We start from the raw sequence: 117,500 nt of genomic DNA, 5'->3' as shown, positions 1-117,500 counted from the left end.
TTCAGCTCCGTAGAGCAAACAGTCACAAGAGTGACGCAATAGTCTAGATTCTAGTCTCTAGACAACATCATTATTTGGTATGGCTTCGTATAAAACTATTTCATTAATGGAAGCAATCGGTGCTCCCGTTCAAGTCGGACAGATTTTTGGCATTACTGCGACTTCCTCGAAAACAAAGAATGCATAATTGAATGGGGAAGAATGGAGCGCTTCCCAGAGGATCTGATGGAGAAGTTTATTTTGTTTTGTGCGGAAATAAAAGAAGCCTGTCAAAGAGAACTTGTTATTCATCGGATATTTCTTTCAAGAAAAATACAAAGCTATTGAGAAACAACGAACTACTCCCGAGTTTCTTTACAAGACTTTACCTTGTAACGAGCACACATAAATCAGTTACTATCCGAGTTTTAATAAGAGAACCGTCCTTAAAATATTGTTCTTCGGGTCACAGGTTGTCAAACTGTTTTCTCGAAAAATTATAATAAAACCCTTATCCGCACCCCGATGGTGCATAGGGCACTGCTTCGTATAAATGCAGTGTTATCTCAATCGTTTACAAATGAAGGAAAGGTGATCAGCCCTCCGCTCCAAGTACCAGTCCAGGGTAATATTGAATAAATATGACAGTGAAAAATCACTTATATTTATTTTACCCCCCTTGGGAATCGAACCCGGGACCTCCAGAACGGTAGCCGAGCGTGCTGACCATTACACTACGGAGGCGAAAAATTATAAATAATAATAAAAATTTACAACCTTTTGAGTGTAAATTAAAAAAAAATCCAAATACGCACTGGCATTTAAGTTTTTTTTTTATATTCCATTTTATTTTTGTTTTCTGTAAGTCAAGTATTTTGTATTTTATATTAACACTTTTATTCTAGTTCTACTTCTTATAATATCTATTGTGTTCTTGCCAGTGCCCTTTACAGTGATCTAAATTTTATTGTATACCCACACACAGGCTTTGTGTTTTTTTTTTTGTATTTACATTTTATAAATATTTTTGTATTTGTATTTATATTATGTTGTATAATGCAAAAGATTTAAAAATGAAAAAAAAAACATTCAAATATCGTAGTCGTACAGGAGAAAGAGACCAACTAACAAAATGTAATATGTTCAGGAGGGCCATTTATGTCACTTTTGCTTGGCAAGAAAATAAACATCAATGCAGTTAGCCATTTTTAACAAGTCAATACATTATACTTATATGTTTAAAATCGCTTTGGGATTATATCACAGCAAAATCAAGCTAGTAAGATATCAAATAGTCAATAATTTCGTTTTTGTAAAAAATGCATTTGGTCACTTTCTCCTGTATGACTGCGATATGATCAATCTCATGACGTTCTATAATTGAGTTTACAACAATCATCTATGATTGAACTTAGAAAGTATTTATTTAACAAAGAACCTTTTATTTTTATGCATGATCCGAACTAGGATTATTTTACAACGATCCTAAAAAAAACGCCGGAATTGTCGTTTTTCTTTTATATCAGAGAATAGGAGTTAAATAATGGTGTTGACCATGTACCATAAAATTTATAATTATCTCAATTGCATCTAAATACGTATCGCAAAATATATTTTAAGAAAAAGTAAAATTTTTAATCAAAAATATATTTATACAAGTAAAACTACAATGTGACTGCCAAATAATGATTAATGAATTAATTTTCTTATCAAAGTTTTTTTCGTATTACCGTTAATGTTTAATTTATTATTTAGTATATTTACCAAGTCTGGCTACACAGGTTTGGAATCTCTGAGATACGAGAAGGTACGTGAACAAAACACAAAAATATGAGTTTGTTTGAAAACTATCGACAATTTGGTATCAATACAATGTGTACTTTCATTGGTTTATAAAAATTGTATTGTGATATATCACAATGATAAATAAAAATCCATAAGTTTATTTATAATATGGGTATGCTTTTAAATATTTCATAAAAAGTTGCGTGTGTAGCACCGTAAACGTGGTAAAAGTGAAACTTCCTAAAAAACAAAGAGATAAAATGTAAGAGATAACAAAAGAAAGCACCTCAACGATACAAAATTTGAATAAGAAAATAACTTATTCATTCAATATATACACTGTGTCATTTAATTAATGCTTCAATTTGTAATATTGATATAAATTTCTTTTACATTGTTTTTTGACATCTCAACAAAGCCGAAGAAGAATATGGAAGTCTATTTACAGGGCTTACGACCGTCAAATGCTTGTTTACATGATGACTGATGACACGTGTAACTTTCACCAATTCTACCCATGATTGACAACCACACTACTGAAACTCTTAAAACCTCTAGATATATTGATCAAACTCGTAACACAGAATGTGAGAGTTCACTCAAGACACCTATGGTGGGATGAGGAAAGCTTTTACTAAACAGACTCTTTCGTTTGAATGTGAGATCCGAATCCTGGATCACATCAAACTCCCCTTCCTTTTGCATTACTCATTATCATAAATTTGGGAGTTATGTTTTTTTTAATGCTCTAGTACTATCTGCCTTCTGATTGCAAACAGCTATATTAGTTATCAAACGTTTTGGCCAATATCACTAGTCTGTTTTTGGTTGGTTAGATCAAATTGCTTTTTAGAGATAAGCCGGCCAATGTACTCATTTCTTTTCTGTACAAAAAGTTTAAATAAAGTAAAATAAAAATAAAATTTGCCTTTAAATCTATCGTCTAATTATCGATTATTGAATCGCTGATGGCTATGTTTCACTTAAAAAGCATTATAGTATTTAAAAATTAATATAAAGTTAAATTTTGTTAATCGTCATTGATTTAATCGTTCAAATTGTTTTGATGAGATTCGCAGTAAATTTCAAATTATTATTACTAGGGTGTTTTGGAGAAATGGTGTCAGCCTGAATGAAACTAGTGGCTCGTGGTGTCTACGCCTGTCTGCATGTTCATAGTTTAGTGTTAGCTTGAATAATCTGTGTTATCGGATGACGTCCCAGCAACTTGGATGTGACGTCACCATGTAACGATAACTCATCTTCAGTTTGAACTATAAACTTTCGCATTTTGAAAATGATGAATCGGGACTCCTGAACTTCGCTAGATCCTGTCTTGGTAAAATATCACCTATATAAATTTCCACGTTAGGGCAAAAAAGATATGGTTATTATATGTTAACCCTTATCCTCCCTCCCATGGTGCATAAGGCACTGCTTCATATAAACGCAGTGTTATCTTAATCGTTTACACATGAAGGAAAGGTGATCAGCCCTTCGCTTCAGGTACCAGTTAGGGTAATATTGAATAAATATTACAGTGAAAAAATCACTTATATTTATTTGACCACCTGGGAATCGAACTCGGGACCTCCAGAACGGTAGCCGAGCGTGCTGACCATTACACTACGGAGGCGGACACGCCTACGGTGTCAAGTTGTGGTCCCGTGGTTAGTGTCGCGGATTCTTGAGTCAGTTTTTATGGTCACTATTTAAAGAAAAAACATATGGAATTGCATAAATCATAAACTTCCTATGAACGTCGAATAAAAAATATTGTCATTAGATTAAAAAATACTACAACACTAATCACTTACTTGTCTTACACTGAAGAGTCGTATTCTTCTTCCTGGCTCCATCCCAACTTATCGTCTTTGTAGGCTGTTGGGGTTATAGCTATCCCGTCCTCAGATTGTAGGTCCTTCTATCATAGACAACGTCACCAAGGTAATGTCCTCGAATCATGTTGTCTCTATGTAGCATCCATATTTTTTTGGCCTTTCTCATGATGTTTTTCAGGGAAGATCCATGGCAATCGCCTAGATTACAATATGTTCAGGTTCTTAACGTAAAATGTACCCATACCATCTTAATTGCTTTTTTCTCTACTATTGATGTATGTTACATTCAAGCTTCCACGAATGCGTGAACTCTTTATTGTGTCTTTAATGGACACTATACCCGACCATCTAGACATTCGCATTTCAGTTACCTAGAGTAGATGTTACATCGTCCAGAATTTGGAGATAAAGAGAAGTGCAGGTGTGACAAATATTTGGTAAACATTTCCCTTTAACTTGGCTGGATTTTTTGGGTCACAAAGGACTTCCGACTCCCGTCAAGGATCGGAACTTCATTACTCAAGAGTATCCAGTCTGACAATATATGTGGCAACACTGTTGAAAGACCTGTTTGATACCTGAATTGGTCTAGCTTCTAAATGATAAGTATCTAAATTTAATGGCATTATGACAGTTAGTTAACATTAGTCTTTAGAAGAAAAAAAATCGCTTTGCAATTTTCGTAATGTTTACTGAAGGGGTTAGAAATAAGTTTATTTCAAATAATTTGTCAATGTGCCCACTGTAGATTTAACTAAAGTAATTCCACTGTGAAATCTATCAAAAAGTATAAACGAATTGTGTTATTAAAAACAATCCTTTGTCATTTTTCAAAAGAGTGTGTTTGTTATTCATAATAATTTATAATTACAAAGTAAATGCTAGAACAATGAAAGTACGCTTTTATCCTTCCAAAGATTTCTCAAACAAAATTTATTTAATACGTATCTATTGTTACGCGAAATAATTTCCAAGCGTCAGGGAAAACGACCCAAAAGCTGACTATAATAAGATTTTAAGTCCGTGACCTTAAGAGTTGATGAACGACCAACCAATTCCAGAAAATTAACCAGTCTCTTTTTACTGAAGCGAGCGAAAGTGATTTTCGAAATTAAAATAAATATTAATAAACGAAATTTATCATGAAATTTAATACCACCGAAGTAAATAATAGTGTAAAGTGTCTCATCTTGATATAAAATATCTATCGTTTTTATACAAAAGGAGATGGAAATCTGAGTGTTCCGTGGCCTATAACCTAGCTCAGTCTGATAATTTTCATTATTATAAAAATTCGTAGCCAAATATTCAAATTACAGATCGATTTTAGTTTAAGCAAAGAAGTTGTCATCAAATTTCATACCACCGAAATATTATTTTTTTAATTATTTTTTTTTGAATTACTTAACGTCCAAGTGACTCTGAAATCTAGCTACGGCTTATGCAATACAGCTTATCATGACCCTACTCAGGCTTCAACTTTTTAAGTTTCATAGCTTATGCCTACTCGTTAGTGGATTTACTCTTTATGTTTAAAGGTACTATAATTTCATGTAATTCACGAGTGAAAATTCTAGGCAAAAACACTCGCTACATAATATAATTACGGTCTCTCAACTTGATATTTAAACATCTGTTGTTTTAATACGAAAGAAGATGGAAGTCTAAACATTCCATGGCTTTTTTCGTAAAATTTTTCATTTTTATCAAAATTCGTACCCAAATATTTTATGTACGATTGAACTGAAGGAGAACGATGTGAACCCATTTCCTATGACGTTATCAATTTTTTGATGAATCTGTGGGTCAAATTGGACCCAATATCGCTTAAATCGCGAGTTGAAAATAATTGATATTTCACGAATTTGACAGTTTGATTTTTAGTTAGTTTTTCTTATATTAAATTTAGTTCACTGCTTCAAATGTATTAATTTCACAACCTAACAATATTTTCTTTGCATAACATTTTACGTATTTGATTTTTTTAAACATCGTTTTCGTATTGAAAAAATAGGTTTTTCTTTACATAAATATCTGGTTCAGAAAAAAAATGTTATTGAAAGGTAAGGAGTAACAAAAAATATAGAAATATTTTTTCAATGTAAATCCTAATAAAACAAAAAATATGTGATATTTATTTAAAAATAATAAACGGTCGTTAAATGACGTGCGGATTTTAGCGTTGCCGAACGGTAAATGAGATCTGTTATTACGAGTCGGGCCTTAACTGGGATTTAATTCCATCCTACTTGAGATGCATTTTAGACTCGTAAGTCAGACGCGCTCGTTGGGTGCGATTTTACGGTCCGCCTCTTGGAGCCGCAAACCTATGATTCACTGCCTACCCCTGGCCTCACCACCGCAGGTGATGTATAGATAGGTACCTACCAAGGTGAACAGTTTGTCTGATTTAGCTAGAACTTACCCATAAACTGGGTGATGATAAAGAAAGAATTGGATACGTCTGAAAAATAATAGCTTCCTGTATTCAGCCACGCGCTTCTTAAGCTAGTAAAATGGAAAATAAATAAAAGGGAAAACACGTTTTTCTAATATTTTTAATTTAACAATGCTTGTGGTGCATTAAAAATAATAAAAAGCTTTGACAGCGCGAGCGGTGAAATCGAAAATATTGAAAGTGCTTAATGACAACAGTATCAAGAAGCATGCTGTCTGCTATGAGAATTTTTTAGAATTTCCTGCAAGTCTTTTTGCTTTCAACAGATGGCGCTGCTATTATGGTAAAAAGAGGTAAATCACCTGTAAAAAAAATATCAAAAACAATTGTGTTAAGTCTTGCAATTCTTAGTGCATGTTGGTCTTTGGGTTGACCAAAAACGCATGTGATTAATATATATTATATGGTCTAAGTGTGTGAATAGTGCTAAAGTAGGATTTCAGGAGCCTGTGTGAGGACCTATCTGACATCGGATCCTTGATAGTTCATAAGAAAATCTTACGAGAGGTGGTATCTATTGTATTATACATGTTAAAAATAGTGATATTGATTGATATCATAAACAAAGCTAGGACACAAAATGCTGAAACCGCTTCTAGTGAAACGGTAGGCTTGTTAAAGACAGTCAACAATCCGGCTTCTCCTGAGGAGTTTTACGTGGTTTCTTCCCAGCCATTAGCAAATGTTGAAATGTTCCCGATTGACTCTTTCTAGTTTATTCCTCATTTTCCTAACAAAGATATAAAAAAAATACCTAGGAAAAGAAAAATCCATTTAATGTTTAATATTTGTTCATAATAAGCATGGAAAATAATAAATGCAGCTCTTATCCCAATAAAATAATAAATCATAATGCAATGGCGAGCAAAGATAAATAATTAGGGTCGGCAGTAGAGGTAGGTAGTAAGGTAATGTAGGTAGTACTTAGTAAGGTAAGGAAGGTACTGATTGCGTTTTTATATGTCACGCGGGTAAGTTATGAATATGCACTGCTTTTCTGTCTATTTGGAATGCACGCCCCGTGTAGTATTATTTGCATGCTAGGAAAGTAATTGTCCTGAAGAAGAGACAGATACGTCTTGAAATCGGTAGATTAACATTTTAGTAAAAAAATGTACAAACCAACAACTTCAAAGTAAATGCTATAAATATTAAAAATGTTATATGAACAACATTTTGAGTGTGTCCAAATACTTGTTCACAACTGATCAAATTATAAGCTACAATAATAAAAATGAAAATGATTTTTTCTGGCGTTTCTCATGTATGTGATAATAATCCAGGATTTGGATTTTACATACTAATATAAGAGTTTCTGCTTAATAAAAAGCTTCTTTTCATCTCACCATCTCAGATGTCTAGTGAAGTTCTAGTGATTTAAGAACAATGTTTCAAAATTGGTTCATATATATTGAGCTTCAAAGAATTTGAGTTTGTGGTTGTCAATAATGGATAGAATTGGTGAATGTTACACATGTGTAAGTGATCACTTAAACCACCCTATGACGGTCGTCAGCCCCGTAAATGCCCGGACTTCCATATTATTCTTCATCTTTGATGAGATGTCAAAAATAATGTTATTTGAAATTATTATAATCTCACCAAATTTATACACTCTTTTGAATAATGTACTATCTCCATATTACAGGTAAATCCTTCTCGCATACTATACTCCTGTGATTATGTAAGTCCGTGATATACGAGAACGTAGTAGTTCGTGATAAAGAGGCATGTGGCAGTTCGTAATATATAGCGCATGCGCGTTTCTGGACTAGGTTGGCGTCCTCCACCAAGAATAATGAGCTCAAAACTTTAAACAATAGTTCAACTACTATTTTAAATGTTGCCTAAGAAATGATTTAGTTATAGTTTGCGATCGTTAGGGCTTGCACACACGTACGGATGAGGTTATTAGGTAAATTAGTCGCAGGTTGCAAAGTTTGCCGGGTTGGAATGGCGTACAGAATCGCATCTAAATCATGTGGATTTACTTTAATTATTTATGCACAGATAACGTTTTGTACTCCTTATCTGCACCTTTTGAAGCATCGTTTACATCACTTATGTGTAAAGCCAAATAGCTGTAAGTTAAAAACAGTAGTTATGAGATAAACGAGTTTGAAAATGATGCTTTTTGCCAAAATATGTATCAAATACAATTTTGCGGCTATTTGCATAATGAATATCTCGGTGAAGGAATGAGATATAACAAAATCTGTGATTGTATATGATAGAGGCCAGTTATAAGAATGGTTTGAGCTGTGTTAAGCCAAACAGCCACAATTTGAGTTACGGCTTGTTGCCTTTACACATTAGAGCGGTGTTCCGCAAACTTTTTCAATAGTACACCTACCAAATTAAGAAATTTCAGAAGTGCATATTTACCAAATTTAGAAATCTCAGAGGTGCATATCGACGGCTCCTACGTAATGTCCTCTATCTGCAAATCTGTTACTTTACAGGAGAGAGCTTAAAACATTTTTTCAACGTATTATTTTTTATTAAGTAACGGTTTTATCTGAAATTCTAAACTAGTATTATTCATTCAAAAACACGATAAAATAGTGTATTAAATCGTTTCAAAACTTTATGCTTTGTCAAAATTAAGTAGTTAGCGTTTTAGGAGTTCATTTCGTTTCGAAAATTCGATGTAGATAGCGTCTTATACGCTTGAAAACTAGGCGCAATTTATTGAATATTTTGTTTTGTTTCTATTTGTAGATAACGGCCAGTTGATAACATATACCAAATATCTCAAAATTGACAAAAATGTAGTTAGAGCACTTTACGTAGGGCACGTCGATATATACCATATTTTGGTAACATATTTAACATGCTATATTTAATGCGAAAATTTGACCAGTCATCGGGTTTAGTCTAACCGACATGATCAGACTGGATTCACATTTTATTTATATAGATACACATATAAAACAATGATAACATCACGAGGCGTTATCTACAAACTGGTCATCAGGCGAATTTCGCAACTTAAATATTCTGCGCACATACAGGTGGCGCAAAACTAATCACCCTATCGGAAGATGTTATAATTTTTGCATATACCGTCAACTAGATGGCTGCAGTAAAAAACAAATCCTAGATGTTATGTTATTTGTTTCGCGTTGTAGTCCCGTGGTTAGTGTCACAGAATCTTGAGTTAGAGTTTCTCGGTTCGAACCCACTCTACCACAATTTGATAACTATTTCTAATTATGAGCCGCTTACGGAAGAAGTAAGAAGAAGAAGAAGTAAGAAGTTCTGTGAAGAAATAGTGTTAACTGAAGCATTTTTGTAAATAATAAAAAAAAACTGATATTTCTCATTTAAAAAAATAAATAAATATGTTAGCGCAAAAATAATCATCCAATTGTGTTTTTGAATAACATTTTAACTGAATAAAAAAATGATTTAGAGTGATGGAAATATTTTTTTGTATCTTCATATTTTTTTCTGTTAAGTAGAAAAGGTGATTTCCGTCAAGAGGCTACTGCCAGTGTTGATATACATTTGTGCCCGTTTTATCAATTTGTTTGTATACAGCAGGTGTTAAGTTTACAAATCGCTCACTCCTTTCAACAACATCATGTATAAAAAATCGTCAATTTTCAGTTGTGCATGTTTTCGGAAGGCCCAGAAAATGTACTTTATCCCAGCAAAAGGGACTATTTTTAACTTAATATGTACCCGCTACAGGGCAGAAAGTGCGTTTTTTGCATTTTGAAGAAAAGGTATTGTTTATTTTTTTTCAATTATTTTTTAAATGGAAAAAAAAAATCAGGTTTTACCTTAAAAGATCTGTTGCACCTTAAAAAGTTCAATCAGTGGCTTGATATTTATTTTTAATGCATATTATTATATTTTGAAACATTAAAAACGATCTCCTGAAAAATTAAGTTTTTTGATATATGACGTTGTTGAAACTAGTGAGCGAAATATCAAATATAATTGCGGTACGACGCCATTTGCAAAAAATAAAACGTCTTCCAATAGAGTGATTAATTTTGCACCACCCTGTATGTGTATTCGTGAGTTAACTGAAACTCGCAACTTGTCACGCGAAACTTTGTTCAGAGTGTCATAGTTTTCTGACAGTAAATTTTAATTGGTATTTCAAATACAAATAATGACGTCGACCAAGTACAGTAAACACAGGCTAGTCCGGGTATAAATCATGCTGTCGCGACCGCGGCATTCGCTAGCTTTCGGTACCAATTTTCATTCTTTTCCTAATAGTATTTTCGTTTTTGATTTGAACTGGCAATAAAAACTCGGATAACACTGCCTTCTACCCCCTTTGTCCCAGTACACAGAGCGCAAATCGGTTAGCCCGTTTGGTAGAATAATTTAAATGCTGGCATCCCAGTGATATAAGGCCTCCTTATTTGAATTTATTACGAATAATTCAACAAAATAAACTACGTTTTCTAGCCATAAATCTTCCGCGTGTGAAATGCACGTTATTTCCGAGCTATGTAGGATTTCACGGATGATTATAATGATTTTAATTAAGCTGTGATTCAATTACGTTTTTAATTATGTTACACTTCGCCATCACAGTTCCCAATAGGCCACCGTATAAATTGATTCGTTCGTCGCAAATTTATTTTATCACTGAGCTTGGAGAATTTTAAGGTTACGTATTACAGGATTAAAATTCCTGAATTTCAAAAAGTTTTGCGATCATTCTGACGAATTGATTATATCTAATTAATTCTATCCAAGCCAGTGAAGAAGTCACTTTTTTCTTTTCAGTTTTTTTTTTTGTAGATCGATGGCAAGGTTAGGGGATTTACAAAAGCTCCCTAGGGTAGTTTTTTAGCATGACAATTAAAATAGTAAAACGTTTATTTACTGGCCATTTAAAGAGACTCACTTGATTGTATTTTGAAATTGAATAATTATAATTTATTTAATATTATCGGCGCTGGCAATTATATTGAATATTATATAAAAATAATATTGAACAATACTCTTAATGATACTCTTAGTAATAATATATTTTTATAATAATAATAAAAATATAATATACTCAAATACTCAAATAAATAATGTATATACTTATATATGATTCATATTACAAAAAAAAGATCAAATTCCTGGCTTACAAAGTTTCCGGTGAATCATTTTTTGGGGAAAAGAAATTATGATGTTTTATTTCTGGAACTTCTCCGCCGAAATTGTATTAGATGATAAAAAAGCAAAATAAACCTTTTTTGTCAAGCGTTTAAATATTATTTTCTGGAATAGAACCTTCAATTATACGCCGTGATGACGATCAAGGAACCGTCTCTTTTGATACCACGGCGGAAACAGCGGTAAGGGTGTGGGCAGGGGGGCGTCTTGGACGCATGCGCACGGGACTCCGGCGCCGCCCGGGTCAGTCAGCGTCGCGACGTCGAACAGTGATGACTGAGGCCTCCTAAATATACGCGAATACAGATTTTCCGCAGATTTAACCGTGTCGTCTCACATAACCTAAATGTCACTTTCTCACACTTGAAGAAATAAGAAAAAAACAACTTGATTATTGTAAATTTAATGTACACAAATTTAAGCTTAAATTAGTCTTATTTCATAATTGATATAGTTCCATAATGTTAGAGCACCAGATTTTAAAAAAGTGAAGGAAAAGTATATGTGTGGCAAATGACAGTTGACAAATATTGTTTTGTAAATCATAAATTATTGGACAAATTTTTAATCATTATGTGAATGACGATGAAAACTGGATTACAATGGTAATTATTACGTTTTTTAAAAACAATTTTATGGTTTTGTGTGTAAAAATAATGCAAAAATCAAAGTTTGATAATTTTCTGCCACAAATATAACATTTAATTAGTTATTTTATTAATTAAAAAAAAAAAATTTCGTAATAAAATATATTTTATTAAATTTAATCATTATATTTTTAAACATTAAAAAACAGATACAAATATCTATGTTTAAATTTAAAAAAAATGTTATATCGGTTCTATTGAGCTGTGGATACAATGCTTTGCTAGCAGTATTTTGTTAACATATGCATTTTATTAAAAAAAGACAAATATTGTATCAAATGAAAAGTAACTTAAATTGAAAGCGTGATTTATTATATAAGAATTTTATAAAACTGAAAAGGAAATGGAAACATCTCAGCTTGCTGGCAATCCCAACGCAGAAGTCCAGTGCTGCCACATGTTCGGCCCCCATATGTGCTCCACAAGCAGTTTTGTGATGAGGTTGGAGCTCTTCATTAGCTTCTCCAGATAGTATCATGTGGATCTCTCATACTCTCATATGTATCTTATTAGATCATCCTTGTGTGGAATGTGTGTAGAAGCAAACATGATGCAAATCATACCACTCGCTTTTTTTTATGGTCAAGGGATCTTGCATCCCTTATGTCACTGCGACCATATTAGGTCTATTGTGACCACTCGTTTATAATAATGATTAGCAAATCTGAAGAAATTATATTACAAAAAAAAACAAAATTTACCATAATTAGTGGTTTAAAAAAGCGGATGCTAAGATTTTTATAGAAAAATTTATAAAAATATTCATAAATACATTGTGTCGGGTTATCGTCTCGTGGTTAGTGTCGCGGACTCTTGAGTAAAAGTTTCTCAGTTCGAACCCACTCTACCACAATTTAATAACTTTTTCTAATAAAGAGCCGCTTAGGCTCATAGAAATAGTATGAAATTTAAGGTTTTTGTAAATAATATAATAAAAAAACACAAATAATAAAAATAATTCATATTAAAAAAAAAAGAATTACTTTTGTTTTTATTATTTACAAAAAAAAACAATTTATACAAATTCTGTAAGCCTAAGCGGCTCATTATTTGAAATAGGTATCAAATTGTGGTAGAGTGGGTTCGAACACAGAAAATGTTACTCAAGAGTCTGCGACACTAACCACGGGACCACAACTTGACACTTTTACTACTACTTCTACATGCCCTCCGATTAGTTTGACTTCTGAACAGACCACTTTATAACAACAATTTTGACGACAATGCTTTTCTCAGGCTTAAATTTTTCTTAAATCTCAATAAAGATGATGGAGAATATGGAAGTCTGGATATTTACAGTGCTTACGACCTGTCACTTTAAACACCTGTAACATTTACTATTATACCCATGATTGACAACCACACTATTCAAATTTTTGGAACATCTAAATATATTGTTCTAATTCGAAACGTAGTGCTTGAATTTACTAGAATTTCACTAGAGACATCTATGGTGAGATGAAAGAAGCATTTTTATTAAACGTTTTATACGTGTGTAAAGTGATCACTTAAACCAGCCTATGACAGTCGTTATCTCCGTTTTTGCCCAGACTCCCATATACTTCTTCATCTATGTTGAGATGTCAATAAAATAAATTTAAAAATGCATCGTGTATTTCTTGGAACTTTTGGAAAGCCCTGTATAAATACTTAGACTTCCATATGCTCTACTGCATTTATGTTGAGATTTCAATTTGAAAATTTTATTTTATTTTAAAGTTTGCTTGAAAATAATAGTATAAATCACTTTTAAACGTCAATCATAATTTTAATGTATGAAATTATATCAAATTTCTAGGTATCTAAGAAACGTGAAAGCTTTTGTTCGTTTCATTATAACGAAGAAAAAAATGTCACACGGCTGAAAAATAGAAAGCCATCTAAAACGGACTGAAGATGCTTTTATAAAAAAAAAGTGTCAGCGAGAATTTTATAGTCGAACATAAATTTTATTACGTTTTCGGAAATAAAGGTGGTACCGAGCGATCAATTTCACAATGACAAATGTCAATTTACCGAGAAGGCATATTAATATTCACGTTTACGGTATTATTTATGACGAGAAGGGACCGTTATCGTTTATGACAGATTGACACTATTACATTTCATTGGTATTTGTTTTATTGTTACGTTTTAACTGTCATTTTATTGGTATGTACACCGCAGTGAAATAATTGTATGTACATACTTCGCTCACTCCTTTCAACAACGTCATATGTCAAAAATCGTCAGTTGTGCATGTTTTCGGAATGTCCAAAAAATGTACTATATCCCAGTAAAAGCGGCATACTTTTAACTTTAATATTTACCCGCTGCAGGGTAGAAAGTGTTGTTTTTACATTTTGAAGAGAAGGTTTTGTTTAATTATTTTTTGAAATTTACTAAATATTTTTCAAACGGAGAAAAATCCTTCAGGTTTTACCTAAAAAGATCTGTTGCACAGTAAAAAGTTCAATAAGTGGCTTGATATTTATTTTTAATACATTTTATTATATTCTCAAACATTAAAAACGATCTCCTGAAAAATCTTTTTTTTTTATATATGACGTTGTTGAAAAGAGTGAGCGATTTGTCTTCTTCGTGGGCTACAATCTTTGTAATGATTGGTGCGGTAGGGCAAGTTGGACTGGAACAGTCGAAAAAATGAAACTTTTCCCGATTTTCATCGGCAGTTGTAAGGAAAGAGTCAGAAAATCTTTTCTACTCGAATAAGAGACCACCTGGAAGACCAAAACGATGGCGTGACAGCTGGCAGTCCACATCACAAGAGACGGATAACGGAACAAACAGATCCGATGATCTATATGAAGTAAGATGAAGGAGAAGTGATTTTATTGTTATTTTTGGGGACATAAAAACTTCGTATTCTACAACTTCTACCATCACGCTGTTTCCTTGCAGAGGTAGGCAGAGACGATGGAACGCCACACTCTTATGTCCTGAAATACACCCTTAGCTTCCTTCACCAAGCCCATGACAGTCGTAAGCCCTGTAAATGCCCAGACTCCCATATTTGTCTTCATGTCAAAACAATGTTTTATAATATCGTTTTAAATTTAATTGAAATTTAACCGGGTATTTCGTATCTTGAAAAAAACTGCTTTAAATCATCTCCAAGAAATTACAGATATTGTCAAACCATATTGTCATTACCAGCGAGGTTTTTTTTTAATGTGGAACCCAGTGGTGCAGTGGTCTAGTGATAACCTCTCGTCCAGGGAGTCCTGGGTACAATACGAAGCGTCTAGGGCTGACATTTTGTTACGTCATTCGCACGTCAGTGAAATAATAAATAATTAAGCGACTGAATTTATTTCTGCCACCCTTATCCGCACCAAAGGTGCATGAGGAACTGCATCAAATTCATGCAATGTGAAGTTCATGCATCGGTAATAACATGAAGTGATCATGTTGACTTTTGACTCATTTCACTTTTTTTAAGGAATAACCCGCAAATAGTTCATTTTAGAGGCTTGTCTGCAGATGGTATAGTAAGGGTAGGGAAAGTAAACGTGAAAAACATAAAACAAATACCCCAGACCAATTGTAAATAAATCATTCTTGAATTCATTTCACAAATGGTAGGAATCGAACGCATGACGCCAGTTTCGCAGTCGAGCGTCTACCCAAGTACGTTATGGCGGCTGTCAAGTATTTTAATTTAATTTATTGATTTGGAAGTCACTTTGTGATATAATCTACGCATTTTTATTTAAGTTTTATCGTAAATACCCCTATTTTTTCAAATCTACCGTGACACGCGTTTCGATGGATTCCGCATCATTTTCAAACACAAATCATGTTTGTAAATGATGCAGAATGCATCAAAATACGTATCACAGTAGATTTTAAGAAATAGTGATATTTACTAAGTAAATAATCATTTGAATGATTGATAATTATTCTCTAGGCGTTTCTTGAAGTTTTTCGTTTTACTTAGGAGCATATTTGATTTTCTTATTAATAACCCATAACGCAGGCAGAGTTATCTTCAATAATTTTGTCAAATAAAATATTCTCTCTGAATTTTATATTAAATTACTTGAGTGAAAAGGTAACTACTGTAATATTTAATATTTCGCGGCGACGCTAAGAAAGTAGGCGTAATTCTTAGTGGAAACAATTGAGACATTTCCTCCTAAGTAAATATAAAAAGCATTATCCACGGTTTGTCTTCCCTTGCTGCGGGAGATTTACAAAATTCTCATTATTTTAATTTAACCGAGAGCGGGTTTTGTGGCTTACATTTCCTTCTACCCCACCTCTTCAGCAAATTCAGCATTAACAAATTCCGAAGCCGCCCGTAAATTACAGAACAAAAAACATTCACAACGTTTCGTACCTATAACAGATCAGGACATTCAAAAGCAACCATTTTTTTCTTACTCTTTTCTGCATTCAATGATGCATAGGGCACTGTATCATATTGACACAGTGTTATCTTGATCGTCAATTGTATGAAGGTAAGGCAATCAGTGCTGCGTTATTGTACTAGTCCTGGGTGATAGATATTGATATTACAATAGATACATAGTTACAAAAATATTTCGTTAACCTAGCCGGATCAAACAGGGGGATTTAATCAATATTCGATAACTTAAGTATTATAAGAGCTACATATCCCATATTTTTTTATAATCATAAAAATAATATTGAGGAAGAATTTTCCTTTTCAATTTTTATAATTTAAAATCGTTTGATGTTTCGAAATATTGCTGTGGATAAAATGCACAATCAGTCGGTGCCGCAAAATTTACGTGCTTATATATCAGCACGTTAGTTTTTTGTCTGCTATCTAAATGTTATTTCTTTCAATGTTATAAATGTCTGCTTCTGTAGTGTAGAGGTTAGCATGCTTAGCTATCGTACTGTGGGTCCTCCAGTATGGATGACCATTACATTAAAAAAGGCCTAGTTCTTAGTAAACTTTATTGGTAATCTTGAATAAAAAAAACGGCGTTTCTGAACAGGCACATGGAAGGGAAATGATTCAGCACTCATACTCTGGTCCTGAGAATCCGTAATTCTGTATATACGTGGAATTATTTCCACGACGAATTACTCGTTAGACAAGTCATCTTGGTTCCATTGTGTTCTCCTTTATTACAGACCGTAGACAGTTGAGGAGTTGGGAAATAATTGCTAAGCCTGTGCCATTACTTTCTCCATAGCGAAATACTTTTCTTGTAATATCTGGCACGTGCTAGCGTCAGCCGATTCTCTACATGTATAAAAATTATCTGCGTCAAAAGTAAATTACAAACGCTACATAACTCATATATAATATTGTGAGTGTACTGGCAAAAAATGTCAACTCGGAAATATGCAATTATGATTATAAACTAGCAAAATAAGTTAATTGAAATGTCATATTTATGTGGTTTTACAAATCAATTAATTTTAGTCATTTAATAAATGAAGAAGAAGAAACACATAAAATGAAAACGAATAGTTCAAAATAACGTTTACAAAATGGTTAATAGGTCAACTTGAAAAAAAAATGTCTGCATTGCTTTGATTTGCGGCGTTGATAAAAACATTCCCAAAAAATAATACAAAATTAATTAAGTTTAGTCAACATAGCGAAAGGTAAAAGGTTTTTTTTTTACGTAACGTGTAAGATTATTTCCATTATTTGTTTCATCTAACCTTCTCGGTGGTGCTTAGAACCTCTCTACTTATTTTAAAGGTCGGTTGTCATTCCAGAACTTTCGACAGCTGAGCCTCCCCTTACACTTGGGAACTTTCTCTACAAATAACTAAATATTGATACACTAATCTTTGTATGCATGCATGTGTGAACCGGGTGCTCCAAAACTCGTAAGCAAACAGAGATATTAGTTTGTTATTTATGATATTTATTTGAGCGCGTCACACAGCATCCATTGTAAAATAAAACGATAACGATAGCTCTCATATTCTGGACATTAAACTGAAAAACATTATTCGAATCTCTTTGCATTGCACAGGTGACTATTGTCTAAATAAATATTTTAAATAAAATAAACAAATCTACTTTTATTTTATTTATTGTTTCGGCATTAACTTTGTGGTAAGACATGTTACAATAATTAAAGAAAACACTTCGTTTTTTACCACTTGAGTTTAATTATAGACTACATGTTTCAGAAGCTAAACTTCCATCATTCAGGTCTGTATAATAACTAAAATATAAAATATAAAATTGTTCTATAAATAAGGATAGGGGGAAAGTAAGGGGAAGGGGTTAGTCAAGGAACGGAGTTTGAAAACAAAGGAAAAATTGAAAGCAATGGCGAAGAATTTTGAAACAATATATTATTTAATAAATTATTATTAGAATTCAGGTTTTTTTGTATTTCTAAATTTTCAAGATCTACTTTTTATTATTCTTTCTGGCTCAATCTCTACTTATCGTCACTGTAGACTTGTTTTGGCCCAGCCGTCAAAACAAGTTTTGCTCAAAAAAAAATTTCATTCCTTGCGCCAAAAATATTTAATTTGCTGCCCGTAACCATTGAGATTTCCAGGAGTGATCAGGTCTTTAAGAACAGTGTCCGTCGATGGTTGCTTAGCATTGGAAGGGACAAGGTAGAAAATGAATTAATTAAAGTCCGGGTGTAATTATCTTTTTGAAAAACCTTTAAACTGTAAATTGTTTTTGTATCTCCTGTATGTTATGTTTATAATCTAATAATTAAAAAAAAATATTACTAAAAAATAAAAAAATTATATGAAAATTCTATTAACATGTTAGTATTCGGCTCAACACAGGCCATGCCTAAAGAGCCGTAATACGTATAATAAATGTATATATGAAATGAATATGTAAATTGAATATATCTATGTATTAAGAAAATAAATAAAATAAATAAATATATCATCTAGATCGTGCCTTCGAATCATGTTATCTTTCAGTAGCATTATCTTTTTGGTCTTACCCTAGATGTCTTTCTAGGAAGATCCATGGCTATTGTCTGGTTTACAATGTGATCAGGTTTACTATGCCCTATGTAACCTTACCAACTCAATTGCCTTTCCTCTAGTTTGTTATTGACACATGTTACACCCAGGCTTCCACGAACGCATGAACTCTTTATTTTGTCTCAAAATAGATAACTCTACAATCAATCAAAATCGAAACATAAATAAAGTTTTTCTTCTTCTTAATATTATAAAATCAAACATGAAGTCAAAAATTAATTAAAATAAAAATAAAAAAACAATTCTCTACATACTTTTTAATTAAATACTTCGCAAAGAAAGAATAAAACTTCAAGTCATTAAATGAAAGAATTGACATATATTTTCACGAACATCTGATCGTCTTTAATATGAAAATTTTGGTACATATCACTCAATCACATATAAGAAGCTTTCGAATACAGAATAATGATCACTGATACCCTCTTTCTCCGTAAAATAATGAATGACAAAAAGGTTGCCAATAATGAAATAAAACAAAACCATATTCGAGACAGTATGTTATGTACAAAATAAAATAAAAAGATTGAACGAACAAATCCTGTGGCACAAATATTGTATTATTTTCATGAAAGAGGTAAAAACGAAAGGGAAAAAGGAAGAGAAAGGCCAAAAATGTGGAACATTCAAAGGACAAGGCAGGCGTTGCGTGATGTAACATAATGTTCTACAAACTATGGATTCAGATGAAGAGCTGTGTAAGGTGATATACTCGCATATACATATATATATATATATATATATATATATATATATATATATATATATATATATATATATATATATATATATATATATATATATATGGAAGTCTGAGCATTTACGGGGCTGACGACCGTCATAGGCTGGTTTAAGTGATCACTTTACACACGTGTAACCAAATTTTGAAACATTATTCTTGAATCAAACGCCAGAAAATATCATTTTCATTTTAATTATTCAAGCTTACAATTTGACCAAATAATTTATTTACAACATTTTGAGTGTGTCCAAATACTTGTTCACAAAATCTGGATGATCTCCAATTACAGGAGTTATTTTTATATTATTTTATTACAAAATAAACATATATTAATTGATTAAACCATATCCGCTCCCTAGGTGGAGTATATGGAGTCCACAAACTGTCTCCAGGCTTTTCTATCGGCTGCCAGCTCCCTTGCATCCGCCCAAGTCAGATCCGCGTCCCGAAGTTCTGACGAGAACTGCGAATATATATATATATGTGTATATAAATATATATACACATATGTATATATGGGGTGAATAGGGTTGGTAATAGAAGCGGAGGAAGACGAAGGAAAACTTATCATTTTTAAAACTTGAAAGTGGTCAGATCGGGAGTTGGAATAATCAACGTGTTTGTAGAAATGCAAGACGACCACTGCTGACAATTCGTCGGCAGTTCTCGTCAGAACTTCGGGCCGCGGATCTGACTTGGGAGGATGCAAAGGAGCTGGCAGCCGATAGTAAGAAGATAGTTTTTTGACTCCATATGCTCCACATAGTGAGCGGATATGGTTAAAACAAATCATGTACAAATGTATGAATGTGAAAGAGGCGTTTGTTTTCAAAAACAGATGGGTGGTTGCGTTCCATTCTCTTTTCCTACCCCTGCTGAAATTGGCGTGATGGATAGTTAGTAAGTAAGTTATTAGCTAAAGTAAACACGATTTAAAAAAAATATAATTTATTTACAGTTACATTGACTTTGTTTATTTAATTTGAATCGAACATTTTTTTCTGTTCCCTTATTATTTTGATGGGTTTTTGATGTCGACGGGCGACTGTCACTCGTCGAACTTGAGGTGTTTGCAGAATCGCCCTGAAATTCCTCTTCAGCGGAGAAACTGGACGCATCAGCCGTGCTTTCATCATCGATCCTACAACCGTCGCCGGCAGATCGATATCTGGCAAATCCACTCTTCGCTTTAGCAATTGATCTTGATCGCGTATTGTATTTGCTCTTAAACTGGATAGCTCGGATACGCGTTGTATGGAGAGCGTTCTTCCTGCGTCGGTTGGGTCGAGAATTGCGTGCACAATCGCAAGGATTCATGATCGCCATATCCAGGTAGATCCTCGACGCTTCACGATTTTCTGTAGCCATCTTGGTAAACGAAATTTTATCTAACTTGTTGCAACACGTCTTGTAGTGGAATTTAAGATTCATCGCGTGGGCGAATTCGATGCTAAACCCAGAACTGGGAACCAAGTTTACTGGGGCGCACTCCATTATACATGTATTTTGATATTTAAAAAAAAACACACACACACGAGTGATATTTTCACGAAACTTTTGATTTGATATGAAAAAACAAAAAAATTCAATTAAAAAAGTATATAAACATTACAAACGAAAACTAAAATGAAATAATAAAAAAAAGCTCGCGACTTATCGAAAAATATCTGCAAATATTTGTCACCGGATTCGATTTTCAAATTGATCAAAAGTAATATATTTATTTGAAATATTTGTGTCAAGTACCTGACCACTTTTTAAACAAACTAACCAACTAACTGTTAAGCAGCTACCCCGTAGGGATAAGCAGAGAGAATAGATTGCCATACCAATCTGCCTTTGCAAACAATCTTCGCCTCTTCTACATTCATGGATCTCCTGATACAAACCTGACATGACCACTTTTAAGGTTTTGAAAAACTTGATCATGCCAAGTTTAAGTTTTCCTCAGTATTCTTTTGCTTCTTTTACCAATTATATTTGCCTCATAAATTTGTTTGACTGCGTTTCATCACTTATTTGATTTTTTTTCCTTCCTTTATTTTGTCAATAATGTTTGCCTTGCATTTTTATATTATATCACCATTTGAACATCTATCATATCCTTGTTTAATTTTGTCTTATATAAGTGTAAAATCAATGTTTTTCGCTAATGTTTGCAATCAAAATATGCAGTTATATCCAGAATAACCTTTAATCGAAAAATGGTTGAAATAACAAAATTTAATAAAAAAGATTTGAAAAAAAATAACGAACGTTTTAATGATAAAAACTCGTTTGGTAACAAAAATAAAATTGATATTTTTTCTTCTTTTCAGATACTGACAGCGAGATGTTTATCAGAAGGCCGTTTAGATTTTTCTTTTGTTTAAAAAAAACTGAAGGATAAATGGTGAAACATTGTTTTTCTTAAAACGTAGTAGAAATATCATAATTAAAAAAATATTTCAACCTTATCAAGTGTCATAGTTTTGCATATATAATTAGTAAAGATTGTTTTTTAAAATCATTAATAAATACAATAACAGAAATAAAATGACGTTCATGGAAAAAACATTGGCGCCGTTCATCATACTTCTAATCCTGATAAGAACAAGTAAGTATATAGGAGTATATTTTATGTAATTTATTTTATGTGTTGTAATTTCAACTATGTATTAAAGGAAATGGTTGTATTTCCAGAATTATTTAAAAACAACAAAAAAAACACGCTTTCAACAGAAATCAAAACACATAGATGTTTCTAGAGAAGTCTAGTGAAGTTACACTGTTTTTTGAGTTTGATTAATATATCCAGAAGTTTCAAAAATTTGACCAGTGTGGTTGTCAATCATGGGTAGAATTAGTGTGTAGGGTGATCACTTAAGCCAGCCTACGACGGTCGCAAACCCTGTAAATTGCTAGATTTCAATATTCTTCTTCATCTTTGTTAAGACGTCAAAAAAATATGTTAGAAATCAAAACAATTATACCATGAAATTATGTATTATCATTTACAATATTTTGGATGTGTTCAATTTTTGATCACAATCTCTTGACTTGGGGTTATTTATATCAAAACTTATGACAGTTCGTAAGCCTTGACAATGCCCTAAACACTTTTTTTTCTTCATGTATAATAAGAAATCAAATATTTTTTTATGACGTCGATTTTTTATTCTAGTTTAATGTGTGTTATATCTTTAACAAAATAAAAAAATGGAACAAAAACTATCTAAATTATAACAAAAAATCTTTTTTAGGGTTGATATTAATAAATAATGGCAAAATTTTCAAAATTTATGAAAAAATATAAAAGTTTGGGCATTAAAGAACTTACGTCCCGTCTAAGGCCAGTTTAAGTGATCATTTTCTACACTATGCAACATTCGCCTTCATAGGTATAATTCATAACCAAATTACTCAAACTTGGGAAACCTTAAAATGTATGCTTAATTGATAAAAAATGAACTGCATGTTTTTTTGTCAGTTACGTCTAAGGATGTAAAGTTTTTTTTATTTGCAGAAACCTTTATGGGCCTCCAAACCTTCAGTGACAGGTTGTGAGTCCTGTAAATGCCCAGGTTTTTATTTTTGTCTTCATCTTTATTGAGTTAAAAATTTAAAAAAATCTTGATTTTGATAATGTCTTAATAGAGCGAATCAAGAAATTTTAAACGAAAATTTGCACACACTTAAATTATTGTGATTTAAAAATTATGTTGTCACATTACCATACCTTGCATTGCATTTTTGCCTCGTGTAAAATAATGTATTTTTTCGAGTTGTGTTATATGTGGGGCGTATTTATTTTTGACTCCCATCTCAGTCGTGATTGGATGCTATAAATATCACGATCTAGTCATAAGAATCTTCTCACCAATGAAAATCATGTAATACAACAGACCAATCAGACTGGGATTACATACATATGTATATAATGTACAAATGTATACTGATAGATCAAAACAGAAAACATTTTTTTTTTAATTTCTTTGTATTTGTGATCTTATAAGAAAAAGTGTATTCACTGAAAAAATAAACGGAAAATAAATTAAAATAAACTTTCAGCGAAGATTTTTCAAAATCTTTTTTTGTTGTTATTTTTGTCCCTAAGCAAAAACGATATCTTAATCAATTGATTTATTGTTGATGAATTCATATTTTTGTCACTACTAAGCTTATCTTAAAATCTATAATATAATTTAATTTAATTTCTATGATTTCTTGAATGTTTTTCGCAGATACTTTGTGGTACATTTTATGAACATTTAACAACTTTTTTCTACCAGTTTTTTATTGATACATTGTTAAAACAAAGTTGTTCATTTATGTAAAAAAATCTTTGTCTTTGAAACCTCATAAAATTAAAAACTTTTCGTAATTATAAAAAAAAATGTTCCAGAATTCACCAAAACACGTGTCATAATATATTTTTAGGTACAATGGTATTTATTAAGTAAATTTACACTAATAATCACAACATCGTTTTCATTCAGGTAAATTTCACCACAAAATATAAAATATATATTTTAATTTGTTATAAGATGATTCGGTCCCTTTCTTTAATATAACTCAATGACCCGAATAGAATATAATGTAGGAAAACTTTATACAACTTAAACGAGAAAAAAATATATTAATACTTTGATCTATTAATGTAGGTAAAAATTGAAGAAAAAAAAGGAATATTTTTTTTTTAAATCTCATTTGTCTAAAGCTTTGAGCCTTTCAGTTAATTGAATATTATTTTATTGAAATACAAATGTAAATACCCTTTTTGAGATTTTGCAGAAAGGCAGTTTATAAAAAGGATTAATTAAAATTTCATTTGCGTGTATTTTTCCGCTTTTAATTTTCGAGAGCCCAACCAAAAATTGCTTTTGGGGTGCACTTAGGGTAAAAACCACTCCTTTAGTATGAGATCGTAGAATAGGTCTGGTAAAACTTTGGCCCGCGATCATATTTGGTCGACAGCATTTATTTATTAAATTTATTTATATTTTATAAATAATTTTTAAATTTACGTTTAAACATAACATCATGATTTGAGGAATATTCTTCTGATCCATATTCGTATCTGAAAATGGTACTTAGGGCACTGCATTGGATAAAAAGTGGAAACTTGATTATCAATTATATGAAAGAATGTCCTGCGTTCCAAATTGTAGCAAAATATATTTGATAGTAAACAGATGACGTTTTTGAAGGAACTTAAGGCAAAAGATATTACTGATAAATGGGAAAGAAAAGTAAGGAAAAAGAGGAGGTACTTACAATTTAGAAAAAGAGAACGGATAGTATGAGTATGATTACTCAATGTTGCATACCCTTACTCGTAAGTTCGTGTAAGAAAAGCTACTGTTGAGGTATGTAATGGCGTAATTTCAAATAAGCTTTATGTTTATCATGTCAAAAAAAGTAAATAATAAAACAATAAATTACTCACACATTAAAATACTTATTTTTACTGACATGTTTACAATAACAGAGTAACAATTTAATGAACTTAAGAAAGAAGATTGTCCGCCTCTGTAGTATAATGGTCAGCACGCTCGGCTACTGTTCTGGAGGTCCCGGGTTCGATTCCCAGGGGGGGGTCAAATAAATATAAGTGATTTTTTCACTGTAATATTTATTCAATATTACCCTGGACTGGTACCTGAAGCGGAGGGCTGATCACCTTTCCTTCGTGTGTAAACGATCAAGATAACACTGTGTTCATATGAAGCAGTGCCCTATGCACCATTGGGGTGCGGATAAGGGTTTTATTATTATTATTAAGAAAGAAGATTAGTAACTGTTTGAATAAAATGGACTGTTTATCATATTTTATTTATTCTCACTGTACCTCATTTGGAAAAAGTAAACTTCGGGCTAGATCACATTTTTGTTTATCAAAAACTTGATAAGAGTCGAAGATAAAGTTGACATTTTTCCCCTCATTTTCCGAAAACTAAAATTTACATGTAACTCAATCTAGAGAAAATAAATTTGCGTTACTGTTTCGGTGCCTGCGTATATTTTCTCATTACTTGTGCCTTCAGTGTATTTTTAAGTAATCTTCGTCTACTATTCATAAAGTTCGATTCCCATCGAAAGGTCATCAGTCGATAGAAATTCTAGTTAAAAGTGAAATTAATTCTTTTATATATAAATAGTCTACAAATAGAAAATTCATGAATATCCAGTTTTTTTTTTAATATTCCTTGCCGTTTTCCTAGTTATTCTCGATTATTTACTAAAAAAATAGTAAATAATTAAGAATACCTAGGAAAACTTGGCATGATCAGGTTTGTAAAATATTAAAAAAACCTGCCTGGTTAGGAGGCGGAATAATCGGCGGGTATGTATAAGGAGATGCATGAATATGGAAGAGGGGAAGATTTTTTTCAAAGACAGATTGGCATGGAATTATATTCTCTCTGCCTATCTCTGCGGAAAGAGGCGTGATGGTTAGTTAGTAAGAATACCTTGTAATATCTGAGTAGGGCCAAATAATGAAAATCTCTCAGGGTAAATGTTCAGTCAAAAAGTTGGCCAGCGCTCTCGTATAGAGTTTGATGTCATTAACTATCTCGAATGCTTTTCCCTGGTTGCGGAAAAGTTTTTTTTTCATCCGCAAAACGTGGAGCTTTACAAATTATGCAAAAGTATTCAAATTGATACGGAATTCAGCGACTTAGGTCTAAAATATTGTGTTTCAGTATGATATCATCTCATGCGGTTCCTGAATGATTTCAAGCCCTCGGAGGCGGGATGAAAAGTAGTATTTCGAGAAACCAGTTTGCATAATGATGTGGGTTTTAAGCGCAGAAAAAAAATCACATACTGGGGTTGAAAATCTACAATACAATGGATGGTTAAACTGGGCGGTCGACGTGTACTCGTATACTAAACCCTGCAGTGAATTTATTTCCTTTTAAATTTTCAACGAAAATATAAAATGTGAATTTAAGGCATTTTTCAGCGTATAAATGAAAATATTAATATTGTTTCTATTATACGATACACGAGAATATAAGATACAAATTTAAAAATCTCCATACAATATATTTTTGAAGTAGTTTTGATATCGTAACGTCTTTCTAAATCTTGGAATATCATGAATATGAAACATAACATATGTTTTGTGTAATTTGTTCAACCCAATGTACGAGAATGAGCTCACAACTCACTGTTTTACACAACTTAAAGAATATTTTCAACCGAATAAAGTGGCTATATAATTTTTTTAAATATTTAATTTCAAAAATCAAATTCTTTTTTTTCCTTTAAACATGCTTTTTACCTTACGTTTTTTATATGCCTATTAACTGTACGATTTATTGCTTTGTACTTAAAATTTTGCCCTTTGTTTTTCAGTCTTGTTAACCTTAATCCCATGTTCCAAAATGATTCATGGAAACTACTCATCGATAATATTATATATGTGGCTTATGTTTATGATATGTATCAATAAATAATTAAATTAATGAATAATCACAACAATAAAAACATATATTGAGAGCAAATACAGTTATCTGTCGGTACTAAAATCAGTTTGTATTTAGATAAGAACATTTTGAGTGTGTCCAAATTCTTGTTCACAAATCTGGATTATCTCCAATTAAAGGAGGATTTTTCATATTATTTTTTGACATCATCATTGGTGAATATTACACGTGTGTATAGTGATTACTTAAACCAGCCAATGATGTCGTCAGTCCCGTAAATGCCCAGACTTTCATACTTTTCATCATCTTTGATGAGATGTCAAAAAGAAATATTGATAAGAATGCTGTTAAAAATAACGAAAATAAAAAATGATTAATTCCTTCCTATTAAAACAGCGACCCATAAAAAATTACGCTCCTTGTATCATTATAACATTCAATTCAGTATCCGCTATTTGATTTAGTCAACAAAAAATATTCGCAAGTAAAACAAAATGTACATCTAAATCACAGCGGCTTCGCTTTAAGCAGTCTTAAGTAAAAGATTTATCTCTTTCAGTGAAATCCCAAGATCACTCATGGCGTATTTTAAAACATAATCCCCTGAAAGATGGCCCCGTCGGAATTTTCTTTCAAGATGACCTCGACGGAAAAGGACGAAAATTTAGGCTGAAATTTTCAATCTCACGTAATAAATGTACAGAACAGAATAAAAAAAAAACTTTTCCAGGAATAATCTAATGTCAACTCCTTAAGACAGAGTAGTAATTTTAATAAACAAGATAGATATGATATTTTCTATTTTAAAAGCATTATTAACTTTGTGGTATGGTTATAAAACACCTTTCCATCATTCATCACTCACTTTGAAAAAGGTTTAGAAAAATAAACGCACAAAAAGTTAATGTGCATTTCATTTAGGGTAAATTATCTTCTGTTTTGTTTTTTTATTTTTATTTTTCTGCATATTTTTGAAAAAAAAAAGCTCAATTTTTTTATCAATTTTTGAACGTGATCTAGTCTTTTAATACATTTATAAATTACTTTTAATCAAAAATTTTACTTACATAATACTACTATTTCTTAAAATCTACTGTGACACGTTCCCAGTGATAAAAAATAAACCTTTTATCTATGTTTCCACTGATAAAAAATTAAAGTAAAAAATAAAAAAAATACAATAATAAAAATTAAATAAATAAATAAAAATAAGAAACAGCTCCTACCCCCTCTTAAACCTTCAACGTCCTAAGGACCCAACTCTAAAATTTAGAATAAGATCCACTTACGTTGTTTAAAAATGATGCGGAATGCATCGAAACACGTGTCACAATAGATTTTAAGAAATAGTGGTATTTACTAAGTGAATTTTTTAATTAAAAATGAATAGGTTTTACCACAAAGTGACTGCCGAACTAATCAATTCAATTACTTTAAATCAATTTTATAATTTCTTCATTCGAACTAAATGGTGCATAGATACCTATTGGATCGACGGAATGTTTGCTAGATAATAAATAAGAAGGTAAAGATTTGTTTTGCGATAGTATACAAATGAGAGAAGTAAGTAAGCTCAGTGTGAATGTCATTTCTGTTACGAGAATATGGAAATAATGAGGAACAATCATATGATGGAAAAAAATATACTAACTACATTTGGGAATGCGTATCCATGCTCGTACATATGTAAAAATGCTTGTGATTAAAAATTCATACCAACGTGTACGCTAACTGTATCGCTTAGCGTCAGGGTTGCGTCATATGTGATATAAAAAATATTATTTCAGGTCGCTTTTAATCATTTATAATGCCGCCTTTATTATGCCTGCAAATCTCTTATTCTCTTATATGAGATAAAGCACCTTATAAGGGCTCAGAGTACCCTTAGTGGAAAGCAGCGTGATGGATATGTACCTACTTCTACACATGTTTATGAAAATATTGAATTAATATTGATGGATAAAAATACGCTTAAATTTAACTGCGATATTTTGTCACAATTTCAAAGCAATCGGTGAATAACGTTAGAAGTTTTAACGTCAGGCCACATTCATGCATCTCCTCATACATATTCGACGATTATTACGACTCCTGACAAGTATTTGAAGTATTTGACACACTTGATTGTGCCAAGTTTTCCTCGGTCTTCCTCTCCTTTTTCGTTACATTCGCCTCATAAATTTGTTTAACTGTTCTTTCCTCACTCATACGTTCCACATGTCAAAACCATCTCAACACACCTTTCTTATGTTTATCGATAATGCTTATTTCATCATTCGAACATCTATCAATCATCGTTTTGCCACACATTCGTCTGAGGGATCGCATTTTGACTGCATTCAGTCTGCTTTCATCCTTCTTTTGCCAACTCCATGCTTCGCTTCCATACATGAGGGTTGGAACCAGAACTCCGCTGTGTACTGCCAGTTTAGCTTTCGCTGATATATTTTTATTTGCTAAAACTGATTTTAGTGCACCATTCACTCTCTTCCCAGCATTCACTGCCCTTTCTATGTCTTCATCAATCTTTCCATCCCTAGAAAACATACTACCCAAATATACGAAATCATCTACCTGTTCCAAAATCTCCCCATTTACCAATATTTCATACTCAGATCTACATTCATCTCTTTCATAAATCAAGTTTATTGATAATGCTTATCTCAGCCTTGCATTCTTTCTTTATTTCATCATTTGAACATTTATCAAACATCGTTTTGCTACACATTCGTCTGAGGGATCGCATTTCTACTTACTATCATACACTATTTGAATAATTGTAAAATGTGATAACTTTTATAAAATTCAGATCGAAAAAGTTTTAGAAATTCTCGTGGGCGTTTTTCGAGCACACTTAACAGGCGAACAAATGTCGAAGTAAGTCTATCATTCCGTACATATGCTGCGCAAAGGGTATTCGATTGTGGCGAACCGAAATATGTATGTTAATACCAGAGTGACGGAAAACCGAGTAAGTTTTGCCCGTGGATCATGAATTATTTATTAGGCTGTCAAAAGGCGATATGATTCTTACAAATGGCCATAGCGACATATTTTCAGGGTTGCCACAGGGGACGCATTTAACATCAAACCGTTTTATCGCATTAAATGCACACGATAAGTAAAATAATCTAACCCTGCTATTTTACATATACATACATGCACTAATGTACAATTACAATTATTTTATTTGAGTTTTACTTCATTAAACACGACTATCATGTATAATGGTCAGTACGCTTGGCTACCGTTCAGTAGGTCCAGGTTTCGATTTTTAGGGGGAAGGCAAATAAATATAAGTATTTTTTCACACTAATATTTATTCAATATTACACTGAAATGGTACCCGAAGAAGAGGGCTGATCACCTTTCCTTCATATGTTTACGATCAAGATAACAATGTGTTTATATGATGCAGTGGCCTATTCACCATCAAGTGTTGATAAGGGTTTGAAGAAGAAGAAGACACACGAGTTTCAAAAACAATTGTTGTTTTCCAAACTTGTCGTGTGTAACAAAATAAAATTCAATTAGTAATATTATACGATTGTATTTTTATTTTTATTTTTTTTATCAACAATTATTATTTTGTACTCATTTTTTAAATATTCATTAAAGATATCCGTTCTTATGTCATAGAATTTCTTCATAGCTTTTGGCTCACAGTTGTGTAAATTATGAAATCTTCCCTTTTGTCCAATTTTGTGTCTATAGTTGTGTGATTTCATTGTATTTTTCATTTGATTTGAATTTTTTATGCATTCAATGATTTGAACATAAATATCACAGTATTTAAGATATGTTTTGCTTTAACAATAAAGGCAAATATATGTATACATTTTTCAAAAAGAATCATTAAAAAAATCATTTTTGTAAATTACTAACTTTTTTTAGACCCCTTATCCAAACCACAACGATCCTTAGGGTATTTCATTGTCAAAGCAGTGTTAAATGGATGGTCGATTATATAACCATGAGATACAGATGACGTAGGTAAAAGACTACAGGATGAAGGATATTTCCGCTATATGTGAAAGGAAATGGAGTAATAGCAGATAGGAAAAGAAGGAAAACAGCATGTCTAGGGCAATTGGATAAAATAAAGATAATAATATTTTCAAAAATCTGTATCGCGATTTCCGTGACAAATCACCTCAAGAGAGCTTCACAATTAACAGTTATTTCATAATGATGATAAAAAAATTGTTTACTTTTGTAAAAAAAAAAAACACTAGTCATTTAAAAGTTTGGTAGGAAAGAGAAAAATTAAAGAATATATCCATTTACTGGATTACGTCGGAGAGCAACTTATTGATGAGGATGGCCAACTGAAGATGCATACTCGTACGCTATCACAATTTTACAAGCTCCTGCAAAGGTTAACGAATCATAAGTTTTCAATTATATACTCAAAAACTCAAATGAATGTTGATGTTTGATGACTGTCTTTAAATTGCCAAGAGTTTATGGATTTTCAAAAAGATTATAGTAATGAAATCACACGATTTATTTATTTGATATAATTTTTCTTACCATAATATTTGCCCTCCAATTAATTTGTTCTCCCCAGAGACACAAAAATTCGTTTTTTGGTAACTATAACAAACATTTTTGCTGAATAATTTCAGCACGGTAATATTTATTAAATAATATTATTTCATGGACTGCGCTTGACTAAGTGGCTACTGACCTACATTCAAAAGTACACAGATTCATTTAAATTAGTGCACTTATGTAGATATACAGTATATGTTTGGAAGAACATTTCAGCGTTTTTATGTTTATAGTTAGTTCTACTCTATTCGAGAGTTTTTCAAATCCAACATGCTTCTAAAACTTAAAACATGACGTGCTTTTTTGTGTATGAAATTTCATTTACCATTTGAAAGATACTACAAATAAGCTTTTTTAACTTTAGTCAGGGTTCGTGATATTCAGTCAGATGGTTTTTTTTCTCCTGCAAGTTCTTAATCGCAGTTGTACGGGGATATAGAATATATGAGGATTAATTTTTTTTTTTTAATTGTTATACAACATTTTTAAATACTTGCTTACAAACATTGATTATATCCACTGAGTTATTTTTTCCACAAAAAAAAATTGTTATTTAACTTTTTTTTAAGTTGACTTTTCTAAATGCTTCTAAATGGAAATAATCCAGATTTGTGAACAAGTATTTGGACACACTCAAAGAATCTTGTAAATAAAATACCTGGTCAAATTAAAGCTGAAATGAACATGAAAATAAAAAATCATGTTTTCAGGCGGGGCTCAAGTATATGAATATAATCCAGGATTCGGACTTTCCATATAAATGGAAAGAATCTCTACTTAATAAAAGAATTTTATCAAAATATCTAATGTTCCAAACATTTTAGCAGTGTGGTTGTCAATCATGGGTAGAATTTGTGAATGTTGCACGTGTGTACAGAGATCACCTCACAAATTTTAAGACGGTCGTAAGCCCTGTAACTGTCCAGACTTCCATATTATTCTTCCACTTCCCACTTCCCTAGTGTAATGGTCAGCGCATTTGGCTACCGTGCTGGAGGTCCCGAGTTCGATTCCCAGGGGGTTTAATCAAATATTAATGATTTTAACTCTCTTATTTATTAATTATCACCCTGGACTGATTCCTGAAGTGGAGGGCGGATCACCCTTCGTTCATGTGTTAACGATAAAGGTAACGCTGCGTTTATATGATACAGTGCTTTACGCACCATCGGGTGCGGATGAAGGTTTGAAGAAGTGTAACCCTTTGGATGCGTAAATCGACTAAAGTCACCCAAATTTTTTCCTCCTTCGGACGCGTTAATCGACTATTGTCAATATTTTTTACAAGTCATGGACTAAAAGTAAACAAATAAAAGGAATTTTATTGAATACTTGCATTTTTCAAATCAATTTGTTTTTTGTTTAACTCGTTCAAATGGTTAAAACAAAGTTTTATTTTAATTACTAACTGGAAAATCACAATGTGTGTGATTATAATCCAGGATTCGGATCTCACATACTAATATAAGAGTTTCTGCTTAATAAAAAGCTTCTTTACATCACACCAACAGATGTCTCTAGTGAAGTTCTAGTGATTCATGAACAAGGTTTCTAAATTGGTTCATATATATAGAACTTCCAAGAATTTGAGTAGTGTGGTTGTCAATAATGGGTAGATTTGGTGAATGTTACACGTGTGTAAAGTGATCACTTAAACCAGCCTATGACGGTCGTAAGCCCCGTAAATGCCCAGACTTCCATATTCTTCTTCATCTTTGATGAGATGTCAAAAAATAATATGAAAATAACTCCTGTAATTGGAGATAATCCAGATTTTGTGAACAAGTATTTGGACACACTCAAAATGTTGTAAATATAGTATATAGTTTAGTTATTGTTTGGAAAATATTGACAGCCCTGTTTGTCCGACGCCAGGATAGATTTGATAGTGTATAACAATGCCAGGGTTGCGATCTTTTCCCGAGTATCTTCGTCTTACATCTCAAGAGAATATTTCTATGTCTACCTACTTTATTTTCCAAAGTTATCTATCCTTCTCCATACTTTGATAGATGTCTTATTACTTTCCGTGTCTCCTCAAAGGTATCGGATATTGGCTCGATTGTGGTTTTATTTTCGCAGTCTTTCTTATTCTTTTCGCGGATTATCTGAGTGTTATTATTGACAATCTGATTGATGTTCATTGTATCGGCGCTTATTTCAATCTTCATTACTTGGCAACTTTTCAATCAGCTTATTACATTATTTGAGAAAACACCGAGTTTGGGTAAATAAGAGAAACAAAAGGAATTATTCCAAGTAGGTCAATTATTGCTTACCGTACACAAACCCTCTTTCGATTGATTTTATTATGGGTTGTATTTTTCAATATTGTGTAAACAAATGACCTATATTTCATTTTTTGTCTTTTAATCTTAATTCATTGAAAGTTTTTGTTGACAGTTTACTTATAACATCATTTCATGGTAAATGCATAAATATATATATATATATATATATATATATATATATATATATATATATATATATATATATATATATATATATATATATATATATATATATATATATATATATATATATATATATATATATATATATATATATATATATATATATATATATATATATATATATATATATATATATATATATATATATATATATATATATATATATATATATATATATATATATATATATATATATATAAATATATATACACATATATACATATATATATATATATATATATACATATATAAATATAAATATGTGTCTGAAAAATAAACAAAATTAACAAATTAGCTCAGCTTGTGCGTGGGTATACAATATTTACTTTTGTTAGAAGAATCGGTAAAAAATTAGGAATGGTAAATAATAACTAAAAAAAAAACGAATTTTGAAGTTTGGGTATAAACAGCGCTTATAAAATGTTATATGGTGACAGTTATGGTAGGTGACTTCAATTTTCTTCTTCATGTATGTTGTGATGTTGAATTGAATAACAATAACTAAACTCTTACGTTTATTAATATGTATCGATTCAGATGTACCTATTGCATTTATGTTTTTAGTGAAAATTAATATTTTTAACATAATTATGTTGACTAAATTTTAGTCACAAATTGAAATGCTTGCATCATTTATATCGTTTGTTATCAATGAATGATTTATATAATATCTGTTGTGATATCATATTTACTTGCATTTGTATTTTTATGATAAAATCTATGACTACAACATCATTCCACCGTAAATTGATTTCACTGATCGATATTTCTTTCCCCATTTTTCAAAATTATCGTCAAAATTGATCGCGGTATCTTAAATAATATTAAATATAGAAAAACATATGTCATAATAGATTTCAATTAAATTTAGTTATTTTCCTAAAAAAGATAAATAATAAACAAATTAAACTAAGCTTTTTCTACAATTATAGAAAACTATAATTAACTAACCATCCGCAGGGGTAGGCAGAGAGAATAGAACGAAACACCAATCTGTCTTTGCATACAATCTTCACCTCTTTCACGTTCAAACATCTTCTCACACATTCTTCTAACCCTTATCCGCATCCCAATGGTGCATAGGGCACTGCATCGTATAGAAGCAGTGTTATCTTGATCATTAAATACACGAAGGAAAGGTGAACAGCCCTCCGCTTCAGGTACCAGTCCAGGGTCATATAAATAAATAGTAGACGTAAAATTACTAATATTTATCTTGACCCTCTTGGGAATCGAACCCGGGACCTCCAGCATACACGCTGATTAAACACTTTCAAGTATTTGAAAAACTCGATCATGGTAAGTTTTTCTCGATCTTTTTCTGCTTCTATTACCAACCACATTCACATCACAAATTTGTTTAACTATGCTTTCTTCACTCATTCTATTCACATGCCCAAACCATCTCAACACACCTTTCTTAATTTTATCGAAAGTGCTTATCTCAGCCTTGCATTTTTCCCTTATATCGTCATGTTTTTCAGTCTTGTTAACCTAAATCCCATGTCCCAAAATGAGTAATGGAAACAACACATAGAGAATATTATAGATGTGACTTATGGATGTAATATGTTTAACTAAATAAATAAATTATAAAAAACATTTATCAAAACATAAATAAGAAATGAATATAAATCAACCTGATAATTGGCCCGCCGTCTTTAGTTCGAATAAATAAATGTACTGTTTTGAATTTTCACGAGAAGTAATATCCGCAATGTATCACTGATCCCAAAATATCCCTTAAAATGGTCCATTACCCGTCTACATCTTCACATAGAGGATTTACATCTAAGACCACCCAGGAGAACAAAGAAAAGTTATGGTCGAATAACTAGTTACACGAAGCAAGACGAAAATGCGAGAAATATTTTTGTGAGGAGAAAAACTTTATTCCGCGATGCTGGCGCCATCTCTCGCATTCCCGCCGAACAACTCTCGACTCAACGCGGTTTTATTTGAGTAGTCCATTTGCATACCACGTAATGTGAAAAAAGACAATTATTTGAGAAATATGATAAAAACGTTTATTTGTTTATTTAAACTTCATGTACAGAAAAGAAATAAGTACATTGGCGGGCTAATTGCTAAAAAGTAATATCTTCCAACCAACCAAAAACAGATTAGTGATATTGATCAAAACGTTTGATACTTTAAATAGCTGTTTGCAATCACAGGGTAGATACTACTCGAACATAAAAAAAAGAGGAGTAGAGGTAGGAAAAGGAAGGAGGTAAATTATCTATATTGTTAAAATAAGTATAGGATCATATCTAATTCATTTATGTTAAGAAATGAAATCACTGATTGTAAATTATCATTTATTTGGATTTTAAAATTAAACATAAACAGTGCTATATGAAGAAGGTACGTTTAACATAATAGTTTTGCAGTTTGGATTGTGTGCAAAAACTTTTTTTTTTCTTTACACTCTGACACTTGATAATTTTGTCACAAAATACCTATTTTTTAATGGCCTGCAGTACGTACAAAAGTAACGCTTGCATGCTCCTCGATGTGTAACTAGAGCCCAGTACAAAAAAATCTGTATTTGGTCTAAAATAATGAACGTATCGAAATGATTCATTGTTTCCCTGACAGGTGACACTTATTATCACGATACTTCGATCCGTACCACGATCTAAATATTTTTTTGTACTGGGCTCAAGTAACACATCAAAGTAGCCCAGTTCTACGGTATTGATTTTTCTATTCTATTTTATTCCTAATTAAATTAATTTTGGCAGATTATGTTAATCATAGACGTTATCATTTTAAACCTTCTACCGATTTCCGCCATTAGCTAAAAAGTTAATTTTTTAAGATGAAGTGTTTCGCAAGTGAACCATTCATTTCGTCTCCTTGCTTTTTCTTTGCATTTTTCACCGGTGCCTTTTGATTGCAAGCGGCTTTGTACTGTAGCATCCAATTAAAATGAAATGTGTAGATGACTTAGGATCAGAGATCAAAGCGATTTGCCGTCGGAATTTCTTCCCGTTAAATCTCGGCTGTTTTTATTTTAGTCTTGCTCCTGATCGGGCAAGTAATTCAATTTCACTGAAAGTTAAAAGGCGTCAAAGATATATCATCAGTTACGACAGAAACAATCGGTTAATTTGTGTTTTTTTTTTCTCAGTTACATTTTGACAATGGTTTGCACATACAAAGATTTTGAAAAGTTTTTTTTTTAAGAAAAGAAAAATATTTGTGTTTTTATTATTTCATACTATTTCTGTGAGCCTAAGCGGCTCATTTTTAGAAATAGTTATCAAATTGTAGTAGAATGGATTCGAACCGAGAAACTCTGACTTAAGAGTCCGCGACACTAACTACGGGACCACAACCTAACACAAAGTTCTATAATATATGTAGAATAACAGAGTATCACAAAATAAATCACCCTATGGGAAGATGTTATAATTTTTGCAAATGGCATCGTCCGTGAATCATATTTTGAAAAAAACTATTTAGTTGAAATGCAATTCCATCGAGAAATGTCAATTCACAACGTAATTTTTCATCTTTGTTGTGATATCAATATTTTTTTAATAACCCCTAGGTTTTAAAAAAAATCGGTCACTCTTAATATTGTGAATATTTAAATTTATTTCTTTTTGGATCATAATGTCTTAGCTTCTACAGTTTTCTAGTAAATTTAATGAAAATATTACGTTTTTATAAAAATGTACGTAGTACTTCGTATTTCAGAATCTAAAATTCATATTAAAATTATATTTTTAACATTTTGTAAGTATATGAATGGTCATCATTTTTATTTTCTTTCAACTATTACATATTATGTCACAGCTTCTATAGTTTTCCAGTAAATTAAGTGGAAATAAAAAAAAATTCATGAATCATAAAATTATATCAAAATGATATACTTACAAATTTTTTATTTACCTAAATAAGTATCATTTTTGCTTTTGGCAGTTTTATTTCAACTGTAACCGTTTTTTGGTAAGAATAAAACAGTCGAAATTATTGAAAAACAATGAAATATGTATGTCAGATATTTGGATTATAAACAAATATAAAGAAGAAAAAAGGGAAGATATAAAGATATAAGAGAAAATATTAGGACAAATGTCGATGACTCCTGCAAACCATTTTATTATTTTTCTTCTTCAAACCCTTATCTGCACCCGATGGTGCATAAGGTACTGCATCATATTACTGCAGTGTTATTTTGATTGTTAACATATGAAGGAAAGGTGATCAGCCCTCCGCTTCAGGTACCAGTCCAAGGTTATATTCAATAAATATTAGAGTGAAAAATAACTTATATTTATTTGACCCCTCCTCCCCTGGGAATCGAACCCGGGACTTCCAGCACGGTAGCTTAACACGCTTACCGTTTTTATTATTATTATTTTTTAATTTCCCTGAAAAATTAATTTTTCAGGGAAATTTAATTTAATTAAATAAATTAAAATTTTACTCTGCTAATAAATACAATGTGAATTAGACGAGATATTTTCATTTATTTACTGCAGTATTTTCATACACAAGACATACACCACGCTTACCATTACACCACGGAAGTGGATAAATTATATTACACGAATTAAAATAAACTCTTTTTTGTTTTATTTTGTCTTAAATAGTTGTTATTAAAAATAAATCAAATGGATTTTTGCCATATACATGATCAAAAGTTTACATTCTATTACCTCAGCAGCAACTCGGTGTATGAATGGTTTTCCGTCAGATTATCTGGTGTAAGTGTTACACAATGTAATGTTCATTTCATTAAATGGATTCAGGATATTACGTTGAAGATCCGACACGTGGTAAAAGCTCCATACACTTGAAGGTTTTATCTGAAAGCTTGTTAAGGGTTGAATGAACATTTCAGCCCGAAAACAGAAAACTGACTTATTAAAATGAAATTCCAAACGTTCATTTAAATGGCTTCCTATTTCGACGAGGGACTAAAAATTATTTGGAAATGATGAATAGTCTTCTGATATATTGGTTGATTTTTTTTTTCATATATTAAATCTAACAATATATTTATCTCTTTTCGTCCCCGCTTCGTTTTATAAACGTCTCATTTATCTTATTTTTGTTATTTTTTTGTTTGTTCTAAGTTCATTATTTATATTTTTTGTTTCAGTTACGTAAGTAAGCGGCCGACAGCTATGTGCTTTACAATTAATTGCAAGTAATATATTCAATTTGTACTAAAAAACCTAAAAATGAAATAAAAAAACTCTTACTAACATATTTTTTTAAGTTAATTCTTATATTATGTTCTAAATAAAAAAGATTACTTAGTTAAAATCATTTTACGTACGCAGGTAATAAAATCTTAAATAAACTTCCGGAAAACTAAAAATCTTTAAAAAATTATCAAACCTTTAAAACTAAAGTTAAAAAACATAAAATTAAAAACAAAGACTCACCCATTCCTAGACTCCATTCCAAGGAATATTTTTTTTTTTAAATTTACTTTATTTATAAAAAAAAAATAAAACAAACTCCCTCTCCAAACACAAGTATCTACTATATTAGAGAGGTAAAAACGTTATATTTGAAATGTTTTGTATATTCACCGACTATTTTGTATTATTTAAATATGTTTATTGTAAAACAAAAACTCAATAAAAAAATGTTTTTGAAATATTGACACAATATAGCGTGTAATACGCGCTTAAAAATTAACACTTTAAAAATATATATATTTAAATGGAAATTATCGGCATAGCAGATCAATTTTTAAAATAACGACGTTCAAAATTTCACCCTCATACGTCATGGCAAGGCATCAATTTCAGATGACACAACCCTTTCAGTCTTTCATTTTGTTTCACCCTGAACCGTAAGGATTTCTCTACATTATCCTAAATACATGTAGGCATTATATTGTGCCCTTCCTTCCTTTCTTTAGTCGCACGCAGTCCTTTCATGTTACCCTTATCCCTTTCTTATTCCAAGGCTGCAATTACAAAAACGTAGGTAGAAAACCCTTCATTTTAATGACAATACATACTTGTAATTCCATTGGCGAACTAGAAATTTGGAGGAATGTAATTTAGGAAGAAAAACATATTTTATCACTTTTGCTATAAGTATTATAAACGTGTTAACTGTTAGAGTGCTGAAAATTATTTGCAATGCCAAGTCTTTAATCCAAACGTAGTTAAGATTAGGCAATCGTTGGTATTACCGAGTGTTTTGAGAAAAATAAATAAAAAAAAATAATTTCCGGCATATGAATATCCTCTTTCCCTTACTTTAGTTACTGAACGAACAATAATATCAAATTTGTACGTACGAAATCGTTCAAATTATAACGCGTTTCGGATAAACAAGCGTTCGGATTAGCGAGTTGGCATTGTATCGCACCATAAAAGTTTGATATATATGTATATGTATAAATTTATATAAATATATATATATATATATATATATATATATATATATATATATATATATATATATATATATATATATATATATATATATATATATATATATATATATATATATATATATATATATATATATATATATATATATATATATATATATATATATATTTATAAATATATTATATACTCTCAGAAGCAGATTTTTCAAATCGATGGCACGGAAAGTATCCTTTTTCAAAGGTAAAATGTATTTGTCAAAATTGTGAGGAGCATGTGAAAGGCTGAGCGACCCTTTCGTAAAGTTTCTCGCCCGGAGCACGTGTTGTCTCTCACACGTGGATTAAATTACTTCCAGGAGACACCTTCTCTATTCTTCGTAAGCATGAAGCTCAACCCCTCAGGTTCCCAAGTCTAATGCTACTTACAGCTTCCTGGTATTATTTTTTATTTACCCAAAGCGTAACTAAGAGCATGATTTAAGCGTAAGCGAGCACATATTGAAATAGTGTGTATGCATATTGTATTATGTACTCTTATTCATATATATAGCATTCAAACATCAGCCATGTTTGCATAAATGTTTTTTTTTACCATCTTTAACAATGGGCAACCATTAATATCCAAATGTTATTGAAGGTTTTCCATTCCAAAAAAATATATCACTATACTATTTTTAACATACGTAAATGATATGCTTGAATTTTTAAATATGTCACTTACTATTTGATAAGAAATTAGTGCTCAAAAATTATGTTAGTCGTGTTTTTTAATGTACTCAATTTTATATTACACTTCTTTTGTTTGCACCAAATGCTTAAAATACCTCTTCAAAATTTATATTTTTTTAAATGCTTTCAAAAATGAGATCGCGGGCCATATCGATATCTGAATTTTGTCACTACCTAACTAAAAAGCAATAATAATTACAATATTTCAGGCTCATGCATAATTCCTTTTTTTGTTCTCCCTTGTTTAGATAAGTACTTTTCAAACCAAGAATATAGGTACTTAAATAAGAAAAAATATTATTTTAATATATTTTTTATTATAAAGTAATAAATTATGTTCAAAGCTTCGGCCGTTAATAAGGAAAAAAATCGTGGAATTTTTGGGCTCTATTATTGATAAAATACTTTGTGTACATCAGAAAAGCAAAGTAACCACTAGAACGTAGTAAAGTTCTTACTTTATATTATATTAGTTTGTAACGAAATATAATATTTAAGCCCGTTATGACAGGTTCAGACCTTTAGGAACGAGGCAGTATGAAGTTTCTGTAATCTCTTAAAGTTTACCTCGGTTGTTCACCGGCTTGAACCAACTTACACTTGAATATTGACAATAATGGTAAATTTAACATTATTAGCCAGGGCCGTAGCAGATTTGAGGTTATACTGGTTAAACTGGTTAAAAGCCCGGCCCGCCAAGTAATATAACAAACTTAAGTTTCAAATTAATCAGAGTATTTTAAATGTATTTCAGAATAAGCCGCTTTACATTATTCATTGAAGATTATTTCTAGTTTTGCCATCAAATATTTGCTAACATAATGTAAACACATAACATCACTTTGTAAAAACAAATTCGTACAACAACTCCATATTTTTTTTAAATATATAAATAAACGTTATTTTCCTTCATAAACAAATCCATTTCTATTCAAACTCCCACGCGTTAAAATGAATTTTATTTTACTTCAGTGTGTTTAGTTAACATATTTTTTTTTAAATATTTAATATAATATTTTTAATTAACATTTTTTTTTATTATTAACGAAAATAGTTCAATTTTATACTATTTCTGTGAGCTTAGGTTCGAACCGAGAAACTCTGACTTAAGAGTCCGCGACACTAACCACGGAACCACAACCCAACGATTGGCAATTGAAATAAACACCTTGTTTAAAAATTAAATAAAGTAATATGATTTATTACGCGACACAAGACATAAATTTTTATAGGGTTATAAATTTAGAAAAAGTGATATTTTTTCACGAAATATGAGTGGAGTGTTGAAGACCCTAGTAACGGATATTAATATATTGTTTTACTCGTACATCGTTTGGTTAGATTTGGGGGCTAAATTAACTAATTTAATAAATAATGAACGTTGTTCTGCACGGGTAGATAAAGCGAATAAGAGAATAGAATGCCACACTACTCAGTATTGGTTAATATTTTCGCAACTTACATATCTTCATGGGGAGATACATACCATTCGATTATTCTTACTCTTGACCTGACCACTTTATCCACAGTATTTGACACCATGTTATACTCGATCTTCGTCTGCTCTCATTTACAGTTACGATCGCCTTATTTTTTTTCTTAAATACCGTTTTTTCTACACTCATCCTTCTTTAATTTCATCAGTAATGTATTGCATTCATCTCTTATTTCACCATTCGAACATCTATCACACATCGTTTTGCCACACATTTTTTTTGCATCAGATCGCGTTTCGTCATTATTTTCAACGTTCATTATTTTTTTATCAGCTCCATGCTTCACTTCCATACATTATGGTTAGTACCAGGACTCCATTGTGTACTGTCAGTTTAGCTTTAGCCGTTAGACTTTTATCTGCTATAACTCACGAGGGTTCATATTTTTTAAATTATGTTTTCAATATATTTTTTAAAAACATTTATACCCAATCGATAAACTTCTCAAGGTTTGGAATGACGATAAATAAATAGAATTAAATAAATAAATAAAATAAACGAAAAGGTCGTTGCAAATTATCGGCTGTGAATTCTCCCACGTAATTCTGAGAAATTTGTGAAACTCGTTTGAAGTAAGAAAGAGACGTCATTTTACAAAAAAAAACAGAGACCTCTTGAATATTTGAGCAACTTGAAAAGTCATTTTCCATCCGAGCATCTTCACGTTTCATTTGAGAATACAAGGGGAACAGATAGAGTGTACACACTCTTCGCAAATTCTTCCCGTTAAATTCGATTAAGTTCACAAGCAGAAGGAATATGCCAATGAAACGAGTCCCGATTTCTGCTAAACGTATGAATAATGAAGTTGGTAAAACTTTAAAAGCAATCACGCCACCCCGCCCCTCCTTTCCTCCCTGCTACCCCTCTCTCCGTCGCTAGGTGAGCGGAATTGATAATTACGCATTTTCCGGGGAAGACTTAAATCGAAACTTCCAACTCAAATTTAATTAATGTGGTTATATCCCTCGAACGGCGCTTTTCGATAAAGTCTTCTCAAAGTCTTTTAGAATAATTACATACATCAAAAATAAATTATCGAATTATTGCGAAATTATGAAGTGTACTATCTAAAAGTTAACAAGTATTTATATATGTTTATATATATATATATATATATATATATATATATATATATATATATATATATATATATATATATATATATATATATATATATATAAATATATATATATATATATATATATATATATATATATATATATATATAAATATATATATATATAAATATATATATATATATATATATATATATATAAATATATATATATATATATATATATATATATATATATATATATATATATATATATATATATATATATATATATATATATATATATATATATATAATATATATATATATATATATATATATAAATATATATATATATATATATATATATATATATATATATATATATATATATATATATATATATATATATAAATATAAATATGTATATATATATATATATATATATACATATAAATATATATATATATATATATGTATATATATATATATTATATTATATATATTATATATATATATATATATATATATATATATATATATATATATATAAATATATATGTATATATATATATTTATATATATATATATATATATATATATATATATATATATATATATATATATATATATATATATATATATATATATATATATATATATATATATATATATATATATATATATATATATATATATATATATATATATATATATATATATATATATATATATATATATATATATATTGTATTTATATATTTGTACTGACATTTCTTGGTGGAACTGGATTTCATACATTAAATTAACAACTAAATAGTTTTCTTCGCACATATTGTATTTGATCAGTGATCGGGTTTTGAGTAAAAGATTATAATCTTAATAGCATATAACTTACGGCATGGGCTTAAGTATGATCGTCTTAAAGTATGATCTTAAATAATGTTCTTAAAGGAATGGATTTTTGTATCAACATTTTAATAATGTATGGGAATTTAACCTTTCTTGAAATTTGACAGAAAAAATCTATCAAAAGAGTATCAAATAAATACAAAATGTCATGGAAAACTGACCAAAATATCCGACATGTGAAATTAAAGAAAACAATATGTGGATAATATATTTCTTACACGTGTCACGTCAAATCTTTCATCCCAACTTTCATCTTATGAGCACAACGATTCTGCTCTCCGTTCGCATAAATGGATCAAAGGAAAATATTTGTGACACATAAAATAATATCAAAAAGGAGGATTCCCCGAGGACTTTTTTATTTCCAGTACAATTTTGGGCCGAGACAAAAATATCGACTGGAATCGTTGATTCGATTCCCGACAATTTAATAAATTCTCGGTTCAGGTATCACACCAACCATTCAATATAATAAATTTCATCTTATTTTTCTGCCTGACTGACACTTGTATTATAAACGGAAAATAGAGGTTCTTTCGGGTGAGTTACGTTTTTTCACTATGCTTCCTGCAATTTATTTCGACTCAATATTCCCGAGTACATGAAAGTTAATCGAATATTAAAACGCTTACATTTTTATTAACATACAGCTTTATCAATTGCAGTTAAATATAATAAAAAAATTGATGTTTCTGACTAAGATTTTTGAAGCCAACTAACGAACTTACCATTAAGCATCTTCTCCGCAGGGGCAGGTAGAGAGAGAAACTACTCTGTGTTTAGTTAAATTCTCTGCTCTTTTCATGTTCATACTTTTCATTTGCATAAATAATAATAATAATAATAATCCCTTTCCGCACCCCAATGGTGCATAGGGCACTGCTTCATATAAAGGCAGTGTTATCTCGATCGATTACACATGAAGGAAAGGTGATCAGCCCTCCACTTCAGGTACCAGTCCAGTGTAATATTGAATAAATATTAGAGTGAAAAAATCACTTACATTTATTGAACCCCCCTGGGAATCGAACCCGGGACCTCCAGAACGGTAGGCGAGCATGCTGACCATTACACTACGGAGGCGGACAAAATGTACTTGCACTTGCATGAATACCCGCCAATAAATTTTGACTCCTGAACTAACCACTTTCAAGTATTCGAAATAATTCATTTTGCCAAAATGTCAATTCCGTAGATTCATTGTCCTTGCCTTGAGAAGCTCCAAACAGCGCCGAGACGGTTCTTATCTCCATCCAATGTCGTATAATCCAGGGCTAGAAATTGTTTTCTGCCTACACTTCATTGATCTTCTATGTTGTCTTATGATGAGTTGCAATAGCTCATACTTTTTTTCTCTAAGTACATACATGCTCCAGATAAGACCACCTTCTAGACTTAAATATCAGTCTTCCTACACTTTCTCTTTGGAACACATTCAAGTTGCTCACCAAATTGGTCCATGGAATGCGTAACATTTTACGATGACGCCATAATTCGAATGCCCCTTATCGATTCATAATTCTCATCTTAAGGGACCATGATTTAACTCCGTATATGTGTAGGTATATGTGTGTAACACCTTGCTTTCATGTAATTCACTATCAAAATAACACTGTGTTGATTACATGCAGTGCCCTATGCGTCATTGAGTGCAAATAATGGTTAAAAGAAAAATAACAAAATATTGACGTTCTGTAATCACGCTTCAATGAAAACTGTCGATCGCAAAACATATTTATCTATATGAATAGTGCTGGTACTCCATTAAGGTTGTAATATAAGTTGGAACGATAAATCTATTTTAACACGTGTTAATAAGCCTTCCGTATAATTTTCAAACACCATGTGTATTACTGCGTATTGTTACGAAAAAATTGCCTCTCAATGATGATATCTTAAAGCATAAATTAATTTTTTTATTATCCTTGTACGCATATGTCACGTGTTAATGAGAAAAAATCTTTCACAGGGTCATCAGGAAATCAGATCTACAGCGCGTCACCAGGCCAACAGACGTTAGACCTGGGCCAGCATGACATGGAGGAGCCAGAGAGTCACGGAATACCACTGGACCGCGGCCCTTTCTTCGACACCACTGCATCCAAAAACATCACAGCCCTCGTGGGCAAGACTGCACAACTTAACTGCAGAGTTAGAAATCTTGGAAACAGAACAGTAAGTCAAAGTCAGTTTTATCTTAAACAAACATCTAAATTGCAAAAAGGATCACAAAATTTTCGGCCATTTTTGCAACGTTTTTACCTTTTTTATAGTAAGAAAGCATCACTAGCGTATTTTTTCAGATATTTCATTCATTTTCAAATCAACATAAATTTTTACAAATGCAATGGATGAGAAATCATTTTTTTTTTAAATTCAGACTCAATGTCTTTTTTTAAAAACATGTTCATTTAAAATAATCGGGTGAGTGTTATATGGTTGAGCCTGATATATCGTAGTCATACAGGAGAAAGTGACCAAGTGAATTTTTTACAAAAACGTGATTATTGACTGTATGATATCTTGCTAGCTTAATTTGCCCTGAAAAAAATCCCAAAGGATTTTAAACTTGGAAGTATAATATATTGACTTGTTCAAAATGACAAGCTGCATTGATGTTTATTTTCTTGACAAGCAAAAGTGACTTAAATGGCCCTCCTGAACATTTTACGTTTTGTTAGTTGGTCACTTTTTCCTCTAAGATTACGATATGGGAATCAAAATCTAGTGGCAAAAAACCGCACAGAATTTTTATATGACCTATTTTGTTAGTTTTCAAAAATTTATTATTAGTAATTAACCTTATGATAACCACCATTTCATTATTAAAAATAAATAAATTTTGGGGTGGATCATTATTTAACTAAGCTTTTCTTTAAGATTGTTAGACTGTTTTAATTACTAGGATATCCTTGAAGCAGGATTACAATGACTCTCAATAGATTAATATGTTTTAATTCTTTCCTTTTTTTACTGACCAAACAACGTTTAAATTCGTTTTATTTAAAATCATTGTCTCCTCGAATTTACATATTTTTTTAACAAAAACTTAACTTACAAAATGAGACAAAATACAAAATGGTAGTAGTTAGGAAATAAATCTGAGAATATCCACCAGAAAAGATTCACAAATATATATATAAATATATATATATATATATATATATATATATATATATATATATATATATATATATATATATATATATATATATATATATATATATATATATATATATATATATATATATATATATATATATATATATATATATATATATATATATATATATATATATATATATATATATATATATATATATATATATATATATAAATATATATATATATATATATATATAGATATATATATATATATATATATATATATATATATATATATATATATATATATATATATATATATATATATATATATATATATATATATATATATATATATATATATATATATATATATATATATATATATATATATATATATATGTTTGTTTATATATACATAGACACACACACACAATAAAATTAAATAAAGAAATAGAATGGTTAAACAAATTTATGAGTAAAATGTGGTACTTAAAAGAAGCAGAGGAAGACCGTGGAGAAAAACTTGGCAAGATCAAGTATTTCAGATTGTGGTGGTCAGGCTAAGAGTCTGAATAATCGGCGAGCAAATATGAGGAGATGCGTGAAAGTGGAAGAGATGAAGATTGTTTGAAAATACAGATTCGTATGGCATTCTATTCTCTCTGCCAACTGCTGCGGAGAAGTGGAGTGGTTAGTTTTTTTTTAATGTTTTATAAACAATAAAATAAAAACTGCAAAGTAATTTTCAATTTTTACTTTACTTAAATAGTTTTCGAGTTTCGTCTTTACCGACATCATCGCGCTACACCAGGCTTTTACATTTGTATAATACTTTTTAAAATTTCATATTTTTAGATATTTGGTGTACTGTGTCTGTCCTCTGTGTGGTGTAGTTTTCACCAGATTATAAAATATCGTCGGCTCTTTTCTGTTAGAACTCCACATTTTTTTGTAATTCCACAAGTCTCGCTTGGGGCATAAAATATGAAACTTTAACGATCAGAGCCGTCCTTGAACGTTTCAAAGAGCCACAAAGTTACCAATAAAAACAAGAAGTTCTCCAAAACGTAATAATTCCTCCGCAACTTTTGTGTTGACATTCTTTATGGTTAATGAAAGCGTCGTATTTAAAACCGATAAATGAAATTTATACCCGTTTAAGTTTTGTCTCTGGGTGCGCTAACCTCAATCGGCCATTAACGGGAAATATACATTCCTGAATTTAGACCATAAATTCGATCAGTAATTTACGTCCTAAAATAACAAAATTAAGTTCTTTTGATACTGAAGCTTTAAAGGTGTAATTGAGATAACACATTTAAGATACAAATACACATGCTACTAATTCGGCATGCTTATGAGTATGCTTAACAAAAGCATGCTCTCGAGCTGTATACATTTGGTTGAAATAAGCATTCTCAATTACATACATCGATATAAGTATGCTTATCAGTTCAAAAGCCAGCCAAATACCATGATTTTCATAAGTATCTCAACATAAATTGAAGAGAAAAAATTTAGCATTTATATTGGCATATCAACATAGATGTAGAAGAATATGAATGTCTGGGTATTGACAGGGCTAATGACTAGTCATAGGCTGGTTAAGTAATCACTTTACACACGTGCAACATTCACCATTATACCCATGATTGACAATCACACTGCTCAAATTTTTGTAACATGACACTATACGTGTAAGTTCATCAGAGCCATCTATGGTTATATTGAGAAAGCTTTTACTTAGCAGATACCCTTTTTTTAAGATTCATGCAAGATCCTAAACTGATTATTTTACTTAGCTCAGTAAATACACAGATTTCCATATTCTTCATCTATGTTGAAATGTAAAAATTGTAAGATTCCTATTTATATACAATATTATCACATATCGCTCACTCCTTCAAGAACGTCATAAATCAAAAATCGTCAATTTTGAGTTGTGCATGTTTTCGTAATGCCCAGAAAATGTACTATATCCCAGCAAAAGCGGCATATTTTTAACTTAATCAAAAATCGTCAATTTTGAGTTGTGCATGTTTTTGTAATGCCCAGAAAATGTACTATATCCCAGCAAAAGTGGCATATTTTGAACTTAATATTTTTTATAATTTGTTTAAATATACTAAATATTTTTCAAACGGAGAAAAAATATTCAGGTTTTACCCGCTACAGGGCAAAAAGTGTTATTTTTGCATTTTGAAGAAAAGGTATTGTTTAATTATTTTTTTAAATATACTAAATATTTTTCAAACGGAGAAAAAATATTCAGGTTTTACCTAAAAAGATCTGTTGCATAGTAAAAGGTTAAATAAGTGGCTTGATATTTATTTTTAATACATTGTACTTTATGTTTGAACTTAAAAAACGTTCTCCTGAAAAATCAAGTTTTTTGATTTATGACGTTCTTGAAAGGAGTGAGCGATATATAATGATAGGTCATGTAACCGGCGTGGGTTACGTGCGATGACTCTCAAAAATGTACACGCCTGGCCTTCTTCGGAATCTCCCAACTATGCCACCGTTGTAAGGGGTGACGTTCCAGACGGCCCCGCCGTACCGAGTTACCGAGTAAGCTGGATACGGACGGAGGTGAATGGATGTATGAGCGGAAGAGCGGGCACTGGACCGACAAGTCAACCTCAATAGCCCTGATAAGGGCTTTCCGAAACTGGTCCGTGAATCGGTATAATGAGGCGAAGCGGTCCAGGCTGGCGGCGCGGCGAGTAGTCCAAGGAGCGGGAGCGGAGAAATGAAACACAGGTTTCAACAGTCACACCAGAACTGGTTTATTACCAAAAAATGCGCCCTCTATATACCCGGCCGTGATCGCGTACCGCCCGACAGTGGGAAAGTACAGCCAATCAGCGGCCGGGGGAGAGAGACAGCCATATCTCTGTCTCTCTCTAATGGGCACCGGACGGGCTACACTTTCATACCGTACCGGTGCCGTTCCAACAATTCGTTATTACATTACAATTTACAATTTACAAGTTTATTTTATCAGTAATCTATATCAGTAATCTATTTATACTACTTAACATCTAGGCGCATTTATGTATTAACATTGTCTTATTCTTTCTTATATCTAATACATTCTGTAAATATATGAGAAATCGGTAGAATCCATAGAGGCCCTTCTTCGGGTCGCATTCCGACGGGCGACCGTTTCGCTCGCCGCCAGGCGCCTGGAATTCTTTTTCAGGGCCGCCGTACGGGGTGTGCGATCCGTCCGTAACACTCCCCCCGTGCAGCTAGTCTGCACCTGAATTCTCGGGGACGGGTCGCGCGCCTTCTCTTCTTATTACCGCGATCTTTGCGGCCGGCCTGGTGTAGACCCCCCTAGGGGTCTTTACCTCCACGACTCGTACTTGGCCGTCTGCTGCTTGGTCGGCTCGGGTCACTATTCCCCGCGGCCAACAGTTCCTCGGCAGGTTCGGGTCGACAATTACGACCATGTCGTCCTTCTGGATCGGAGGCGCGGGATCGCGCCATTTCTTCCGTTGGGCCAACGTTGGGAGATATTCCCGCAGCCAGCGCCGCCAGAACATATCCGCGGATCTCTGGGCGATCCGCCACTGTTTGCGAAGGCAGGCTCCTTCGTCGTCTTCGTCGTAATGCGCCAGCGTGGGGTGCGCATTAGCGGTTCCGATGAGCAGGTGGTTCGGGGTGAGGGGTATAGCTTCCTCGGGCTGCAGAGTCACCTGTGTAAGTGGACGGTTGTTAACTGAATACTCTGCCTCGGCCAGTATCGTTTTCAGGGTCTCCTCCTTCGGAGCCTGTTCGTTTAAAGTCGCCTTGAGAGCTCGTTTTACCGACCTAACGAGCCTCTCCCATGCCCCACCCATGTGTGGGGAAGATGGCGGTATGTATTCCCATCTTATGTTCCGAATTGTCAGCTCCGCCAACAATTTTCCATCCTTCCGTAGTTCCGTCACGGCGTCGCGCATCTCTTTGTCGGCGCCGTGGAAATTGGTCCCGTTGTCGGAGTACAGGGCGATGGGGCACCCTCTCCGGGAAATCATCCGCCTCACTGCCATTATCGTGGAGTCCGCTTGCAGTGAGGACGCGAGTTCTAGGTGGATGGCGCGTGTAACCATACACGTAAAAAGAACGCCATAACGTTTTTCCCGTCTTCGGCCGACAGTCACGGCTATCGGCCCGAAGAAATCTACTCCGCAGTGCGCAAAGGGCGGTGCGCCGTACGCAAGCCGGGATGCGGGCAACTGTCCCATCAGTGGGATCCTTGGTCTGCTCCGAGCTGTCTCACATGTCTGACATTCCCGTGATATTTTCTTAGCGGCGTCCCTCAGCCGCAGGATATGATACTTCGTTCGTAGGTCTGCTACAGTTCTTTCTGTTCCTGGATGTCCACCTTTCTTGTGGACATGTTCAATCAATAGCCGCACATATCGGCATGCTCCGTCGAGGACGGGTGGGGCAGTGAGGCCTGCCGCGAATTCGGACGCGGCCTTAAGGCGTGTACCCATTCGTATTATTCCATTGCTGTCCAAGTACGGCGTCGCGGCGTACAGACGGCTTCCGGGCGGGCTTCCCTTTCCCTCCCGCAGCATTTTCAGCTCGTCTTGAAATGAGCTTTCTTGTGACCTCCTTATCCACATGTTTTCAGCGTCCTGCATCTCCGCGGCGCGCAACTCAAACCCCCCTCCGGGTTGTCCTGTGACCGAGTGCCGCCGGCATCTGGAGATGAATCGTAGTACCCAGGCGGTCGTGCGCACCAGCCGGGTCCAGGAGGAGAACCGCTCCACCTGCGGGAGGGCCTCCTCGTTCCTTGTGTGTCCGACAAACTGTCGAACCGGTTTTTCTTCGAGCGCTTCTGCGCTTGGTCTCGTTCGCCCAACTTTCTCTGTGGGCCATTCTGTCTCTTCCTCCCTCAAGAAACGCGGGCCCCCAAACCACAGTCCGTCTCTTGAGAGGTCAGGGGTCCCCTTGTCGCGGGTTCCAATGTCCGCCGGGTTTTCCTTTGTGGGGACCCATTTCCATTCTTCACGCGTGGTCAACTCATCGATCTCTCCCAATCGATTGGCCACGAACGTTGCATATTTCAAAGGATCATTGCGTATCCAACACAGCACCGTGCTGGAGTCCGTCCAGTAGATCGTTCTTACTATCCTCGCCTGACTCTCCCTTTTGATGGTGGCAGCCATCCGTGCCGCCATCAGTGCCGCCTGTAGCTCTAGGCGCGGTATGGAGAGCGGCTTCAGGGGGGCCACTTTCGATTTGGCCATCACGAACGCCGCGTCGCCGGCGTTCACAAAGTAGGCTATAGCACAACAAGCCTGTTCAGATGCGTCGCAGAAGATGTGCAGCGTCACGAGTCGCCCTTTAGACTGTAGCACACATCTTGGTATTCTGCATTCGTTGTTCTCCATCAGCCGGCGCCACTCTGACCATCTCTCAGAGTGCTCCGGCAACAGCGTCTCATCCCAGCCCGTCTTTGATCGCCAGACGGCCTGTAGGATAATTTTTGACCGCACGGTGAGGCACGTAATAAAGCCGACCGGGTCAAAAATACTCATCGTCGCGCTCAGCATTTGGCGCTTGGTGGGGTTCTCGGGGATCGAGGCCATCTCGGTCCCATATTCGAAGAGAAACGTGTCGCTCCTGGGGTTCCACATTAAACCCAGGACTCTTTCCGTTGTATTTGCTTCTCCTATTCTGATGGCATTTTCCGCCTTTTCCTTTTCCGCAATGCCTTTCAGGACTCCTGGCTTATTAGACGCCCACCTCGTGAGCTCAAAGCCTCCCCTTAGGAGCACCTGCCTCAGGCCATGTATGAGGGATGCGGCCGCTTCTTCGCTGTCGGTCGCATCCAAATAGTCATCCATATACATTCGTCCTTGTATGGCCGCCGCGGCGGCCGGAAATTCGTGTGCGTACGTTTGGGCGACCTTGTCGCGGACAAACTGGGCACTACTGGGCGAGCATTTCGCGCCGAACATCATCGATGTCAACATGTACGTTTCGGGTTCATCCCGGCTATTCGTTCGCCACAGGAACCTTTGCGATGGCTGGTCAGCTTCATTGATCCTAATTCGCAGAAACATCTCCTTGATGTCTGCGGCTACCGCCACGGCCCCTTCCCTGAATCGAAGGAGGTTCCCCAACAGCGAGGACAGGAGGTCTGGTCCTGTCAGTAAGTGGTCATTCAATGACGTCCCCCGGTGCTGGGCGGCAGCGTCAAATACCACTCTTATCTTACCCGGCTTGTTCGGGTTACTCACAGCGAAGTGAGGTAAATACCACTCCCTCGGGTGGTGCACATTCTCTTCTGCGGGGTCGAGCTTCACAGCATATCCTTTTCCAATATATTCACTTATCTTGGCCTTGTAAGCCGCTGCCAATGCCGCGTCACGTCCTAGCTTCCTTTCTAGAGAGTGAAGCCTGTTCAAGGCTGCCTGGCGATTGCACGGCAGTACGTCTCCGTCCCGAGCCCATAATAGCCCGGTCTCCCATTGGCCTGACGGGAGCTGTCTTGTAGTATTCTTCAAGAGTTCCAATGCGCGCTTATCGGTTGCGCGATTCCTTTCGGCGGTGGAGACGCCCAATGACTCCACGGCGAAGTTTCTCTTCAATAGCTCGTCCAACCCTTGCTCGACCCGGTTGTTTGGCAGATTGAAGTTGGGGTGTACGGTACCCCCGTACGTTACTGGCCCCAGTGTGGTCACTATGGTCAGCTGACCATCCTCCCGAAGCACTGGAGTGTCGATCGGGAACATGAGAGACGCGTTATCGAGGCCGATCAGCATCTGCGGTCTGATGACGCGAGCTCCAGTCCGCGCGGGCGCGCCACTTTTGTGTACAAGGTCCAAGTCCTTGATGGTCCTCGCCCCGATCTCGAATTCCCCGTTGTGATCACTTATCAAGGTCACCGTTACACGCTGCGACCTGTGTGTGTTGCTTTGTCCAGTCGCACCTTTTATCGTCAGATTCCTTGCTATCCCCGTAGCACCTATCGCGCGGGCGACACCCTCCTCGAGGAGGGTCACAGACGCAGCCTCGTCCAACAAGGCGAACACTTTTGCGGTCCCCCGCGGTCCCTTCAAAGTAACCGGCAGCACTTTGAATGTGACCGGGACCTCACAGTCATTTGTCCACAGCACCTGCGCATTGTCCACAACTTCCTCACTTTTCACGGCTTCCGCGGCACCATCCGTGCGGTAGTGCAGGATTCTATTGTGGTGTCTCCGGCAGATTTCACACTTTCTTGCTTCACACTCGGGCACCCTGTGCCCTGATTCCAAACACTGGAAACACAGTTTGGACAGCCGCACAAATTCCCAGCGGTCGTCCACGGTCTTCTTCTCGAACCGTTTGCATCGGCGTAAGTTATGCCCGCTGGCCTTACAAAATACGCATTCCTTGTCACTCGTCGTGTCGCGCGTCGCAAACACGTGACTCCTTGGCTCGACGCGTCGAGCGTTCTCGCGGCGGGCGGGCTCGGCGCACTTGTCGCGCTGACCCGCGCGCTCCTTGTCTCTGTTCCTCGCCACCATTCTGAACAGACCTCCGTGGCGCGTGATGCCGGCGGTGATCTCGTCAAGCCAAGCGGCGAGATCGTAGATACTGCTCCTCGTCTCGCGGCGGCGATCGCGGAACCAATCCCACCGGAGTTGCGTCGGCATCTTGGCAACCATCTCCGCTAGCAGCTGCGGGTTGTCGAGATAGCAAGCGTCCATCCCGTCCACGGTGGTGATGACGTTGCGTATCGAAACCGCAAAATCCACGACTGCTTCATCCGCGGGGTGGTCGGCGAGACTCGGCATCCTCCGGGCGTCTTCCAGTATCTGCGCGATGATGAGTGTCGGGCTGCCGAAGGCGTCCTCCAGCGTCCGCAATATTTCCGACACGTTGCGCGGATACAGTAGCAGGCCTGCTACCATGTGACGCGCACGCCCTTCCAGTGCGCGCGCCAATCTTCCGATGTTGTCAGCGTCCCCTATCCCCCATCTCTCAGTAGATTGGAGATATGCCGCGTTGAAGCGGCGCCATTCCCTCGGGTCTCCGCTGAACTTGGGCAACTCCGGCGGCTGCCCCGACCATCGAAAGTAGTCCCCGCCTCGGGGTGAGGGCTCCGCGTAGATTGCTCTTCCGTCATCTCTGCGGTGCCGTTCGTCCGGTCGAGCTCTGTCGACCCATTCGCGTACCGGGTAGCGATCGCGTTCGTCCGGTGCGCGCCAACGCAAGCCAGAGGTTTCCATACGCCTCGGCTCCGCGTTGCCAGTAGGCGCCGGGCCATGTCCCCCGGGCGCTTCTCCTCTGTGGCCGGTCAGTTCGTCCCGCGATTCCCCAGCGAATCGCGTAGGTTCCGGATCCAACACCGGAACCGGTAGAGCTGCGGCCGATGTCCTGAATCCCGTTCTGGGCTGATTGGCGGCGTCGTCCTGCCGCGTTCGTAGGTGGGTGGATTGTTCGACACCCGCGATAACCTCCCCCCCTGGGGAGCTTACGTTAGCTGCTGTGCACTTCGACAACAGCTCACGGAGTTGCTGGAACTGCCTCTCGTTGCTGGCGGCTAGCTCCGCCATCTGGCGGCGCAAGTCGCTACTCGTATCAGTCCGGACTGAACTGACAGAGTCCCGATCCTCCTCACGGCGCTACTCTTCGGGCTCCATGGCGACGTTGCGTCCCGACCTCAGGGATGCAGGCATCGTAGCTGGAGACTGCGTTGAAGGATCCGGCTCGAAGGACCAAAATGTAACCGGCGTGGGTTACGTGCGATGACTCTCAAAAATGTACACGCCTGGCCTTCTTCGGAATCTCCCAACTATGCCACCGTTGTAAGGGGTGACGTTCCAGACGGCCCCGCCGTACCGAGTTACCGAGTAAGCTGGATACGGACGGAGGTGAATGGATGTATGAGCGGAAGAGCGGGCACTGGACCGACAAGTCAACCTCAATAGCCCTGATAAGGGCTTTCCGAAACTGGTCCGTGAATCGGTATAATGAGGCGAAGCGGTCCAGGCTGGCGGCGCGGCGAGTAGTCCAAGGAGCGGGAGCGGAGAAATGAAACACAGGTTTCAACAGTCACACCAGAACTGGTTTATTACCAAAAAATGCGCCCTCTATATACCCGGCCGTGATCGCGTACCGCCCGACAGTGGGAAAGTACAGCCAATCAGCGGCCGGGGGAGAGAGACAGCCATATCTCTGTCTCTCTCTAATGGGCACCGGACGGGCTACACTTTCATACCGTACCGGTGCCGTTCCAACAATTCGTTATTACATTACAATTTACAATTTACAAGTTTATTTTATCAGTAATCTATATCAGTAATCTATTTATACTACTTAACATCTAGGCGCATTTATGTATTAACATTGTCTTATTCTTTCTTATATCTAATACATTCTGTAAATATATGAGAAATCGGTAGAATCCATAGAGGCCCTTCTTCGGGTCGCATTCCGACGGGCGACCGTTTCGCTCGCCGCCAGGCGCCTGGAATTCTTTTTCAGGGCCGCCGTACGGGGTGTGCGATCCGTCCGTAACAGGTCATAAGCACGGTAAATACCAAGACTTCCATAGCCTTATTGATTTTATGTCAAAAAATATGGATAGATGTTTTGTGTTAAGTTGAGACAGCAATAAAATTGATTAATCATTCGTAGGGTAGATATCTAGTGATACATAAATGATTAAAAAATGGTGTGATAATCGACAACAAATGTCAAATTGATCAATTTTCATTTTTGAAATTCTAAAATCGTGCTTATGAATACCTTACCCAAGTAATCTCTTTAGTGTTTATTCGGAATACACTTTCATTTTGAGAAAAAAATGTTCCAATTTTCTTTAAAACTCCCTGAAACCTTATCGTAACGACCTTTTCAGAAGGACATCTGTTTTCTGGTGAAATTGAAATTATTCTCGAGTTAAAACACTCGCTTCGAGATCGTAATGAATTTCGCAGATAGGCGCTTTCACCGTGTAATATAAACACATAAACGAACAAAATGTACATTTAATATTTAAAAAAAAAAAGTAAGATGGTTCAGTATCAGAATTGAGAAATCTCATTTCGCAATTTGTTAAGGTACAATTTAAATCCTTGTAATATTCCTTTAATATACGTTCAAAAGATTTCCTTTTTGTATTTTTTATTAGGGGATCATAAATATTTGGTATGTATACAGATTACGCCAACCTGAAAATACATTGTTGTATATATTTTTTATTATTTTGGTTTTCATTTCGTTAATTTTCTCTTGATATATTTTTTAAGCAAAATATTCCCTTCTAACCCATAGGGCACTACATTGTATAGAAGCAGTGTTATCTGGATCATTATATACAACGAAGGAAAGTACCAGTTCAGGGTCATATTAAATAAATATTAGACTGATAAATCACTAATATTTATTTTGACCTTCTTGGGAATTGAACCCGGGACCTCCAGCATGGTAGCCTAGCGCACCAACTACTACACTATGGAGGTGAACAAAATCAAAATATTAAATGACTCATATTAGAATTGATTCAAAACAATAACTTACAAGTAAAGCAAGATTCTTTCACTTATTTATATTGGAGATGGCTGGATTATTATTAATTTTAATGCGAGCTTTGATAAAAATATGTCCATAGTATATTACACCATTTTTTTGTCCGCCTCCGTAGTGTAATGGTCAGCACGCTCGGCTACCGTTCTGGAGGTCCCCGGTTCGATTCCCAAGGGGGGTAAAATAAATATAAGTGATTTTTTCACTGTAATATTTATTCAATATTACCCTGGACTGGTACCTGAAGCGGAGGGCTGATCACCTTTCCTTCATGTGTGAACGATCAAGATAACACTGTGTTTATATGAAGCAGTGCCATATGCACCATTGGGGTGCGGATAAGGGTTAAAAAAAAAAAAAAAACTCAGGTAGTTTTACTACTGCTATAACTACTGTCACGCCATTACCTCAAAGGGGTTGCCAGAGAGGGTGGAACGCCACACTCTTTCAATGTCGTTATTTTACAGTAGTGACACAAATAATGTTTCATAGTAATAATATGATATCAAAATAATGTCATTTTCAAACGATATTCGTTTGAAAATGCCATAACTAGGCGAAACAATTGTTATAATGTTAATTTTTATGTTTTTCAACAGTAAAATACAACTACGTAGATTCAATAAATCTGTGTTTGATTGCGTTTATATGACGCAGTGCCCTATGCACCATTGGGGTGCGGATTAGGGTTTTATATTATATTACACCATATTTTAATGTTATCCAAGCCAGGAGGCAAACGAGTTACGTTTTAGAAAATAACACAGGGAAAACCCTTCCACAAACACTTAATAATAATAACAAATTTTAATTACATGCCAGGAAGGTACTTGTCATAAATTAATTCGAAAGCTTTCCATAAAGGCTTGAAAACTAAACGAAAATTTTTTTGTGGTTATTATTTTTTTAAAACACCACTGATTTATACAAGTGAGTGCCTGTTGAATAATTATATATTTATTTAATTATTTTCAAAAGTATATCACAAACATAAGTCATATACATAATATTCCCGATGAGTAATTTCTATTTCTCATTTTGGGACATAGAATTAAGGTTAACAAGACTGGAACACAAATAATAAAGTAATATCAAAGATTTTTTTACTAAAACTAATACATGGCAAAATATAAAAACAATAAGCAGGTATAATAAATAGTCATAAGAAGCATATTTTAAAGAAATAAATTAGAAAAACATAAGGTAAGAAGCATAATAAAAATAAACAAATGAGAAAATATAAAAACATGAGGTAAAAACAAAATAAGACTAATTACTACATATATATCTTTCCATAAAGTATTTTTCAGATCATTTATTTTGGATCCCCGAATGGGTTCTATTTTATATGTCAGGCGGCAACAATCGATTCGGGTTTTTAACAAATGCATTTTAAGTATTATAATTTATCAGCGGAAGCTAAACTGGCAGTGCACAACGGAGTCCTGGTTCCAACTCTAATGCATGGAAGTGAAACATGGAGTTGGCAAAAAAAGGATGAAAGCAGACTGAATGCAGTCGAAATGCGATCTCTCAGAAGAATGTGCGACAAAACGATGTATGATAGATGTGCGAATAGTGAAATAAGGAAGGAATGCAAAGCTGAGCTAAGCATTATCGATAAAATTAAGAAAGGTGTGTTGAGATGGTTTGGACATGTAGAACTAATAAGTGAGGAAAGAACGGTAAAACAAATTTATGAGGCGAATGTTATTGGGAAAAGAAGCTGAGGAAGATCGAGAAAAACATGGCACGATCAGGTATGCCAAATACTTGAAAGTGGTCAGGTTAGGAGTCGTAACAATCGGCGGGTATGTATGAGGAGATGCATGAACGTGGAAGAGGCGAAGAATGTTTTGCTAGGACAGAGTGGTGTAGCGCTGTATTCTCTCTGCCTACCTCTGCGTGGAAGCGGCGTGATGGTTAGTTAGTCAGTTAGTTATAATTTCCCATGGAATATGTTGATTTTAACTGAAAGAGGATAGGCTCCAAGGGTAAAGGATCGGTCTTATCATTTTTATGTTGTTGCTAAAACATTTCGTAGCAAACAAAAAAAAAATTAAGATTTGTAAATTTATGTAAAATAATATATAAAATATAATATTTCTCATATTTTTCCTTTACGACTCTTCTATTTAAAAGAAAAATGAATCTGTTCTTCATTCAGTGTCAATTCATACGAATTTGTAACAGAACCGCGAATTTAAGACGTATAAAATGTACAAAAATATTTTTTTAAAGTTGAATATTGAAGACATTATACCAAAATGTGTGCCAATTCAGCATATTCTTGCGACACCCCTTCTGCAACGTCATTGTATTAAATTTATCGGTTTCCGGTATAAATTTATGCGGTAACAGTTTTCCTATGACGCCACATATATTGTGTTACGATATATTGGTATGAAACGTCTCGTGAACGAATATTTATTACTACGTTAACCTATTTAATCGTTTTCTACCGTTTATAACGATAAAAAATTATTTTACCCACATAGAAAATCTTTGTTGCATAGCTAAAAATAAACATTTTTTTTTAAATATCATTTACGTAATGATAACATAAATATCTACAAATTTGTTTATTTTTGTGTAACATCTCCATGAAGAAATATTTTCCAAGCAACCAAAAAGAAACTTCTGTTAATAGTTAACACTTCCTCTGCGATGGTGGGTCTGGTCAGACCCACCATCGCGGAAAATTATTGATTACGTAATAGGTAATTTGTTTACGTCGTTTTCCTTGAGTGTAATCGTTTTTCAAAAAATTACCTACAAATTGAGATACAAACGAAAATTATTGGACCAGATTCAAATGAGTTATTTAAAAAAAAAGAACAAATAAAATATCAAAAATCATATTGAGTAAGGTCAGTTGATCGCTATCAATGTGTTAGTGTGCCGTCTGCCGTGATTTTGAAATCCCAAAAACAAAAGCATACATTGTCAATCTTTGGCGATTGTTTCCGTTTATTGTTTTTTTTTTATATTTGTTTTTAACTGATTTATTTGTTTACTTGTATGACGGATTAAATATCATAAATATAGACTATAAGGTAAATCTACATTTAAAAAATATTAATATTACAAAACACAGACCTTCACAATAAACTGTTTTATATTTGAACGATTTCTAGTTTTATTTTTTTTTAAATCTTTTCGATACTTTACCACAATGGCAGGAAAAAAATAATTATCTCATGACGAGATTGAACGACTTTTGGACAGTTCTAAAAGTGAAAGAAAAGTGAAAGAAAAGTGAGAGAATAGCGCAGATGACAGTGATTTAGAATTCAAAAACCTTAGATTCAGAATTTGAAAGTGCAACGGAAAACGTGGTTTTATAAGAAATGTCAGTAAGTGATAAAAACATCGATTTCAACAAGAAAAGTACCGATTGTCCTCTTATTTTTTGGTAACAATTTATTGGTCAATAATAAAATTAAATATCATACCTATTATGTCTAACGAACTTGTATATAAAATTTTTATAATAATTAGTTTTATTTGGTTTCGTACAAAATTGTATTCATAATTTCTAAAACCCGCAAAATGTTTATGTAAGAAATTCCGTATATATTTTTCAATGAAAATTTAAATATTTTCACTGTATTTAAAATGAATTTTAATTGCATTATGGACAAAAATTTATCTTGAAATATTAACTCAAAATCCTAGAATCATTTTGTGGTTTTTGGAGCTAACTGCCACGTTTTATATTTGAAGATAATTACTTAGTTGCATTTTGTTAATAATTCTATCTGTTATGATGTTGACTTAAAATATAGTTATAAAATTAAAAACACAAATTATTTGAATTCAGTAAAAATAAAAATGTTTACAATCACTGCTTCATTGCCAACCATGCTACATGCGCGTGTGACATGCTCCGCGGTAGTAGTGAGTATATAAATTAGTTAGTCTGTGGTAGTGAGCCGCAGCGCGCGGTCGCGTTTGGATGTAAAATTATGCGCTTGGATAATTTAATTTCAAAACTATCAAAAACTTGAAAATTCTCATACAAAACTTATGACACATTATCCTATTGCTATGTAGGCTATTTTGAATAATATATAAAATATAAAAACCCGACGAAAAACGCCTAAAAGGCGATTTCTGTACTGGGTCAGATCAGACCCACCACCGCTGGGCGCGTTTTGTTTGAGGCCATCGCGCTTTAGGTGTTAAGAGTTGTAACATTTAAAGCTTCAAATTTAAAAATAAAACACTAGTATAAAACCAGTATTTTAAGTTTAAGTATCAATTAAACACTGCTTTTTATAACACTCAAGATTTGTACCATTCATCGTTTCAAATATAAATAAAAAACTTTTGTCAAATGCTACTCCTTTGAATTGATCAATATAAACACTATTTTTTATAATATTTAAGTTTTGTACTTACATATCTCTTAGTGGAACTGCATTTAATGTAATAAAATAAGAAATATATAGTTTCTTCCATAAATAAATTTTATTTGAGCAGTTGGTGAAGTATAATATATGTGCAAAACCTATGTAGTTGTATGTAGTGTTATTAAATGCAATTTTACTTTTAAGAATTACAGATATTCTCGAGACTAGTCGGTTTCATATTAATAATCTTTAAAAATGGTCTTATTCAAGTGATTCTTGTTAATATTTCAATCATTGTATTATTCCACAAAGCTAGTGCAAAATAAGTGATTAATAAAACCTCGTGAAATACTCAAAATTTTTACCATAGTACCTATCATGTTACACGTGGTAGGTACTATAGTGATTATCATATTTTCTAAGCGTGTCTTTGATATAATTTTAGACAAATGTGTTAAACTACAATTTTTAGCTTAAATTTCTAATTTGCTACATTTATTTAAATTCGTTCTACCAAAAATTAAACGTGAGTGTTCATAAAAAATGCTTTAATTATATTAATGTCGATTTCTTCTAAAATCGCAAATATTATTTAAATTAAAATTTCACTTGGGAAATAATTAATTATTTAAATAGTGGTATTTACTTAAAACGTTAATATAAAATGAATCAATATTCCAATAAGTGAGTACCGACTCAATTAAAATGGAACTAAAAAATATAATAAAGACCCCACAAAAATATAAATAAAAGATTACAGTTTTTTTGTTGCTGTACATCAAAAGCGTCTCACGGTGAAATGAAGCATCTATCGTTTTCATATTAAAGAAGATGAATATCTTAGCAAACCAGGGTTACTGATAAATATTTATGTTAATCCCCCGGGAATCTAACCTAGGACCTCCACCATGGTAGTTAAATCCAGTTACCATTACACTATATATAGAGACCGACAATATGTATAACGTAGGTTATATAACCTATGTGATATATCGTTCACTTATATGTAATGTTAATCTCTCCGGCTTGTGTTTGATGACTTTAGGATAAGACTACATGTATTTAAATGTACTAATCCCGTGAGATTATGCATGTTAATACTTAAAACGTTATGTGTAAATACAGAACTAACGCTTAAATTATAAGATAAGTAGGGCTAAAGGTCCAACCTTTGTCACCCCTTCTGCCAATGATAAGATTTTATCCCCAAAATGTAATTAAAGGCTGACACTTGTTTGTGCAGATCATAAATGTAATTTATAACGTAATATTTGACCCACCAACGTAAAAAGTCATTGATATCGCTTTTAATAAAAATTAGCATCTAACTTTTCTAAATACAGTGATTCTTTATGTTATGCTTGCCTAGTATTACGTATCTAAAAAAAACTCAAAAATAAAAAAAAAGCTATTCAATTTTACTTTCATTTTTATTGTAAAGAAAACAGTGACTTCATTTATTTACATACTTGGTGTTTGATTTGTAGAATTGCTTATTAATTTATGTTTTATTTCTTAGAGTCCACTAAATTCTATTTAATATTAAAAACACATAACAAATTTTTTAACAATTGTTTCGTCCTGTAATGGCATTTTTAAACTACTGACAATACTTTAAATATGCCATAACAAGGTTGACTCTTAAAATCAGTGCTTGATTGTAATATAAAATATATCCCTTGTTTTTATTTTATTATATGAGTAGGTGTATCTACCTGGTGTATCACAACTAAGAAAAAATCTCAGCAATAAAAAAAAAACATTTTTCTTTTCTATTTCTCTTTCTTTATATTTGAAAACATATATATATACTTATGTGTCATTAAAATATTTTTATTAAACGATTGTTTGCTGTTGGTATAAATAATAATTATTAAACCTCATAATTACTTACAACATTTTTTGTGAGTCCAAATACTTGTTCACAAATCTGTTTTATCTCCAATTAGGAGTAAACAAGTATTTAGACACACTTAAAATGGGGTAAATAATTTGACCGGTCAGATTATAAGCTGAAATAATAAAAAAAATTAAAGATATTTTCTCGCATTTCTCATGAATGTGATTATAATCCAGGATTCGGACCTCACATACAAATGAAAGAGTTTCTGCTTACTAAGAAGCTTCTTTCATTTCACCACAGATGTTTCTAGTGATGTTTTTCTTCATTAGTTCTTTATTCTTTTGCATTTCACAATATATTACAATTACAAGTAGAGACAATATATAATATTAATACAAAAAAATCATTAACTCAAGCTCTATGTTTCGAATATGAACAATATACTCGTATATAGAAGTTCTAAGAATTTGAGTTGTGTAGTTGTCAATCATGGTTAGAATTGGTGAATGTTACACATGCGTAAAGTGATCACTAAAACTAGTCTATGACGGTCGTAAATGCCGAGACGTCCATATTCTTCCTCATCTATGTTGAGATGTCAAAAAAAATCATTATAACTCAAATGTTTTGACCATTATTGTTACAAGTTTAATATTATTGAATGCAGTATGTTTTCAATGTTTGTATAATAAAATGTCTAACAAGGCTACTGATTTGGTTACGACTCTGTAACAAACTTATCCGATACTAGATTTGCTGACGAAACTTTCCGAACGTTCACGTAAAAGGAGTGCATTATTAAAACTTCAATAATACAACTCGAATAAAAGTTATTTAGATTTCATATCCCAACACGAACTATTCCACTACTTTGTATCGTGACTGATATCCCAACAAATGATTTGAATAAAGTTCCCTGAGTTGACACAGAAATCCTCGCTACTTATTATAAGTTCGCGGTTGGGGAAAAAATCCTTGAATTGCGACAAATATTGAACGAAGGTATTTGCCTAATTTAGAAGTTGGAGCACGATAAGCGGAATAAATTCTGCGGTTTGTGCTGTGCTTAGCGAAAACTACAAAAGTATTTACGAACTTTTGCGCCTGAGAATTAAATAGCTTGAAAAAAGATGAAGAATAATGTGTTTGGAAATTACTTTTGAATAGTTCTTGTAAGCGTTTTTTTCTCACTCTATAAAATAAAATAAAAAACAACTTCGTTTTTACCACTTTTTTTTTTTTCTTTAAACGGTTTCGACAAGAACCTTGTCATCATCACATTTATACATGTACATCAGGGCTACACAAGTACATGTTTTAACCCTGATGATGACATGATTCTTTTCGAAATCGGTTAGAGAAAAAATGTTTTCAATTAAAATGTGGTTAAAAACACAGTTGTTTTATATTATTTTTTGACATCTCATCAGAGATGAAGAAGAATATGGAAGTCTGGGCATTTACGGGGCTTACGACCGTCATAGGCTGGTTTAAGTGATCACTTTACACACGTGTAACATTCACCAATTCTACCCATTATTGACAACCACACTACTCAAATTCTTGGAAGTTCTATATATATGAACCAATTTAGAAACCTTGTTCATGAATCACTAGAACTTCACTAGAGACATCTATTGGTGAGATGTAAAGAAACTTTTTATTAAGCAGAAACTCTTATATTAGTATGTGAGATCCGAATCCTGGATTATATACATATACAGTGTATATATATATACAGTTGTTTTATTTTGTTTTATAAAGTTTAAAAAATGTGCCACAAAGAATCTGCGAAAAACATTCCAAGACGTTATTTTCTCATGTTGTAATTTTTATTTTGGTGTGGTACTGTAATTATCCAAGCAAACACATACAATTACATGAATTATGAACAGCAAAATTTAAATTAAACTAAAAGTTATACCAACCCAATGAAGCATAAAAACAAACCTATTTTTATTAAGAAATAAAATGATTGGTATGAAATTAAATATAATTCACCCTTAACGTCCCAAGGACATATTTAAAAAAAAATAGACTTAGCTTCTCAGCGGTGTTTGAAAATTTTCGCGCGGAATACATTAAAACACGTCTCATAATTCATTTTTAAAAGATAGTTGTATTAACAAAGTGAGTTTTAAAAAAAAATTATATTTATTTTTAATTAATGTTTGTCGACTCAATTTGTGTAAAAATTAATATAAGTTTTATTGGAGTTGGGTCTTGCCGAATTAATCAAAGAAATTAATGAAGCCAGTACCGTTAAAAAAGGCAAAAAGTAAAATAAGTACAACCCTAAAAAAATAGAATTAGCTTCACATACGGTTGTTGAAAATGATGCGGAATGCATCGAAATACGTGTTACAGTATATTTAAAGAATAAATGGTATTTTCTTAGTAAAACTTCAATTGAAAATGGATAAATATGACGTTAATCTAATTTAGAGCGATTACATTACAGCAACATGATTTTTTCAGGTTTCATGGGTTAGGCACAGAGACATCCACCTCTTAACTGTTGGGAGGTCAACATATACTTCTGACTTGAGGTTTCAAGCAATACACAATCCTCAAACCGAAGACTGGACCTTACAGGTAAAATTGTTTTTTTCCTAAAAATCTATGTTTTTCTTTTCTATCATTATGTGTTAATAAGATTTACAGTCTTTTACATGTTTTTCTTCACAGTATTTTGGATGTTTGCAAAATCTTAATTTCTCAAATTAGTTGAATCTTTTCCTCATTTCGTGCGTAGGTCACCCCATCAGATAGCAGAAATATTAACTCAGTCCTGCCTTTCTATCTATCAAAACCCTATTTATTATTATTACTCTTCAATTTTAGCGTATCAACTATCAATTGTCTTCGTAATACCATCACTTTTTTATATTATAGAAAATTTTATATTATAGGTAATTTTTCTTTTTTAGGTCCGATTTCCTCAAAGACGGGACTCTGGTATATACGAATGTCAAGTGAGCACAACTCCTCCAACTGGACATTCTATGTATCTCTCCGTAGTTGGTAAATATACTATTAATTTTTTCATCTTTCAGATTTTTTTAAATATCATATCACACAACGGATAATTCACCCTATGGATAATATTTCTAAATTAAAATGCATTTTTTTTAATGTTGAAAGAACATGGATGTCTGAGCATCCTGGGGCTGATGACCTGGTATTAAGCTGGCTTAAGTGACCAATTTATAAACTTGTGTAATGTGGACCATTTCGCTAATGATTAAATATTCATATTTATATACATGCAATGGTCTTGGATTACTTTCATGTGTGAGGAGTAATTCGATAACTTTGTTACTATGGGTGATTGTGACGCCATCAGTTAAAACAATTGTAAACGTACATAGTTTTTGCTACATAAACTTCTCAAATTTCTTAAATACCGAAAGTGTTTGATAATAAAAAAAAATATATTAAAGTGTGATTTTTTTTTTAAGTTGAAACCTCGATTTTTTGATAACTTTAAAAATGCGTTTAATTCTAAAAATATTTTCAGGGTTTTCATTCAAAGTCATCATTTTCATCAAATCAGAAAAAAAAAATTGAAAATCTTGAGTTTATTTAAACATTGTTAATAGTTAGAACTATTACATTTACATTTTGTACTAACATTTCTTGATGAAAACAACAATACACCATTTTCATTATTTTATTTTATTTGACCAGTAACGGGAAATAGTTTGAATTTGTCGGTAACGACGAAACACGGTCACTGGAAAAAAGCTGTAAACTTGTTTAATTTCATTTCAGTACTATTTTACCAACAACAGATGTTTTCCGGAAATGAACCTGGAATCTCGTACATTGTATTCAAAAAATACGAACTAATTTATTCCACAGGCTGATGAAATTTTAGTTAAAGCATTGGCATTTCACTGAATAAAAACAAAAATTTGTGAATGTTATTGTTTTTAAGGAGAAAGAATTTAAATAATTTTCATTAAAATTTAACATGTGTAATACCACTTTAAAAGAAATAAAAAACAAACGATATTAATAATTAATCAATAAAATAAATTAAAACAATAGGGAGTGGTATTTACCAAGTATATTTATATTAAAGATGGATCAAATGAATGCGAATCGAATGAGTGAAGAAAAGATAGTTCCGCAAATTTATGAGGCAAATGTGGTTGGTAATAGAAGCAGTAGAAGACCAAGAAAAACTAGGCGTGAACAAGTATTTCAAGTAATTAAAAGTGGTTAAGTCACGAGGAATAATTGACGTGCATGTATGAGAAAATGTAAGAATGTGGAAGAGGCGAAGATTGTGTGCAAAGAAATATTCGTATGGGGTTATTTTCTCTAAGTCTTTCTCTGATGTGAAGTGGCCTGATGGTAACTTAGAAAAATAGATGGATATTACCACAAAGTGACTGCCAAATCAATTGACGAAAAGATAGGTACTAAATGTGTATCTTCTTTTTCAGAGCCCATTACGATAATTGTCGGCGGGCCAGACCTGTACATCAACACTGGAAGCACCCTTAATCTGACGTGTATCGTGAGGCATTCTCCAGAACCACCCCCTCACATCTTTTGGACCCATAACGCTGATGTAAGTAAATTATTTAAAAAATATCATTTAAGTATAGAAAATTGAGTTTGGTCTTCGGTTTTTTTACTATAAAATACTTAGTATATTTCTGGTACAATAAACTCCCCTTTAACGTTGAGATAAGTACCGCATTGTCGGAGAGAATATTAGAGAGCTTGAGTATTTTAAATTGTATTTTTATTTAATAATAACTCATTTTAGTCAGTTCCGCTGGTTGAAATGTAAAAATACCATTTAAAACATTAACCCCTTACAGCGTTCCCTCCGATAGCGCGGTACCTACCTCAACGTTAAAAGGGGGGTTTACTGTATTGTGGTCAAACTGTGACTAATGTTTTGTCTCAGATTAGCACTTTACCTTCCGTGTCAGCATTCATAGTAAAAAAAAAAAATGCTTTAGGTAATTATAATTCTTCCGGTTTTGTATATGATCCCCTAGCGTTGACGATTACTATAGGGAAAGCTTCTGTGTCCTTTACTATACTAAGCATCTTTCCTTTTCTTCTCTTTTTCTCGGACAAACCTCTTATATTTCTCAGCTAGGAGTTTCTACGAACTTCTTGAATTCTCTCAATTTTCCTATACAAGATAAGTTGAAGGAAGACGTATTTCAATGCATAGTTTAAGACCTTCTCGGGGTCCACAAAGATCTTCATAGTTTCTGACTCTTTTTTCATTTCCATTTAGACTTGAGGGGTGTATCTTGTACACTGATAAATCAATGCCTTAAAGTTTCATATTTACTACAAGCATTGATTTTATTTATCCTACATATTTTTACTCAAAATTATATTTTTTTAAATATTGAATAGATGTCAGGAATTGAATAACAACAGTATTGGTTAAGGAACTCAAGGTTGCATGCCCGTATTTTGTACAAAAAGTAAAATTAATAAAAAAAATTGATAAAATAAATATTATATTATTTATTGATTCGGGATTAACTTTGTGGAATGACATGATGATCATTTAAAAAACAAATTAAAAATAAACACTAATAAAACCACTTAATGAGTTTTATTTCATTACACACGACTAGTTTCGCAAACTATAGATATTTTCATCAACAGTTTAACTCTATTCACCTGTAGATGAAAACATGTGTAGTTTTGGAAACAAGCCGTGTGTAATGAAATATAACTCGTTCAGTGGTATTTGAGAAGAACTTTTTTTTTCAATTATAATAAATATTAACACTTTTTAATTATTAAAGTATACATAGATAATTATACTTCAGTAGTTTCGTCTCTAGTTAAATTTAGTTTTTGATTCAAGTTTTGATTAAATTTGACGTACAACGAGATCACATACACATTTAATGAAGGTATCTTTCTGATATAACTTTTAGTCTCGAGGAATACAATGCTGGAATTTAGTTCTCCTGTGTGATACGTTCAATTAATTCATACGTGCCGATTGTTTTCTGTCAAGACGAGCGCACGTTCTAAAAGGTTTAACAATCTACGCTAGAGGGGAGATATCCAGCGTTTTCTAAACTATAACATACTATAAAATATACGCATTGATGTGATTTTTTTTCGATGAATATATATCAGTCAAATATTGTGATAATTCAGAAATAAACATCTTCTTCTTCAAACCCTTATCCGCACCCGATGGTGCATAGGACACTGCATTAAACAAACGCAGAGTTATCTTGATCGTTAACACATGAAGGAAAGGTGAATGACCCTCCACTTCAGGTACCAGTCCAGGGTAATTTTGAATAAATATAAGAGTAAAAAAATCACTTTTATATCTTTGACCCCCCCTGGGAATCAAACCCGGGACCTCTGTCTGTGTCAAGTAAATATAAGTAATTTTGAAAATCATCCTTATTGACCGTAATGGCGAAGCCATCTGTTGAACGTTACAGCAACACATGCAATACTAAACATTAGTAATAACGGATAGCATGGTTTTTGACGGCAGCCATCACTTGAATGGTGAAATATATACATATGTACATGCATATATTTTTTTTTAATACACTACAAAGAAGGGGTTATTTTTTTCTGAGTGAATGAAAAAAACATTTTATTTAATATATTTATCTAACCTTTATCTGCACCCAATGGTGTACAGGGCTTTGCATCGTTATTACGTAGTGTTATCTTGATCGTTACTTACATGAAGAGAAAGGTGATCAGCCCTTCGCTTCAGGTACCAGTCCTGGGTAATGTTGAATAAATATAACATTGAAAAAAATCACTCATATTTATTTGACCCCCCCCCTGGGAATTAAACCCGGCACCTCCAGAACGGTAGCTAGACACGTTAACCATTACACCACGGAGGCGAAAATTATTATATAGTGTGAGATTAAATAAAATATTGTGATTTTTTATTTTATAATAAAATTTAAATAAAATATCACAATACCAGAACAGTTTAAGAAGCGTTTTTACGAATTTTCTCTGCAGTTACATATTTTTGCGAATTTTACTCGGTAAGTATTTGAATTTCGGTACGTGCGCGTTCGCCATTTTAAGCATTTTTGTTAATGTTCGCCAATTTATTTCGCTCGTTTTTTTGCCCGTCTTTTGTTTCAAACGTTGTACTTTTTAATGAGACATTTTTCCGTTCGCCCCGTGAAAGAGTGTGTTCGAATTCCAAAATTCATTCTCACGGCGGTTTCATATTTACTTTGTATTTTCACGAAATAAATTGAACTATCCTTTTGTGTGGCTCCAGCGATTTAAATCCTTTCATCTTTGAATTATTATTCGCTTTTTATTGTATGTGAAGTTAGATTTGCGATTTTAGCAGGATGATTTATATTAATTGCCTAATAACGTCCGTAAAAACGGACAGGATATGTCTGTCAATGAATACAGTCCAGTCACTGAATGTGAGAAAGGTTTTTTTTTGTTAGGGGAGGAGAAAGGGTTAATTGTATTATTTACCCTTTATATTGAGATCTCAACATTGATAAAAAGAATATGGATGCTGGATATAAACAGGGCTTATAACGTTTCATAGGATGGTTTGAGTAAACATTTTATACACTTGTATTATTAAAAATAGAATATATTAATGTGGTCAGTTGAGCCAGCCAAATGCCAGGTCGTAAGCCCTGGAATGCTCAGATGTTTTTTGATAGATGTTTTATCTCAAGTTCAGACACCTTCAATAGAGATTTATCATTCGTAGGGTGAATGATCCAGTGTGTGATATAAATAATAAAATAAAATAATAATAATAAATTAAAAGTGGTGGAAATATCGACAAAATTTGTCATTCTACTTAGAATTGACAACCACACTACTCAAATTTTGGTTAAAAAGTTGTATTTATCCTTTAATTGACACTTTTAATATGCGAGCTCTCTAAAACGTCTATGGTGAATTCGGGATTTTTTTATTATTTTTATTTTGCAGAGACCTTCGTGAAATGTTTATAAGATTCGTCCCAAATTATTTTGAACATTAGAAGATGGTTTGAAAATATGATTTTTTATTTCAATCGAAGGTAAATTTTGATAACAAATCTCGGTTTTCTACTTAGGATTTTTTTATTGGTATTTTAACATAGATGAAGAAGACGGAAATCTCTCGGCTTACAGGGCTTACGACCTATCATAGGATAGTTAAAGTGATCACTCCATACACGTGTAACGTTACCCATGATTGATAACCACACTTCTTAAATTCCGGAAGATTTATTTATCCTTCAAATTTCACTTTATTTCACGTGCTTATTCTCTACACCATTTGTGGTCAAGTTGAATATTTTTTTACTGTTAAAAATAATACAATTTCTAGAATATTATTGAGTTATCTAGTGAGACGTTGCCTAAGGGTAATTTTAATCCCTTTCTTAGGTCCATATAGGTTAAGGAATCTCTGAAAAACTGAATAACTGACCATTTTATTTTCGATATTCCTCAATTGTCAAATGCCAATATAGAGATATAAAAGTCGTATTAGGTGCGCAATTTCGATCGAAATTTGACGTTGAATTTCAGTGTATCGTGGCGCGACAGCAGGGTCGATGTATGGATCTGCCGAGAGGGTGGGAAGGTTGATAAAAGCATAAAGATAAAAGCGATGTAAAAACTTTTTTCACCCGCCGAGCAAAAAGTTCGCATGCACCCCCTGGCAAGTCACATGGTGCTCCAAGGGTAGCAGAATGAGAGTAGCGGATTAAAGAAAGCGAAACGCTGGAAAATGAGTGGGGAAAACCGAGAGATTGCTGTTTAAAGTTGAATCTACGTCACGGCGATATTTTTCGGAGATTTTCCGACCAACGGTGGCTGCGATAAGGTTTTAACAGCTTTCCCCAATAATTTAAGAGAGTATAAGATCTATTTCAAACTTGATATAGTATCCAGACTATGAGGTTCATTGTACTCGTACTTGCTCCGGATAAAATTTATAAATGTATGTATTGTCAAGGATTCGCTACTTCAGAGAGATTTTGTTTTCCGTTTATTTGTTAGTTTATTTATAAAGTCCATTTTTCAATTATTATTTATTTTTATTCAAAACCTTTTTTTCAAAACAAATGCTTAAAAATTATTTTATAATTAAAAAAGATTGATTATTTGACAAAAAAAAATATTAAGGTTTTTTTTTTAATCCAAATTGTTTACCAAGTTGTTACACTCCTTAACAATTTATTGTTTTTCTAAGAATTTTTTTTTGAATAAAAAAATCTAAAATTGATTATTCTTTTGGCATGGAAAGTATCATCATATTTTACATTAATTTCTATGGGAAAAAATTTCGCTTTACGAGTGAGATGCTGGAACTAATAATGCTCTTTATAAGAGAATACACTGTATGTATGTACATATTACAGGCATTTCCAATTACAGTGGTAGCTGGATTAGATTTGTACCTAATAACTAGGATTCTACTGTTCTCTATTTTTTATGTCGTTATAAAACAATAAAATGATCTACAACATTTTATGTGTGTCCAAATACTTGTACTCAAATCTGGATGATCTCCAATTTTAGGAATATAATTAATGATATAATTGATGAATGTTGCACGCGTGTAGAGTGATCTTTTAAACCAGCCTATGATGGTCGTCAGACCCGTAAATGCCCAGACTTCCATATTCTTCTTCATCTTTGATGAGCTGTCAAAAAACAATAAAATGATCCATTTAACTTAATATTGCAGTCAGTAGCGCCTTGACGAGACATAACACAATATAATATGATTATATTTTCCCCTGCACATCAAAAAGGGGGACATCTTAAATTAATTGAAAACGGCAGATTAACGCGCAAGTCCTGGAATGACGAGTCGTGTTAACCCGTTCCAGACGCCTATCCCGCGATTATGCAGTACATGTGTTAATCGCGCCACCTAGGCGGGAACACCTAAAGTGGGCATTAACGCGAACTTTCTTAATGAAACTGTCTTTGCGAAAGCGGCTTACGGAATCAACACGAGTAGATTGGAAGTGAGGACATAGCTTATGCATACTGGGGGATCGTTTTACTTGACTTAGCCAACTTATTCTGGCAATTTACGGGACTTATATCCTAGTAAGAATAAGTCGGGCGTAAGATTCGTAATACGAGCAACCGTTCGGTAAATTTTTCAATGCATTGGTACGTAAATATAAACTAAAGAAACTCACTTTTTTCAACAACATCACATAACAAAAATCTTGATTTTTCGGATCGTTTTTAAGTGTTGGAATATAATAAAAAGTATTAAATCAAGTAAAATATAAATCAAGCCACTTATTGAACTTTTTACTGTGGAACAAATCTTTTTTGGTAAAACCTAAAGGGTTTTCCTCCATTTGAAAAATATGTAGTAAGTATATTAAAAAAAAAAAATTAACAACACTTTCTGCCCTGTAGCTGGTAAATATTAAGTTAAAAATATGCTGCTTTTGCTGTGATATAGTACATTTTTTGGGCATTCCGAAAACATGCACAATTGAAAATTGACGATTTTTGATATATGACGTTGTTGAAAGGAGTGAGCGATTTATCATTAGAATCCATCAAACCTCCTCCCTTAGTTTTTCCCTCTACCTCCTTCCCTAAACCCCCTTTTTCTTTGCCCTCTTAATATCATCTCTTGTTATTTATGTTTTTTTTCAAATGTTCAAGTAATATCTACCCTCTGATTGCAAACAACTATTTATGGTATTAAACATATAAAACCAAAAAAATATCCGTGAAAATGTAGAAATTCAGCTTTTATTAACGAAAGCATATTTCACTCAGAAAGGTACAATAAAAACAAGAACCAAAAACATCCCTTTTCATTCGTTCGACCCTTCTGAAATTCTGTTGTATTTTTATTATCTAGAAAAGAATTTATGTTATTTAAAGTCAACAGTTTCCCTTTACGAAAGGGTATTTTTGTAAACCAGTGTTTATAATGACTGGCTTTTTGCTGGGCCTTAGATTTAAAGTACAAATGTTTTTAACATTTCGTTTTTGCGTATATTTTTGTTCCTTTGTTTTCGTAACAATCAAAAAAATAAGTATATTAATTATTTTTTTGTAGAATATACCTCAGAGGTATTGCTATCGCAAAAAACAAAGACAAAATATGTATATAATAAATGGTTCGTCAATCTGATATGCTTTGTATAGCTTGGTTTGATTCAGTTTAGTTTAGTTAAATTAAAATAAAAACAAATTAATAACAACGATGATTAAACAAAGTAATAACTTATTCGCTGTATGTTTTCATGCGTTTATTTTTTTCTGTAGAGATGTTTGTAAGTTCACTAATTAAATTGTATGTTATGCTTTTAAATTGACATTTGAAGTTTTTTCTTTAACTTTTGTAGTTTCTTTTTCATTTAGCTGTATATTTTTGTTCGTATCTTATTTTTTGTACACAAAAAAAAAACACTTTTTTTCATTCTGATTATATCAATCAACTCGAATAAAAACTTAAAATTTAATATATAATAACTACTTTTTACACCCAAAAATGAAGTGGATTTTAATTAATTGTTATCTTAACATTGATAGAATATGGGTGTCTGGGGATTCATAGGGTTTACAACCTGTCGTTGGCTGGTCTAAGTAATCAATTTAACACATTAAATAATATTCACCATTTGACCCACGACTGAGAACCACATTTTATGATACATTTTTATCATCAGAAACATTTATAAAATATTTCGATCACTCCTTTCAACAACGTCATATATCAAAAAACTTAGGACATCGTTTTTTAAGTTTAAAAATATAATGAAATATATTAAGAATAAATATCAAGCCACTTATTAAACTTTTGCACAAATCTTTTTAGGTAAAACCTGACTGTTTTTTCTCCATTTGAAAAATACTTAGTATATTAAATAAAACTTAAACAATACATTTTCTTCAAAATGCAAGAACAACACTTTCTGCCCTGTAGCGGGTAAATATTAAGTTTAAAATATGCCGCTTTCTCTAGGATATAGTACATTTTCTGGGCATTCCAAAAACATGCACAACTGAAAATTGACGATTTTTGATATATGACGTTGCTGAAAAGAGTGAGCGATATATCAGATTGATTAACAAATTATTTTTTATACTAAAAAACACCTGAAAATATCGATTACTAAAATATATAAATGTCATTTATTCATAATATAAATGTCAGTTTTTCGATGTCAAAGTCATGAGTTTTTACATAAATATTTGGGAAATTGCGATGTAATGTATTTTTAACAACGTTTTTAAACTAACGACGGATTCATGTCACAGCTGTAACTACGAAACATAAAACTCCATTTAAAAAACAATAACTTCATACGTCACGCTTTTTTAATTGGACTGAATATATGGTTAGTTATTCGTCCTAGTTACGGAATATTCCCCCGTGGCAATGTTACGTTATTTTACTATTCATATTCTATCCGAAATAACACGCTTCTGTCGAACTGCTCGTTGAAATCAAATCCGGACTTTTAATTTGTTTTTTCATAGGATTGTTACAACATTTTAAGTGTGTCCAAATACTTGTTCACAATTCTGGATTATCTCCAATTATAGGAGCTATTTTTCATGTTAATAAAAAAATATGAAAATTACTCCTATAATCGGAGAAAATCCAGATTTGTGAAAATGTATTTAGACACACTCAAAATGTTGTAAATAAATTAACTGGTCAAATTATAAGCTAAAATAATTAAAATGAAAACGATATTTTATGGCGTTTCTCATGTATGCGATTATAATCCAGGATTCGGACCTCACATACTGATATAAGAGTTTCTGCTCAATAAATATCTTCTTTTCATCTCACCAATAGATGTCTCTAGTGAAGTTCTAGTGAATCAAGAACAACGTTATGAATTTGGTTCATATATAAAGAAATTCTAAAAATTTGAGTAGTGTGGCTGTCAATAATGGGTGGAATTGGTGAATGTTACACGTGTGTAAAGTGATCACTTAAACCAGCCTATGACGGTCGTCAGCCCCGTAAATGCCCAGACTTCCACATTCTTCTTCATCTTTGATGAGATGTCAACAAATAATAAAGGATTATCAGGAAACAGTTTTAGCTACTTACATATAATTCTGGAGGAAAAAATCGTCAGCAAAAGACGGAATAAAAGGAATTATACAAACAAACTATTACGTTGACCTATTCGTATACCTTTATAAAATTAAACAACTTTGTTTCAACGAGAAAAACATGGCACGATCAGGTATGCCAAATACTTGAAAGTGGTCAGGTTAGGAGTCGTAACAATCGGCGAGTATTTGTGAGGAGATGCATGAACGTGGAGGAGGCGAAGAATGTTTGCAAAGACAGAGTGGTGTGGCGTTCTATTCTCTCTGCCTACCCCTGCGGGGAAGCGGCGTGATGGTTAGTTAGTTAGTTAGTTAGTTTTAACCACTTTTTTATTATACGTACACTTTAACCTAACGGTTTCAACAAAAACCTTATCATTATCATGGTTTATTACATTTTAAAACATTAAAATACTCATAATTAATTACATTCCCTTACCAAAAACTAAATCCTTAATGTTATTGTGCATTACGTAGCAACTCCAAATAATAACTAATGCAATAACAACTAACTGACAAAGTATCTGCGAAAAACATTCAAGAAATGATATCCGTATACCTATTATTTCACATAAGTATCGTTTTGCCATGTGAAAATTTGTTTTTATTTTAAAATCATTAGAAAATATTACCCTTATTTCAGAACCTTATTCTAGAATTGCGGTATTAATCTCTAAAATGATATAAAATAAAAGCTTCAATTTATGAAAAATTATTGTTTTTATTTTAAGATATTTCTTTATTTGTAAATAAAAATAAGACTTGGCACTGGAAGAAACATCCTCTAACTGGAATATGAAAAAGAGGTAAATATCAAATAATAAATGTTATGGACTGGGACATGAAGTGCAGGGCTCATAGCCTTTTCTTTGTGTATTTAACGATCAGGATAACACTGCTCATACACGATGCAGTGCCCTATGTACTATTGGGTGCGGAAAAAAGTTAAAAGAAGTTTAAATAAAAAAAATCACGTAAATTTTGTCCTATTTAAATGTGTTATTTTTTAGAAAAATGGCAACTTCGTGTATTGTGTATTTTATGTATATTCCTATGTCGGGTGAACACTGAACGCTGCAAATACTACATGTTGAATATTTTACAAATGTGTAAAGCGCCCAGAAGCGTGTCATTGTACCGCATTAATTTGCATTATTTGCATACAAGACTTGGTGACTGAATTTCATATTCAGTGCATACTTTAAATGATTATTGGAAACACAAATTGCAAACTTATCCGAAACAACTCATTCGTAATTTGAGGCTTTTCCTATTTATGTATAATTTGACAACGCCGTCAATGGTCATATAAAAGTGGTTAAAAGTTAAATGGTTGTCACATTATTTTCTGACATATCAACATAGATGAAGAAGAATATGAAAGTGTAGGCATTTACAGGGCTTACGACCATCATTGGCTGTCTTAAGTGATCACTTTACACATTAACATTCACCAATTTTACCTACGAGTTACAACCACACTACTCAAATAATAAACAAAGGTATTTTTATTTGTTTTATAAAGCTTATAAAATGTGCCATAAATTACCTTATAAATAAAATTAATACAAATAATAATATTCAAGAAAACATATTTGATTGTTTTGACCCCCTTAGGAATGGAACCCGGGACCTCTTGCATGGTAAACAAACACAGTAACCACTAAACTATCGTTGAGGTTTACACATAGCACTAACTTTTACAGGGCTTACGACCATCATTGGCTGTCTTAAGTGATCACTTTACACAACATTCACCAATTTTACCTACGAGTTACAACCACACTACTCAAATAATAAACAAAGGTATTTTTATTTGTTTTATAAAGCTTATAAAATGTGCCATAAATTACCTTATAAATAAAATTAATACAAATAATAATATTCAAGAAAACATATTTGATTGTTTTGACCCCCTTAGGAATGGAACCCGGGACCTCTTGCATGGTAAACAAACACAGTAACCACTAAACTATCGTTGAGGTTTACACATAGCACTAACTTAGTTATTTTTCATTTTATAATAAAAATAATTTATATAATTAAGTTATAATTAAATATTTAAAGTGATTTTAAAAGAAAGTTACATTTTAATTATACTGTGCATATTTTTCTGTTTTTTTTTGTAAATCAAAACTTAAACTTAGCACGTTTCTTGCTGCAAATCCAATGAGTCAGGCACAGTATCACAATTTACTGGTCGAGCGGATTATAAACAAATTATTTTGGCTTTTTAGGGAAAGGGAGGTATTTTCGAGATCCAAAAGTCTCAACCCTGCGTTACTTAGTTAGCCACGATAATCCCAATGGAAAATGGATTTAATAATGTAACGAGCCAGGGGCTTAAACAAAAGCAAACTAAATCTGAAATGAAAATGAAAATTCCATGCTGTTGAAAATACATATTTCTGCTTAAAGCTGTTAACATTTATTAAAAATTCCTATTTTATTCTAGCACCTGTTTTTGCTTTTCTGGTTATAAAGACGTTATTGCGCTTTTACAAGAGACTAATAAATCCTTCCCCGCACTCAATGGTGCATAGGGCACTGTATGGTATAGACGCAGTATTATCTTGACGTTACTTACACGAAGGCAAGGTGATCACTCCTGCGCTTCATTTACCAGTCTAGGGTAACATTAATTAAATATTTTAGTGCAAAATCACCAATATTTAGTTTAATCCCCCCATGGGAATTGAACCCGAGACCTCCAGAACGGTAGCTAAACACTTTAACCATTACACCACGGAGGCGGACTAAATATTTATTAAACGCTAACTAAAAATCGCGACTTCTGCAGGGGTAGGCAGAGATAATAGAATGCCACACCACTATGTCTTCGATATTCAATATTCAATATTCATGTAAATATTCATTCTCCATAAAATAAATATGACGACAACACTATTTTCGAAACTCCGTAAAATAAATATGATAACTAAATTTACATACTAAAACGTCCCTGATTAATTTAAACACGTTATTTTGTATTCTTGAAAAAACGTTTTTTTCATTAAAATTAGTAAGTATCATTGGCGTAGATAAATTCAGGATTAGTACAATAAACGACATTTGAATTATTATGAAAAAAAGGGACAGACAATTCTCCAATTTTGTATTAAGTCGCTGAAAAAATAAAAAAATAAATCCTTTTTTTTAAGTTGAATGCACTTTCTTTCACCACGAAGACTTTTTTGGTAGTGATTAAAAGTCACGTAGCGCTAGGTGAAATAACATTTTTGTATTTTTTGGTTTTAATTTTTAAAATGATAAATGGTTAATTATTCTAACGATCTGCTAACAAAGGTAGATATCTTCTAGAACCTTTAATTTCAGTTTAAAAGTTTTTTTTTTAATTTAAAACTATGCGAATTCAATGAGATTTCAAATAGTTTGTAAAATTCTAAGTCTCTTAACAATTACAAGAACTCCATTTTTTGTATTCCCGTATAATTCGTTGAGTCTACGTCCCCGACCCTTGGTTCGGTAGATCCTGATTTGCATATAAATTGTACCTTAAAAGAGGCTGTGGAAATAGAAGATGGCCCTGTATTATTAATAGGGGTCGTAATATTATCCAATATCTAACGATTAATTATAATTTTGTGAAAACTCCCCCTGGCGAAGCAAATCCTTTGGCAATATGGCGTCCCACCATCCTAGCATAAATTTTTCGTTTAGTAATAATAGTTTTGGGATCATATTTCGTGATCGAGTTAGCAAAATAACATTAAGGGGAAATCGATATGCAAATTCAGATATTATCAAAATTCCTTTAATGGCTGTAACTTAACATTGTGATAACCAATTCTTACACTAGGGATCATATCGTATGCTATTAATTGTGTCATATAAAGTCGAATCACGGCGCTCAAGGTACCTTATAAAAAATGTAATTAATACCGTGGTGTGGTAACATGGTTTCGCAAACTTTGGTTCTGAAAACCTGTGACCAGTTTTCGTATTACGTATTACATAATTCATATTTCTTACATGCTTAGAATAGCTTTTTTCCTGACCCTATCTCAACTTATCGTCTTTGTAGACGCAGTATATGACGCAGTGTATGTATAAAACCAGCTCTCTTTGTCCTCAGGTTGTAGATTCTTCTCTCTTGACCAACGTCACCTGGGCTTTGCCTTCGAATCATTTTATTTTTATTTTTCAGCATCCAAGAGTTTTTGGGTTTTTGTTGGCTGGTTTTTGGTCTTTGGTTTTTGTTATTCGAGGAAAATCCAAGGTGAAAATTTTAAGCAGAGGAAACAAGTTCGTCGAAAGAGAGTATTTGAAAAGTTGAAACCTATGCTTAGGATAACATTGTTTAAATATATTTAAAAATCACAAACCTGGATACTTCCAAATATAAAATTGACGCCTCTGTAGTTCAGTGTTTTACTTAATAAGTTTAGTATTTTTTGGAGTGAGCCGAAAAGCCTCTTAGTTTTGTCTGCAGGTGCAAAAAAGGATTCTGTAGAAATATTTGAAAAAAAATAACACTGTACCCAAACCATTTAATTATTTTTAAATTTCTCTCTACTGAATTACTTCTGTCTGTTTAAATGTAAATGTATTCTCGTATAGATGGTAAGAAATATAAACGCTACGGTGATAGATTCTTTATAGAACACCACGATAGAAAAATCTGAGGAAATGTCAAAGAATATGAATGCATTTTAATGTTAACAATTTTGTTTTAAAAATAAGGCCAAAAATACTTGCTTTTAACCTAGAAATCAGCATCTCAGGGATCTGAAAAAAATACAAGGCTATTTCAGTAGGCAAAGGCAAAAGACTTGTAAAAATACAAGTGTTTTGCCTTTGAGCGTTCCCCAGATAAATATATAAGATATATGTTTATATGTATGTATATAATAAACGCACAAATTTACTTTCAAGATAAGATTAGTAAAATAAACAAATGAACAAAGTCTGCATGTAAATTTATTAATAAAACCTTACAAAATCAAACAAAAAAGATTTTAATTACTTACAGGATGAAAAAAGAAAGCCTTATTTAAGGATATAAAATATTATTTTTGGGTTATTTCATTGTATGATGTGGATAGGCGATTATTCTTACGGTATATTGGAAAAGGCTAACACATAGATTGTTGCTGTAACACTCCGTAATCGATTTGCTTTGATAGAAAGTGAACAAAGAGCTGTATGTAATTTATGGTGTGAAGTATCCAGTTAATTATTTCCTTGCTACTTGTGGGCGATAGCGGAAATTTCATTTAAACGAAGAAATTGATATTCATGTTTGCTTAACCTTATCCTAAAAAAATACAAATGTTTATCTTATCTTATTTTTCCTACTCGTCTTGTTTAGTTCTTAGGCATGTGTTCAACTAGGATACCTGGAACTTGATAATCAATTCACCTCCGTTTCTTCCAAATCATTTTCACCTTCAATTATTTTATCCATATCGGAGACTGCCTTATGGCCCAGATACTAAAAGATTTTTAAAAGATACTTATTTTTTGACATCGATCAAAGATGAAGAAGAATATGGAAGTCTGGGCATTTACGGGGCGGACATCCGTCATAGGCTGGTTTAAGTCATCGCTTTACACAAGTGTAATATTTACCAATTCTACCCATTATTGACAACCATACTACTCAAATTCTTGGAAGTTCTATATATATGAACCAATTTTGAAACGTTGTTTTTGAATCACTAGAACTTCACTAGAGACATCTATTGGTGAGATGAAAAGAAGGTTTTTTACTGAGCAAAAACTCTTTAGTTAGTATGTCAGGTCCAAATCTTGGATTAAAATCACACACATGAGAAGCGCCAGAAAATATCATTTTCATTTTTATCATTTAAGCTTATAATTTGACCAGATAATTTATTTACAACATTTTTAGTGTGTCCAAATACCTGTTAACAAATCGGGATTATCTCCAAATATAGATTGGACAAACTCAAAATGTTGCAAAAGATACTTGATTTTCATGACTCTCGTCATTCTTCTTTGCTTTTAAAATAGGTATGAATCTAGTTTCAGCAAGTTAAACATAATATTTTGAAAAGTTATACTCGGCATGATTAAATATTCCAATTAATTTATAGTGGTCATGTAGACCGTTGGACTCATCGGTGGGTATGTATAAGGAGATGAATGAATCTGGGATGCGTAGCAGAGGTTGTTTGCACATACAGAGTAGTATGGAGTTTTATTATTTCTGTCTACCTTTACGTGAAAAAGAATATGGAAGTCTGTGTATTTATAGGGCTTACGACATATCATAGGCTGCTTAAGTGATCACTTTATACGATAAGTTAACTTTCTGGTATGGTAATACAACACTACTCTTATCACTTCTTAAATGGTTTTGTGTAAAACCGTTTAAGAAATTGGTATTAAGTGGTATTGCTTAAAATAAACGGTGAATGATAAGGAGAGAGTTATTCACAATTCGACCCACAATAGAATGCTATTTTATTGGCAACATCTATGATTGATATTTTTATTTAAGTGTTTTGCTACCGTGCTGGAGATCTCGGGTTTGATTCCAAGGAGGTTGAAAATAAATATTAGTGATTTTACACCGCAATATTTATTTAATATTACCCTGGACTGGTCGCTGAAGCGCAAGAGTGATCACTTTGCCTTCAAATAAGTAACGATAAAGATAACACTGCATAAATGCGATTCAGTGCCCTTTGCACTATTGGTTGCGGATACGGGTAAGAAAGAATAAAAGAAATAGGTTGCAAAATGAAAAAAAAAACAAAAAGTTTTGATTCTGTATACAATTATTCTATTTCAAAAACACAATTGCTGTACGTATTTCTTAATATAAAGCTCGTCGTTCATGAACCCATTATTGATTTTGTAAGTTTAGGTTTCAAATTCCGGCGGACAAAAGCCATAGCGACTATGGTCAAAGCGTCCCCAATGCGACGTTTTGTAACCAGTGACCACATAGTTATTTGGACAGCTTCAATCGGCTTCCGGCATCCGGGTCGGATTAGCGTACTTCCGGTTTCGGTTCAGTCTACTGGGGGTTGGCCTTATCATTATAGGGTCCCGTGTCAAGGGTCAAAATTTTGCAAAACAACAACAAAATAATCTTTAATCATTAATTGAATATTAAACTTAATGGTAAAAATACAATTTTATATTTTTCGACTTTTAAGACTGGATATTAGATTTTTTATGGATCCGATTTATTTCTTACTCGTATTAAATTTCAAAAAAAAAATGTGTGTATATAATAACGTGGAAACAATGTCATCAGTTAAATATTGAAAATCCCAAATGAATATGATTACAACTATATAAATAAATAAAAAATACTAGTTAGCTCAAAATCTTTAATGACTTAAACTTATTGACCGATTGACTTCAAATTTTTACAAAAAATAAAAAAAACGCAATTGTTTTTATATTTCATAGTTTAACCTACGATAAATGAAAAATGTTTTTCCAAATCAATTTTTCTGTCCTCGATGGCAGCGCCATAAAAAATGACATTAAATGAAATAATGACATAATATTTCAACTACATGCTAACATTATTTTACTGATCAATAATTACTTTTCATTATTTTATTATAACTTTTGTTTATTGGCTTTTGTAGTGATCTGCGATTCTGCCATGATCAAGTTGGAAAATCGAAAAATACAATTCATAACGGTTTAAATCTAGTTTTTTTTGTCTCACCTTCGTTTATAGAGAAAATATAACGTGTTATGTATTGCGTAATGGTGGGGGTGGTTTCGTAGGGGTACACAACATCTTATATCATATTTACAGTCCATTTACCCCCAAACCCAGAAATGCAAAGCGGATGTTGTGTTCGCAACCTTAAAAGTTGTTTTTTTTTTGTTGTAAATTTAAGGTTTTATTCGATAAATCTTTTTTAATTTTATTTAATTTCATTTTTTTAAATTCCATCAAATTTTAAGATGGTAAAATATTTTAACTAGTTATATTATAGTCGGAATGTTTGAACTAGATTCAAGTTTTGTATTGGAAGTGCATTAAAAAAAAAAAAAAACAAAATAACAACTTTACAGTTTATTCCACATTTGTTGTATTTGACAACTATATTTTTATTTTTTTTACATTTTTCTAATTATATGTATAATGGCTCCTTAGACATAGCCTGTGTTGAGCCAAAATACTTTTTTTTAATAAGTAGATTTTTTTACATTACATACTATAGATGCAATAATAATTTACTGTAAAAAGGTTTGACAATAAAATAATTACGCCTGGACTAAAACCTATTCTCTTTCCACCTTGTCCCTCCCAACGAGAAGCAACTATCTATAAAGTTTTTATTCTATTTATAAAGTAAAAAAGAGATAAAAAATACTCGTTACATCAAATTTAAGCTAAGAAAAAGGCAAAAAGAGAAAAAAATATTATGTAGGTGAGTGGTATTTTATGTTATTAGTATAATAAATTAAAATACATTTTTTTTACATAATTGGAGAAAAATTCGACCTCAAAAAACACGTTGTAAAAAAAAGTTTGTTTGAAATTTCAATACATTTAAAATGTATTTGTAGAATTTAAAATGACCGCGTTTTCGTTGTTCAGTCTCCATTTTAATGGTCCCCAAAAAATATTGGCAACACTGTATGCAGAATTACGCGGTGTGCATTTATTACTTAAATATGATGCATTTTGCTTTGTTCGTTTTAATATTGATGCTATAAATGGGTAAAAATAATGAATTATGAAAAAAAATCAACGTCATAGCTGCCATATGTGTGCACTATACACACATGCATACTGATTTACATGCCCAAATCATATCAAAATACCTTTCTGAATTTTATCGACAACGTTTATCACAGCCTTGCATACTCTACATATCGCTATTCAAACATCTTAATCATAAAAAAATCTTTTATTACATTATTTTAAAATCCCCTCACAAGACTGTTCTTTAAATATTAAGTACCTAATATTATTTCTTTAGTAAAAATATATATTTATTTATATTTTTGTGTCAATTTAATTTCTGTGCTTAAAATATCTCATCCTGTGTTGTCAGATCTCCCCGGCGTCGAGTGTTACTTGAGAGTATGTGTCCCAGTATTAGGCAGCTCTAAATAACCCCTCAAATGTTCTTATCTCCGTCCAATCTCATATATTCCTAGGCCAAAGCTGGAAAGCTGACATCTGCCCACACCTCGTCGACGTTCTTTTTTACCTTTTTATGATTAGGTACAATATCTCGTACTTCTTCCCTCTAAACACATGCCTCAGATAGGATACTTTTCTGGACTTTTTTTTCATTTTGATTTTGAGCATTTTAAGGCCCAGCATTCGTTAAATCGCATTGATTCCACCGAAGACCACCAGAGAGGTCACATGTCTTTTCACGCCCAATTTTCTTAAGAATGTTTTTAGGAAATTTTGTTTGTTAGAATATTTGACTAACTTCTTGCCTTTCAAAAACTTTTTTTTTTAAAACCATTTAATTATTTCAAAGAAAAACTTATTTTTTCAATGCAAAAACAGTGATTTAAGAAAAAACCAATTACGTAAAATGTTCACTGTATAAAGAGAAAATTAAGTTGCGACTTTGCCGATGCTGGGCCTTACATAAAATATGATAATGATATAATTTATACATTGTAGTGGTGGTTTCCAAGCTTTTCTTGTTTATTTAAACTAACGCGTTTATTTACATTAAGTCAGCAGGATATTCGTTATCATGTAATGTTTTGACGATAAACTATAGTGAAATTCAATTTTACACAGAAAATGGATTAGTGTGACTGCTTTATGAATGTCTTATAATGACTAAAGATGAAGCTAATGAAAATTCTCCAAAACACTATACCATGGAGTAAGCTAATGAAATAATCACTTTGAGGTAAAATTCATTAAAGTTACTAGCTATCACCCGATCACGCATAGCTATGGCTCAGTTTGGACAAATGTAAAACCAAAAAAATAAAATGCACACTTTTTTATGCTAAAAAAAATTCACAAAGTTATTTCATGTTATGTGTAAGTATTCATCCAAGAGAATTACCCAAGCAGGAGTATTTTACTATAAATCGACTATTTACAAAATCTCGGAAAAATATCAACATTTCATCGAAAATAAATCAAATATACGATAGAAAATAAAATGTAAAAATATATATAAAGATTGCAAACTTCGGTACATGTATTCTTTTAAAGGTAAATAATATCTTTATTCTGATTAGTTTTTTTCCCTAGGCAATCAATATTCATCGCGATTCATACAACTTACTCTCATATTATAAAGCATTAATCGTCTGTCTTTGGTGTGATGCTGTTATGGGCAAGGTGTATAATAGAGCGGTGTTGTGGTCCTCAGGAGATCAACTACGACTCGCCGCGCGGCGGAGTGAGCGTGATCACGGAGAAGGGCGACATCACCACCTCGTACCTGCTGATCCAGCGCGCGCGCGCCCCCGACTCGGGCAAGTACACCTGCAGCCCGTCCAACGCCAACCCGCGCACCGTGGTGGTCCACGTACTCAACGGAAAATCTTCCGCTTACGGTACGTACATGAAAGATTGCCTAGCGACCTTTTGTATTAATTGTTATTATTATTTTCTATTATTTTTTTGTTTGAAAATAAAAATAATACTTGACACTGGCAGAAATATCCTTTCACTGGGTGACTGCCAAACAAATAATAAAAAAAAAAATTAATGAAAGATTGCCTAGTACGCGATCGCAAAATTACTTTATTCTCAGTTAAATTTTCTCATTTGTTTTCTTTTAAACATGCTTCTCACCTTATGTTTTTTTTATTTGTTTCATTTAAATATGGTTCTTACCTTATGTTTTTTATATACCTATTTATTATACGTTTTTAATATTTTATAACTTTCCATGTATTAGTTTTGTTTATTTTTTTTCTTGTTTGTAACTTTCTTATTTGTGTTTCAGTCTTGTTAACCTTAATCTCATGTCCCAAAATGAGAAATAAAATTATTTTTTGGAAATATTATAAAAATGATTTATGTATGTAATATGTTTTGAAATCAATAAATAATTTTTTTAAATAATTTAGCTTTAGTTGCAGTATTTTTTTAAATCACCATTGGAACATGTTTCATACGTCATTTTGCCGCATATTGTGCGAGGTCTGAAAAATACCTGAAATATTGCATTTCCACTTCATTCAGGCGAAATGCAATCTCATAAAAGTAATTGAATTTAAATGCATCTCCTAATAGAATACAACTTAAATCATATGTGTTGCATTCATTAACTTTACGGTATATGGCATCCGAATTAAATTATGAACCGCTCACAGATGTATAGTTTATGTAAAGGGGTTTCACCATGCAAACTTAACTTTTCTGTTTACTTTTTGTTTGTATTTACCTTAAACTTCGCATTCCCTTCCCTGTATAATTATTTCACTCTGCTAGATATTGCGTCCAGACTATTAAAGGGAAGTGTACAAATTACAAATTCTAGGCAAAGTAAAGACGGTCCAATTTCCGCGAATTTACTGTACTGTGAAAAGCAAAAATACCGAGTAAGAATTCAAAGGGAATAGATATTTTTTAATAAAGAGAATTGAAATATTTTAACACTGGAAAATTATTTTTAGTTAAATTCAAACCAATTTAAAAAATATCTCTTGGTCAAAATGCATTTAATTAACCTCAGTTCACAGGCCAGTGTATGTCCCTTAAATAAACATCATAAACTGGTAATAAAAATATATTTAGCTCACCTCAGATTAATTATTTAGTGATTTGGCACATCAACTTTTTGAGACAACATTATGACTTTAAAAAAATACTCGAACGAGTAGAAGACTAATTTTGAGTTTTTTAATGTATAGACGATTATTTTCGAGAATTAAAATACAATTTTTGCCATCAACCGGTGAAGATCAATCTGAATTAAAAAAAAAAAATTATTTGTATTAATAAATATTGAAATATATTTTAAATAATAAAGTCACTACCATCCGATATCCAGAGTATATGCAGAGTATACGAAAATAGAAAAACGTTCATTAATTTCGATACACAGATATTAAAATTCTGAACATTACAAAAAATGTGCATATAATAAATAAGTTTGTTAGAAGCTTCTTAATTTTAGTAAATTCTCCCATTGTACAAATATATGTAACTTTATAAAAACTTTGAAAGTTGGCATCTCAAACATAAAACAACCCCAATTTTAGTTACCGTTTTCATTTTTTTTAAATAAAATGGAACAAAATGGAACAAAGTAATTTTACGAATGTACAGCTCCTTTTTTCATAATATTTTTTTTACCTCATATCAGGTAAATACACACTTATACACACAAATTATCTTATCTAAATATTTGTATTCATATTTTTTCATTGAATTATAAAAATTTTATGCCTATCCTAATTAATTAATTGTAATTTCAATTTTCAGGTGAGCACCCAGCCGCCATGCAACAAGGCGGACAACTTAGGACCGACTACCCAGTCTTCGTCATCCTTCTGAGCATTATAGTAGCCATTTTGGGCTGCTAGTATCCTGTTTCCTTAACTAGCCATAATGCATAAATTATCATATCTTTATTCTGTGACCTTAGCTAAGGGATGTACAAAATAATAATTATTACTAAGCCACCAAAATTTCTTGTCTAAATTCAACGTCAATCAATTAAATGCATCGATATACGTAAGATACTTAAAATGAATATTATAATCATCTTTATTTTATTCGAAAATAATGTATAAAGATATTTTATTTATTGTTTCGGCATTAATTTTGTGGTAAGACATATTACAATGATTAAAGAAAACACTTGTTTTTTACCACTTGAGTTTTATTTCAGAAGTTAAACTTCCATCATTCAGGTCTAGATATATATTATTATACACACCTGAATGATGGAAGTTTAACTTCTGAAACATGTAGTCTTTAATAAAACTCAAGTGGTAAAAAACAAGTGTTTCTTTAATAATTGTAATGTATAAGAGTTGAATTTCCTTTACAATCAGTGTTTTACTTAATTTACAAGAAAGAGCTTTGTTGAACATGGGTAGGAACGTATTGACAAGTTATTGAAAATTACTGTACTGTAATAGGAAACGTATTGACCTAGATATTATCATACACGCCCAGGCAGAAAGCGCTCTGAGGCCTCATAAATGGGAATCAAATAACCTAACCATTCCACAATAATTGCAATATTTACGATAATAGCAATGAATAATAAATTATGCATCTACAGTTTTTTACGATCTAATGGTTTGGCAAATAATTATTTTGGATAAAAATGTTTTACTCGATTAACAATTTAGTTTACTATACAACTTATTTGTCTTTATTTCTCATTAATTAAAAATAATAATAATAATAAAGCCCTTATCCGCACCCCAATGATGCATAGGGCACTGTGTCATACTAACGCAGTGTTATCTTGATCGTTTACACATGAAGAAACGGTGATCAGCCCTCCGCTTCAGGTACCAGTCCATGGTAATATTGAATAAATATTACAGTGAAAAAATCACAAATATTTATTTTACCCCCCTTGGGAATCGAACCCGGGACCTCCAGAACGGTAGCCGAGCGTGCTGACCATTACACTACGGAAGCGGACATAATATAAGAAAAATAATAATGCATCATTAAAAAGAATTATGCAATTGCCATTTAGAGCGAATAAAAACAATGATATTTTTTCTGGATCTTTTTTTTTCGGAGATTGATTCATATTCATTGTTTTAACAGAGACAAAATATAATATCTCTATATACAAAGGGGATATGGAAATATGGACGTTTACAAGGCTTATAACTTGTCGTTGACTGTTTTAGTTGATTACTTTGTATACTGTGTAACGCTTACAATTGTGTCCTTTATTGAACACTTATTTTGCCTTAAGTTAATATGGAGTATTTTTTAAAGCACCTTGGCATAAAAAATACTTTAAACAATAATTTGAAACATCCAATTTATCTTGATATAAATAAAACCTTCAGAGGTCATATCCAGCGTGTTAAAGTACGATAACTAACTTGATAATAAATATGATACTCGTGAATATAAATTTGATATAATTTGATCATTTTAATATTATATAATAAAAATATGTAAAGCAAATATTTTGTTTGTCTTAATTTAGAAAAAAAAGATGAATGATGTCCTTTATATGTATATTAATGTATGATTAACCATGTTTGTGGAAAAAAATAGATTGGAAACTTAATTCCTTTATTTATTACTTTTTTTTAAAGATATTCAAAGAATAACAACTTGAAAAGGAGAGTAGTACATGCTTAAATAAAATTGTAATCACGGTTCATTTAAAATGCCTATTTAGACAAGATATATTGGTACTTTATAAGAAAAGATATAATGTAAATATGATTGTAAACATAACAGTAGACATTTTTATTACATTTTTAAGTATTTTTTCAAGTGTAAATATTAGCTTTAGTAAATAATTAAATTAGGATAGCTTAGCTAGATGAAAAAAATGTTTTTATAACAAAAATATAAAAATTTAGGCATTTGGAATAAAATATTTCAATAATATTGACATTAAATTGTACATAAAAAAAACTTTTCAATTTGACAATGTTTAGTCTGTTATGTTTTTTTTCTGCTATTCAAACAAAAAAATTCTATGAAAGTTAAATATGTGAATTAATATTTTGTTCAGTTTTAACAGAAAAAATCATTTGCAAAATATGCGTTCTTTGAAATTTCAAATAATTTTACGATTTTAAACATTATTAATATTTGATTAAAATTGAAACAAATTTTTAAACTTATTAATGATTTTTTTAATGAATAAATATAATTAATATTTTTTAATTGATGTCTCAACAAAGATGAAGAAGAATATAGAAGTCTGGGCATTTCCAGGACTTATGATCTGTCACAGACTAGTTTAAACTATTATTTTATACACGTGTAACATTCATCATTCACCAAGGAATCAGCATGCGCGAGATATATTGAATTGAAACATTAATTTACCATCTCAAATTCGGTAGTTTGGTTGTCTATCACGAGAAGAATGGTGAATGTTACACGTGTGTAAAATGATTACTTAAACCAACTATATATTTTTACTTATCTTAAAATGAGAAGTCTTAAGCCCAATTAACAACTAGACTTCCATATTCTTCATCATATTTGTTGGAATATAAATCGATAAAACCTCTCACATCGCTCACTCCCTTCAAGAACGTCATAAATCAAAAATCGACAATTTCCACTTTTGCATGTTTTCGGAATGCCCAGAAAATGTACTGTATCGCAGCAAAAGCGGCATATTTTTAACTCAATATTAACCCGGAACAGGGCAAAAAGTATTGTTTTTGCATTTTGAAGAAAAGGTATTGTTTAACTTTTTTTTTAAAAATACTAAATATTTTTCAAATGGAGAAAAAAACCTTCAGGTTTTACCTAAAAAGATCTGTTGCAGAGTAAAAAGTTAAGTAAGTGGCTTGATATTTATTTTTAATACATTGTGTTATATTTATAAACTTTAAAAACGTTCTCCTGAAAAATCATGTTTTTTTATTTATGACGTTCTTGAAAGGAGTGAGCGACATGTGACCATATATTTCGTAACACTTTAAAGTATTGTATTAAGAGGTGACAGAATTTTGAGACCAGCGAGTGAGTTACGATTAATAAATAATAGAACTTTTTGAAAAATATTATTTTAAATTTAAGTAATATATGTACATATGTATCTTTGTGATTTGAAACATTTTTCTAAAATTCAATTTGATTTTAGTAAGGTTTTGAAAAGATGAAAAAAGCTTTTTGTGTTTTTTGATAATCACAAATTTCAGTTTAATATTTCCTGTTTCAAATTTAAATGCTTTTGTATTTTGTATTTGTAATTGTATTTTAATTTTACGTAATGTTATTTGGATTTAATTTTTTATTTGTTTTACTATGTTATTTTCTTTGTTAATTATTTTAGTTGTTAAAAATGTAAATAATATATATTGATATGTAATTTAACATTGATAAAATATTTGTAAATAAAAATAATTATTTAAATTGTATCAGACGTTACAAATGAAAAAAAAATTGTTTTAAAAATATATATTTATGAATTTATGACCGATTTCCCGACGAATTTTGTACAAAATGGTGTTTTAAATATAAATAAAAATAGTTTTATTTTTAAATGTAAATATTTCTTATTAACTCACTGTTTTGTTACGCATAATTTAGATAACAAAGAATTGTAGTAGTAAGAAAACAAATAATAAAATTTCTCGATCAAAATTTGCATTTTTATTTAGGCAATGAATATTCATTGAAATATTCGGAATTTTAATATTCTAAAAAAGCACAAATACACATATAGGATACAGGTTACGTAAGGAAAGAAAATCATTAAAGATGGTAGGTACACTTAATTAAGAAGTGGAAAATGTGGTCAAAATGTGATCTCTCAAACTAACTAGCGGCAAAACGATGTATGATAGATGTTCAAAGGGTGAAAGATAAGCATTATCTATGAAGTAAAGATAAGCGCGTAGAAAGGATTTGTGCATTTGAGCATTCAAATGAGTGAAGAAAAAACAGTAAAACAAATTAATGAGAGGAAAAATAGTTGCGGAGGAAGACCAAGGAAAACTTGGCATGATTAAGTTTATCAAATACTTGAAAGTGCTCAGTTCAAGAACCGGAATAATAGATGCTTATGTATGAGGAGATGCATGAATGTGAAAGAAGCCAAAAATGTGAACCAAAAAAGACAGATTGATGTGGCGTTCAATTCTTTCTGCCTACTTTTTTGGGAAAGCGGCGTGATGGTAAGTTAGTTAGGTGGTCAAAAGAAAATAACGCCTATACCAAAAAACTAAGGATTTTTTATACAAGGTCCTTAAGGACAAGATAAAATGGAAATTTTAATTCTACCATGTATCACACTGATTCAATCTGCTATAAATATTGACTTACTACTAAATGGAAATAGGTTTCTAAATAAAATCTGCCGTATATTTTAAATATATATAAATTGGCGAATCAATCGGTTACTGTCCGTATTGAAAATTTATTTAATAATTCAATTTATTCAAACATTCCTTTAAATTATTCAATACAATTTAATGAAAGGTTTGTACAATAAATTGAAACCAGTTTGAGAAAAGAGAGAACATTTTAAAGTGTAGTATTGTTTTTCATTAATCAGACCAAAATTAATAGGGGACCTGGAAACACGTTCCAACTGAAAATACTTTTTATTTATATGGCGAGTCCCCATTTAAATAAAAAGAGTGTTTACTAGAAATATATTTTTCGATATGGTAATTTTCAAACATACATGGTTAAAAAAACATCGGTTTCACACAGGTTTGAGAGATATTTATTTATTTTAAAGCTTTATTTGGCCATGCTTGCTATGCTTTTTGTCTGGTTTTTTATAAAAATAAAGATAGCAGAAAACACATTTCATGGCCATTGATATATTGGTTTTATTTTAAATAAAATAGGAAATATTTTTTGATCTATGTGTCTTAATTAATAATTTTGACTGTCAAAATTGATAAAAATGGTAATTACTATACGGTTAAAATTCTTGTTGGTTCAATGCTGATTGTACTTTCTGATTACCTCTGCATTCAAATGATTGAATGTAGATGTAATCGAGTTGATACTAAAAAATCAATAAGCATAAATTTGTTTTTATTTTTATTTTTTATTATTTTTAATATCTGTATGCGGCCTAGGGTGCATTTCAAGTTGGCCAGGCCTGCCTAAGAGGAATACGAAAATCTATGAAAAAAAAGTCAGCCAAATTATTTTATAATCCCATTTGCGTTGTGACATTTAACAAAAATTAATAACCAACGTTGTGAACCAGCGTTGTTACGCGTCGTTAAATCGTTAAATTATAATTGAATACCTAGATACATTCACTTATTACCGATTTACTTATGGATTTATCTAAAGATTTAACTAGTTATACTCTGTTATCATCGATCTAATGGTTATTATTAAGTTTTTAAATATTTTTTTAAACTTATTATCAATTAACTAGTTATCATCTTTATTTTTATAGTCAGCACGCTCGCCTAATGTACTGAAGGATAATTGCTCGATTCCCAGGGAGGAGTCAAATAAATAAAAGTGATTTTTTCACTTTAATATTTATTCAATACTACCCTGGACTGGTACCTGAAGCGAAGGGCTGATCACCTTTCCTCCATCAACGATCAAGATAACACTCCGTTTATATGATGCAGTGCCCTATGCACCATCGGGTGTGGATGAGGGTTTGAAGAAGAGGAAAGATAAAGTTATCATTAGTAAGCTAGTTATCTCAGTTATTATCGATTGCCAGTTTAACCCCGTTATTAAAATTATTAAAGAAAACACTAGTTTTTTTTTACCACTTGAGTTTATTTTATGACGATGAGTTTAGGAAGCTAAGCTTCCTAAGATGGAAATCTTCAGGTCTAAATGTAAAAATAAACTAAAGTGGTAAAAAAACAAGTGTTTTCTTTGATAATTTCAACTTGTCTTACTCCAAAGTAAATGCCGAAACAATAAATAAAATAACTCCGTCATTATTGGTTTATCAGTTACCTTTATTTATTTGGCGAGTAGGCAAAAATAAGATACAGTCGTCCACGCGAATGTCATTATTCCGCAACAATTCAATATGTCTGTTTAGTTCTCGTACAAAAAATAATCTTGGTTTTCAGTTAAATCAGCATTCTCGGAGTTATGTAAATAGGGCAATTCCGCTTAATATACGAACGGAATGGCCACATAACACGAGATTGCGAGCTTCATCGGCGCTGCACTAATAAAAGCCACGTTTCTCCCGGCGAACACATGACAGAAAGTAGCAGAACGGATTTATAGAACATAATTTATAATGTGTTTGTGGGACGTTAAGTACCTTTGTACGAATGGCTTATTTTCCGTACCTACGCAAATCTTAAACAGGGTACATCGGAAATATTGGGCAAATACCTTTATTTTGAAAATTATTTGTTCACCATATTTTTTTTGGACTAAGGACTTTAAACGCCTGTGAAAGGCAATAATCGATGCCTTGAAGATCTTGTAGCAGAGACGTATGCTCCTAACTTTTTGAACCGTAAGAAAGACAAGCATTTCCATTTTAAAGGCGCTGTGGCGTAGTTGGGTAGACGCGAAACTGGATTCGCGGGTTCGATTCCCGCCAATTGCAAAATAAATTCAAGAGGAATATATTTTCAATTGGACTGGGTGTTGATATGATGTATTATTCACTTTTACCTTCCTTATCCTTACTATCTTACCCTAAAAAAAACTATTTAGGTTTTTCCACTCGAATTTTATTTGACCAGCGACCGATTTCGTCGTAACCGACTTCATCTGACTGTTCACCGGCACAGACTGGTAACGGTTACGATATCGTAACTAACATTAACAGACTGATTTACATCATCAGTCTCATGATGTCGGTTACGACGAATCCCGGTCGCTGGTCAAATAAAAATCATGTGGAAAAACCTACATCGTTTTTTTTATTCTACATATAAAATGCAGTTCCACTAAGAAATGTCAGTACAAAATTTAAATCAAATACCTTTATTTGAAAATTATTTGATTAAGGACTTAAACTTAAACAAATATAACAGAGGGATTAAAATCCCCCATACATGAATTTTTATTCGATGAATTTAGTATTATAAGAGCTACCTATTCTATATATTTTGGCACCTTAATAATAATATTATGTGTTGGGAAAGGTGGAGGACAAATAAAAAATATTTGAGAGGATGGTCACGATCGTCAACGGTAGCGTATTAACAGTACGTTTGCATTTTTCATTACTTGGTAAAAACCACCTTTTCTTAAAATCAATTGTGATACGTGTTTTGATACATTCTGCATCATTTGTAACTGGATAGATATTACCATAAAGTGACTGCCAAATCAATTAACGAAAGTACACTTGTAGTTTAACTTACAGAAATTATGATTAAAATATTAACTTATTCGATAAGCGAAGAGATTATGCAAAGCAAACTTACTATTAGAGAAACGTTTTTTTTAGTTTTTATTTCCTTAATTTTTTATACATGACTTTTCAAATGCTTACATAAAGTAATTTAAGTATTTTTGTCAGCCTACGTAATGTAGGGATAACCGCGCTTGATAACCGTGATAGTGGTCCCGGGTTCGATTCCTGGAGAGGTCAACAGGTCAAGTGATTTAACATTTACGAATGTATGTATACGTACATGTGTATGTGTGAGTATGTATATAGAATGATTTTTACTTTGTTTGTTTTATATAATAAATTATGAGAATTGTAATATACCTACATAAAAGAAACTAAATAAATAAATGAGAAAACTAATCTCTTAACTTTATTTATCTGACTGATTGCCCGATAAAAAAAATACAAATGAATTTAAGCGTCTTTAATTTTTTACCCACCCGGTATTCCCGTTCCTGTATGAACACATTAAAAGCTTAGGTACATTATGGCACAACCCTTAAATGAGTTCTCCAGGTACGCAATGGAACAAACAAAGGAAATTAATTCCCTGACACAATCCGAGAACAGCGTTATTGTTTGCGGTATACTTGTAATTAATTATTTAGAGTTGATTTCGTCCTATTTTATGCGGGATAAAGAAGTATTAAGGGGGCCGAAAGGAAACAGAATAAGCACATGTCACGTTCATTTTATCATCATGAACCCATTTCTGGTTATTTTCTGAAAATTAATTTAACCTTATCTTTTAAGCCCTTAGTTAGACCCGAGCTACATTTATCTATATAAATAAAAAATACGCATGCATTATCGCATACGTGATAGAAGTGATTTTTTGTTTAAATAAAGAATAAGAAAAATGTTTTAAGAAAGAGAGATTATCTAAAAAAAGATTTTTTTTTTGTAAAAAATATTGTTTGTTCAATATTGATACTGTCATTTATTGGTCCTTAAATTGATAATACTGATTTTAAATCAATGTTTTTGATATGTAAAATATAAGATAAACGTCCGTGGCTTGATATTTTCGAGTAACGAGAAAAAAAAAGTGTTTAAAAAAACATACTTACATAAAAAAATGTAATACGAGAAAAAAAAATAATAGTATTTATATGCCACCCATAAATCTATTTTGAAAATAATAAGTGTCGGGTTGTGTCCCGTGGTTAGTGTCACGGATTCTTGAGTTAGAGTTTCTGGGTTTAAACCCACTCTACCACATTTTTGATACCTATTTTTAATAATAAGTCACTTAGGTTCACAGAAATAATATAAAATTGAAGTGTTTTTGTAAACAATAAAAACACAAATATTTCTCTTTTTATTTAATAAAATTCTTAAAGATCTGAGACAGTAAATATTCAACACATGACAATCAAACAACCATACTTTTACACTCTTCATATGTGCATTTATGAATTACTCACAAATTGCAACCTTTCAGCAAAATACAAAAATCACAATAACTCATTTTGTGAAAATATACATAGAACCAGAAGATTAAAATATCAAACAAAATATAACACGTTACTGGTTTTGTCACAGAAATTTCAAATATAATACAATGGAGTTGTATAATCTGATTATATTATCCATAAAGTCATTTAATAATATTATGGAAATGGGTTGATTTAAAATTGATCACATCATTAGACTATGTGTACTATTATTATATAATAAATTAATAATCGAATAATTTTATTAAAAAAAGTATTGTTAAATGTGCCCTCGGCATGAGAAACTGTCATGTACATAAAAGTATAATTATATAATAAACTTACTAACATTAAATTTCAAGTAATAGAAATTTTCTTTATCAACTAGTCAAATCGTAGTCATACAGGAGAAAGCGAGCAAGTGCATTTTTTACAAAAACGTGATCATTGACTATTTGATATCTTACTAGCTTAATATTGCCCTGAAAAACATCCCAAAGGATTTTAAACTTGCAAGAATAATATATTGACTTGGTAAAAATTACTAACTGCATTGATGTTTATTTTGTTGCCAAGCAAAAGAGACTTAAATGGCCCTCCTGAACATTTTACGCTTTGTTAGTTGGTCACTTTCTCTTGTACGACGACGAAAAAGACATCAACAATATTTCTCTTAAACGTATTAAAAGAAACATTATTGATGTCTATTTTATTAACCATTACATTGCACATATCGCAGGCTCGATTTAAAAATGAATTTCGGTAGGACTTGGTGTGCATTTTAGGGATTTTACATAAATTTGAAATAAGTTTTTAATTATATAATGATGAAAAATAAATGAATATTCTCTTAAGTGCTTACAATTCACGAAAATAATACTTAATAATACTTAAGTGCGGCTTTAAAGTATAATTAATATGATTCTAAATAAATGTTTAATTTATATAATTAAAAAACTCATTTAACCCTTATCTGGAGAAAAGGTTCCACTCAAAGTCACACTTTCTGTGGCGACATCTAGCGGAAATTCTCTTAACCCCTCCTCACCCGGAAAAGGAATCTTATTATAACGGAAAATAAGGGAGGAAAAGTAAGAATATTTTTCACGTTTTTATAATATCACGTGTTTCGGAGATAAAAGAAGATTTTTATGAAGAATTCATGTTTGTGACACGTTTTCTTTGTTTTCGGGCGATATGCGAATGGTGAAGGTAGATTTTTGTAATAATAGGCGTCCATAATATCGAAGTGGGGATTATATTATATTTTGTACATACAAAAATATATTTGCAGTTGAAATCATATTTCTTTTAACTTTTATTTGCAACCAGTGGTGTACATGTCGCTGCGTCTCACTGGGGCAGTGTTATCTTGATCGTTAATTGCATGAAGGGAAAGAAAGAAGAAAGAAAGAAGGTGATCAGTCTTTCGCTTCATGTATCAGTCTGGGGCGATGTTTATTTAATATTTAAGAGAAAAGACGTTTTATAATATATTGACTTCCTTAAGAATCGATCTAGGACCTAAAATATACATATAATAGATAGTCAAACGCAATAACCACAAAACTTAGGCGGCGAGAAAATGTGTGCCACTTGTGAAGCCTGCCACTCACTCATTCCAGTATGGCATGAGCGTTGAAGCAAACGTATCACTCGCGCTACAATGTCGGGGTAACTTCATGAGGGCCCTGTATCCATTATTTCACATGTTTTTTACATCTTTTGCGATTATCTGTGTGAACTTCCACCATATTTCACTGGCGTGACGTAGAACGGGGCTATTTGAATTTCGATGTGTAACTATTGGTTAACAATAATGAAGGTAAAACAAAAACGTATTTTTTGAAGGGTAAAAAATATATTTTAATAATATTAATCAATTCATAAAACTGAATGCGGACTGAATGGATATTAAAATTAAGCAAGTTATTGCTCCCGAGTTCAAAGGGTTGAGAGGGAGTTTGAGGGTTAATGAGGCGTAAGGCAATGGTCCACCGCGCATCCTAAAAGCTTAAGTGCTGAGAGCGTTTACACCCACCGCAAGCAAAAACGTTTTAATGTTGACAACAATAATCTATCCACTATCACCCCACTTTTCCCCTGTCGATTGTGAGCAAAAAACCCCCCTGATGTGATTTACCAGATGTTTCTTAGTATCAAACGCAGAGGTCAATTAAACTGTACTTCAACGCTTCAAACATTGAACGGTAGTACGAGTATAAATACCTTATTTGCTCGCATACTAACAATGAAAACACACGAATGAATAACACACATCGCTGCCTCCTTTCAAGAACGTCATAAATTAAAAATCGTCAGTCGTGAATGTTTTCGGAATGCCCATAAAATGTACTATATCCCAGCAAAAGAGTTATATATTTAAACTTAATATTTACCCGCTACAGGGCAGAAAGTGTTGTTTTTCCATTTTGAAGAAAAGTAGTTGTTTAATAATTTTTTTAAATATACCTCATATTTTTCAAATGGAGAAAAAACTTTCAGGTTTTACTTAAAAAGATCTGTTGCACAGTAAAAAGATCAATAAGTCGCTTGATATTTATTTTTAATAAATTGTATTATATTTTTAAACATTAAAAACATTATCCTGAAAAATCAAGATTTTTTAATTTATGACGTTCTTGAAAGGAGTGAGTGACATGTGCGTGGGTGTGTAAATTTGTTCATGAATTAACTTATAAGCAAAATTAGAAGTAATTTTCAGACACGTGTTTTGAGGAAATTATTTTCTCTTTACATTCCTCAACAGCAATACTTCTGGTCCCATCTTTGCATTTGCGATTCGTTAGATGATCCCAGATTTGGCCCAGTTACTTTCTACCGGTTAATTGCGAAAAATCTTACCATTAAAGGATAATTATTTTATTATTTTTTAACAGCTTTCTGTCATATAGCAATATTTATTTCAGAAAAAAAATAGTATCTGGGCCCTTTTTGTGGAGAATTCTGCACTTAAATGAAACCGAATCCCAACATGGCGTTAATCGATTATAAGTATAGAAGAGTAATACTAACGGTTCTTTCAATTCGGAACGTTTTTTCAGGGAAATGCTGTGTTTAAATTTTGCTTAGTGTAAAGGCACAAGGTATATTTTTAAGGTATATATTTAAATAAATCAAATTCCCTTAAATATATTTCTGACATGCAAAGATTTTTTAAAAAGAAACATTTGAGACGGCGATTTGGTAATCAATAATTGAACGAGAATTGAGAGTGAAATTAATAGGGTGCGTCACGGTTATTAGGCACATTTCGTTATATTAGAGAAAAAATCATAAGCCACGGAAGTGGAGCAGAAGAAACCGACATATACATAGCGAAAGAAAGCGATAGAATAAGATAGTGTCGCGTATACGCGCGTTGTAGACGTACACGTCAAACGCCATATATAAACAGTGAGGTACCATGCTTGGTGCATGTAATATTAATATTTGTGTTTCAACAAACCCTATGTATCAGCAACAAAATTTAAAACTACAAAAGATGCAATTTTTCTTGTTTACTTGAAAATATATTACGAACCATTAATAATCATAATTACTAATTAAAGTACCAATTAATGACTGTGTAAATATTGAAAAAAAAAACATTTCATTCAAGATGATCTCTCCGTTTCTCTCTCTCCTTGTTACTCACACTAAGCCTCTCTTATTCTTAATTTTTAAAGAAACTCACTTCTATCACATACGGTGCTCCACGTGCATTTTCTTTTAATCCACGTAATCTTTGCGTGTTTAAAAAAAACTGTCCGCTGATGTTCAATATCCAATGTGACGCAGGCATTGGGATCCCGAAAGCTTTATTGTCCGCTGTACAGAGTGGAATCCGCTTTACTGGAACCGAATTCTGTTCTTCTTTCATCATTTCGGCTTAAGTAAGCTTTGTATTCATTTTTCCGAACTAAACCTCCAAGTCGTGAAGGATTTTTCAGTGAAATTTGATGTGGATGATCTCATCTGATGGAAATAATTCTAATTAGAATGAGGCTGAAATGTGTACAGTTGTAATTTTTATGTCCAGAAAATAACCTTTATATATGGAAGTAGAGCATAGAGTAGGTAAAAGAAGGGTGAAATTAGATTGAATGTAGTCGAAAAAAATGCGATTTCTCTAGATAAATGCGTGGCAAATATATATATATATATATATATATATATATATATATATATATATATATATATATATATATATATATATATATATATATATATATATATATATATATATATATATATATATATATATATATATATATATATATATATATATATATATATATATATATATATATATATATATATATATATATATATATATATATATATATATATATATATATATATATATATATATATATATATATATATATATATATATATATATATATTTATATATATATATATTTATATATAGAGGTGAATCTTTTTTCAAAGCCAGTGCGTTATTAGAAAGATTTAAAAATAATGTTTTGTAAGTCGCCATCTAAAGATTTGCGGAATTCGAACCCGCGTCTATCTTCTCTTTATTTAGTTTTATTATAATGTTAGATTTAAGTTTTACTATTTAAAAACATTTTTGTTGGAATTGCATTTTATAAAATAAAATAACAACTATTTTATTATTTCAACATAAATGTCATTTGACCAGCGACCGGGTTTCGCTGTAGGTTGTAGGTTGGAGTTACTAATACAATACGTGTTTTACATTCTCAAATAATTTTATTTTTTTAAAATGGGAAAAAAACCGCTATATTGTAGTCGTACAAGAGAATGTGACCAACTAACACAACGTAAAATGTTCAGGAGGACCATTTAAGTCACTTTTGCTTAGCAAGAAGTTAGTCATTTTTAACAAGTCAATATATTATGTTTCCAAGTTAAAAATCGCTTTGGGATTTTTTCAGGGCAATATTAAGCTAGTTAGATATCAAATAGTCAATAACACTGTTGGGTAATATATCCTTAATAAAACACGGTTTTTGTTGGATTGAATTCTACATTTATTTGTGTATATTTTAATACGTGACGCGTTTCGTTTTCTGAGGACATTATCAAACACGATTGAGTGTTTGATAATGTCCTGAGAAGACGAAACGCGTCACGTATTAAAATATACACAAATAAATGTAGAATTCAATCCAACAAAAACCGTGTTTCATTTTGGATATATTACCCAACAATTCAATATGGAATGCTACCAACTGTCTGCAGTTACAATAAATAAGTCAATAACACGTTTTTTGTAAAAAATACACGTGGTCACTTTCTCCTGTATGACCACGATATGATTTAAGAAAACAAAATAAAATTGAAAGCAAGATTTGCTTCTTTAACGCCGATTATGTTTCTTAAATGATGAATGTAAACCAAATTGAGTGAGCACCATTGAAATTTTTCATTTTCTGGGGGAAGGCTCTCGTGATTTCATTTCCGTTATTCTATGGATCCGCTAAGTCTTTCCGTTTTATTAACGAGCGTAAACGGAAGTTTTCCCTTCTTTTCACTTGCAATAGAATTTTTAAATATATTTGATTCTCCAATGGTACGAATAAAAGGAACTCTCTTACAATCCATTAGCGGAGGGCATTTTGTTAGGAAGTCACAGAGTTTGTATGTTGAGAGGTGATAAATTAAAATCTGTTACATAACAATTTTTAAATTAAATATATTCCTTTTTTAATTAATGTATTATCTCATTTTTTAAATAAAACACTTGTGTATACCACTTAAATGATCTTCAATGTAATCTTCTGGTAAAAATTAAAAGTTTTAATTTTTACCAGGAGATGAAAACATCTGTAAGTTTTTGAAACTAGTCGTAATTATAAATAAAACTTATATAAAGTGGTATATTCAAGTGTTTAATTAAAAAAATAATAATCAACATGTCATTCCACAAAGTTAATGCCGAATCAATAAATAATATTATCTCCTAGTTCTTTTCAAAATCTGACTGAATATACTACTACAACTACTACTATCATCACGTCATTCCCCGCTGCGGTAGGCAGAGAGGATAGAACGCCACACTACTCTGTCCCGACATACACTCCTCGCCTCCTTCACATCCATACATCTAGTCATACATGCCCTCTGATTGTGCAGACTTTTGACACCACCAGATTTTAGGTTCTGGTTGATCTGACCGTTTCAAGTTTTTTTCGGCCATCTTCGTTCTATGCTTCCGCTCATATTCTCCATATATATTTTCTTAATCATATTCTCGACATCCATTTGCTGCACACGTCCATACCAACTTTAATAACTTATTTACCTATTTTTTTACAAGAAGTGTTAGTAATGATAAAATATTACCACTCACCATGATTTTCGTCTACCGGTTTTAAGTCGTATCCGTCTCTTCGTCAGAACAATCACTACTACAGCATTCAAATAATACTACTCGTCACTACCATAACACTATTCACAGACTGATATCAACACAAAACGTAAATCACTTGCTAACATATAAGCATACTAGAAAAAAGATAAAAGCAGCAATGTCAAGGACACTCGGGGTTTCATACCAAGTTTAACAGGTTTTTTTGTATGTACTTATTTTATGATTTAATTTTATACTATTTCGTACTAAAAAAATTCACCAAACATTTCAAATATCCGATGAACATGGACGCTTAAATTTAAATGAATATTTGGGAATTGTTTTTATTAGACATAAATAGAGGAATTATTTGAATATTAAAATGAATTCAACAACAGAAATACCATACATAACTTCTAGAAGGGTCAATAGGGTATTTTAGTAGGGTATAATTCCTGTCACGAAATCCCAACAACGCTAGACATAGGAAAGGTTTACTGAATAATAAAATAACCATAGTAAAACGTGGGCTATGCTACTTATTAAGTTTTCACTTTGGTTTCCGTATGCGTGAACTTTAAATAGGAATGAAGTCCTTTTTAGGGGCTCTGAATAATAATTTTCTTTGCTGTGTACTTGTGTATCTTTACTCCCGTCTGAAAAGCCTTTATATTACCTATGAAACTTTTACATAATTTTCAGCTTATTTAAACTTTAAAATCGCAAATAACTATTGAAGCTATATTTGAAGGTTTAAATTATATTTTCGTTACCACAACATTATTAGTGATTTTCAAAGAATTAATTATTTTTTATTCTTACAGTTCTTGGATTATTCACCCTATGGATGATATATCAAAATAATTTAGTTTTCTCAAATTGAAATGAAACATTTATCGTTTTTTTATTAAAAAAATCTTCATTCATGTAAAAACGAAAGATGACTCATCTCGAGACGAGACACCTTTTACCTTTGAGAATGTTATAATATATTTTATGATAAAAAGAAATCATTGAGGCAAGTTGTTATTTAAAGTAGCATAATATATTTTGTGTACTTACATGGAACCATTAATAAATCAGTTAAAGTCATATATAACATATTGATAAATTAAATTTTTGTTGATACTTTAATAAAGATAAAGAACAATATGGAAGTTTAGACATTTACAGGACTTACTATCTGTCGTTGGGTTTACGTGATCATTTTTACAAGCGAAATATTTACCGTTCTACCCAAGCTACTACTATTTAATAATATTCGAATTTTCGAACTTATTATTATACAATACTTCAATTGAAACCATCTTGCATATGATACTTCTTCGGCATCTTTATTTTGTTATTAACAGATATTAATGAAATGTTTGTAAGAATCTTCCCGAATTTTATATATCCTTCATCATCTATGTTGCGATATCAATTGCAACAACTTCTCAGTAGAGACTAACCCAGCATTTGAGAACAAATATTATTCATTGTATGTGTATCTAAGACGCAAAATATTGTAATTTTAAATATCAAATACAAACAAACAAACAAACAATTGGCATAAAAACGTAACTTCTATTTATTTAAAGATAAGGAATATGTACATCTACGTATTATTATGGTAAGAACTAGTTGAAAATCAACATTTCAAAAAAAAAAATAACTAAGCTTTACGTTTCAATTCTTCTCTCAATAATCCCCTTTTCTCGATTCCTAGAGTGTTTTTAAATGGAATTAAGTGGACTTGAATGGTGAAGTATGCAAAAAGCACAGTCTCTATCCTCACAAATGGAGACAGTCAGAGTTAAAGAAAAACGATCGACTTTCGAACGATTGGAAACGATGAAAGAGGCGATAGGTTACTTTGTATACGTAAAGGGTAGACAATAAGTTGTCTACTAAATCTAGGTGATGGAAAATGCGCCTGCGAAACAGATGTCGAGAACTTGTTTTAATATAAAATAATTATTTTTTTCTCAATATTCTTCATATTTAAGGCATTTACTAAGTAAATGCTTTAAACATAAAGAATATTGAGAAAAAAAAACAAAAAATACATATATAATTTTAACCGACCTATTAGAGTAATTTTTTCTATGTGGTAAGTCGTTTATAATTTTATATTTTTCACTCACTCACTCACTGAGATTTTTTTCTACCGGTTTCGAGACGTATCCGTATTTTCGTCATCACAACTACTACAACAGCATACAAACAAGAAAAACTGATGAAAACTATGCATAATCAAGTATTTAAAAAAATTCTTAAATGTAAAGCCAGAGGTTTGAATAATTGGCTGGTATGTACGAGGAGTGTCATGAATGTGGAAGACAGAATACTATGGCGTGTTATTCTCTCTGCTTACTGAAGCTATTTTTTAAATAATAAAAAAAAAACAAAATATATACATGTTTCTCAGATAAATATACAGATATTCGAATGTCACGTTTCGTCAAAATTTAAAAATCAAACTGTGAATAACTTAAGGCCTTCTGATATTTGTAACAAACTAAATTAATATTTGTTTTATATATTGACCTTTCCAGGAGTATGGTCGTTTATATATACGACCAATAAAAAAATTATTTATGACGTGATTTATAACAAAATATATTTAAAACATGATAGTTTATGTTTTAGATACAAGTAGATATTTGGACATACACAAAATGTTGTAAAGTTACATGAATATGTTAAATACTATTTAATTTATTAGACCAAAGCCAAAGAATATAGGTACAACATTGTAAAATCGTAAATTGTGTTGTTGTAAATAAAAATAACTCCTAATTGGATATAATCAAGATTTGTGAACAAGTAGATATTTGGACACACACAAAATGTTGTAAACTTACATAAATATATTAAATACTATTTAATTTATTAGACCAAAGCCAAAGAATATAGGTACAACATTGTAAAATTGTAAACTGTGTTGTTGTAAATAAAAATTAATCCTTTTTAAGTTACAGAATGCTTCAGTTACAAAGGCATGTTGTATAATAAAATGTTGATATCTACTGGGCTACTGGAGTCCGGAAGTATTTTATGATACCTCTTATCCTTGGACTTGCAGCTTACTTCACTTTGTCTGCGAGCCTCAAAGAAAGTCGAACCCCTTTAACAATTTATTATTGGATGTCTTCAAACATGCTCTGAATGTCTCATTCTCTCTTTCTCTTTCTTTCTGTTCACAACATCAGATGTATATGTCATAAAATAGACAAATAAAATCATTCATTTTTGACATCTCAACATAGGTGAAGAACAATATGGAAGTGTGGGTATTTACAGGGCTTATGTCATATGTCATAGACTGGTTTAGTGATCACTTTACACACGTGCAACATTCACCATTCCACCTATGATTGACAATTCCAATAATACAAAATTTGGAACTCCTGCATATATCATTAAACTCAAGACAATTACAATTCTCAAATTTTTGGAACTCCTACATATATCATAAAGCTCATGATAATTACAATACTCATGACAATTACAATACTCAAATATTTGGAACTCCTAGATACATCGTTCAGCTGAAGACAATTACATTACTGATGACAATTACAATTCCAAAATTTATGGAACTTCTAAATATATTATAAAACTCATTATTCTGTACATGTGAGTTCACAAAACCCATCCTGATTGTATTACTCTCCTGTTCCCAACACAGATTAAAATAAAATATTTTTTACCTAGAAGAAACTAAAATCAACTTAATGATCTATAAACATTGTATATATAAACAAGGTAAATATATAATGCAACTCCCATCTTAAAAAAATAAATTTTTAGCTTGATAAGATTTTAAGATTCGAATCCATAAATTGAATGAAAAAACGACTTATTTGAAAGAAGTCATTATTTAATTCGGTATTTTAATTCAATCTCTCTGCTTTGTTCAAAGTGTGAAAGATGAAGAGTGTAATCAAGTAAACGCAATTGAAATGGAGTTTTAATATTCTTTTAAAAGAGCTTTCAAAACAAAGTTAAGAATTACATTAATTAATCTTCATTAAAAAATTAGATTAATTATGAGATAAAAAATCATTATGAGTAATAAAATCAGTCATATCCCCTAAAATTAAAAAGCAAAAAGCTTTTCACTTGGCTACTTGGAAGTGAGAGCATCACAAGGTTGACGACATTTGGCTGACTTAAGTGATAATTTTATAAACTTATGTAACGCACACCATGCTGCCCATTATTTCTCTTATTGCTGTGATCACATGGATTTCTTTTTTTTTAAGAGAAATATTCGTGTTTTTATTATTTACGCAAATATTTCAATTCCATACTATTTCTGTGAGCCTGAGCGGCTCATTATTAGAAATAGGTATAAATTGTGGTAGAGTGGGTTCGAACCGAAAAACTCTGACTTAAGAGTCGCGACACTTACCACGGGACCACAACCCGACACCCGGCTTAAGTCATAAGTGATGACTCTATACATTTATGTAATGTTCACCATTCTGCTTATTCTTCTGAGATGTTCAAATTTTCACCTTTTACTTATAAAAACGATAAATGATTCATACTAAGTTGAGATTTTTAATTTGAGTTTTTTTGGTAAATACAATTATTTCTTAAATTCTATTATGACACGCGTTTCGATGCATTCTTCATCATTTTCAAACACTGAAATATCATTCGAAGGGCGAGAAATCCAGTTCTGGTGAAATAAATCTTTGGCATTACTTTAATCCTTCAAACGCTGATAAGATTTATTGAGTAAATGAAAGAAAATGATTAAAACTATAATTTATTTTACAGAATTCGGCAATTACAGTTTAAAAATATTTTTTTAATCAACACCATTTAAAATTAATAAAGATCTTACAATACAAAATAATACAAAAACATCCATCATTTTATCTCAAATATGTACATTTACCATTTTTTACTTTTCTTCTTCTTCTTCTTGGTGTAGGCTTGGGGCCTGTTTTTAAGAGGGATGACCATCGGCAGGTTGGTCCTGTATATAGGAATGTGAAACAATCTATGCCGACGCTGCCTTAGGTAACTATCGGGAACATAAAGATCAATGCTCTGGATAATTTCAGGATTATCAACCATACCACGCAACAATCGATAAAAATGCGTAATCAAATACACATTTCATAAATAACTTTTCAGGCATCCTGAGACGATGATTAATTATTTCACTCGTAGATAATTATTATTTTAATAAGCGAAATGGATAGTAGATTGGTTTTACAATATTCTTCGAATTTCAATTTGATTTCTAGATGTATCTGAGATACAGCATATTATTGGTATTCATTTCTGAATGTAAATAAGTTAGATGTTGTATATTAAACTATGCAAATATTCTTCGGGTGGTACCAAATAAACAAAAATATGTACGTCTTCAAATGAAATCGCGAAGTTTCCAAACGTTAGTTTTGAATATCATAAATGGCAAAGGAAACCTACGTTGCCGGGAACATCAAACATACTCACGCAACTTTCTAGGATGAATCATCCTTATCTTAGCATATCATATATAGGATGATTTTTTTATACGTGAAAATGCCTAAAAAAGTATTATTATTCTTCTAACCCTTATTCGCACCCAATGGTGCAAAGGGCACTGCATCATGTAAATGCAGTTGTATCTTGATCGTTTACACATGAAAGAAAGGTGATCAGCCCTGGTATATAAATATTTATATATGTATATATATATATATATATATATATATATATATATATATATATATATATATATATATATATATATATATATATATATATATATATATATATATATATATATATATATATATATATATATATATATATATATATATATATATATATATATATATATATATATATATATATATATATATATATATATATATATATATATATATATATATAAATATTTATATATATTTATATATATATATATATATATATATATAAATATTTATATATATTTATATATATTTATATATATATATATATATATATAAATATATATATATATATATATATATATATATATAAATATTTATATATATTTATATATATATATATATATATATATATATATATATATATATATATATATATATATATATATATATATATATATATATATATATATATATATATATATATATATATATATATATATATATATATATATATATATATATATATATATATATATATATATATATATATATATATATACACCCTGGACTGGTACTTGAAGCGGAAGGCTAATCACTTTTCTGTTTCACAATATTTAAAATGTGTTCAAATTCTTATGCTAAAATACTGGATTTGACCGTAGATATTATCGAGTTGCTATCAAAAAAATTAATGATGTTTCAACACAGGCGAAACTCGATTCCGTTACACATCTCTCCGATTATAATCTCTGAATTGGCAGAAGAAACGTCGGCAAGTCGAACTCCAGACAGACAGCAATATCGTAATTCAGAAAAACTAAATCAATATTATTATTAAAATAAAGGCAGACAGCTTTTCGTTCAGAAAACTTCCAAGCGATATAATCTGTTTGACCGCATTGGAATCGATAAATGGGCTCGGAAAATTATTCCCGTCTGAACCACTCTCCTAGAAATATGGTTTTTCTTTGGGTTGATGTAGAATCGAGGACTATAGAGCATGGATGAATGGGTTTATTTGATACATCACTTTAAGTGGACAGTCAAAGTGACCTGTTTAATTTTTATTATATTTTGGGGTTTAATTTGTTGAAATGCATTTTAATTTATGTATTAATTTTGAAATAAAACACAGAGTTTTTGAGTCTACCAAATTGTATTTTATTAAATGTGACATAATATTGTGACAATTGTTTCGCCTTGTTATGGTATTTTCAAACAAATGTCCATAACTAGGCGAAACAATTGTCACAATATTAATTTTTTATGTGTTTTTGTTAATAAAATACAACTTAGCATACTCAAAAAAATCTTGGTTTGATTTAAAAATACATAAATTGCCCTGTTTAACTATCCAAACATCCGATTTTTTGAAATTATAACTTACAACTCTTATTCGCACCCGATGGTGCATAGGGCACTGAATCGTTTAGAAGCAGTGTTATCTTGATCGCTAAATACATGAAGGATCACCTTGATTAGCTTTTCGCTGCAGGTACCAGTTCAGGGTAATATTAAATAAATATTAGACTTAAATCACTTTTATTTATTTTGACCCCCTTGGGAATCGAACCTGGCATGATAGCCTAGCGGATTAATCACTAAACTATAGAGGCAGACAAAAGTAAAAAGACAAAAGTTTTTTTAAAGACATAACTAAATCATTTAAAAATAGTCAAAAAAAAATATATTAATTTATATTTTCTGAAACACGTTGTACATACATTTTGCCTTTATTATATTATATATCCTTTGATACAAACCATACACCATATCTGTGTTACATCTTATCAAGTTTGTCTCTTTGAAGCCGATACGGCAATGTTGTGTGTACTCAATATTTGCAAGATAAATTTTATTTCCACTAAACAAACATGACAAACTATAAGCTTGTTGCTCGCACTTTACAATTAGTTTCCATAAAGTTCCATATTTAGATCATATACAAACTTCATCGTATCTTCTTATCACATCTTAACTGAAACAAACTCAGTTTTTAACAAGGATTTTAAAAACATATTTTTATACTGCTTACGTTATATACGTGCTTAAAAAATATTTTTACTTTCATTATTAATTTTAAACTAACTGACTTTTCAAAAATGAAAATAAAACACTTGTTTGACATCATTTTTGAGATTATTATTGTAAATATTACACAAACTGTTTTTATGTTCACTTTTTAATGAGAACATCTTTAATTCTCAAAACTAGTGGTGTTTACATTAAAAAGCTTAAAAGTCGAAAGAATGTTTTATTTCTAAATTTTTTTTCACAAAGCTATTACCAAATGCATAAATATTACACTGGACACTTAGAATTTATTTTTTAATTTGTAAATTCTTTTACTTAGATAAAGAAAAATCTTTGAAAAAAAGAAATAGAGTCCATTTGAATTATGTGAAATTAGATTACATTTTGAACTCTTTTGAAAAAATTATAATGACTTCAAATAGGAATTTAATGTATCGGGGATCTTTCAACAGATTTTTTAATGAAATATTTAGTGGAGTTAAAATATATTTGTTTAAAATATTTCTAAGTGCCTTTTCTTACTCAAATCCTTTCATCAACAAATTATTTTAAGATTATTTTCCATAAACAACACAGTTTTTTTTTCAGTTGTTATCGTTTTTTTTTAATAACAAATATACAATTCAACTAAATTTATTACAATAACACTTCATCGGTACCTACCCTCCTATTGATCGACTTTGCGTTACCTGCAAAGAATCGTTCATAAAGTTTGTGGATATAAATTTGAATATCTAGACAATAATGCTTAAAACAGGTTAGTTATCGTCTTCCAACAAAAGCGGAACGAAATATTTTTTTTTTTTATAAGCGCTAAGCATCCTCTCTGGAATGTAGGAAAAACATAATTATTTAGGAAACGAGCAAACTTCCGAAGCTTCTTAAAATTATGAAAAAATGGAGCCTTTGGCGTTTTGCAAAATTTTGTTACATTCTAAAAGGGAACAAAGGACGAGTCTCTGAGATCTTTTGTAGAGTTTTTATTACTATTGAAGGTGCCCAAATCTCAAACGCAAAATTTTAAGCTGTCTTTTTTCTATGAAAAAAAGTTTCATTCAATATCTTTCTATGTTATATTTAAATCAACTTGGTGAATGATTATAGACACATATTTTTTTCTTGAATATTTTTTGCAGATACTTTGTGGGACATTAAATAAATATTTTAAAATAAAACCACTGTGTTTATAACCATTTTTTAATGGTACTTTTTTCTCCAATCGGTTTCGACAAGAAACTTGTCATCATCAGGGTTAAATATTTACCTATTAAACAGTACAAGTTGAAAAAGTTGTTTTATTTTTTAAATTAAGTTTATAAAATTTAGGTAACATTATTCTTTAACTTTATTTTTAAATATTTAAATACTTATTTTACATTTTTAAATTGACATCTTAACACATGTTTATAAAGAAGGAAATATTGAGAGCTAACAATCTGAAACCTTGGATTCAGCTTTATATAAACGTGATAAATGAATGTTTTGAAATACAAACTGTTTTTTTTTAATCTATATGTTATAACTTATTTCAACTTAGCACAACGCAATATATATTTTTTAAATTAACAATTCAAAATATCAACTACGTATAACAAGTAATTTGCTATTGACATCTATTCTTGACTAATTAGTGTGTTTTAAGTAACAGAAACCTTCGTGAAGTATATTTACATATTGTTTTCAACTATTTTTTAATGGTACTTTTTTCTCCAATCGGTTTCAATAATAATTCTAATTACAATAATTCTAGTAACAATTTTACAATTGTTTCCTGAATTATTATTCATACAAAAAGACGCCTAAAAATATCCTTTTAAATTATTATTCTTTAGGTCAGTTGAAAAAATATATTTATAAAATTTTGAGTGTTGACCCTTAAGTGCAGCAAGTCCAGAATTTGTGGACAAATTTGTTATAAAAATTAAAAAAAATCACAAATAAAAATCGGAAATAAATAAATAATTATTTATACATATATGTATTTAAACAAATATAAAACGACCACATAATAGGACAAAATTAATGCATTTAATAAAAAAAATATTAATTTTTGAGTTCATTCGTAATGTCATAACGTGGAAAGAGATTTCAAGTCTCGTACCGAGTTGAAAGCGTCCCAAGTTTAAAAATGAAATAATATGACCACTTTGTGACAATTCATGAAATTTTAATTCACCACGCAACCCAAGCGCGGTCAGGATTGCGGTGACCACAGCTTGCTGATAAAATGAAGAATATTGTATTCACTTTATGGAAAAATAATATTTTTTGTGTTTAATGGGAATTGTGTGAAAAAAACTTAATTATCGAATATTTTAGAACAGTTAATAAAAGCATATAACACCGAACTGCCAGTACACAACGGAGTCCAGTTATCAATCTTTATGAATGTTAATGAATGTTGAAGTTGGAAAAAAAGGAAGAAAGCATACAAAATACAGCCAAACAGCGATATCTTAGACGAAGGTGCGGCAAAACGATGTATGAATGGTGAAATGAGAAAATATTTATTGAACGTCGAGTAGTCGAGCCTGCTGACCATTACCAATATCAGGTACACTACGGATTCGGACAAGATATAGGGGATGCGAACCTTACTTTATTCCAGTATCCGCTGATAACAGGGAAGGAGAACTTTCTTAACAAGGAAAACTTTCTGAACAAGAATTCAACTCCCCCCCCCCCCCAAAGTATCCACCATTCTTTCTGATACTAATTCTAGAATAACGGTCATACTATCTAATTATAAATGCGAATTAGTCCTTTTTTTTACCTGATACTGGTAGAAACATTCTTTCACTGGGTTATTGCCAAATATATTATAAATAATATATATATATATATATATATATTTATATAAATATATATATATATATATATATATATATATATATATATATATATATATATATATATATATATATATATATATATATATATATATATATATATATATATATATATATATATATATATATATATATATATATATATATATATATATATATATATATATATATATATATATATATATATATATATATATATATATATATATATATATATATATATATATATATATATATATATATATATATATATATATATATATATATATATATATATATATATATATATATATATATATTTATATATAGTTAAGAAAAAAATCAATTCTTGAGTTCTTTAAGGGAATTTTAACTCTGCTTCTAACACTGTAACCATCCTACTAGATAGCTAAATTCGTGAAAATGTCGAACGAAAAAAAGGAGATTCTAAAATATTTCATTGTGGAAAATGGTGACATTTGATTTATTTCACGTGAATATTCTTATTATTGGAACAACGAAGAAACAGTCACGATTTCTACCTTTAAGAAAAAACTACGATAAAATGTTTTTTTCACATTAAAAAGATGGTCCCTTGTCTGATATGAAAAATAAAATATTATTTTTGGTCTGAGAGGGAAATATTTTTTTAAAGACATTCATTCTAACGAAAGAACAAACTTTTTATCCTCAACTAAGCTCCATGAAATTCCAACTTTCCAATTTATTTATACATCAGACACTGGATTATTTACCCTACGGATTATATTATATTATTATCAAAGTTACATCATATTGAACATGAGGTGAAACATCGATCGATTTTTTTATATGTACGAAGATAAAATTCAGAGCATCTTAGGGTATACTTTGTTCAATTGGAGTAGGCTATAAATACTTCACGAAATTTTCATCTGATGGCAACACTATCAACCATACATCCAAATATTTGAATAAACTACTTACATGTGAAAAGAAACTATAACTAATTCATAAATACAAGATTCAAAAAGAAATTCAATATGAATGTTCAAAAATGGACAGAATGGTGAACGTTACACAAGCGTACAAAGTCATCACTGAACGCAGTCAAATGGAAATTCGTTAGCCCAGCAATGTTCAGACGCAATGTTCAGACTTGACTAATTTTTTCATATGAAAAATGATAGATGTTTTATCTCCAGTTAAGACACCTCCAACTCTTAGTTAACCTTCTCCTCCCAGTGATATGTATTTACTACAACTCGACTTTTCAAATGAGAATATCAATATAAAATACAATAGATACGGGCTCAGAATTTTGTATTCCTCCGTAATATAATTATGAATAACATGAAAGTATTATAATATGAAGTTATTAATTTTCAGCGACGGAAATAAATAATTTGTGAATAAAATTGGTAAAAAAATCACCACTACACAAACGTTTCAGTGTGTGCGCGTGTGGCGTGCTTTGTATACACGCATGTCGTTATGTGTTTACCACGCCAGTAGCACGCAGATTGTCTTGCGCGACGGTCGGTCGCTACGCCAACGGTTGCGGTTATTTTCAATGTATTTTTTTCTTGTTTTCAGATAGTACCAGAGCTAACATCACAAAACTGTTCATCAAAAACATTTCAACTTCAAGTATGGTCAATAAAAGCAACATTTAGGAATATTCACATTTTTCCCGTTTTTAAACCACATTTTCATATGGTGTACAAAATGCATATCACCGGAACGCGCGGGAGTTTTTAGCATCGTAAGGGAAGGGTTAAAAAATATTAAAATGTTACTTTACAAA

At 31.8% G+C, this 117,500-nt stretch overlaps 1 protein-coding gene across 1 annotated transcript; it reads left to right on the top strand.

Moving 5' to 3' along the window:
• The first annotated feature begins 11,445 nt into the window (after positions 1-11,445).
• Positions 11,446-90,217, top strand: LOC148311739 (zwei Ig domain protein zig-8-like). The gene is made up of 8 exons (XM_088278384.1): positions 11,446-11,804; positions 21,870-22,147; positions 46,534-46,739; positions 66,873-66,989; positions 67,325-67,418; positions 68,849-68,976; positions 87,805-87,991; positions 89,871-90,217. The coding sequence occupies exons 2-8, from the start codon at positions 22,087-22,089 to the stop codon at positions 89,969-89,971; spliced, it is 894 nt and encodes a 297-aa protein (XP_088134510.1). The 5' UTR covers positions 11,446-11,804; positions 21,870-22,086; the 3' UTR covers positions 89,972-90,217.
• Positions 90,218-117,500: the final 27,283 nt, after the last annotated feature.

This window comes from Brachycentrus maculatus, unplaced genomic scaffold (assembly GCF_059751285.1).
Source record: "Brachycentrus maculatus isolate JH-2025_06_01 unplaced genomic scaffold, ASM5975128v1 h1tg000057l, whole genome shotgun sequence".
Classification (NCBI taxonomy): domain Eukaryota; kingdom Metazoa; phylum Arthropoda; class Insecta; order Trichoptera; family Brachycentridae; genus Brachycentrus; species Brachycentrus maculatus.
Note: the sequence above shows the minus strand (reverse complement) of the source record. Positions and strands in the feature narration are given on the sequence as shown.

Excerpts from the sequence above, each read along its gene's own strand:
- LOC148311739 (XM_088278384.1), top strand. The coding sequence starts at position 22,087 with ATGACGTTCATGGAAAAAACATTGGCGCCGTTCATCATACTTCTAATC. Across the intron at positions 22,148-46,533 it reads TCTAATCCTGATAAGAACAA|GGTCATCAGGAAATCAGATC; the intron begins GTAAGTATATAG and ends AATCTTTCACAG. Across the intron at positions 66,990-67,324 it reads CCGAAGACTGGACCTTACAG|GTCCGATTTCCTCAAAGACG; the intron begins GTAAAATTGTTT and ends TTTCTTTTTTAG.